Source organism: Serinus canaria, chromosome 2 (assembly GCF_022539315.1).
Source record: "Serinus canaria isolate serCan28SL12 chromosome 2, serCan2020, whole genome shotgun sequence".
Lineage (NCBI taxonomy): Eukaryota > Metazoa > Chordata > Aves > Passeriformes > Fringillidae > Serinus > Serinus canaria.
In genome coordinates this window covers 129,682,566-129,794,167 of record NC_066315.1, presented here as the reverse complement: position 1 = coordinate 129,794,167, position 111,602 = coordinate 129,682,566, and the positions used below count along the sequence as shown (strand labels likewise).

General features: G+C 42.6%; 1 protein-coding gene across 1 annotated transcript; it reads left to right on the top strand.

Annotated features, from left to right (window-relative positions):
* The first annotated feature begins 54,646 nt into the window (after nt 1-54,646).
* On the top strand, nt 54,647-106,469 carry NIPAL2 (NIPA like domain containing 2). The gene is given in 14 exon segments (XM_009090509.4): nt 54,647-54,742; nt 54,744-54,775; nt 54,777-54,851; nt 54,853-55,003; nt 72,772-72,840; nt 77,046-77,217; nt 85,451-85,510; nt 87,485-87,606; nt 93,560-93,656; nt 98,357-98,492; nt 100,837-100,925; nt 102,708-102,771; nt 104,078-104,172; nt 104,485-106,469. Coding segments are annotated over 14 exon segments (1,353 nt in total). The 3' UTR covers nt 104,580-106,469.
* Nucleotides 106,470-111,602: the final 5,133 nt, after the last annotated feature.

Here is a 111,602-nt window from a genome sequence, read left to right as displayed (position 1 = left end):
CGAGCCACTCACTGGGGAGCTCTAATTATACTGGCATATAATGCCCGGGGCAAGGGGCAGCAGGACATCGGACTGCGAAACCACCCCGTTAAAATTTTTGAGTTGGATACCTCACCACGTTCCCCAGGGCTTGGATAAATCACGAAACTTCTCTATTGTAATTTCCCACTCACTCTTAGGAGAACAAAAATAACTCATATTCCTCAGTAACATTACAAGGAATAGTGAGCTGCTGCTGCTGCTGGAAGTGCAGTCAAGCGATGTCCATGTTTTTCCCCCAGCTCTGGTCTATGCTGGGGGGCTGGTGGGGGCTTTAAACATATTGAAACATCTTCAGGAAATTTGTAAAAATATAAATTACTTTTGTTTCTTATTCCTAAATTAATTATTTTCCCTAATGCTGCTTTAGAACAAACTAAGTGGATATATACTTGAAGGACTTCCAAGCTTTTATAGATTGTTCTCACCTTCTAAGTCACTTGGCTAAGAAAAAAGCCAAATGAGTCTCATTACTCATTTATCAATCTCTGATCTTATTTGTACCTTGGAAAAATTGCTGGTCACTTTTCTAAGTTGCATTTTCTCATTAAAAAACACATAAGAATACAGCTCTCACTGGTCTCATATAACTGTTCCTGTAATTAGGGCTAATAGACTCAGCCCAAGCATTTTGCTAATAAGGCTAAAATGATTCCAGCATCCAAATTAGTAATCCAAAATCCATCTGATTTTTTTTTTTTTGCAAGGGGCACACTCTGCTCCATGGACGTATAAGAGTTACTGTTACTGACCTAATATTTTTGCCTTTCCCAGCAGTAAATACAGAAAAATTGCTGTGAACAAACTATCACTGGTGTAATCTGAGGCAAAAGATATGTCAAAAGAAATCAGGTATGTCATTTTTGCACAAAATGAGCTTGTGATGTGTCAGATAAAAGCACATTTTGGGATGCACTGGTAATAGACCAAATAAATACAAACCAACGCTTTGTTTAAACTGCCTTGTGAACATTTCTTGGACTGTAGAGAATGCAAGACCAGTGCTGAGGTGGGGCTGGGCTGGGAGCAAAAGGAAGTGTGAAAGAATTGCCTGTTGGAATGGAGAGATGAATGAGTGATTCATATTACCTTAGGGCAATATTACAAAAGCTAAACTAACTTTGGGTTTGGTGGTTATAGTTTCTGACTGAGACTGTGGGAGACAGGACTTGTTTAATAGGTACACGTGGTACCACATTATTTAAGGAATATGGGAGGGTGCCAGTGCTGTGTAAAACACAGTGTGGATAGAGGTGCCCTTCAGGGCTGGGGAGACATAGCAACTGCAGTGTTTGACAATACACCCTGCCTGGGGTTTGTGGTGACCTGAGCTGTGAGGGAATGTGGAAATTATTGCCATCCTACTGACTGACTCAGTGTAGGAAGCTGCTGCCTGAGAAGCCATGTCCTCAGACAACATCCCCAGCCTGGTTCCTGTTGGCTGCCCCACCAGCACTGCAGTGAGATAACACTGCTGGGGACATGTGGCACTCTGTCCTGCCGGCACGACACTGCATCTGAGATGCATTGTCACCTTTGGAAGAAATGGAACTGCTCCAAAACTACTAAATCTACAAGTGTTAATGAAATACTGATAGGGTATAAAGGAAGTTGTAGGACCAAAGCCAGTAGTTTTATTACCATGGTGGATTCACTTTGAACTTGAGGACACTACCATCTATTACACTGAAGGCAAAACTTCAGTCTGAACTTCATATTTACTGAAAGGTTTCCCTCTGTCCCCAGGGCAAATGTACATTCTTGTTGACTATTTCCTTTTGTTCCAGACAGAGAGGAAAATCCTGTAGTCTTAATGTGTTAGTTTAAGATCAATAGGTAAGACCTGTTTTTCTTTCCAAAGGTGGCTGAGACCCTTCTGTGTTGGCATTTCTATTGTCACAACTGTTAACTGTGGCCAGTGAGTAAATATGTTTAAAAGAAGTAAAAATAGCTCTGCATATGATGTTCACTAAATACTAGAAAGGACTGTTGCAGAACATTGATAAGTTTATAAGAATGAAGTTGAAAATGTATTTAAACAAATTCATAAAGACTACATCCCTTTCTGGATGTATATTTGGATATTTATCCAAATAATCTGAGTACAGCCCCAATTTGACAGAAATTTGAGAGAACATTGCAGAGGAGAAATCCTTCTAAACAAACTTTGTTCTTACCTCCCCCATGTCAGCAAGGTAGCCACTCTCATGATGCTTGGTTCCTGTCAGTCTGTGGCCAGCCTTTTCTAACTGGAAGTCTAGCAAAAGCTGAGATTGTCCCTGCTTTTTTCATCATTATCAAACCCTCATAACCACTGGCAGAAAAGAAGTGCCATTTGTTTATGGGTCTGCTCGCCCTGTAAGTGCCCTGACTGACATGCCTGCTTTTCTTAGGAGGCAAAGGCTTTGCACAAGCTCTGTGGCATTTGCAGAATGAAATGGGGGAGGGAGGAGAGTCACTTTACTAAGCTCTAAGTTTACAAGGCAGTGATAGCCACGTCTGAAAACAGACCTTCTCTGTGACACAGTGGAACTCAGTGGACCACAGAAAGACATCTGGCAGCTGAAGAAACTGAACCATGAACTGAACATGAATGAAACATTTCTTTTTGTCTGATAGCACCTCAACAGAGAGGCAAACACTGATATTTTGTGGAGCAGTGATTGCATGAGCATTGGAGTTTAACTGTGATGACTGCAGTATTCTGCCTTTTGTTGTGAGTGGCCCTTAGTCACTGATGTGCCTGCTCCACCTGATTCTTGACTCTGAGGGACATGTGGCTTTTGGAAGCCCAGTGGGGAGCATTGTCTTCCTTAATTAAATCACTGCATCCCAGAATCATGGAATGCAAGGTTAAAAAAAAAACCAAAAAACTACTATTAGATAACTGTGACTTTCTTTTAGATAGACTGTAGAATTTCAACACCCTGAGACGGGTGAGATGAGCCACACCTACAGACCCCCAGACTCCAGCTGAGCTGCAGCAGTAAGCATTGCCAGTAGCAATGAGCAGTGGGAAAGAGGGGGTTTTAGAGGTGCATTTTTGGATGTAAAGATGACCAAATGCAGTGCAATGGTCACTTTCACAGTGGCATGTGTTGCAGACAGCAATGGGCATGGCCTCTTTGATATTTGTCTGAATGGAGGTGAGGAGAAATAAGATCTTGCTTGGATACAGGTTATGGCTATCAGTTCTAAAATGTGGCTAAAAAGCCTGGTTCTGTTATGTCAGTCAGCTGACATAACAGAGCACTGGAAGGTTATTTAGCTTGCATTTTGAACTCACTTATTTGGAACTTATCCAAGTTCCTACTTGGAAACATAGAATTCAAAGAAAGCATGAATATGAGAAAGCCCCTCCTAGCTTACAGCTATTTCAGCGTGGGAGGAAAACTGATTTTGATTATCAAACCAGCATGCAGAAGGGCAGGAGTAGCCCCTTGAGCTGGGTGACCCAGCCTCACAGACTGCTCTTACTGTCAGCACTGAGCAGCAAAGGGCCATGCCATACTTTACACAGGTTAGTAACCTCCAGGCCAAGAGGCTGTTCAGTGTTGCAGCGCTGGGCCAGCTCCAATGTTGTTACCATTGCCTTACATGTGGATCAGTATTTTCTCCTTTCTTCTTCCTGACATTTCTGGGGGAGTTTGGTGATAGGAGATTCTTAGCTAATCCTGTGTTTTTCAAATAAATGGGAAGAACATTGAAACTGTGTTGGTAACAGCCAGAAGAGACTGCTTCTGCTGGCAAACACAATTTCTTAATCCGTTGATTCTCTGTCCTGACTCCCTGGATGAGTTTCTGCTGGGTGTCCAAATCTTCTCATCCATGTAGTCACCCCATACAGCAAATACCCAGGCACACTGCCCTTGCCTTTTGTTGGCCAGCCTCATCACTAGGGAGATTGGCAAGGATGGACTGATCATTTCATGGCCAGCACATCCACAGAGTGTGTGGCCAGTCTGCAGGGGGCCAGGTAGAGCTTGGAATCATAAGCATATTTACTAACCTTAAAACAAATTAGAGATAAGAGAATCTTACTCTTCATCTGTCCAAATGTATTTATTTTGCAACTGAAAGCCTCAATGCCCAGCTAGATCAATGAGTGAGATAAAACAAAGAAGCAAAGGAAATGGAAGGCAGCCTTCTCTGCACCTCCCAAAGGCTGTTTCTACAGGTAGAGGGCAGAAGATGTGCTTTTTGCTTTCCACGTGTGAGTTGCCACTGCCATGCCTCCCTGACTGCCCAAACAATGACACAACAGCTTGGTGATACAATATCTGGTCTCTATTGCCATATTTTAGCTTGAGAGAAAGCTTTACTGGATCTTCAGATAAGGCCATAGAGATTTAACTGGAAAGATTTTGGAGAGCTGACTTAATAATTAAGACCCAGTTCTGAGGACCATCAGGGGCTTCAGCCTCCTGCATCCCAATATTTGTGCAGCTGAGCACAGATTCAGAAGCTACTGTTTCCTGGCTTCTAAAACAAGGTCTCAGATTCTTAAATATGAAATATTACCATTGTCTGTTTTTTATGAAGCCACACAACATCAGATCCTTTGTTTTATCTTTGTGTTACTTGTAAAGGATTTAGTTGTTGCCCTGAGGGCTCTGGTGTTCACAGTTCTTCAGTATCTACTTTGTTCATGCTGGTTGCTTCATCAAGAGAAGAGCAGCATTTGCCTCTGAAGTCAGCCTGAGTGCAAAGAAACTTAAGGATCCTGGGTGCCTAAAGAAATTGCAGCATGGGTCTGAAAAGGAGTGGTCCCAAAGTGGCAGTACAGGTATATCCTTTTATATGCAGCCTAGCATCACCAGAGGAGTGAGTGAAAGCACATCACACTTAACCAGCTTCCTGAAGCTTTGGGAAGGCACTGAGAATAATTTCTCTCAGTTTGTGTGACCCATTCGCCACTGCCTCATAAACCACCACGTGCAGAGTTTGCCAGCTGAGATAAAGGTAAATCAGTCTCTCCTTGAGATGTTTCTAGTACACTATCTGGAAGATATATGGCCATCACACACTGCCAACAAAATATATTTCTGTACTGTTATTGCCTCCAGCAGCTTTTTTTCTTCCCCCCACCCTTTTTTTTAATTTTTTTTTTTTTTTTTTGTTTTGGTAACAGCTCAGAGAGAAAGATTTGTGCTGCACCAAGCCTTACTGGGACTGAGATAGTGGTTTGCACCTCCAAAATTCAATTCTGTTTAGTGAAAAACAATCAGCCTTAACCATATATTCTTTAATAACTGCATACACAGCAAATGGAATTTAAAAACATTTTCATAATCTGCATAATGTTTATGTCCCATATTTTTAAGAATGAATGCCCTCCACCCCTTTAGAAATACTAACAAATTATTTGCAGTAACAGTCTATCTCTGAGTCATTCACTGTAAGTTTGCCATGGCAGTACCTTGCTTGAAATGTATCTCAAAAGCAGTTTGGTCTGTAATTTATCCTAAAGGTCAGACTTGCCTACCTAACTATCTGATTGAGACTGTGTACATTCCTATATGCTTCCAAAAAGATTCTGGTTATAAAGAGGCCTCTCACTATTGGATGAAGGATAAAGAAACTATTTCCTTTGGATTTGATTCACTATGATATTTTTGGATCATATTTAAAGCAAGAACAAGCCAATTAAAAAAAAAAGGATCACTGAATAAGACTGTAATTAATGTTTCCCACTGTTCCCATTCCTATCGTGGAACAAAAGGTTTTAAAATTTCTGAAACATGTTGGGACATCTGTGCTCAGTTTCTATACACAATGCAGAAAGTCCAAAACATCATGGGAAACCTTATTCTGAAAGGATGCCAGTCCAGATCCATGCTCTGAAGAGTTTCATATGGTTCAGATCAGTTTATAAAAAAAGCCTCTGAACTGTTTTATCCTTAGCTAACATGATTTTAAACTTCAAATTTTTAACCTCTATTCAAGAAAGCACTTAACAATATGCTTAATTATAACCCCCTCTGGTTCTCAGATTCATGCTTTTCTTCAGTCTCCTGGAGTTTGTTATTCCTATAATAAAGAGTGAGAGGAAATAATGAAGTAATTTTTTTCAAGAGCACATACTATAGAATTATGAGAAAACAGCAGTAGTTTAAACTTCACCATTTGGTTTGCTGACTGATTCATTTGGTATACAGTCAAGTGAGGGCCAGCACGTTGTGAGGAAAACCTGAATTTTGTTTTATTTGTTTTTCTTTTGAAGCTGCTGCTTTGTGGAACAATTCTGAAATTCACTGCAGTCAGAATATTACACTAACCAGCTGCAGATCAAAGACTTCACTGAATCTAGGTCAGGTCTAATTTGTGAAGCTCACAGAGTTAGTCACTATGGCAGCTTTCTGAAAGGTACAGATGGAGAATCCATGAGCTGTGGGAACAGAATTATGGGCCTTCTTCTCACCATCAGTTTTAATGCAGTTTGTTTTATTTCCTTTTCCAGGAGTTTCTTTTTTTAGAGTTCCTAGTAAAAAGAGAGATTAAATGTGACAGCCACATCTGTTTTAGGAAATTCCTGTGGAGATATCAGATTGGTAGCTGGCTCAAGCAATGTTAAAAGTGAATGCTTCTGGTCTGAGCAGGTGGTCTATGAACGTTATGAAAAATCTGTAGCCTTTTACAGTGACTTTTATCTCAGGATCTCAAAGCACTCTGTAAATATCAGTTGATCAAGTCTTACAATATCCCTGGGAGGTGATCACTGTAATTGGAGGGAATGGGTTTTATGGCTCACAAGTTTGCTGCTGGCTGTGAAATCCTATTTGTGACTCACACATTCTGCCACAAGTAGAGCAGATGTATTGCTGCTGTGCCTGGGTATAAGAGCTTCTTGAGAGGCAGCAGTGCCTTTGCCACTGGCACTTCTGGTCAGCTTCACTGTCCCTTGTTCTCCCATTCTCATTTCCTGGTACCCCCTATCAAGTGACACTGCTTTTGTAAGTAATTTTGAGCAAATATTTTCTGGAGAGTGCTTGACATAGATGCATGCTCTGCAGATTGTTTTTCTGCAGTTCCTAAGACAAAACAATGATAAGATGTACTTCAGTCAGTCTTTTCCCAGGTGTAGTGGGGGAAATGCAGCCTGGCTCTCCCTTTGCAGTATGGTTTGGGTAAATTTAAATGGGTTTAAAATTTAAACTTGTTGGCACCACAGAGACCACACCAATTGTCAGAGAGCATCTGTCTGAACAAGCCCCAGCAGACAGGAGAAGCTGTCTTGTAAAGCATTCCTCTCTGACCTACAGATGGGCTGGAGCATAGGCATCACCAAGGGCAGGTTTGCTTCAGTGAATATTACTTTTGTAATTCATAAGAAACAATGAACAGGCTTATTTCAGGGTACAGTCAAAATAGGAAAATAATAGTTGTGTGTTGGCATCCACATATGTGTGCAAGCACTGCTTACATGGTAACCACTAATACTTAGAATTTAGGACAAGACTTTTATACAAAAGGAATCTTCCTGTGGTTGGCTGTGGTTGGTTTGTTTGGTTGGTTTTGTGGTTTTTTTTTTTTTTTTTTGGTGGGTTTTTTATGGAGAGCATACTTTGACTTGCACTGAACTTACTTAAAATTCAGTCATATTCTAGTTCTAAGTGTGACCTCTTGGGATGTTGATGTTTGGGCTCTCCAAACACAGTGATAAAAGTAAAGCCTGGATGGAGGGCATGGATGAAGATCAGTATTTCCAGAGGAAAATACCGCAGTTGCTTGGATAAGGACATGAGACTTTGTTGCTTGTGTGATAACACACAGATTATAAATATCAACTTTTGACAGTGTTGACCCACAATCCATGATGTTGGCTGGAAAATTACCACTTGTTGTTTTAAGTATTCTGGAAAGTATGATAGCCATCCAAGGCTGAACGCAGAGTACTCACCACTGCTAGTCTGGAACTTGTTCTGCATATTATATCTCTTAGTATAATAAGGTTAATAATACCAACTCTACCCCTAGCCAACATTTATAGCACAAAGAAATTCTCAAATGCAAAGATATTTGAGGGCTTTAGTATTACACCAGAGGAGAACTTGACATCAGACATTCAGGCAGTTACAATTTTTCAATTTGCTTTGTAAAGGACTTTCCCATTCTCACAGCAGTCAGCACATCTGGATCTCCACCCTGACAGTGACCTCTGGATATTGCCATACTATACATATTAAAAAACCATAATTATTGTTAAAAAGTGGGTAGGTTAGTTCTTCCCTCGATTTGTTGCTTAAAAGATATCCATAGGCATGTGTTGTTCCCAATCTACAGCTACCAACAAATTAATACAATAATCAGTATGTGAAAATTGTTTCAGCTATTGGAAAGAATTCTCAGCTCTTTTAAAGCAGTGACACTAAGTGCCCTAGTTCAGCTCTTGCATTTTGGCTATATCACAACATTTGTTCTAGCAAAACGAATTGAATGGTCAGATGGAACTGAAAACAACCTGGAAGAAATTGAAAATTTTACTGGGGCAGAGGAGGAAATCAGGAAGTTTACTATTGCAAAAGTTTGTTCTGTTCTGTACCCCAAAAAGGGGAATAAGGAGAAGAGTTTCTTGGAGATTAAAATGTGTAAAAGCAGGCAAACCTTTGTACACTCAGAGTATCCATTTCTCAACATAGCAAACAGGAACATAGAAACATATGTGGTCAGCAATAACACTCATAAATCTTAAGAGATTATGTGTTCCTAAAGTAAGACTTCAGACTGATCTATTTTGTTAAGTGCCAAACTTCAGCATGATTCAATCAAGTTTTGCTTAATCGGAATTTATTTACTCTTTGTGATGATGAATCACTGAACATGTCTGTAGTCCAGTCTGTTGAACTAATTTATCAGGTATTTTGATGGACTGGTGATTTGCCTTCCCTGAATGTTTCATGGTTTATTTATTTATATCATCTGGATTGTGTAGAACAAGAACTGAAGTTCTGCTAAGAATTAAACATTCCTTAGTGATGCCTTTAGTAACAGAAACACTCTCTAGATAGGTAGTCTTGTTGCAATACTAGGGAAACAACAAAGCCAGGAAAACTCCTATCTACAGATCCAATACCACTGTATAAAGTAATTGTGTGTATCTTTTATGTTGATTATAGATTCAGGGTGGATTTGTATCAGAGACACAACCTGGCAAAGATGGAGGGATGGCAGTGGTGAGGTTTCTCTGTGCAGGACAAAGGGATTTCCTGGAGGCTGGCCCAAGAACATAGGTCATCCCAAAGAGAAAGAAGACATGGGGGAGTTGCTCACATAGCCCAGTTAACACACAAGTGCTGTGCAGAGAGGCAGTCTCACACGAGCTGTTCCCTGGTTCTCATGGATAATGATAATATGAGACAGGCCAGGCTGGACTTCACCATAAGTTGGCAACGTATGGACATTCCCAAACCTGTGCTTGAATGGATGTTCCCTACTGAGCCATGTGCCACTATGACCACGCTGCTGTGGCTGCATGTTAAAGCTAACTTCAGAATAGCTGTGAGCAGCTGGCAGGGATGTGGCTTTGGCCTTCTCTTTTCCAAGAAAATAGATCTCTTCAGGTATTTTTTGGAAAAACTTCCAACTCTCTACCTGTGAAAGAGTTAAAGAATAAACACATGGAAGTGGCAAATTATTTTCCAGAGTGGAAAGTTCTGATTTTCTGTACATACAGATGCAGGATAAGAATCCTCTGACTTACAAAGAAGTGCAGTCTGCTAGGTCTGGGCTTCCCAGTGCACGAGATATGGATGTACCTCAAGTGACTCCAGGGAAGGACCACTGAGATGTTTAGGGGACTGGAGCATCTGGCATATGAGAAGTTGTGAGAACTTGGGCTCCTCACCCTGGAAAAGACAAGGCTCCAGGGGATCTCAGTAGTGTGCATAAAACAGCTGATTGGGTAAAGAGATTAATAAAAGATGGAGCCAGACTCTTCTCAGTGGTGCTCAGTGACAGGACTAGAGAAAGTAGGAACAAACTGAAACATGGGAAAGTTTACTAAAACATTAGAAAAGAAAATATTCAATGCAAGTGTGGTCAAGTGTTGCTACAGGCTGCCCAGAGAGGTTGTGGAGATATTCAAAACCTGATTGAACATAATCACAGGCAACATGACCCTGGTTTGGGCAGGGGATTGACTGGAGGCTCCCCAGAGGTACCTGCCAGCCTCAACCATTCTATCAGATTAAATTAAAAACTCCCAAGTATTAGTGCAGATTCTCCTGAGAATTTATGGTGGCAGGCAGAGCATTCCAGTTTCTCAGCTGAGGGTGTAAAAAGAGGTAGAGATGTGATTCAAACACCAATTAGATGTGCTTCATTAGCTCCCATTCAAGGGCTGGTGTTTCTGCCATAGCACTGAACTGGATCAGATTTTGATCCCTTTGCTTGTTGTTGCTGTTTCATGGGCCACACCAGCCCTGGTCTTTGCTGAAAGCCTTCCTTGGAGTAGTCTCACTTAGGGATGAGACTATTCTAAGGAAGTCTCACTAGAAACAAAGAAATTGTCAAAATCTGATGTTAAATGGACTTATGACATATGTCACTGGAGCTCAAAGTAGCAATAGACAAAAAACTTGTCTTTTTTTTTTCATCTGATACTTTCTTCTGGCCTTAGAGTGTACTGAATTGCTCTGTAGGCCAGCTAGCCCTGAATAACAAGCCAATCAGTTTGTATCTGAGGATGATAAAATCCTTCTGAGATATCTCAAACATGTTTGGCATGTTTAAACACATCCTTTCAACTTGTCATCTTTCACACAGCTTCCAAATGATACTAATAATAATATCATTTATTTTGCATGATTGGTCCTGTGATTCTTCCTTCTACATCCTAAATGCAATACTTCCAATCTTAACTTCTTTTCTTCTGCAGGGAAATGCGTAAGACTTCGAGTTATCTAGATATTTAGAGCCAGAAGACTGAAACCCATTAATGTACAGGCCTCAAGTTATTAAACAACCAGAGGTACTTCAGATCTAATTGCTTTATTGGTGCTTCTGTGTTGACTTTGATTGTGGTAAGAGATTTAGCCTGCCAAAAAGAAGAAATGAATTGGGTCTTTATGTATGGATGTGTATTACAACATTTGTGAATTTTTAACATGGGAAAACAGCCATCTTTAAATTTAAAGGAAAAAAAAATGTATAACAGTGCTGTTACTTATTTGAAATTAACTCTTTAGGGTAATTAGAAGTCTATAAAACCTGTAGAAGGTCAGAATGGAGATCTATGCTTTCAGATTTTAGATTCAGAAAAGCCGCAGAGGAATGATGCACAGTTTCAGGAAGAAGGTACTTAGCTTTCCTATCCAGTTACAAATCCACCATGGGTTATTTGGCCCTAACATCTGTGGAGACTATTGTAGCCAATGTAGCTCTTTAACAATTTTTGGCTTTGGTTTTTTTCATATCTGGAGGACAGCCAGTATGCTGGTATACCTAAAAAATGAACCAGACCTGAGGGATGAAAGCTGGAGTAAGAGCAGGAGTTTGTCTGAGGACTACCCTTTTCAAGAGAAGAGGTGCCATGTTTTTCCTGTGGAATGCAGGAGTCATGTCTGAAGAGATGCAACTGCTAGCACCATCTGAGGATAACAGAGTGTCAGTATCAGCACTTCTCCCCCCGCCTCTCCTCTCACCCGCTGAACTGTGATGAGGATACCAAAGTTCCAACTTTGCTGTTTACCCAGCTGTGGAGCAGCTGGTTCCATGTGAAGAATTTGTCTTTCCAGTTTGCTTTTGTAAAAGCTTAAGAAACTACTTGAAATGATAAAAAAAAAAAAAAAAACAAAAAAAAACCAACCCAGAAAAGACCGTAATAATGTAATAATTGCCAAGCAAGGCTAAGGAATGCCAGAACTAAAACTGCAATAATTCAGGTCCATTGTCTACATTATCTTCCAATTTCTAATTGCATGACCACAAACTAGTGGTTTCTTTGCTTTTTTTTCCCCTCACTGCAGAGGATGGACCTGCTGTGGGATGAATCATGGTTACCTTATTGCAGAAGCTGTGGAATTTGGAGAGTGATGGCCGAGGACTTCAAAATAGGAAAGGATTGTACTGTGGTTTGGGAAACTGAGTGCTCTCTTGGTATTGGATTTTGTTGCTATTATGGATTTTGTTGTTATTCTACTTCACCTCATTCCAAACGCAACGCTGGGCTAGTCACTTAACTCACAACTTTTCACAGATGGTAACTGATTTTCTGGAAACCCTGACAACTGGAATCTGATATGGGATATGCAGGAAACTCACAATTATGGGAAATTTGATTTGAAGATATACTTTAGATGCTGAAAAAAATCTGTTCTTGAGCATCTCAAATGAGAAGCCAAAGTCTGTGGTTTCTTTTGGGAATTTTGACTCAATGACCATGAATAAACATAGAAGAATACTTTCTTCTCAACTTTAGGAGTACTGGGAAGATAATTTGTCAGTGTTTGTAGAACACCATGATCCTGCAGAGGAGAAGACCATAAAGTGCTTTTTTTGGAATAAGTATCTGTGTTTCACAGTGTGTGAGATGATAGGTGCCATTCCTAGAATAACAGGGCAAGATTTTTCAAATATCTATGCCATTATTTTTGTATAGTGATGCAGCAAAAAACCATGGCAAAGGCCTTGACAGTTCATTAAATCCACTCCTCTGCCTGAAAGCAGGATCAACTAGGCCTAATATTTTCCTGTTAAGTACTTGTCTAAGTTCCAGTGACAGAATTTTCATGAGTGCATGACTTTCCATCACTTTACTTTCCTTACCATTAAAAAGTCTTTCCCAGTAGCTAGCTGAAATCTCCTCTTGGCTTGCCCAGTTCTCAGGGCCGAGAGAGAAGCGTTCATCCGTGGGACTGTCCCACAGCCCACATGTAAAGGGTGCAGAACTGAGAGGATCCCTTTATTTCCAAAGAGATAAAAGCCATGGGTGGGCTGCAGCAGGACGGGCTGGGGGCTGGCTGCCTGCAGAGCAGCTGGCAGGGGTGGCCCTGCTGGGCTGCTGGGTGGGAGGGTGGCCGTGGTCCAGCTGTGTCCCTGCAGCAGAGGCCAACAGCTGCTGGGGCTGCGCCAGGCAGAGCACTGCCAGCAGGCTGAGGATGAGGAAGGTGATCCTTCCCTTCAGCTAAGCACTGGTGAGACCTGTCTGAACTGCTGGGTCCCCAGTGCAAGAGAGATTTGGACATCATGGAGCTGGTCCAGTGAGGGGCCATTGAGATGTCTAAAGGACTCAAGCAGTGATGAACAAGACCAGCCTCTGAGAGCTGTGGCTCAGCCTGGAGGGGGAGCCTCATCCATGTGTATAAATCCCTGAGGGAGGGGGTGTGAAGAAGATGGGGCTGGACTTTGCTTTACAAGCTGCCCAGAGAGGTTGTGAGGTCTCAGTCCCTGGTGGAGGATCATCATCACATGACTCTGATTTGGGTCAGGGACTGACTAGATGATCTCCAGGGGTGCTGGTCAGCCTCAGCTGTTGTGTGATTTGATGCCTCCTGGAGCCATCTACAGAGAGCACGACCCTGGCACTTACCTCCTGCCTACCAAAGATATTGTCTAACCATTCTTTGCATTAAAATTGGAAATGGCTGTTTCCCTCATGGACTGTCTGTATAATTAGGAAAATCAAAGTGGAAACACCTCATGTTTGACTACCTTTTATGATTCTGTATGGTGTGAGTTCTACCTTCCCAGAAGCATCTGAAGTTTGGGTGTCTTCACAGCTTTCTGTAGTAAGGAGTAATTGGTTTTTTTTTTGTTTGTTTAAAAAAATTATTTATACCCTTTAAAGATTTTTCAAAAACACTGACTAATACCTAGGTAAAGAAATACAGCGTACTGACAAGTCTAATGTTTCCCCCACCAGTGATTTATTAAAATGCTCCTCACTTTCACTTTTGTCCTTATCTTCTTCAGACAGCTGGGAAGCCAGTTCCTGCTGTCTTATGTTTGAAAACATGTTTTTCAATAGATTTCTTTTTTTCCTCCCCTTCAGCCCAAAGCATGAGATATCAATTGATAATGCATTATAGCTACTTCTCTGGTGAACAGAATTATCTAAATTAAGGTTGATTTTCCAGTATATTCTGGACATTCATCTGGCACAGGAGAGAGGCTTAAAATCTTAAAACAATGAACCTGTAAGAAATTAGTGCTAGATAAACTTACACTGGAACTAATACTACACCTCAAAATTCCTTGCTCTTTCCTTTTCAGCCTTGTGTTGCCTAAATTCCTGAACCATCTGCATGTCTGCCAGCCAAGTTCCTCTTAATCATTAGCTTCTGCCTCCAGAGCCATCCAAATCCATATTGTGCTGAGCAGTCAGCATTAAAGTTCACAGTCCACACTGCCACCCTGCCCTTTTCCTCTGCTGAATGTTTTTTTGGATCCCCCGATCATCCTCCCTTCTCCAGGGGAGGAGACTGGGATGGGAGGATTGGTAACCTTGGTAGCCTCTCCCAGGCTGTGTGGTTAGGGCAATCTTTGGGCAGCTAGAAGGTGTGGGCTCAACTTCAGTCTGGTGAAAGGAGCAAAGAGCTCAGGTTTCTCTTTTACCTGTGGAATAATCCAGCCACTAAGATGTGAAGTGTCCAGGTCCCTGATCTGAATCTTTTTCCCTGCTGACAGGTCATTCACTTTAGTTCTGTGGCCTCTCTCTTCTCTTGTTTTTGCTTCAGCTATCCTCTGGCTTTATGTTTGGTTTTGGGTTTTTTTCTTCACAGGCAGCTGTACTGTGAGGGCAGTTTAGGAGAGAGAGAGAGAGAGGCTCACTTAGGATTTTACAACAGACAAGACCCATTAGCAGACAAATCCAGGCTGCCATTGCCCTCTACATCCATTCAGTCTCTCCTTTCAAAGACAAAAACCTGTTTCCTAGAAGCTATTTTCTCATATGTTTGTGTGCAATCTACTTTTAAGGGATTCAGAGAAAGAATTGTCAGACCACTCCTCAGGTAGCTGTTTCACAGGGCAGTACAGCTCACCCTGTCAATGAGTCAGCCTGTATTTCTTCTAGCTTGTTTTTGACCCTCGCTCCTCCTCAGTCCATAAATCAGTCCTTCTCCTCCTTTGTGATGTTTGCACTGTCAAAATCTATAGACATCCCCAGGGTATTTCCTCACCTCCAGCAGATTGTCTCAACAGGAACGCCTGAGCACACTCTGCTCTCTCTGCTCAGCTGTGTACGGCCAAACTTGTCCATTGACTTAATTCCTCATAAATCAATAGGTCCAGATACTCACCCCGTTGCTTCCTTTGGGATGAGTCTGCTCCACAAGATCACAGTTTGTTGGTCTCTGCTGTTATTAGGACCTTCTGCCTCCCCTCTTTAAGCACATTTCTCTAGTTCCATGTCTGCATTTGAGGTTGACCCTCCTTCTGCAGACTACTGCTTTGTGCCCATCCACTTGGCTGTTGTTTTGTTATTTCCAGCCTGTCTTACTTTCTTTATGTTTTGTGTCCGTCCCCATTAGTTTACACAACACCTCTCTAACTCATAGGAGTTGTTACATCAAATATGAATTGAATGAATGTGGTGTTTATTGCTTCCTTCCAGATCATAATAGACATTAAATAAAAACAGACTTAGGGCAGATTTCTAGTCCTCCTTTCCTCCCCTCCCCACACCCAATTCATGCCCCAGATATTCTCCCATCAGCTCTTTATGTTCATGTTTATCTTTTGTTCCTCTTTGTTTATGGACTTACAGCCTGTGTTCAATCTCTGTGACACTGCTCATTTCCCAGCCAACTTACATTCATTTTTCAAGTAATTTTGTAACTGAGGCTGTCTCTGGACTGGCTGTAGGCTGCTTCTTCATTCTCTTTATCAGCTGGTTTTGTAAATCAGTAAAAGAGGAGTGACCATGTTTGTTTGGCAAGATTTAGCCTGTGCTGACTCTCTGGGATGACTTTCATGCTAGTCCTAAGAAAAAGCACAATCACTTGGGATGGGAGACCTGCTCCCTTTTGCACAAGCAGTGAAATTTCCCTATGCTCTTTACTTGCTGATTTTTTTAATCCTGTTGTTTTTATTAATCCAGTCCCTTAACAATGTAAAATATGGGTCATGATGGCCAGCTGGTTGTTGTTCAATGCTGACTCTTACCTACCTCCTACTAGCAAATACTTAATCCATCTGGTTGGAAACATCTCAAATTTATAGCAGGAGTAAAGATACTGCCATTGAAAAATTCTGAGAAATTAATTGTGTCAGATCTAAAAGGGTGGAGGCAGTAGGGACATGCATGTGGTGAAGACGTGCAGAGCCTACAGCAGGACCTGCAGCACCCCTGTTCTCTGAAGGCAGGATTGGATAAGAGGAGCACTTGCACCCCATCACTTATGGCTGGCACCCCAGAGCTGTGGCTCAGGGGTACACGCTGGGGCAGAGAAGACACTGAGGGCAATCACTGAGACCTTTCAGGAGAAACAGGCTCATGATGGGGCTAAGCATCACTGAAGCCTGATGTGGCATTATGAAGAGGAACACTGTGTAGCCTTTCCACTCCACCATTTGGTGTTTCTGTTCAGTTTTCTGTAGTACATCAGACCTGAGAAAAAGCAAGTTAAAAATATCTTGTCTTTCCACAAGAAATACAACTTACTCTCCTGCTAGTCTCTTCTTGCTCCTTATCTTGGGGCAGAGTTCAAGCCTTTCAGCTCAAAGAAATAATAAAACAGTCATGGTCAACCTGATCAGTGTTAGCTCTGCCCATTAATGGGCTACTTGCTGCAAGTGTTTGCTGGGTAGAGGGCTTGAAAATACAGGATTTGCAGAGAAGACTTCCAAGGTGAGCAGGGTACCTGGATGTTTATGGCTCTTGAGTAAGAAAAACTAATAGGTAGTATAGGAAAAGTGTAACCTTCCAGACCAGAGGAATGAATGGAAGGATTCAGTGGGAGCAGAAGTGTGAGCCAATGCCCATTGGAGTGGGATGGTGTGACCAAACATTTGATCCTGCATTGAGCTGGGTGGGGAGAAGGGCCAGTGACCACAGTTCAGGCAGGATGATATTCAGAAGATTTTGGTGCAGGGGCACCATGCTCAGTGGTTCTGTGCCTACAGCTCTGTCATTAAATTAAATGTGTGCAGGCTAAATCTTGGGCACTGAAATTAGCTGGCAGAAGAAGGGCCTTAGGTTTGCTTATCTTCCAAAAAAGGATGACTGCATGCAAACTTAAACTTGAGCTACATCCCAAAGCATGCCTTCAAACTGTTTAGGAGTGTTTGTTGGCACAGGCTCAGGGCACAACGAGGGTTATTCTCACATTACAGTTCCTGCAAATGAGTTCAGTTCCCAGGAACAGCCTCTGGTGCTTTTCAATTTACTTACTCAGGTGATGCTTTATATGCAGACAGAGTGTAAGCCAGGGTCAGGAGCATGTCCATCCCTCACAGACACACATGTCCCCCCAGTCCCCTATGCATACCACGGATCCCCAGGAAGGGCAGACACCAAGCCTGCCCAGCAACTCACCCTTGCACCCTCCTGTCTCCAGCTGCCTCATGCCCAGACACGTGCACACACACATGTGTACTTGCACACACATGCCTCTGAGAGCCCATGGTCTCTTCAAGAGTTGTCCTGGATCTCCTGGTGCCTCCAGTAGCAGTAGCCAGTTCCTCCAGGTCTCACAGATATGAATGTACCCAGCCCAGGCTTATGGCCACTTTGGTACTTGGCTCCCAGGCCACTTCCTTCTGCTGGCTTGTCCAGCATGACAACAGCTAGCAGAGACACATTGTTGTATGGACCCTCACTAGCTGGGGCTGTTGGCACCCCAGGCACATGGGCCTTTGTAACCTGTGGTTCAAATCTAGTTGTGGTGCTTAGATGTCAATGCACACTCACGTACACAGAAAAGAGTCCCTCCCCATCCAGGTAAACAGAGATGGAGGTTAATAGGAAGACAAGAAAGACTGTGCTGGTCAGGTGCAGGGCATGATCCAATGATATACTGACCAGACACAGGTTTGCATGCAACCAGCTCCTTTTATTTCCTTATCCCTCTCTGTATTCATGCTTATTTCTCCAAAACAACTGTGGTCCATCCCTTTTCCCACCTGTGGTCCTTCTAATCATCCCATAATGAGTCCCAGCCTCAGCCGGATGATCCTCTGAAGATACTTTCCATCAACTCACCTTCCTGGGTCCTACCTCTGATCTACAGGGCTGCTTGTGTCCTGATGACAGCCCCCAGAAGATTTGGGCTGGGGGCTCTGTTTCTCTGTAAAAAAACCTTAACAAACCTAAAGCAGAATTCCATAATAAAGGTCATGTTTTAGAAAGAAAGTACAGAAAAATTAGCAGGAAAATGTGAAAGAGTGTATGGATGAAAAACTTACAAAAAAAGTCAAAATCTGGTTACTGATTGAACCGTACTGACCAAGACAGAAGGCTGGTCTGTTGGGCTCTCCCCAAAAGCTTGATGTCCACTAGTAATGTCAACAAAACAGGATGGGATGTGGAAGTCAGCTCTGCAGTATTTTCACAAAGCCAGCAACTGTCTGGGTGCTTCTGGCTGAAACTAGGAGGGCCTGTCTAAATTGTAGCACAGTGTGGTCTCCTAAACCCACAAACAACTGTGCGGTTTTCTTGTCTGTATGGCTGGGACCAGGATCGAATTTTAAAAGTTGCTCAGACAGAAGCAGACTTTAACCCCTTCACCCTCTGCCACTGCTCTGTGGCTGGGAAGTCAAGTTTGCAGAGAACAGGTCTAGTGCATCAGGCTCTGTGTCTTTCCCTGCAACTGCATGAGGACAGGCAGTGGACTGGTCACCTTGTGAAACACAGTTTGGGAATGTTGGGCAAGGAAGTGGCTGGGATGCACATGCGTGGAAAGGAATGAAAAGAGCATTTTCATACCTTGCATTGCACCACTGAACACATGGATGAGTTGTTTTCTGTTGCCTGAGTTGTGGAGCAGAGATCATGGATCTCCTATTGCTTTGTTCACAGATGTCACTACGATGCTTTAAGTTTCAGCTTTCATATTATCCAGATTCTGTACTGCATTAGCATATAACTCTGAACTTCATAAAAAGTGTTAGCAAGTTCTCCTCACAGTTTAGTCAGACAGAACAATCCTTTTCCAGCCTGAGAACCAAGGATGCCGTTGCAGCTTCAGGCCCAAAAAGTATAAACAACAGCAAATTGAGGAGAGAAAACTGGGAGGATGGGACTTCATAACCTGAAGCTGTAATTGGACAATTAACCACAGCATCTAAATGGACCAAAACTTATAAAAGTGTGAAAACTCATGACCCAGTGTCATCTTGGTGTAGCCTGGGCCAGGCTCTTGTACTGCCCGAGATGGATCCTTTGAAGGCCTTTTAAATAAATACTTTATTCCTTTCACACAGTCTAGCCTCTGTTCTAGGTAGCCTCTCAAGGCACCAGCTGTAATGGTGGAGGTGCTGATTATCACAAATGAGAACTGGATCTCTTGGCCTTAACAGAAGTCTCTTTGCAGAACCACAGGCTTTCTGTAAGGATGCTGTGTAAAAAAAGCATGTGCCAAAAAAGCTGTATCTGCAGATCCATCAGCTAAGGAATTATGAGATCAGGAACTTGTGCTCTTTGGCACAGGTAGCATAAATGTTGCACTGAGATCCTGGTTCTTGAATTACATGGGAATAACAGTGAGTAAAAATCACATTTCCATTACTTTTAGGGAGCAGATTTTCAGCTTTATTCTCCACATAAGCACATGATATGAATAAGCATATTAAGGTAAGGGGGTGGGTGGAGGGCTCTGTCTTCTAGTGAATTCTTTAGGAGTTAAAGCATTAAATGGTATTAAGCTTCTCCAACTCAGTTTGAAGCCAGAGTACAGCAGAAAATTAGAATCCACTAACTAGTCCCTGCTGTCCCTACTCCTCATTTTTACTAAGTGGTCTCAGCTGCTAGGGAGGATCTGGACTTTTCTGTTCACCAGGGAAAAATGTTTTTGGAGACCACAATTTGGAAGGCACAGAGCATCAAGTGCACTAAGCCATGTAGCCAAAATGCCCTGTTTAAATAAGTAAAGCCACCCATGGTTTGAGTGACATCTGCAAATGTCATTAAAATGCTGCTCTTCAGCCAGCATGGTGATTCTAATGAGAGAGTCCCCAGTGCAGAGGCACAGCATTAATAAGCTGCCAGAGCAATTCCCAGCCCCAAATTCCCATCCCCCTGCACTGTGCTGAAACCACACCTGCAGGAATGACACCAGACTTGGACTGCTGATGTGCAGAGTTAAAGCCAGCTCTGGTCCCCAGAGGGAAAGGAAAGGAAAGGTTTTAGAGTGACTTTGCACCTGTGAAACAATGTGCCGCTATTACAATGCCCAGCACCAGCCAGCCTTTGCTCCAGGGAAGGCTGGAGTACTTTAGAAAGCTTTTTGCAACAGCTATGGCCACTACAAACACATACAGAGGAAGCAGCTATTAAAAGATTTTTGAAAGGCTCTCTGTTGCTTTCTGCTGCCTTTGGAAAGGTTAAAGATTCAGTGAATGCCAAATGATAAGCTTTGCAATCCTCAGCACTCCCGAGACCTGAAAGAAATCTGCTGGCAATTGTTTTAAGCTAATGATTCCCTGCAGGTTGATTGGTGCTTATTTGCTGAGGGGTGAGAGGCTGTAGCTACAGAAGTTATGAAAACAAATTGCCTCTGTGTTAAGGAATGCCAAGCTGCCTGCTCAGTCTAACCCAGTTCTATGTTTTTTATTTTAAGGTCTGTTTGCAAACTCTGAGCTTGGTTTCTGCTGATTAAATAGCCCCCTGCTATGATTTACTGGGATAAATATCTGAACCACAGTAAAACATTGAAAGCAGGATACTGTCTTTCCTAGTCAAATTAAAGGGGACTAATAAGTTGCATTTAATGCAAATCACATTTCCTATTAGGTTCCTGGGAACCTCTTTCTTTTGATAATAGAGGGGAAAAGATGATTTTTCAACATATTAGAGCAGTGTTTATTCCCTCTCTGTGACTAATCAACTGCGTCTCAAAGGTATTAGGTTTGGATTGAAGTTGGAAAATCACCTGGTCTCCAGAAAAGCCAACAAGGAGACTTCATTCTGGGGCTGGGATCTCTCAAAGACTTGAGTGCATGGGTCCTGGCTGTGTCAGAGGACAAAATGTGATTCCCAAGCAGCCTGGCTCACACTGCCTGGCTCTCACTGAGATGCCTACTGTGCAGTGAGCGCACTAGCACAGCCACCTCCCAGGACATCCCAGCTCTTTTGAGACAGAAAGCTGACATGTCTTCTGATTTAGAGTTGGTTTTGAACAGATATGTGTGAATAAAAGCAAGGTCTGAAAGAAGGTGGGGAATTCTCTGATGGGGAAAGGTTCTCCAGAGCATTTTCCTGAGAGTTAAGCCTGGCACCCAGACCAGGCAGAGAAGAAAACTGCTCCAGTGAAGGGATTCCTACACCCTCCCACAGCCTAATGACGAGCAGTGCCATAGGCATGAGTGCTCTCCAGGAACATTTTTGCCAGAGAAACCCTGTAATGCCTAAAGCAAGGCACTGGGCTGGAATGCTAATTCAGTGACAATCCTGTGCTCATGTGGCCACCTGGCCCAGCTGAGCAGTTGCACCTTGATGTTGGTATTGCACAGTTAACTCCAGAAGGCAAAGTGGGAACAGGTGAACCTGCAGGACATCCAACACCAGAAACTCAGGCAGGCTAGCAAAGAAAGTCCAGGCTTGCTAGGCAATATAGTCATAATACCTGGGATTCCAGCTTCCTTTTGCAACTAGGCTTCATTTGCTCAGTTGTATTTTCAACGGTCCATCAGTAAAAGTGCAATTCCCATCATTATTTCTAACATTATGTTTCTCATCATTATGAGCCTTTGCATTAGTTCTAACACAAGGGCTGAGTTTTTTCCATCGTGTGCAGGCATTGAAATAATTCTGTAAATGCCTCAGCAAATAGGACACAAGCTTCTCTGGGAACCCGTACATTTTATGTAAGATGAGTATGTGATCATTTTGAACTCAAAGGCTATTTTTGTGATGTGGGGGAGAGAAAGGCAGTTAGAGCTGAGAGCCTGGATGATTTCAGAGGCGTGCTGAGCTTTACCAGGGGAGGTGAACTTTTCCCCTCTCTGGAGCTTGAGACTTTCAGTGCAATTGCTGCTACATTTTCTGATGAAGCCAGCTTTGGGAAAATGTTTTTTATTATCCACTGAAGGAAGAGACACATAAATGATACCTACACACAAGAACATGTTCTTTTCCTGAAGAATTCAGACTGATCAGAGTGGGAAGCAGAGCCTTGAACACAGTATTATTATTCAATCTGTTGACATCAAACCTGCTCTTTCAGAATCAGCAGCACCTTCACAAGCAGCTGCTGCTTAAAATAATGCAACACAGACCAGCAAGCCAGCTGAAGGCAAGAACTGTAGATTGCCTATACATTCATACTTTTCTTTAAAAATTACAAATTGATTACTCTCCTCTCTGAGAAAAATTCCTACCTATGGCAACACATTCCTCATCTATATCTAGGCATAAGCTTCCAAGTCAAATAAGCCAGTAAGTGCATACACATTTATGTTTCTCTTGGTAATCGTGACCTTTCCCTAGTATTCTGCATGCAAATGCTCTAGATGTCAGTGATATAATACAGATGCAAGCTTCTCTGTCAAATAAAGCTGTGCACTAGACATGCAATCTCATTGCTCTTGAAATAAAATCAACATGGAAATATTGTTATTTCTACAGTAACTTTAATTAGCAGAAAAATTACAACTGACTATAATCCCTAAGCAACTACATGGCATGCATTTTGGACTTGCTTCTCTAGTAAATTGACTACTGCAATCAATATGGTCTGCATCATCTACATAAAAACACTGCTTTCTTCCCATTCTTACAAAAAGGCACAAAATCTCTTCTTGCATGCCAAGAAATCCTTTGGCAAATGTACAAACAAAGAAATATAACAGCAGAGGCTCATAACAAACATCTGAACAATTTCAATCAGGGATGTTTTTGTTGGTATCTGTCACCTCATTTTAGATTTCATTAAGTGATATGTATCACTCACAAAAAAAAACCCCTTAAAGTTATCCATTCCAAGAGCACTTCTCTGCTTATTACACTTGTTGGGAGCTGAGACAAAGTCTTTAGCAGCTCAGTTCATAGATGCAGGGGATTTCTAAGCTTGGAAGGGTCTGCCAGTTGAGCCTGACCTCTTGTCTTTCTCCAGATTTTCAATTACTTCCCATTGAGTTGGAGTCCAATTGCTTTTTTTAATAAACTAAAATTTAGCATGTAGAAAAGCAAGTTTAGACTTGAACAGGGGACATTAGGAGGAAATTATGAAAACATCCTTCCTTTCCAGTTTTTTTGCTTCCACTGATTAATTGTTCTCATTGCTAAGACTCTGTGCTTTATTTCCAGTGTGAATTAATTTGGCTTCATCTCCCCTTCATGGTTCTTGTTATGCTTTTTTTCTATGAGAAGTGCCCCTTCAGACCATGTATTTTCTTTCATTAACATGACTGTAAATTAGTTATTTCTTTCTTTTAAATCAGGCTGATCTCTTTAAATCTCCCAACTTTAGGCATTTTCCCTGGGCCTTTGATATTTTCATGTTTCTTTGCATCCTCTTCAGTTTTCCTGAAGCCTTCAAAAAAAAAAAAAAAGAGAAAAAGATGTTGATGATACACTGTATTGTGGTTTTGGTGCCCACACTCTGTGCCAGACTTCAGTTAGTTTTGCTCACCATCAATTCCTCTTCAATATTGCACAGGGAATTTCTGGTAAGGTATTTCTTTACTGGGACCAATTCTGAGTCACCCACCCCAGACTAGGATGCCTCCTCTCTGCAAAGATTTGGTCTCCATTCCTTGTTTAGCAGTGCACAATGTATTAAAGGGTGTTTAGACAGAATGAGCACAGTCTCAGTCTTGCATAACTTTCAGCCCACACAATTACTTACTTTTCTGTTACCAAATATCTTATTAGCAATGATTTTATGCTTCCAGATCACCAGTGGAGGTATCAAACAGTGCCAGACTCAGCACTTGGCCTGACAGAGCCTTAATAAAGCCAGCCTGATTTGATAATCCGTGTCACTATGATGTGTTGGTTGCTCAGCAGCTTAGTCCTCACTCCACTGATATTTTCTAACACCACCATCAGAGCATTGTGTAACACTAGATCTAATAATTTGCCAAAGTTGAAGTGTATTATTTATAATACACTTTGCCTTTACAGACAAGATGTGATGAAAAATAAAGTGGGGTTGCTGGGACAGAGCTGCTCTTTACACTCATGTAGTTGCGAACTTGCTGAATAAACTTGATCAGATCTGGAAATTTAAAATGCAATGGTCCCTCACTCTGTAGAGAGAACAACTGCTCAGTGTGTGTCTTGGTGGTGGGGTCCTAGCCATGAGCTTATGGCCACCAGCAGCTCCCAGAACCTGCAGAGGCTCAGCTTCACCCTCCTCAGCCCTCCCAAGAGCAGCTGCAGCCACCACAGTGCTCCAGCTGCTTCTCTGGCTCCACTTGGGCAGGCACGGTGCCACCGTGCAGGGCACTTCTACCTACATCCTCTTCCCTTTGGAGAAGGTCACACAAGGGGGGTTTAGGCCAGTCTTGTGCTGTCCTCTGGGTGCCTGTTTAGCCCCAGGATAATACCTTCTCATCTGTGGTTGTCTTTTGTGAAAGAATCTTTTCTGTTCCTCTGCAATCACAGAATCATGGAATGGTTTGGGTTGGAAGGAAACTGTGGTTCGTATTGGAAGGATCTCTGGAGATCATCTAGTCCAACCTCCCCTCTAAAACATGTTTACCCAAAGTGGGCTGCACTGGATTGACTTCAGGTAGGTTTTGAATCTCTCCAGAGAAGGTGACCCCACAACCTCTCTGGGCAGCCTGTGTCCTCTGTCTCCCTTATACAGAACAGTGTATTATCACAGTGATGATATTTTGCCTCATATTTAGACAGAACAACTGGCATTTCATATTGTGCCTGTTGCCCATGCCTTGTTCTGTCACTGGGCACCACTGAAAAGAGTCTGTCCCCAGCCTTTTTTTACATTCCCTTCAGACACTTGGATGCAATGCTGAGATCCCCTCCCAGCCATCTCTTCTCCAGGCTGAACAGGCCCAGCTCCCTCAGCCTTTCCTCACAAGAGAGATGCTCCAGCTCTCTCTTCATCTTCACAGCCCTCCACTGGACCTGCTCCCGGAGTTCCTTGTATTTCTTGAACTGGAGAGCTCAGAACTGGACCCAGCACTCCAGACTGGCCTCCCCAGGGCTGAGTAGAGGGCAGGATCAGCTCCCTTGACCTGCTGGCCACACTCCTGCTGCCACCCCAGGGTGGCCACAAGGCACACACACATTCTGGCTCATGGACACTTTGCTGTGCACCAGGACCCGCTGGTCCTTCTCCACAGAGCTGTTTCCAGCAGCTCAGCCCCAGTCTGTGCTGGTGCATGGGCTTATTCCCTCCTCTTTATCCCTCCCCAAGTGCAGGACTCTGCACTTGCCTTTACTGAACTTCTCTCCAGCCTGTCCAGGTGCCACTGGACAGCAGCACAAGGCTCTGGGCTGTCAGCCACTCCTCCCACGATGGAACCACCAGCAGACTGGCTGAGGGGACCCTCTGTGCCTTCCTCCAGGTGATGGTGAGTGAGGTGAACTGGGCCAGACTGACCCCAGGAGCAGCCAGAGCTGCAGCCTCCAGCCGGGCTCTGTGTCTGAGCACAGCCCCCTGAGCTCTGCTCTCCAGCAGTGCCCAACCTCCTCCCTCTGCCCACCCAGCACACGCTCCCGAGCTGGCCCAGCAGGATGGCATGGCAGCTGCTGCCAAAGGCCTTGAGGAAGGTGAGGAAGACAACACCCACTGCTCTCCCCTCATCTACCCAGCCAGTCATGCCACCACAGAAGGCAATCAGCTACATAAGCCAGCTTTAGGATACCTTTGGAGTGCTGGACTTGTTCTCTTAACACAACTGGAATTCACTGTGTAGCACTTGGCTGGCAAATGCAAAAAACTTTTGAGTGGCCAAAAAATATTTGCATGTGGGTTGCAGACCATGTAAAGACCCTTTTCTTCACTTTGAATTTTGTCCCCCAAATTTGATGATTTCTCCTTGCCAGTAAGGCTCTGCTCTTTTTCTTTGTAACTGAAGAAGTTTATTGCTAGTTTGTGGGTTTCTGAAGAAGTGCCACCCTTTATTGCTCATGTGCAGCCATGATATTAAAAAAAACCCAGCCAGTTGTCATAGATCAGAAACACACATATGAATTAGAAACAGACAGTAAGCAATATCTGGGAAAATCTAAATCATCTAAAGCTTAGAGGGTTGTAGTCTAGTTCAGTTAGGTCACAGGTAAAGCTTTTTGAAAAGGGGATCAATAAATAGGTTTGTATGAACTGTGAGTGTATTTTTAGTGAAACAAATTTTAACTCAATTGAACCATTTTCCTGTAGAATCTGCAGCCAGAGTGAGCACTGCCATGCTAGGTTACTGTGGGAAAGGCACTGAGAGGAAATTGAGCAGAAATGGGCAATAAACAAAAATGAAACTAACTTGATTATTCTAAGTCCCGAGCCTGAACATAAAATCGATGCTATTAAAATATGGAAATTTTACACCAAGTTCATTTATCTTTTTCTAGGAAAAGTCTGAGGAATTAAAAAAAATTTCCCCCTCACAGAAAGTTTAAAAGTACTGTTGCTGACAGTGAATATTCAGCATTGGATGCAGTCTTCTCTAGAGGATGTGATACCCTCCTGTTGAAAATATAGGAGATATATATATATATATGTATATGTGTGTGTGTGTGTGTGTGTATATATTTATTTATATATATATATTTATAAATCAATGTAGTACCTCTTCTGAGAGCTCAGCTCTGTGTAGAGGAACTCTGGTGCTGAGAGCTTTTCCTCAACTATAAATGTGATGTGAGGGCTGTGGGAGATGTTTGGAGGGGTCATGACAAGATGATGTCAATGGGTCTTAGTGGCTTATCTGCTCAGAAAAGTTATGCACCCATGAAGCAAAGGTTCATTTTTCTCATCCATATGACAGCCAAGGAAATGTATCTAACAATATAATAAAAGTCTGTAATAAAGGGCAGTTGGTGACCAGGCTGTGATTTGATTCTGTGAATAAACTACATCTCCCTCCATATTCTGGATTAGCAAAGTTACTCCATGTCATGGAAAAATTCAACAAATGAGACAGTGCTGCCAACACTGATTTTAACACAAATCTCATTAAATTTGTTTACTGTTTTGGGGTTTTTCTAAAGCTGCAGAAGAAAGTATGAGTGAGAATCTTAGGCTTTCTTTAAAAGGAAGGACAGTAGAGAAAGGACTCAGAATGTGAAGCCCACACAGCCTCAGACAACAGAGAAATAAAGCAACAGTGAAGGCCTTGATTGATCTGTTTAAAATCTCCAGCTTAAACTAATTTAATTTTTTCTATTTTTCCAGTATATCTTCTGAGTGTTTGACAGCTTGGGGTGATTCAAATGCTGGGGCAAGAATCCAAATGGCAAGCAACAGGGGCAGCTGGGTGAGCGAACCACCTTGTCCCGGGCATTCCCAGCAGCCCAGGTGAGAGAGCAGGCTGGCTGGATGTGCAGGCTGGTTTCCAGCCAGATCTGTGCTTATGGGCACTGGGGAGCAGCTCCGTGCCAGCTGGGTGCAGGCCAGGGTGTGGCTGCTTCAGCTGTGGCCCTGGCTGGAGCCAAGGCCAGCTCCTCCTTGAGCTGGCCCCGGAGCACCAGTGACACCCGGGGAGCTCACACCGCCCTTGGGGCTCGGAAATAGCGGGAAAGGTCCGGGAACAGAGGCTGTGACATGGCCTTGTGTGAAAAAGGACAAAGACTCCTTTGTCCAGCCAGCTCCCCTGACCCTGAGCTGCTCCTGCTGGACGGGCTGGGGCAGAGGGCAGCAGCCCTTTCCACCAGCAATGGGCTCTGAGTGGTACCTCTGGCCTGGGAGAAGCCCAAGTCACTTGTCCCCAACTAGTGGCTGTGCCAGATCTCCCTGTGACAGCTGATGGTGGTCCTGCCTGCCCTGCAGGGACATTTGGGATCTCTGCTGCCCACCTCTGTGGTCCCTGGGCTGCACGGTCCTGCAGGGGCCAGAGAGGACACTTGCCTGTGACAGGGGCAAGCAGGGCTGCTGGGTGAGTGTTCCCCCTTTTCCACTCAAGAGGCACAGAGACACAGACTGTGGGATGCCTCTTCAGGCACTGAAATGTGGTGAGCATAGGGGATGGCTACAAACTGGCCACAACCAGTTTGGGTAAGGAAATGAACTCACTGCCAGCAATAATATCAAAAGAACAGTAGAAAAATTACAGCTGTGAGCCTGGAATACAACACAAACACAAAATAAACCATAAAAGCTCCCAGAGAGAACTGCAGAGGTGCCTCCACCCTTTTAGGTTGTCAGCAAATATCTCAATGGCAAAGTGAGTGGAAGGCACTGAAATGCACTCACAATTCTGCATCCCTCCAGGCTCACAATGTATGCACCTCATAACTCAAGAAATGCAAGCACCAGCTGAATGGCAGACAACATTTTTTAACCTCTTTCTACTTTTTTTTTTCAATAAGAGAAAAGAAGCAATTGGACTAATGTATTACCAGAGTTCATTAATTTGTCTCCTTGATGGGCAAGATGAATTAAAAACTCATGCTCAGTTATTTTCTAAGCCAAAGAATAGATTTAAAATTTTCTTTACCCAAACAAAATAATTGGGGCCAGAATTTTTCAGTTGCTGCTCGCAAGTCTCTTCCAATGAAAATAGGTGTCCTTCACATACCAAAACCCTGCACAGAGCCAGAGCCTGTAAGCAGTGCCTTGCATTTCTAAGCCTTTTCAAGCATGGACTGTGATCATGAAATCTGTAACATAAGGACTGTGCTCTGATTCACAGCATGGGGGATAATTGGCAGTGACTGATTTGCCTGGTGAATACCACTGGCCTTCCAAGTAGACTTGCCCCAGCATTCTGAAATGAGTTCAGTGTGAGCTGCCCATGCACAAAGGTTTGCATAGCTCTGGCTTTGCTAACTCTGTTGGAAGCCACTAATGGTGTTAGCATTTGATGCTCAAAATTCAGGCTGCAGAGTTCTCAGGAGTTTCTTTCCTCCCTTGCAGTGAATGGTTTGTGTTGCTCTGGAGTTTCAGGAAGCATTCCGGCATGTGCTGATCTATGGATGGGGCTGAAAGCAGGTTCCCAGGATAGAAGTGTGCAAAGTTCTTTGTTTTTCCCTGTAGTGTTTGCTGATGCTGCCCCATTCTGGTTCAAAAGCCTGCAAATATACTGATTGGCCAAATTCAGTGCTCCGGGCAACTTCCTTACCAAATTTTCCAAAAATTCATGTTCCAAAAATCTTATATTTCAGTTCTTAGAAAAGCATGTTTATAGTTCTCATTACTGTGGAATAATGTGAAAAATGTATAAAATATATCAGTGTTATATTTGTTTTTGACAAGTGGAACTCATTTGATACTCTAAATGTTCAGAAGGTCATGAATAATTCCTGTCTCCCAGCTCAAACAAGCTTCAAATAAAGATCTGTGTGTCTGGGACTACATTTCTACTGTCTTGTAACAGCAGTATCAGGACTCCCATCCAGAAGGGCTGTGCCAGCCACCCCTACTCCTACTCTTTTTGACATGCTCAGAGGTACAACCCACACAAATGCTCTGGGAGATGCTGGAATACAAGTCCAAACACATCCACGTGGTCAGCAGGCAGCAGAAGTGGCTGGCCAGTGGTCACTGTAGCAGCCAGGTGATCCAGAATGCAGGGGCTGCTGAGTCCATCCCCCTTCAGAGCCATGTAGGCATTGACTGTGAGATTAAATGCCAAAATCATGGGGAAGACAGATGAGCAATTGAGCCCAAAGTCTACTGAGGATGGAGCAAAGCACTTAAGAAGAGCAGCAGCTGGGCAAAGCACTTAGCATGCACTTAAGCTTGTAAGCAATTCATTTCTGAGTATTCATAACTAAAAGAAATCAAAAGAAGAAAAGCTGTCCTATGTCATATTGCTGAACAGATCATAGGCAGTATGGTGTTCTGAGGATGGCCATGTATTCCTTCCTTATTTTGTAAATTTAGATCGTCTAGAGCTTTAAAAATATTCTGTTAATGATTATCAGATTGATTAGTAGTTACTGAGAAGGAAAGTAAAATTATGATTGGGTCTCTGTTCCTCAAAATCCACCCAGTAAACAGCCACTCTCCTTCCTCAGGGCTCTTTTCAATGCTCCCCTCTAACTCTGTATAACTACATGTCTGTGAATATGTAATGCTGAAAGAAACTCCAGCCCTGTGCAGTGCACAATCCATCCTTGCATCTTTATGCTGTATGAGTCACAGTGCATTTAGAGATCTCCTTCCATCCAAGTGGGATCTATTTACAAGCATGCGTGGGTTTTCCTAGATTCACAATAGCTTACAGGAGAGCATAATTTATCTAAAAAATGCTCTGGCCCATTTGCTAGTCATGTGAGTACAGATTTCTTTTTTCTTCCTTTTTTTGAAAATTCAGTGTCTGACTCTAAATGCAAAGTAAAATTTTGATCCTGCTCTGAGGTGATTTGTTTTCAAGAAACTTTCTCCTGACAGGCCTTTGATATGGTGTTTTAGCACAGAATAAATGAATAAATGTGAATTTTATCCTTGTATTTTTTTTTTTTTGTAGAATCTGTTATCTCTATGTACTGTGCATATTTCCGAAGTTAAGGCTATAAAGGCAAATAAAAGCCACTGGATTGTGCCTAACACAAAGCTGGTACAGAATATAACTTTTACGAGCCTCCCAAGATTAAATTAGACTCAGAAATCTTTATTATCCTCATTCCTTTGTTGAAAGTAATAACTGAAACCACAAACTACCATCAGAAGAACCACCCAAGCAGTGAGTTGGTCCCTGGCAGATCTTTTATATTAGACAACTGGGGCTAAATTCCATTTGTGTTTCGGTGCTTGATGTTCCTATTGACTAGCTCCAGGCAGCTGCCTGCTTGCTGCCTTATTTAGGTCCTATGAATCACCCTCTGAGGCTCCCCCACTGCCATAAGGAGGTAGGTGAAATTTAGTTTTTTCTACACCTACTCAAAGACAAGGCTGCTTCCAGTGCAGCTGTGCATGAGTGTGGGGCTGGGCCCACACAGCTGCTGGCTCCCTCTTCACTGACCTGGCTGCACAAACTCTTCCTTGCAGGTTCTCCATCTGTGTGTTATAGCACAGATGTCCTCTTAGGTTACAGCAGCAGGCAAAGACCTCTGTCTTTCCCTCCTGAATTGTATCAGATCATATAAAGCAGTGAGCTAAATTAGAAATGTGGAAATCCCAGAGGCTATAGAAATAAAAGAGATTTGTGTTGCTTTGTGAAACATTTTGAGATTTATCGTTGGAGCATCTGATATATTAGTTGGGTGCTTTTAATCACTGTCAATGACTGGTAATTCACCAAGACCATAAATTCAAAAAATGGAGCACTATGCAGAAAAGTGGAGCTCTCACTTGGCAGATCCCATTTACATCCACAGGCAGTGTCCCTAGGATATATGTGTCCCATAGACTGTGTTAGCATTAAATAAAGAACATTAATAAACACATAAAGCCCTGCAGTGGAGCATCACTGGTCATCTCCACAGGCAGCAGTGGCCAGGCTGTGTGTTGGGACTCAGACACAGTCCCTGCACACAGAGGGCTCTGCCCACACCTCTTTTGTGGATGTATTGCTGGGGTGTGGGAGGGTGCAGGAATCATCTGTAGGCAGCTCTTTGCCCAAATACAGAAGAAGGACACAGCTTGGGGGTGTCCAACAAGAAGTCCAGGAGTTCCCACACAATGTTTGGAATTTTTTTATCAAAAGAAGCAATTTCTGCCCTGAGGCAGATGTGCACACCTCACCCTTTGGAGTTTATTCCTGCATATCTGGTAGCAGAATTTAAACACAGCACAGATCTACCAAGTGAGAAACCATGAAGAATCCCTTTCATGAGGCAGCAATCCTCAAATCCCATGAAATAGCTCAGTGAAAGCCTCCTGCAGCCAACTGTGCAGATAGTCTCTCTCTGTGGTTTCAGGCAAGTAGGAGCTGTGCAGTTCTCACCCTGTTGAAGTAAATAGAAAAAGCCTCAATGAATAAGTGCAGCCAAGATTTCATCCAGGAATTTGAGTGCTGCTGTGCTTTATAGCTTCCAATCCTGATAACTGAAACATGGACAACCACTTGTTTGGCCATATTTAAAAATAAACTGTTGAAAGGGAACATAAAAGTGTTGCTAAGACCCTTTAGGCATCTCCTTACTTGTGCCATAAAACCAGACACAGAAGAGCAAAAGGATATTTCTAAAGGTTCACACTCTTTCCTTCATACTCAGCAGTAGCTGCTTGGAGGAGCTGCTCCATCAAGTGCTTCAGTCATATTTTGCCAGGAATGGGAAGGTGATTTCTTTGCTGCTGTTGGAAGTGCCCTGTCCCTGCACATTGTTGAATCATTCTTTTGATGAGAACATATTTTCAGGGACCCTGCCTCTTATATAGAGGTGTCTTTTGCTTTTTGGGAAGGCTCACCTATACCATTTGACATCTATTTGCAGCTGAGGGGAAAGTGACCCTGAGCCTCCACCTAGATTTGTACAAAATCCATTTCTAGCTCCTTTGCTTGTGCTCTTCATCAAGAGTAAAAAACTGTTCCATATTTAGTTTTATGATATTTTCTCTACAGAAATGTATCCAAGTCAAAACTTCTCAGAGAGGTGAGAACATTGCTATATCTGAATCTTGAGCAAAACTCGATAACTTACCTTAAATATTTTCCTTTGGCACACCATTTTTAAAATATATCTAACAAGGAAAACACATCCAGACACATTTGTGATATTGGAGAGCATTTAACTTTGGAGCAATTTATTTAGGGAGGTGTTTATGTTGTTCCAGTCTCTATAGGCACATGTTCAACAAAAAGTTTGAGACATGAAGCAGAGATCAGCTCCTGTGATTTTGTGTGTCACACAAGATCCAGCTGCATGGTTTAAAAGTATCCTATTCTTAGGCTCTACATCTGTGTCACCCTTGCCAGACAAAAAAAGGGTTGCACATGAAAAGAGTTGGCACACACACACTGTGAATCAAATGGGTTGGGGCCTGAGAGAGACAGAATACTTTATTTCTGAATTCATTTTTTATATACTTTTCCTTGTTTGTTATATACTTTCCCATCTCCTGTGCTTTCATTGCACACCACAAAGTGTTTTCCTTTAATTTCTTCAATTTTGAGAACTACTGCATGGACATGAAAATTTTGGAATAATTTGGCAATATTTGTGTCATTCTTACAAAAAAGGTAGCTCCAGTCCAACTCTATTAATTTCCTTTTCCGTAGTCAAGCACGTAATTCATGAGAATAACACTCAGATGCAGTCCATGAGAAGTCTGTAAGTATGCCAGGGAAGGGGATGGTCTCTCTTAGGTGGCCTCTTTAGTTTGGAATAGATTCCTCATTTTAGTACTGCAAGTAATTTTAACATGTGAGTTTTGTTGTGTCATTAGGGGTGATCCAAACCAAGAAAATCTGACCTGAGGAAAAAAATTTCTAAAATACTTTCTTGGAACAAATTTTTTTCCTGCCTTTCCTGCTTACGTTCAGGAGCTGCAATTGTCCCACCCTCCAATCTTCCTGTGTAGACAGAATCACTGGGGCTTGTCAGAGTTCCTCCCAGGTCTTGGCTGTGCAGCTGGGAACTGGGCAGCTCCACCTGAGGCTCTGTGGGATGTCAGCATCCTTGCCTGGACCCAGGGAGCCAAGACCCTCTCTGAGGCAGAACTTGCAAGCTTCTCCCTTTTTGGAGTCCCTGGGTGGTGTCCAAGCTCAGGGTGTGCCCCCTCTCCATCCCTCCATCCAGGGCTGGCTGCCAGCGCCGCTCACGGCACAGCCACCCTGCCTCCAAGCAGAAGTCCCAGTTGGACCCTGCCTCCAAGCAGAAGTCCCAGCTGCCAAGAGCCCGTGGCAGACACGGCTGTCTGGGCTGGCCCAGCCCTACAGACCCAGAGAGAGGGGCCCTGCTTTTGTGTAGACTGCCCAGAATCCAGGCAGGGTTTGCTTGTTTCTTTTGGTGAAAGCTTGAATGAATAAGACTTTTCAAACAGAAACTTTGCAGGAGTAGAAACAAAAGATTTTCCCATGAAGTATAGTTCTGTCAGGAATACTCCTGGCCGTGTTTTCTATGACTAGGGTAGCCTCTAGAGTGAACAAGGTGTTTCTTGTCAAAGAATGCAGACAGAATCTAGGATATGGAGGAATGAGCACCCCTCACTGGTGTTTCCTATTAGCCACTACAGCAATCTGTACTATCTTTCTCACCTCCCACAGATTTTTGAGAGATAAACTAATCCCATCATTATAGAGCCTGACCAGTCCAGACCAGGTGCCCCTAAGAGCAAGGAGTTGGTCTGAGGATTCTTTCTCATCCTCAAAGGTTTGCAATGCAAACTTTTCATAATTGTGCTGATCTTCAAAGAAGGGATGTGAAAATCCATGATGGGGATGTCAAGTCCCAAGAGTTGATATTTTAAAAAATATATCATTTGCCAGGACTGCCAGCTGCTGGCCAGACCCTGAATTAGCTGCCTTCCTCAAACAGAGATGTCCCACATCTGCCGAATAAAACGCTCCTTTTGTGCACATTTTCACAGCTGAGGTTTGAACTAAATGCCTTGTGGTCTGCAGACATCAGTTTCACAAAGACAGCCAAAAAGTTTCTTGCTCTGGACTAGACAGGCAGGAAACTAAAACCTTTCTCAGCTGGAAGCATTCTTTGCCTATCTCACAACATCCCTTCCAATCATATAAAAATCTTTGAAGGAGAACATCTCTCTGCAATCCTTCACAGAGTGAATCTGCTCAGGAAGGCATATTTTGGGGAAGGAGCCAGATTTGCTTGGTGGTCCTGGCTTTTGGCATCCACCATGACTCAGTAGGGAAGAGAGAATAAATAAAATACTATTAAGAGGTACAACAATGTTACCAAATGAGATTGTGCCTTTCCCAATTAGAGTTGTTTTTTCTATCTCCATATGTTGCATATTACAGAGCCCTTTTGTTGGTAAACATATCCATGGCTCTCTGCAGGGGTGCCAGGGCCACTCACCAGCAACTTGGAGACTGAAATTGTGCATGACGTCTGAAATGCCATGCAGAGAAGGTCTTGTTTCCATGTGTACTCTGCTATAGCACAGAGAGGCTCTGAGAATCTGGGAGCTGTGGCCTCTTCCATAGGTAACTCTCCCTAAGAGAAATGAGGGAGGTTGGGAATAGCCTTAGTGATTTTTGTTTCTTTGTGTAGTAGATCCACAGTAATAATACAGCAACTAAAGAATTTCCAAATGCCCCGAGCTCTGAAACTTACCCTGTGGCAGCAGTACATTTGTGAGTCAGGCAGTGCCATTGCAGTTTGTAGCTGACAGATGAAGAAGCAAAGAGATTTTACCCAGCACTTAGATACAGGAGATGGTAACTCACTGTGCATCAGCTGAGCTGTGTCTGTGCTTCTGCTCTCAGCCCACGGCAGATCCAGCTTAACTCTTTCTCTATGGACCAAGTAGAGTTGTTACCTGGTCTTTGGTGGCAGACTTCGAGGTTCTAAACACATGTACAGGCAGTACTGGGGCTTAGTTATTCCATGATTATCTGCATATGATGGCAACTCACTTTTGTGCTAAGCTTTGAAATGGCAGTTTGCTGGCAGACCATGCAATAAAATTCCCAAATCCTGGTTCTTGGAGCTGTGCTTTAAGAGCTGGCCTGTCAGTTCATTTAATGCTGCAGCAAGCCAGGCACAACTTTCTAACAAAGCTTGAGCATGAACCACAGGAGAGTGAATTTTCTAGTGTAGGTACAGTATGGGCTTTGAAATAGGATCTCTTTCTGACTCCAGCTGTTTCTTCATTAGCTGGGTAAAAGCTGATGGGCACCAGAAAATTTCTTGTCATCTATTTCTCCATTAATTCCTTCACATGTGTGTGGTTCAAGAGTGATGTAAATCATCATCTCCCTCAGTCTATTTATCTGTTTCTTCAACAGGCTCTCATGGTAACCAACAACTACTGTATTTAAGGAATGCACTGTACCACACCTACTCGGTACAGCTCTTTGCAATGGAATAGTGCAAGAAAGAGGGAAAGAGAGAGACAGGAAAATAGAAAGACAAAAAGAGTGAGAAAGAGATGAAGGTAAAAAAAAAGATAGAACCTCATGTCCTTTATCAGGAAAAGGGAAAGATTAGATTTGTTTCTGCAGTGACTATGAATACCAGATCAGCTAACTGCAGTTTAGGAGGTCTTTCTATATGGTCTACCCAGTCCCAGTTATTTTAATTCTCTGTTGCCAGCTGGCCTCTGCAGAAATCTATTCAGGGTTCAATTCTAAACAGTAATGTTTGGGAAAAACACAATCTAAAACAGACAGATCTGTATGTGTTTAGGTTTTGCTTTCTTTCCACTTTTAAATATTAAAAATTGACTCCAGCTGTGGGGTAAAGTAACGCCCAACCTATAAAGACACCGACAAATAAATCACAATGCAATTTGCTGTGCATTTTCTGAGGTCTAAACACCAGCTCTTGAAAGGAATTTTCCATTATTACATCCTGGGAAGATATCTTAACTACCAGCAACTTGTTTGACTTTTATATTTCTTGAAAGTCATCCCATTCCAGCAGGGCCAAAGCCTGCCATTACTTCTCTGTCACATATCCCAGGAGTTACCTGAGCCATCGGATGCTGCTGAGGACACATGCAAAGCTCCCCTAGCTCTATCTAGCATGCTGTTAAGCAGAATGGTTATCTTCTGGCTATATTCCTCTTTTTGCAAGGGTAAATCGCTGCCTGACTGGTCACCCCCCTCAGCTAATCAGTTCTTGTTTGTGTCTCCCTCTTTGCTGTGGCAAGTTTAGGCAGCTTTGCCTGAAGCTAAAGCTTTTATTACTGCTCATCCTAAAGTCACTGAAGAGCAGAAAGTTTTCCATTTCATCGGGGCACTGCCCAGAAAAGTCAACTCCTGAATTCTGATCCAGCTTACCCTGGCATATTTTGTGGCTCACAGCAATCACTCCTGCCTATCCTACATTTCTTCCTCAAAAGAGCATAAATATTTAGTGTTTGAGAAAGGAAGAAGACAGAAAATCCCTCCAAAAGGCACCACACTTCTCTTTTTCAGGGAGCAACCATTAATCCACAGAGTCCTACATAGCTGGAATAATAATCTAGAAATAGCTCTGCTGTTGATATAACATTTTTAAATTAATAAATTAACTTACAATTGAAAAAATCTGGCTTTGAACCAAAACCCCTTGAACGATCCTATTTCAATTAGTTACAAAACATCAAAAAAAAAGAAAGTTTCTGGCCAAAAGTTTGCAGTGTAAATTTTGTTGTGGGGAAAAATAAGTTAAGTAAAAATTCCTGACCAGTTGTGCTTTCCATGGCATTTCACTGGTGCTTACTCCAGATTTGCCAGCTGGTCTCCCCTTGAGAGCCGGCGTGGGGAATGCCTGCCCCACCAGGCAGGGGGTTTAAGAGGTTCCTGCTGTTCTCTGCCTCCAGCTGTGCTACTGCTGCCTCTGTGCCACTGGCTCCTTGTTTTGTGTAGTTTTCTTCTGGACCAGATCAGCAAGAAATACAAAGAAAAGCCTCTGCTAAAACATGTTTTTGTATCTACTGGATCAGTTCCCTGATGCAGCCGAAGCATTTTCGTTGTTCTGATGAGGGCAATGGGAATGAGATTGCTGTGGAGCATCTTGCACATCTGCCTGGTCACTGGAGGAACCCTGAAATGCAACTTTCCTTTTAAAACATGTTACTGGGCCCACAAACTGGTTTTGCTCCAACCCCTTTGTCATCCCTGTGCAAGCACACAGAGATTCACTCCTGGGCAGTGTCAGACCATTCTTCAGAGCACCATCCTCCCCCCCGTGCAGGTGAATTTTTTTGTTGTATCTTACCCTCAGGAGGAGTGTTAAGACCTCTTCATCACCTGGAAATCACAAAAGGAGAAACAAGAGCATGTTATTAAGCTGAATAGAAACTGCACCCATAAGAATAAGGTAACTATGAAAAACCTTAAGGGTCCAAAGCTGTTGTCAACAGCAAGAGTTGCAAAAATGCCCAAACAAACCAAAAACATTTCAGTGAACGAAGCTGATGCAGAAGGTGAAGAAATCCTACCAAAAAGACTGGAAAATGCAAAATTTTAAAAGGATGCACAGTGCTTTTAATAGTAACGAGGGGACAGTGTGTTAGAACAAAGCAGGGGGGGTGTATATGAGGTTTATTGTGATAAGTTAGATATTTCATGCAGGACAGTTTAATAAAATTTGGAAGACAAAAAGAATTATCAAAAGCAAACAATAACCAGAAGCAATTGACTCCAAATTGTGACAATATGACAGAGTTAAGAGAGATAAAAATACCTGCCCTTGAAAAGGGTGAGAGGTGGAGAGAGGGTCTGGAAGGGTCTCTGGTTTACAATTTAAAGAGCTTTGCAAAAATTTAAAATTATTCAAATAAATGCACATATTTAGGAGGACCTAGAGAAAAAGTGTTATAAGAAACAGGAGCATGAAATTCTCAAGAACACATCATGTTAAAGTAATGTACTTTCCCTCTTTGAAAAGGAAAAGGGGTAGTAGATGTGATGTGTCTCAGCTTCAATAATATTTTTTTACATTTTTCTGATGTTCTCATGCAGAAAGGCCTAGCTGAAACTGGGAAGGGTGCACAAATACTTGGAAAATGTAATTAAAAAGGTACTTGGAAATTAGTTCTTAATAATTTCCTGACAAACAGGAATAGTTGCATACGTGATGTTTCATAGAAATCTGTCCTAGGCTTGGTACCATCCTGCATTTTCATAAATGACTTGAATGATAGAAGACCAAACATACTTGTGAAACTCACACATGACCACCACATTGGCAGGCTTTTGGGGGGGGGGGGCGCAGGAGAGGAATTTAAAATGATCTTGATAAATTTAAGAAACAGTCTGAAAGCAATTAGGTGAAATTCAATAAGGACAAGCACAAAGTCCTAGACTCAGGATGGGAAAAATCTATCACATAAAGACAAAATAAATGCAGGAATGTCTCTTTCCAAAAATAAGGCAATTTTTGAAGCAGAAAGGAATCAAAATTGCAGTCCAATTTTTGTGAATCCTGTGGGCATTGAGAGTATCAGGTAATAAATGACCACTCCTTAAGACTTAAGCCTTAACTTTTCACCTCCAGGAAAGATCACAGAAGTTCTCACATTGCCATTTCCTAAAAGACTGGGAAGGGGCAGTAGGCTGGCTTTGCTCTTCCCTGATGTTGAGACTCTTCCCTACTGCACTATTGCCATAAGCTAAGGTGCATTTGGAAAACCTAGGAGGAAAGAATGAGGAAAAATAAATGCCTTTTGTTTGCTCTGTAAATACCAGTATCTCAATATTGTGATCCTCTTGATTTTCCTGACTGACAATATCCTGCTTGCATGGAGTTAAATCAAAGCAGGCTGCTAGTGAGAAGCTAGCAGGAAATGAAACAATGTAGGGCCATAAGTAAGTATAAATATAGGAGGTCCCATCATGGAGAACACTGAGACTCACTGAGGAAGCAATGGAACAGATCCATGAGACCCAGCCCTTCCCTGGGCTCTGAGTGTGCACGAGGTTTGTCACTGAAGAGAGATTTTGTGTCCTGGTGGGGAGGCACGACAGCCACCCCAAGAAATCTTTGTTGTGTGCCAGCTTTGCATTCATCCCAGCATAAATCAAAAGGAAAGCAGCAGGCCAGGGGTAGCCTGGTGGGGAAGGAAATTTGGGCAGGGGCCCTGGAAGGAGCTGCTGCAGGACAGGCCATCCCCAGGGAGGGGACAGGCACCTGTCCTCTGCCTGTGCAGTGAGGAGGGAGTAGCTGCTGCTCTCATCTCCACTGCTCTGCTGCCCAGCGAGAATGAAGAGCTGAAGCTTCCTTTTAGTGGTGTTATTGATCTTGATTCCCTCAGACTTGTTTATAGTGTCAGCATTTTAAATATTCTTCCACAGATCAAGGCAAACTCAGCTTTTAGAGCAGCAGGAGGGAGACACGGGAGGCTTTCTCTGCAGAGCAGGATGCACTGCCTACGGCTTCCTCCACTCCCTGGGGACTGGGTGTCCTCTGCCTCCCCCACTTTGTGTGGTGGGGCTCTGCATCTGCTGTGGTTTAAAAAAAACCCCAAAACATTCTGGTGGCTATGCAGGGCGTAGGCATTTCAGAGACCTTGGGAGTTCAGTGGGTGTAGGAGATAGCGTGTATGTCCTACACAGGCCAGCAGAGAGAAAGGGAGAGATGGTGCAGCACTGGAAAAACTGAGCAAGTGACAAATGTTCTCTCTCTAAGCAAATGAGTAAGCAATAAAAGAAAATAAATACAAATTCACTGGTTTCACTCAGAGGCAGCTTTTGCTGGCTTTGGTGTGCATGCTTGCTCCTGGGCACTGGAGCCTCCAGCACCATGCATTTTTAATGATGTCTCCACAGGCACACAGACGAATTTTGAGAAGATCAGTGAGACTCATGGGTTGCTACTGTCTCCTTTGCAACCTATAAGAAATTGGTGGCAATTCTGCAAACAAGCCAAAGTTCTCAATATTAATATGCCACTTGGAGCCACTGTTGTTAGCAATAACACCCACTTTTCCAAGGATGCCACTTGATTAAAATAAAAGCTTCCATCAAGCCCCCAAAGAATCTCAGTATTAAATACAGCTACATTGCAAGCACTGGCATATTTTTTCCTTGTCATTATGCTTTGATGACAACATAGAGAAAATATTTTACCTTCTATTAATTTCTCTGGGTTTGATTACATTATTAGTCCCATAAAGACTGTCAACTGCCCCTAGAGAGAACCAGGCTCATGACAAGATGACTGGCTGATATGAGTGAGCTGTGGCTGTGTGGTCAGATGTGATGGTGTCAAACCAGTATTTGTTGCCTGAAGAGAGACACTATTGCAGAGGAAACTCTTTCCTGTGCAGAGGTGTTTAAATCTAATTCAAGCACTTAAGATTTTGCAGGTGGGTGATTTTCACCCTGTGTGTATTTACCTTCTTTCCTGCTGATACCAGCTGAAGAGAGATAATTGCTGTAAGCTCCAAAGTATCAAAGTGGATTGGAGGGGGAAACATCTCCTGAGGCTGTGGAACCCACAGCCCTGCAGAGCAGCATTGTTGGTGATGGGGACGCCTGCACCCAGTGAGCACTGCAAGGATCAGTGATCCTGAGCAATGCTCAGGACATCAAGCAAGGCCCACAAGGCTGCAGCAATGCTTGCAGCCTGGCAAAGAGACACTGAATCCATATCAGGTATAAAGGGAATACATTTTACTTGCAGTTGTGGGTGGGACAGCACTGAAATATAACCACCAGCCTTTCTTACAGCACCCCTTTCTGGGTCCAGCTTTTCCACCATAAACACAAATATATTGCCCGTCCTAGCTGCAAAACGTAAGTCCAGATGTAGGAGTTGTGGTATCAAATGCTATGGAATTTATGTTTCCTAAATTCTTCAGCTAAAATCATGGTTGTGTTCCAAGACCATGCTGTCTCTAGAGGTATGGACTTCAGGCTGTGGTGCTTTTGCTGCCAACTCTAAAAGAAAAAGGAAGGATAAATTAATCTCTTATGTGCTGAGAATGTGTTCAGCGAGCCACCTAGCTTGGAAGGGGTTTATGAAAAGGCTCAGTTCTACAAATATTTATGGCTATATTACTGTGCTATTGCTCTAACACAAAATGTGGGCTTCCTATCAATTACCTAGGAGAGAGAAAAAAATCCTAAACCAGGATCTTAACTCTAGATTCTCTTTTTTCTTTTGAGGAGTAAGTAATTGCAAAGAACTTTGGCTTTGTTCGTTCAGGTCTAAATCAGTTGTAGCCAATTAAAGTTTATGTAAGGGAAAAAAAATTACCAATGAGACCAAGCAGATCAGATAATCTCTTAGTCTCCCTGTGGACAGGGTGAGGTCAGTTCTTGCTTTAACTTTGTACCATACTGGTTGCATAGTATTATTATTGTTGTTTCCATAATGTCTTTTTCCTCCTGCTGGATGCACTCACACAGCAAGGTGCTGAGTACATCTAGGTGATTTTCAGTGTTCTTTCCATGCTCCCCTGCTTTGGCTCCTCTGTCCCTCACCACACTGTTCTTAGATGATCCTTTGTCACATGCAAATGATCAATTTTTTGTAAAGCTGAGATCTTGTGATTTTGAAGTATCTGCTTTTGCCTGTGGGAAATCATTAAGCACACTGGTCAGCTAAAGAGCTGGGGGAATGTCAGTATTTGTTGGTGTACACCTTATAAATCATAAAGTAACTCAGAGCTGCAGGAGTGTGTAAGTGCCTGCACTACCTAGGTAAAGGTTGCAGCTGAGATCCCTGCTCACCCTTGGAGGTATTCAGTGTGAGTTTCCCATCCTCTGCAGGGACAGACATCCTGTTTAGGATCAGCTGTGTTGATGGAAAAGAAGCAGCACCTGCTCATGCCCTCCATCCCTGTGGCTTGCTCCTGGGGATGCAGGTGAATATGCTTTGGAGCCTGACCTGGGGATTGGCTCAGGCCAGCAATTTTAACTGCCTTAAGTCATACAGTAGGATTTGGGCTTGCCTGCTTGGAAGGACAGGGATGCTAATGTCCCCTTGGGTGCTTACAGAGGGGAGGACAGCAACCACAGCTGCTCCCAGAAAGGCAGGCTGCAGCCTTGAATCTGACAAGTTCACTGGCTGAATGGAATCCATTTAAAGCTGCCACAATTAATGCAGATGCAGAACAGATGTGATGTCTCACCTGGCATTTCATGGTTGCATCAAACAGAATTTGAAGCACATGAAAAAAGAGCTTGCACCTTGCTTGCACTGGCATCTTTGGACACTCTTGCAGTACTTAGAACTGAGCCCAACATGAATGTTGTTTGTTGGTCTTGAAACTGGAACGAGGCATTAGTGGGATAGTTTTCACTGGAAGTTACATCATGTTAGAACACGTTGCTGGAGACTCCTGGTGACTACAACCACAGTGTCACTTCCTGCCATAAACAAGGCCTGGCAGACAGCTGTGGGGAGGCCAGGCATCATCGGGCTGGGCTGATCTTGCTCTTGTTTGCAGCTCCTTGGGCAGTGGGTGACTCAGCTGCAGCCAGGACAGGGCTGAGCCCCAGCCTCAGCATCATTCCAGTGACATGGTGCAGGCATGCTCTGCTTGCTGCTGTAAGTGCCAACAAGCTTTTTGTTTGGTTGGTGGTTTTGCTTTTGATTTTAACAGCCTATAAAGACATAGATCATGCTTTCTTTTTTAACAATCTCAAAACAAGCAAAATCACCCCTCTTCTAAAAACTTTGCCTATGAAATCTCGAGTAAATTCAAAGTTTTTGTCTACGATTATTCTCCACTGAATAAAGAAGAAGCATAAACTGTGAGTAAGAGGTCTTGTAGGGCTACAATACTTGAGCCATCCCTTTGGGAGCTTTCTCAATTTAAAAACAACTCCCTTTTAATTCTCTCGTGGTGATTATCACACACATTTTATTGAGAAGCAGCTCAGACTGAACCACTTCAAAGACAACACTACATTTGCAAAGGAAGGAATTTCTCTCTGACAGTTCAGCAGCATCAGCAGGTCCTGGGAAATATGCAAGCATCACAAGACAGTGTGCTACACATGGGGAATCCTAAACAAAAAACTGCTTATAATGAGATTGCACACAGAGAGCTCACATGATTCTGCAGCAGCTGCTTTCAATGCCTTGGAGCACTGAAATAAACTGCTCAGAGCAAAGAGAAGTTGCTCTTGGGCTTCACGTGAAAATTATTATTAGGGAAAATAATTATCATTTTGCATGTTTGTACAGTAGTGTCCCAATCAGTGTTGCCAGAATGCAAAGTTTTAACAATACCTAACACCAAGTGCCCCTTTCTTTCTGGAAAATATGGGGATTACAACTTCAGACAACGTATAATTGATCAACTGGCACTGAACTAATTTATTGCAAAAGCTTGACACTTGCAATATGCTATTTAAAACTACTTGTAACTCCTACCTGAGGCTGATGGGTGACCTACAAAAGCTAAAATGACTGGCAAATGTATTTTCCTTTGGCATTTTTCAAATTAGATATTTACTTTTCTTCATTATTCTTTCTCTTTTTTGTAGGGAGATGTGCTTTCCTGGCCAGTTTTTAAATATTCATTTGGAAACCTGAGACTGAGTTCTGCTTTTTATTAGGTTTAATTTTAAAAACAAACAAAAAAAAGCATGATTGCAAAAAAAAAAAAAAATCTATTTTACAAGCAGCTTTACCACTGCTATGAGTGCTAATGGTAGGAAATTCACATCTGGGGACATGCAAGACAAAAATATGTCAAGGTTATTTTTGACCTCTTAGACCTGAAGGTATGTGCAGTGCTACAGACCCAATCAGATCCAGCCCAGCAGGCTGTGCCCCGACCCCCATCCTTGCAGCCTGCAGCTCTGCAGCACACCAGGCAGCCTCCCCAGCAAGCTGCAGCAGAGCCTGCCATGCAGCAATGCCAGCTGAAAGACAGTGTGTCCCAAATCCCCTTCCCTCTTGCCACCAGGGATGTACATCCATATTTTGACTAGGAAAATATGACTTGTGACGCTGACCTGGTGCCTGCCTGGCCACTGGGTTTTCTTGTCTAACCATGCCTTACTTTTCACTAGCAATTAGAATTGTTTTTTTCTTCTTCTCTTCAGTAGTCTCTTCTACCCTTGGAGTTTCAAAATTAGCAACCTCAAGGCTAAAAAGAATGCTATCCCAGAAGGATGGGATTACATATAATGCTGTAATACATAAAGGATTGCTCAGAAGCCATGTTCAGGCTTAAGGGCATAATCTCTACTTTGCCATTCCCATATCCCAGGATAGAGGGGAAAGGGGGGATGTATACATACAAAAGATTAATCCTGACATAGCATAAAAATAGAAAAGACAAGGGGCTGAGACAAGACTTTACAGAAATGACAAACACAGCTCGCATCCAACATAAAGAGGTATGGAGAACCCGTTATACGCTGCAAACTCCAAAATACTATTTCTCAGAGAATTAAAATCACCCTCTAGGAAAAAAGGAAAAAATAAAACCTCCTCCAAATGTCAAAGCCACGAACTCCCCCTGGCTTACAGTTCCTGTGTGGATTTGAGCTATTTATAAAGGCAATCTCCACGGTTCCTGTCATGCACTGCTGTTAGCATGTCCTGAGCTAGCACACCAGTGGATACAAACCTGATCTCTATAACCATGGCAATAAGTGAAGGTATCTGTGCATACTCCATGTTGTGCTTATTAAAATAACAGGAAGTGCTGCATTTGATTTATAAAGAGATGAGTAGGTTTCTGCATGAAACTCTACTAATAGTTGAAAAAGCCTGTTCTACTATGGACTGAAAATGGTCTCTCCCCACCCACACATTCATCTGGGATTTGATCACCAACCTTTGGGAGAAACTCACAAAACCTATTCCACTTAGCAGATTATATTACAGGGCAAAGGAAAACCTTGCAGGCTCAAGATTTGGGTGGAATCCATTTATTTCACATGTGCAAAGAGTGGATGAGGAATTGGAGGATCCGCAGCGCCAAAACCTCTCCGTGTGCTACAGGCATAAGCCACTCTTGATTGAAATCCTGTAAATCTTTTCCTTATATAATATGTTTCCTTGTCTGGTATAGCTTGATTTCAATTTTAACTGCTGGTTTTTTCCTTTCCATCATGTTCAAAACTATCATAAACAGTCTGTAAACTCTGCATTATGAATGGCTCTCTAATGATAAAAAAGGTATTTTCAAGTGAAAGATCAGTTCCTCATGTCTAAGCTGAAAAAGGGATGGTGTCATTCTGCTGGAGGTTAAAAAAAATTTATTAATCTTAAAATTATTATAATATGGTAAAAATATAATAAATACAGATAGGAATGTTCTGCAGACTCTGGACAAGGAACCAAATTTCTGGCAAGAAAATAAATACTTACTCCAAAGAAAGTTAAAACTCATGAAGCATACATGATGGAGGTACTATATATATATATATAATTTCTATTCTATTTTCTTGAATAAATGTTCTAGCAAAATGGTCTGTGTCTAAAAAAATAGCTTACATCACAAACAAAAGTATTTTTCTCCACTAACAAAATAAGGTTCCTCTTCAATGATGTACTTAAAATCCATTACTTGCCTGAAGAAAATGTAATACAGCCCCAGGACATACCCTTGCAAAATCCTGTTTACTTTCATGGCGATAGTATTCCTCACCAAAACAAACATCTGCACTTCTGCAGCAAATGCTTCAGGGATCTCTACTTGCTCTTTCAGGAAACATCTGTGTCAATGTACCTCATTGAAGATGTTCCCTGCAAAAGAAGTCTATCACCATGTTCTTGATTTATTATTATTTACTGTTGTTCTCTCCAAATAATTCCAAATTTTATCTCCATCTCTGAAGATCTGTATGTCCTTTGCTTGCTTGAATTGTTTTACAAGGATGAAAGCAGCATTTCCAAAACACTACAGTGAGTATTGCTGTAGTTACAGCAAATAAAAAAAAAAAAAAGAAAAGGGGACTTTGATCTTTAGTATTTATAAAAGCTAGTTTATAATCAGGATATCTTATCTGTTCTTAGAACACAAAATAGTTCATTTATGAAAACAGAACTCTTATGGAAATAAACCTATTGGATCTTAATTTAAAATGCAAAGGCATAAAAGGGTTTTGTCCTTCGTAATGTGAGGAAAGCTTGTTTCCAATTCCTCAAATATTTTAACAAGGAATATTGTGTATATACAAGGTTTGTGATATCAATTGACTGGTTATTAAACATAGTTCAGCTCTTCCCCTGCTTCCAGCACACTCACAGACACATGTGATATTCATGTTAACAATTTATTTCTTGGAGGGAAGAAACCAGTGTGTTCTCAGTCCAGTTATCCCAGAGGTTGCCTCAGGTTATTTTACTTTTTATGTTTAATATAGCAGGGATTTTATGGATTTACCAAAATACCATAATTTTTATTTTTAAATCACTATTTTTTTAAAACAGATTCAATCCAGATCGGACCTTATCATACTCTGTTTCAGTTCACTGCCACCATATGTAAGTGTTGTCAAGGCTGTAATACATAAAGTATCTGGCTCCAGGGCTGGTTTCAGTGTGGTTTTGGAATACAGATTTTATAATATGCAGTTTCCTTCCTCTGAAGTCAGTGGGCTATTCAGTGGAATAAGGTTTCTGAGGCACAGGTCAGCTCTTCAAAGGCACGCAGGCACCCAAATCCTGTTTAAGGATATTCCAGTGATTTGAAACAAGGTGCCTGCCTTAGACCAGGTTAAACAGGCACTCAGGCACTCCCCAGGCAGTCTCTCAACTTCTTGTCCCCTACCCTTACTGCTAGGCCACTTCCATAAGATATAGGCAGGACATGCCCTTCTTTTGAGACTCTGTTCAAGCAGGACCATCCTGAGACTGATCCAGCTCATGCCATGGATGAAACCAAAAGAGCTGATGGATTTTTGCACTTGGATTGCATGAGTTTCAGTGATGTTACTGCATTCACACGTGCAGTGAGCTTGCTGCACAGACCATCTGCATACACATGCCTCTGGTGTGGACATCTGGTGCTCCTGGGAAGCACCACATTTGCTGAGCTGGAGCAAAGCAGCTGAATAGCAAGCAGGCAATGGCGTTGATAGTGTCCAGAAGCACTGTGCTTTTTGTGTCTTCTCTATGAATGTGCAACCTCTGAAGTTGCCTCAAAGCATCAGATCTGCTGTGCTGGTGTGTGGTGACAACAGCACGTGCCTCCAGCAGAATTTATCTGCTGCAGCACAGTAGTCACGGCTGTGAGATCTGGAGGGGTGCCAGTGCACTTGGAGCTGTTGTGCTGGACCTTCAGCTAAAGCTGCTGTACACCCAGGAAGTCAGCCAAATATAGTAAAATCATCAAAACTAAACTGAGACTCCAAGACAGAAAAAGAGGACGTGTTTTGGGAAACTCAGATGTATGGCTTTTTGACTCACAGCACCAAAGGGATGTCAGTTTGCTCAGTTGTCCCTTGGGCTCTGACTTTCCTATTTGGACTTTCTGATAGATCAGTGTTTTGTGACTTCTTGGGATGTGGACAGCAGCAGACCTAGGTCAGAACTTATAGTGGCAGAATAATGTTTCAGCTGTGTACATGTTCATTAGGGAAAGCAGTTTTGAAGGAGCCTTATTGCTTTAGCTGATTTAAATGGTGCATATGACTGGAGGAAGAGGAAGCCATACACACAAGAGTGTGTATCTGCGTGTACGAACTTAAATCAACAAGGCATCAAGGTTGGATTGGGCATGTCTGGTTGGTGTACAGGTCCTGCCATAGGACAGGTAATAAGAAGCAGGGAAGAAGCCTTGCAGCAGGTTACCTTACTCTGAAGAGCTGTGTCATTGATCTCAACAGGAGAAAATGCAACCCTCAGATACCTATATTAAAGTAAATACTTAATTTGAGCAGTTGTTAAACTGGGTCATCCCAAGAAAGGCTTTGGCCTTCTGGCATTTTCCAGAGTGGGAAAGAATATGTCAGAGAATAAAAAAATTGCATCAGAATTTTCCCACTGTTCATATTTTCCCCCTAAGTCATCAAGAAAAACTCTCTGTGCCCACCTCCTGGGTGAATCCTCATGTTCATTCACAGCCAGAGCAGATACTACTGCAGTATTTGGGGTAGAGCTGTATCTTCCCTAACTACATACATGAAAAAGCAAGGCTCTAGATCCTCAGCAAGTTCCCCTCTCCCCACTTGTCCTGGATTTGAGGAAGATGCAGGTCTTTGGGTCCATGCTGAGAAACCCCATGGAGCTATATGTTGAGGACAGGGCCAAACCAGGCCTCTCCCAGACCTCTGGATTGGGAGAAGGATTGAAGGCAGAGCAGATGGGCATGTTCCAAGGACGGAAGAAGTAAGCAGATATTTGAGCAAAACCTCCCAGGCAATTTCTTCCATCTAATCTCTGCCATAATTCTTCCCCCAGCAAAGCTGATCTGGTTCATCATTTCCATGAGGCAAAAGGCATTTTTGTAACTGCTCACTTCTCAGAGGTCTTAGACACTTGCTTTTAATCATATAGTGTATGCTGACATCTGGTGGCATTCAGCAACAAAATCTTCATTAAATAAATATGTTTCAGTTTTAAGGAGTCAGCATCCTTACTTTCCCTTAGCTGGGTGCAGAAAATAATTCCTCCCAGACCACTTCAGACTGGGGTTTGCTGTAACACATTAGTATGGCACTGGCATGTCCTGGAACTCTAGTGGGACATGTATGTGGGCACTGACCTCCAGATAAGGAAGGGACCATCAGCCCAGGGACCATCAGCCAAGGCAGCTGACTCTGCTCAAACACAGTCACAAAACGGAGCACACAGCTCTTGTCATTCCCTCTTCTGAACACAGAGAAACAATGCACTAAAAAAAAGTGATGTAAAACTACAATGGGTTTTAGCAGGAACAGAACCACTGTAAAATCTTAGGTGGTAACACTTCTGAAATTCATCTTTAGTTCAAATTGGAGAGAAAGAAACAAAACAGCATATATGAACAGCCAGAGAGATGTACTAAGACCTTGTTTCAGGGTATGTAATAAGTAGCATGGAATCAGCTGTCATAGTTAAAAGATACCCATGATGTAGCTGTTCCATTAAAAGTTGGATTTAAATCATGTTTAAATTTCATTTCCTTCAATCCCTATCCTGCTTTTGATTAGTTTTAAGAGCAGTTGATGGTCTTATGATTTGAAGATTTTGCATTTTAAATTTTGTGTACATGGTCTGGAATTTTATGTGAAATTGTGTGTTTGATCTTTGACCTCTGTTTACTACAGTCCTGATTTGCCACTAATTTGATAGCAAGACATAAGGGCCTACTGTAAACAAGCTGCTCACTTTACATAGCTATGTTTGGTTCCTAAATGAAGAAGTATGTATGGAATATACTTTGGGTACTGTAGCCTCCTAGAGAAATAATAAAAACCACATCACTGCTTAGTTCTCCAGGTAACGTTTACATTTGGAGAAAATAAGTTGCATGCCTAATAGAGAGAGAAAATGTAGTTCTTATCCATTTTGGGTTTGTTTGCTTAAAATTATTCTTTAAAGTATTTGAAAGCCGAGGCTGCCTCTTTTGAAGTTAGTGGGAACTTTGACATTGATTTTAAAAGGATCAGGATTAAGCCTAAATTGGTAGGGTCTAAAAGGCAAAAATGAAAATGTCCAAAGTCTACAAATCTCTCACTGATCCACCATGCAGAAAGGAAGGACAAGAGCCTTCTCCAAGGTCTGTAACGTACATCTTGATTCCAGAACTTCTGGTTTTTGTACCTTTGTAGACTTCAAGATGGAAAGCAACTTTCTAAAGGACTGTAATTGCTAGCATATGAAGTAGTACACTCTTGCACCATGGTCTTGTAAAGCTGCTGGGGGAAGGGAGATGAAAGCTGCTTATAAAAATCAACTGACTGTTGGTACACATCTTCCACAAATTGTCCTGCACTATCCATTACAGAGTATTCCCTGCCTGCAACCCACTCCAGGCAGATCCCCAGCCCACAGGTACAACCTTACACATAGTGAGCGACCAGCAAAAGTCTGCTTGTAGACATTTAACTCAGAAACACATCTGATCATCCTTCTCCAGCTCAGCACTTTTGGCACTCATCTGGCACTAGCAGCTGGGTAAAAGCGAGGTCTTCAACTCTCTCCTGTACCATCCTGCTTGAACAGTCTGTCTCAACACTGAACTTCCCATCACCTAGGTTCTATCCTCACAGGAACACCTAAGTACCCTGGATAAAGGGTACTTTCGGCAGAGAAGGAAACCATTTGGCAGAGAAAGAAACCTATTTGCCAGAGAAGGAAACCATTGACTCTTTAATTTTCTGTCCTGAGTTAGTCTCAGTAACTGTGGCCAGAGCCGAGTATTCAAGGATGGGGACTCTTCTCAGCTGAGGTGTGGCTCATCTACAATGGCCAAGTGCAAGCCCAGAGAAATGATGGGACATGTGCAAGCAAAAAAGCTCTCTTCTTTCCTCTTCAGACCCCCAAGTGCATTCAGCATCCCAAATGCGGGGGTGCCAGGTCAAGCTCTTCATGGATGACTTCCAGAGTCTAAAGCAACCAGGGGTAGGAAACTGCTTACTCTGTTGGTTTATGAGGTCCCAGTGTCATACAAGCCTGAGTTCAGGGACATACACAGATCAGGCACTGTCCCACATCATCTGAACTTGAAGCTGACAAAGCATCCATTGCAGCCTCCAAACCCTCGTGACCAAACAGAGGAACATTATCTACTGTTAACAGCAACCGATGCTTGGCCCAAGAACAGCAGATAGAAGTGCAGCATCCAAGTGAGGAAATCCATGCAATTAACACCCTAAACAGTCTCTTGCATCTCCATTGCTCAGAAATATCCCAAGATGTTAAAAACTTGATGGGATGTAATCTCCCAGGCTGTGAAGTCCCTTCCCTTCTACCCAAAAATGACGAGCAATAGAATGTGGAAAGTCAAATAGTGCTGCCTTGCTCCTTACTCTCTTTAACCAGCCTTGAGATTTCTCAGTAAACCAACTCAAGCAGTGTCTACTCCATCTTCAGAGGTGCTGCCTTGTGCTGTGTGCTACTCCAGGGGAGTGAGGCTCTACTCGCAGGGAGGAACAGCCCTGTCCTGATACTCACGTGGTCAGTCACCACAGAGACACAAATCTGCACATCTGTTGTCTTTGCCCATGTGTAAAAACAGACAGATCCAGCAACAGCAAGTCAAGTCACCTTTCTGAAGATACTTTTCTTGAGGTATTTTTTGAGCTACCCAGTTTTCCCACAGTACAAAAAATACAACAACCAAAGATACACAGACAGAGGTTTGTACATGGTGCACATATCCCCAGTGAAGTGACCTTGCTATTGTGTTGCAGTACCCACTGAAAATGCCTTCTATTTCCATGTTTTTGACATGGCTGTAGTCTAGCCTGCTGGCCCAGCTGGCAGAAGACACCCCTGATTTGAAGGACCCTCAAATGGAACTTGACTTTGGGAACGAACTTCCAGCACAGCTGTGTGCCACTGAAAACTTGGAGTAATGTTCTCAATTAAAACATCCTGCAGATCCCATCTTATGCTTCCACTTCATGGGACGTTTCCTCAGGATATTTCAGGATCCAGTCCTAAGGACTTAATACCTTTATGCCAAACACCTCAGCATCACTTTTAGCCTGAAAATAGAAATGCACAAGTGTAGGGACTTTGGCACATACTTGTTTTTCCTAATGGAGGGTAGTAACTGAGCAGAAATAGTTTTTAAAATATTCTTTAATATTTTAATAGGGCTGGCTTACAAAGTAAAGAAAAGTTAAATTAATCTGAATAACAGTTTTATATGCAAGACAATCGGAGATCTTTAATAAGTAAAGGGTGCCATAAGAGCCTCTGGCATGTTTAGACTGAGTTGGTGTGTCTGGGCCCAACTGTGGAACAACAATCTGTCACTGTTAAATCAACTTCAAAAGCAGCTCAACAAGGGCTCCATATAGACAGCATTACAGAAAACCTGTTCCAATGGCTTTCTTATGCAAGAGAAAACCACAGTCATATTTGTATTTTAGGCAGTGAACCAACAAGAATGAAGCAAAACAACAGCAACTGTCCCCAAGAGATATTTTGGGCTGCTCCTCTCCTCCCACTCCCCTTATACTCCTTTTCAATCTCCTACCAATCTGGGCATTTTTGGCAACAAAGAACCATCCTGAAAAGGTCGTTGGCAGGCTGATAGGGACCACTGTGGCTTTTGGCTACCAAAGGCAATTTCTCCAGCCTGGGGGAGCATCAAACTCTTTGCTCCCTATTTTGAGCTGGGGCAGAGGTGACTGTGTGAAGAAGGGTGAGGAATGGGAGACCTTTCCTCAGCTCAGCAATCTTTGACAATCACTGCTTTTCCTCTTCATCCCAGGATCTGCTATACAACAAGTGCAAATTGAGGATGACAAATAAGAGCATTAGCCTGGTGTTTCTGCTCAGATGATCCGCCTTGAAGTAGCTGATGTTGACACTTAAATTGTCAGCAGACTTCTAGTTTAGTGCTCCAGTTAGAAGAATGGGTCCTTTCACACTTCCCTCTGGGCTATTGTTTCAACTCTCTCTAGACAGGGCAAATATCATTGCAGCAGTTTACACTCCAGTTTCACTGCATTGGTTATTTTGCAGCCATAACCAAGATTGCCTAGAATTTTTTCTATAATGTAAGCTTAGACTGCAGAGAATAATTACACAACACTGTAAAAATAATCTGCAGCAATTTACACAGCCATGAAATGCTGGAGCTGGTTTTTTCCAGCATGCCTATATATACATGGCTGCAGCTAATTCCAATATTTACAAAGGACTCAGTGGAGCTGTGATCACAGAAACTGGTATTTCAAGTTAGGCCACACACATGAACAAAACATTTATTGTTATAAGACAAGATTTTGTATTTTGGGGTGTTATACCATCATCTAACTGAAGCATTACCTTGCCACCTCTGCCTTTCCATATCCCCTTCTGTCTGGATTCAAATAACATCCTTGTGGCTAAGACATTCTGTATTCAAGTTGGAAAGTATTAATTTAGCTACAATTTCTTTCCTGTAATTGTGTGTTTCTCCTATTTTTGACCAAATTAATCATACTGGCAGCCAGCTTTGCTGCTGCTCATTTCTATTAGGGATTATAGAAGGGTCTGTGCTGGAAGGTCAGTCCCCAGCCTGCTATCCTGCATGCTGACTTGCTCTCTCTCAGTGCATCTGGCTGATGGTAGGACCACGGGCCCTACTGGGACTAAACAATCAATGCCAGTTCTTTTTAAGAGTAAGAGAAAGCCATTGTAGCAGGGAGCAGAATAATTGCTCACTGACCCTTGTCTGCTGCAATAATCATCAGGACTTTGGGTGTTTTCAAACCCAGCTAAACAAAGGAATGAACTAACACAAGTCAGTTCCTCCGAGGTACAGTATGAGCTCTCTGGATTGCATGCAGTTGTATTGTCAACAGCCTGAAGATGTGGTGTCTTAATATTTCTTTCTATGCTTCTCTGGAGGCTTACTTCTGTCTCCTTTGTAATTCTGCCAAGCTCCTACCTTGCTAGCTTTACACTCCCTTTAATGAGCTTGTTTAGTCTTTGTTTTCCCCAGAAGAAACAAATGACCAAACCAAAACTAAAAGAAGAATGAATAAAGCCACAGACTGGGAACAAACACATTGCCTGAAGTCTCTGCAAAGAAACTATTCAGGAAATAGAAGAGAAAAATACAGGACATAAGTAAGAATTTCTGTAAGTGACTATCTGCCTTTGGGAACAACAACTTCTAAGTTTTGCAATCTAGCAGTGAGGAATTAATACTTAACCATTAGGTTTAGGTGGTGATTTGAAGGAGTTAAATTCCCAGGCTACCTCTTCAGAGCAGGGTGGGGCATTGGGGAAGTCAGAGACTGAAAAAAAGGCACCTTAATGCCCTGGAAAGGAGCAGCAAAACCTTTCAAGCTCCCCTTCCTGTCCTATGCTCCAGCTACTCTCCAGCTAAGGGTGTCCTGGTGCACACCAGCAACTGCAGCCCTGGCTGCACACACCTGCGTGCAGAGGATGTGAGGAGCCTTTCTCACATCAGGAAGAGAGTGCCACGTCCACATCCTATTCACCTCTCCTCAGGGCCTCCTCCCCACTGGTGTGACATTGCACAGCATGGCCAGTGGCTGGGGCCTGAGGGCAGGGCCATGGACATCATCCCAGGCACCTTGGAACGCATCCTCTGGGGGAGCGGGATCGGGGAGCTGGCCCCTGTCTGGCCCCTGGTACAGCACACACAAGGTAAGTGCCCAGCCAGCAGCACCAGCACCAACAGGGCTTGGGGAGAGGGGTACTGAATTCAACCTCACCTGTGTCCCTTGAAGAACCCCACTCCAGCACCTGCTTGCTGCTGGCTCTGCTCCCTCTTCACCCCATTGTTCAGCCTGCACCACCCCTGCTCCCCCTCCGAGCAGTCCTTTCTGAGTAGGAGCTGGGCAGAGCTGCTCTGTTCTCTGCTAGAGCTGCACTGGTTTTTGTCATCTGTGTTTCTGTCACTGTCAGTGCTGACAATGGATTTAGGCAACTGCAAAAGAGAGACTGAAGCAGCCCCTAAGAGCTAGCAATTTGAAGCATCTGCTAACAATAAAAATGAATTGGAGGTTGATTAAACCCTTTACCTTTTCTCTGCTTTTTGTTTCCCAAACTAGAAGGCATGGGAGGATACCCAACATTCTTGATTTTCTCTGCATAAGAGGCAAAAGACTTTGTCACGATGGAAAGTATTGATATAAATTGTGCATAAAATGGCTTGCAACTAGCTGCTCTCCTTTTCTAGGAGCAGCCCAATAGCAGGTGGCAGCCTGAAGAAAATCCCCAAACTTTCCCCTCTGGATTCTGCATTTGCTGCTGTGTGAATATCCATTTGGCAGGGTGCATTTTTCAGCCCCTGTTCTCAGAGCAAAGGAAAACTAAGAATTCCTGTGCACAGGTCCCTGGAGCAGCAGGGCTCCTGGCTGATGGGTGGTGGCAGTGCTTCCCAGGACCAGAGCTGGAGTCTCTTACTGGGAGATAAGAATGTGGAGCCAGTGGTTTTACTGCGGGTTTGTGAATTGGGGTCCCAGGGCTGTGAGCTTGCCCAGCTGCCAAGAAGATGGCAGCAATAGGGAATTCCCTTGGAATGGGGATACCCACCTGCATGTCCAAGTGGGGGATTTTTGCTTGCTTGGAAAACCTCCCAGTCCTGCTCCTGTACTCCTTGGGGCTGTTGCAGGAGTATTGCTCTTTTTCAAACTTGGTCGTTTTCTGGGCTGACCTTAATAATATTTTAGAGCTGCTTGGGTGAGACTGATATTCTGTTCTTTTATTTACTTTAGTTGTAGCTTTGGAGCAGTAAGGGGTAACTGTGGGTCATGTGTTGATGCCAACCTTAATTTTTCCACCAGTTAAATTCTTCTGGTCATCCCCTTTTTCACAATTTACATTTATGGAAGCCTCAGAAATAATTCCCTCCTCCCATTTGTGGCTATCCTGGCTGTGATTCAGAGGACCACCCCATCTTCAGGTCTTCACGCAGGGGCTCTTTCCCATCCCCTTTTCTTGTGGTCATTTCATCCTCTTGTTTGAAAAGGAGCCCTTTGTTTTCTCCCTCTACAAGAGACCATAACTGCACTGGCTCTGAGCTGCCTGGGAACAGCCCAAGACAGCTGAGGTGAATTACTTTTGGGAGAGTATTTTTCAGCCCCTTCAACCCCATGAGGAGGTGAAAGAGTGAGATCCCCTTTCAAGAGCTCCTAGATGTGAGGGGCTTGGCACAGCTGCCGGTTGCTGCTGCCTAGTGCCACATGGGCATCAGACACATCCACCCAGGAGCAGGAGATCTGATACATTCTTTGGGGAAATTCATGGCACTGGACTAGGCCTTCAGTGGTGTCTCTAGACACTCAGCTCCCTGGAAAAACTTAGAGTGGCTGTGTCCATGTGGCTGTGTAATATAATGCCTTCTTGTGATGGAATTACATTTCTTTGTCTTTTGATTTAATTGAGATTATTCTCCTGAGAGGTCCCTGATCAGGCTGTTTGGATGCTAGCTGTTGGCTTAAGGGTGGAAGGGGGCACACATGGCCATGGGGAAGAGCAGGGGAGGTAGGATTTCTCCTTGGCATCAGCATAGCTGATATAGCCTGGTTGGTACTGCCTGAGGACCTGCATCTCTGAAATCAGCAATACCCAGGCCATGCTCACACAGCCCTCCCTATATAGGCAAGGTGTGTTATGGGATATGAGTGTGTTTAATGGTGCAGTAAAATCTGATAAAATATGTACTTAGTTACCTGAAGTATTTCCTGCAAACTAATATTGTAATATTTTTGTGCCTGCTGGAGCAATGAGTGTAGGAAGCCACAACATGTGGGCTTTGTCTGCTTAATAGAAAGTGTATGTAATTGTTTCAGTGTAATAAATTTTTATTTCCCTCAGGACTTCTCACAGGTTGTTACTTATTTACAGTATTGTTGTTTATGGACAAAAAACAATTTGCAGGATTAGTTGAGATTATTATCTACAGTACTGATCTTGGTTTGACTTTGTATTATCAGAGTAGGAGAAAACATCTGGATGAGAGCAGTCACTGAGAGCTCAGATGAAATAGAGTCATAGAATAGTTTGGGTTGGAAGGGACCTTGCTGGCCAGCTAGTTCCAGCCCCCTGCCATGGGCAGGAACAGCTTCCACTGGACCATGTTACTCAGAGCCCCATAACAACTCTTCTGTAACTCAGCATTTCACATGCCTGTTGTGTGTAAACACTGTGTGTAGTTATTCAAGTGCAGAAGCTGAGCCAGAGATAGAAATTTATTTCACTTCTGCTTCTTTTTCCTTCTTTGCCTGTCACTTCATAGACTCGGCGTTATTACTGGCTGCCCAGACATCCGCCCTGAAAGATTGTCTTATGTTGTGGGTTGTAGGAATAAATAATTTCAGCTCTGTATTTAGGGGCTGACAATGCTGACAGTTCCTTCAGATGTCCCCTCAGAGTCCACCAGAGCCTGCCAGGTGGTGAGTGTGTGCCTGATGCCTGGCGGGGTCTCATCAGCAAGTGGTGGTGGCTGCTATCAGGTGTGGTGAGAAATCCCACAGATTAAGCAGATCCCTGTAGAGGTTTTTCTACTCTGCCTTCTATCATATAGATGAAATCTAGATTTTGTGTGGAATGCCACAATTGAGGTTTGTAGCTAATTCTGTTCAAGAGAAACATCTTCAGTGCTTCAGCTCAGGGCTCAATGTCTAGTGCCACTGAGCCTCAGCAAGGTGAGAGCACCATTTGGTCCTTTTTTTTCCAGTGCCTGCTGGTACTTCTGATGCCATGGGGGCTGCTTCACCTGTACTGTAAGGGACCCAAGGCAGGAAGGCAGGGAGCTGTCTCCATGGAGAGAAAGTTTTTCTCTCCATTTGCCTTGGCTCAGGAAGCACCCCAGAAACAGTGAGGGTCTCTTCAGCTGGCACCATCACCAGAGAAAAATGTTGTCATGGTACATCCCTACAAACATTCACCAGGACATTTTAAACACTTAAGCAATAGCATTTCCAACCATGGCTTTCAATTAGGAAAAGCTCTAAGCAAGTCAAGGTGTCCATAGGAAATGTGGGTGGGAGTCAGAGGCAGCATGGCCACAGCACAGGTGGGTTTCAATCAGGACATCTTTGCTCTGCAGGAAGGAAGAAAGGCTGTTGAAGGCAAACCCTCCAGGGGTTTTTAATGCTATTTTCTCAGTCTCTGTAGGATACCTCAGTCTCCAGTCAGGTCCCTGATGCACTGCAGATGTTATCTTTTCCAGGTTAATCAGTAAACCAGTCCCTGAGCATGGGGAAAGTGGAGACAAATGTCCTCATCCAGGTTTCTGCTGGTGTACTCATCTGTGAAGACTGCAGTGAAGTTTTTCATGTCCAACACCATCTCTTCAGCTCTTTATTCTAAAACTCTTCACTGAAAGCAAACAAGGGTATCAAAACACTGACTCTGTGTCATCCTGTTGTCCTTTACCTGTCAGATTTCAGAGTTCATGCAGTTTTCGTTTCCTTTATCTTACTGGGAAATGTGTTTGGGAGAAAATGCATACCATTTCTTAGGAATTAGGGAAATGCATATTTTTTTCAGCCCTAATAAATCAAAACTTAGGAAGAGGACTTAGTTCAGCCTTTCAAATACAAGCTTTTTGAATCTCTTATAGGGGAATTCAAAACTTAAATGTTATAATGAAGCACATGATCACAGAATGGGTAAAGTTGGAAGGAATCACAGAATGGGTAAGGTGGGAGATCATCTAGTCCAACCTCCCTGCTCAAGCAGGGCCCCCTAGAGCATATTACTCAGAATTGTGTCCAAAAGGCTTTTGAATCATTCCAGAGAAGGAGACTCTACAACCTCTCTGGGCAGCCTGTTTCAGTGCTCTGTCAGCCTCCCAGTAAAAGAGTTCTTCCTATGTTCAGATGGAATCTCCTATATTTTAGTTTCTGCTCACTGCAGCTAGAAGAAAGAAGCATTGCACGATTTTCCAGTGTTGTTCTGCTGTCAAGAATCCAGCAACTTTCCATGGTTTAGTGTCCATTGGACTAGTTTCTGCTAGAAAACAATTTGTGGCTTTGGCTCATAAATGCTGGACTCTCAACTGGGCTAGCTTGCACACAAGCTGTCAGACCCTGCCAGAGTTGAAGGTCTGATCTGCTGAGGGTTGTGCTCTGATTAGCTTTAGTGTGACCAAGAAGCTGACACAAGAGGGCAAAATTGAACACTAGTTAGAAAATATTGCCCATATCTTTTTTTAACCTCATATGTCTGTTCTGCTGTGCTGAACATCAACTGTCCCTGCAGATGTAAAGATCACAGCTCTGATGGGAAATGAGCACACAGCTTATAGAATGCAGCCTCCAGCCTAAAGAGAGATCAGCTGCTGCTTGGGAACTTGCTCATGACTCAAAGGTAATAAGTACAAAGGGAAATAAGTACAGGAAACCATTACCCCTTGCCTGTCCTTTTGCACAACACTGTAAGAATGTCTGTGTCATCCCAGCTCTCAAATTCCATAGGGAAATATAGGGTTTTTTCCATCACTGGAAAGCAGAATGTGAGCAAACCATGAAGCTGTTTATACCTATGAATATAGAGGAGGCTGGGCATGGGGCAGCAGGTCTGGAACAATGCGAGAGTAGCCCAAAGACTGGAGGCACTTTGCACTTTTATAAGCCTGCTTGAGGGGTGACCAGCTTATCTGGCTTCCACCAGGCACTTCTCAGGGTCCCAGAGCAGAATTTCCTGGTGTGTGCTGTTGGCAGGCCTCTAGTGTCCTGGGGGCTTCCCCCTACAAAGGAGCCATGTGCCCATGGCAGTTTCCTGCCAAGCCCAGCGTGGTGCTGGGCAGCAGAGAACAGCAAACCAACCCAGCTCCACATCCTGAGCTGGGGCACACACACTCAAAGCAGATGGTGATGATGGGAGAGCTCACAGCCCATCTATTCTGGACATTTTCTTCTCTTCAGCATTGCTGGCAGAGCTGCTTGCAGGAGTGTTTCCTTGCCTGACAGACAACAGAAAATGGTGAGCAAAACCCTTTTATTTAGGCTGATAGCTCACAATTCATTTTGAAAAAGTCTTGGTAGCTCTTCCTTGACACCTCATACAGGACATTGGAAATGAATGTTCTTGCAGAGCTGGGGCCATGCTAAGCACCAGCTATAGCTTGTCTGAGTGTCTGTTGTCTGATTCTCACTAGGCTATTTTTCACAAATCTCAGATTGTCTTCCTTGCTTCCCTTCCCAGCTGATGCTATGGTAAAATGAGTTTTAATTTTTTTCTGAGGACATTAAAGAACATTTGAATTTGATTTTTTCTTTTTTTTAACTGATGATTGAGGTGACTGCAAGTTAAACAGGAGTCTTGTAATTACACTAATCTGTTTTAAGAGGCGTGATAATGTTAATTAGGAAATTTCTAGGCAGTAAGGAACATTACATACTTGTCATTTGTCAGAAAGTGGGGTGCAGAAGAGAGATTCAAAGAAACTTGAGTCACTGATTATACATATCCTACCTAGTGCAGAATTTAGTTTTGCTTCAGACTGCTTCAAAATGGCATGTTGAAGAAAAATAGGGTGCATAGTGCAGGCTGTGTCTGATATCCAGCTTAGCCACTGACTAGAGGGCTTAAACTATGGAGCCAGCAGAGCAGAGCAAGTCCTCCTCTTCCCTTAGTCAGCATTTATTGCATTTGCGGGATGCCCTGACGAAGGAAGGAATGAAGAATCTGACTCCATGTTCTAGAAGGTAGATTTATTATTTTATGATACTATGTTATAATACAGAATACTAAACTAAACTATACTAAAGAATACAGAAAGGATACCTAAAGAAGGCCAAAAAGTTAATAACAAAAACTCATGACTCCTCCAGAGGCCCGACACAGCTTGGCCCCAGTTGGCCATTGCGTCAAAACAACTCACAGCAGAAACCAATGGAACAACCACCTGTTGGTAAACAACCTCTAATCACATTCCAAAGGAGCAAAACACAGGAGAAGCAAATCAGATAATTATTGTTTTCCTTTTTCTTTGAAGCTTCTCAGTTTCCCAGGAGAAAAATCCTGGGTGAAGAGATTTTTCCGGAAAATGTGAATGCCAGAAGCATTTAGTGGGAAAGACCAGGCATGGCATGAATCTGAATCCCTACTCTGGTTTGGATGTGCCTGGCCCAGTGTAGTGCTTTGCCCTTCCTGTTCCCATCTTCTAGACTAGTCTACAAGTAAGGACTTTAAATTAAGTTGGCTGTGGTCACTGTGTTGATTTTTGAGTCTCACAGCATGTCTGTGAGTTACAAAGTGATGTAGGGTGAGAGTCTGGCTGCTCAACACCTGTCTGCTCCTGAGATTTCATGAGGTTGCTGTTGGGATCTGGGACATTGCTGTCACACAAAGGGGTAGTGTTGCTCCCACCTTGAATCTGTGCTTCTGCTGCTTCATTTGACCTAGCACTCATTTCACTCCTTGATGAGACAATTTGTCTGGGTAAATTGATAGCGAAATACTCATTGATGTAATTTTTGAAATAAAAGTTGTCTTTCATGTAAAATCTCACCTGTAACACCAGCCCCTTAAGATTTTGTGATCCAAAGACTGCATTGCTCTTCAGAGCTGAAGTATGATCCCTTTACTGTGGTCTTGAAGTCTGCTTTGGGCATTGATTAAAAAATATATCTGAATCTTATCCTTGCTTGTCTCCAATAGTCTGCCATATCTGATTGAGTCCTCTTTGAGGGAATCAAAAAACCCCAAATTATTCAATCAGAAATCTGACCAAACTCAAAAAAAAAAAAAAAAAAAAACTTTAGAAAGATGAAAAAACAACAGACTGTGCACTTCAGTCATAAGGGAGGTGGGGACCTTTGACTAACCTGGTAACTGAAGACTGTGATTATTTCATTTGGAGTTTTGGTGACATGTATAAACTGTTATGCTCATGTTTATAATGTCACCATGGATTGTCCCAGAAGAATGGCATTCACTAATGTGAGCAGTGGGGAGATATGCTTCCCATGCTTTGACTAATATGGACTTTGAAACATGTGGCCAGCAGCTTCAAAGAACAGCCAGTTGGTGTGTGAATCTACACCAGGCCTGGAGCAGAGCTCTTATGGAAGGGATGTTTGCAGTGTGCTCAAAAGTAAATAGCCAACATCAAACTGCACAGGTGTGTGCTGCTTGGACTGAGGTTATACTGGTATAACTCCTCTCCTCAGTGACCTTCATGGCAGATTTACATCATCTAGGTGAGAAGCCTTGGCCTCAGTTGGTGATATGAACTGTTTTGCCCATAGTGGGGAAATGAAGAGAGGTCATGGAGCTATGATAGCGAGACGCCACAGAATTGTTAAACTCTTGGATGAGGCACACAGCCACTCTCTGGCCAAATTTCCCTTTGTATCCTGCTGTGGTTTGCAGAAACAACCCTGTAATGTAGAGGTCTATGGTGAAGTGCAAGGTTTGGGGGAAGTCCCTCCACACACAAAAACAATGACTCAGAGCAAGGCAAACACTGCTCCTTGGGCAGGACTTCATGGGGTGAGGTGAGGCAGTAACCTAGAAGTGCAGATCCCTCTGCACACAAATCTACCTCTGGCTGACCTTTAATTCCCTAAAGCCAAATCAGCCTCATGGGAGCTGAAACCTCCACCAGAGTCCTAGCTAACATGTTGGATGACTAGGCTGTCATCCTGATGGAAACAAAGTGATTGTGCCAGCTGACACAGATTGTACTTGAAGCCTTTTTCTTCAACAGCCAAGGATATCTTCGCTGTAAATATATTCCTGTGAAAAACAACCAAAATATGGGGTTTGTGTGCATAACAGACTTGTACCCACACAGTTAAATCTCAATTAAAATCTAGTTTAATTTTTTGTGCTCCAGCTTGGGAGTAAATAGATCTTGACTCCATTTACTTTGCTTTATGACTCGAATCTACTATTTCTTAATGTTTCTTTTCCATTTTTACTGGGGGTATTGTCATGGGTTTGGGGATTTTTTTCTGCTTTGTAATTGTCACAAGCTTCTTTTATTTATTGACTTCTTATCATGTTATTTTCTTTCCTTAGTTTCTCTCTCTTTCTGTAAGTCTTTTGCTCTCAGCAGTGACTGAAGCACCATGAAGATTTTCATTCAGTGTCTGTGTTATCATGCAGCAATGACTCAGTCATCATGTCAAGATGACCAAGAGCAAGCAAAGCTTGTCGTGTCTGCAGAAGCTTCTGTCAAACAAACAATAGCAGCTTTCACCCGATCAAGTCTCTAGCTGCATCTCTTGACTACTGTGCTTGTTTTGGCCAGAGTTAATGTTCTTCATAGTAATTTGTGTGGTCTGTGTTTTGGATTTATGATGAAAAAGTATTGCAGGCAATCAGGATGTTTAGTTACTGCTGAGCAGTGCTTGCACAGCATCGAGGTGAGCTTTGTTCCTCATACTGCCCCATCAATGTGTAGGCTGGGATGCACAAGAAGCAGGAAGGGGACACAGCTGGGACAGCTGACCCCAAGTGACCAAAGGCATATTCCATACCATAAGGTGTTGTGCTCAGCATGTAAAGCAGGGGGAAGAAGGGGAAAAGGGAACATTTGGCCTTGGTCCTCCTAGGTAACCATTACCCATGATGGAGCCCTGCTTCTGTAGAAATGGCTGAACACTTACACACTGACGGGAAGCACTGAATGAATTCCTGATATTGCTTTGCTTTTCATGCAGCATTTGCTTTATCTATTAAACTGTCTCTATCTCAACCCATGAGTTTTTGCACTTTTACCCTTCCAATTTTCTCCCCCATCTTGCTGGAAGAGTGGCTCCAGCTGCATGAGACTGAGCTGCTGGCTGCTGTGATAACCACACATCAGAGGCTGCCAGGACAAACTGAGAGCAGTGCATGGTTTAAAAAGCATGCATGTGAGTGATAATAGCATCTGGCTCATGAAAAGGATACTCAGTTCTCCTTCATCTCTTCAATTCCTGAAAAGGAATTTATCTTCCTCAGCCCATTTCCATAGTAATCCCTGTCAAGAAGAAGCTTTATAGCCATTATGTCCTATACTAATGTTAAAATAGCAGAAAAAAGAGATAGCAAGTTCTATATTGGACAATCCACATAAGATACAGTTGCTGGAAGACCAACAATTCTCAAAACCAGGGGAAAAGCATCACCACCTTGTTATCTCTGTAAGTACAAAAGAGCATATAAAAAGGTGTTAAAGGTACGTAGAAGGGATCACTCAGTTATACTGATTTTAGTTTTCTCTTGCAGAAGGCAGCTCTGAAGTAGATGCTTTGGATTTTTGTGAACTAAACACCTACTCCTTATGTCAGCATTCACCCTGAATTACAAAATGCTTATAATACTCTTTATATTTTAAACCAGTAAACTACAGTTTGTAGTAAAATGTCAAAATGTACAACTGCAATGTGTCACAGGGAGACAGCAGAGCAAACATGAGCCCACTACCTATATCTCAGGGCCTTGCAAGAAACTTGCATGTGAGGCCATTTCTTTGGAGTTTATTTTTTTATTCCAAGATTTGCATCTTACAGTTTTTAACATAAGTATCTGCAAATTAAAAGCATCCAGCTGTGTGTTTATGTGTATGCATCCATCGACATACGTGTGAATATTTCGGGGAATGCAGGACCTCTTGTTTTAGGTCACCACTGATAATCTAGCAGTTGTTTATATTTAAATGAATAATGCTGCTAAGCAGAAGGTTCTGCCTTCTAGAGTCCACTCATTTTTTTTGGAATTAGGAACTATCTGTAAATGATTAACGCTCTGGAAATCAAACTAGGAGAGCCAAGAGCAAGAACTGCAGGAAGGAAAGCAAGAGAACTATTGCAGAGCAACCCTCTGCAAGAACAGCAGACTGGAAGGGCCTTTGGGCAGCTCCTTCCCCTGACATAAAATCAAGTAATTATTTTAACAGATGGATCCAACTTCATTCTAATTGCAGTCAGGTCTTTCCTTTTTTCCCTGCCATGTTGTTACTCCTGTTAGAATATTTCTGAAGTGCCACTGGCTTGGAAGCATTGTGATTTCCTGCCTGTGTTTACCCCTGTCTGACAAGGGTGACTTTGTTTTTCAACAACTGAGCATGTTCACTCAGGTTGTGACATGGAGAAGAATTTTCTGTGAAGATCAAAGGAAGGGTTAGTTACAGCTAACAGAAGATTATTTGAGTTAGAATGGGAGACAAACCTGCCTTTGTTTGAAAGTGATGCTGGAGAGGTGCATGCTGGAAGAGGCATGCCATTCCTCCCAACTGGTAAAGGGAGATTCTTATATAAAAGTTCTTTTGAGGATTTGATAAATAATGTATTAAGCTGGTTACATTTCTCTCAGGGTTTTCTGTTTCTGACTGAGGTGGAGTCAGAAGCAGCTCATTGGTACTTTAGCAAGACTTGTGCTACAGTAACAGGAGGGAACGAGCTCTCTGTGCTCGGTTTGGAGGCACGTTTGTGTGTTCATGCAGAGGTTGTGTGTGCATGCAGAGTCAGACATCTCTCTGAGAGTACTCCTTGTGCCTTGCCCTGCCTGTTGGAACACTGAACAGCTTCACTGACTCAGTTGTTTAGATAGCTCCCTTTTGAGCCTGCCTCCAGCTTGCCATAAGCCTTGTGTCACCTCCTTGGCTCTCAGTTTAGGGGTCCAGGGAGCCACATTAAGCATGTGATAGGAACAGCACAGCCTCTCAATGTGAGCCAGACTGTAGCTTCTGGGGATTAATATTCCTAGGCTTGGAGTGGTCTGGCTTGGACCTTTCCTTGTACACCGGGAATTAGCCTGGGTCAGGCAGGGATATCCAAAAAGCCTGATCCTGGGCAGCATAGAAGCATATCCCCAAGCCAACTGGCCATTTCGTGGGAGAAGCTGGTCAGGCAGAGCTAGCTTGCCTCCCTGTTTCTCCTGTGGGACCTGGAAACTGGCAAAAGTTTATAATCCTCCTCTTGCTTTTCCTGGTATTTAATTTCTATAGTTGCCATGGAGACAATATGTGATGGTACTTGAGAAAATCTTTTATTAAGATGTTTTCAGCCATGATTGATGTTTTTATACAGTCATGGGAGAGGTTTTTATTTGAAATCTAGCAGGCATTATTAAATATATGAAATGGTCTTTGATTATGCAGCAAAATATCTCAGGAACTAAAATGTGCCAAAGGCTGCTTGGGGAAACAGTGTAAAAATCTATTCTGCCCCTTCTCCATTCTCCCATTTATTTCTAGTTTTAAAATTTCATTCCTGAGAATAAGAAATTGAAATGTAGAGGTTGAGAGGTTTGGTTTTAACTCTTCAAAAAGGGAAAAAAATTGCTACTCATAGTAGTCTCTTAAAACTACCTGAAAGTAGGTTGTAGTGAAGTGGGTGATTCTTGTCTCCCCAGTAACAAGAGATAGAACAAGAAGAAATGTCCCCAGGTTGTGTCAAGGAAGGTTTGAATAGTACAGTAGGAAAAAATTTCTTCCCAGAAAAGGTTCTGAAACATTGGAAATGTCTGCCCAGGAAGGAGTTTGAGTCACCATCCCTGAAGGTGTTTAAAAGACATGTAGATGGTGTGCTTAGGGTTTAAGTGGTGGACTTGGCAGTATTGGGTTAATGGCTGGACTGAATTATCTTAAAAGTCTTTTTTAACTTAAATAACTCTGTGATTCTAGGCTTGTTAACAATACAGTGGGTGGATAAGTTTGTATATAACCTTAGTAAGGAAAGTTAGTTTAGTTACTTTATTTCACACTACATATTCTCCAGCTTGGTTTATTACCTGCTATGTATATGAATTAAAACAATCAGAGTGATTAATATAATTAGAATCTCAGGGAAGTGATTAAAACAGAGAGATAAAAGAGTCCCATTTCTGTAGTTTCTGTATCCTCTGAAGTTCCCCTGCCTTTTCATAACTTACCATACTCTCATTCCAGCCTTTGCAATTTGTTACTTTTCTGGAAAAAGATAAATTTTAAATTTGTGAGGTAATGGAGATACCAAGTCTCCTCTCTCTATTCCTAACAATGATGATTCCAAATGTTTTAACTCTCTCCTCATATATTGAACAATGCACCTTTTCTTTTATGTCACAATGAAAAAATCAAATGTATTTTCATTTCATGTTCCCACACTGGTAATTGCCCTTTTACTCTTATTTCAGCTGTCGCTCAGTACTTCATATGGACCTTAACTGATATCTGAGCATACGAATTGCACTATGAAAACCATTGGAACAAGGACCTTGTTTTATTTATACATCTGTGAAGTACTGAGTACAGCCAGAGCTCTGTGAATAATAATAGCTAAATGATAAGCCTCTCCCAATTCCACATGGTAGCTCTTTGAAAAATATGGTTTTTGTTAAGGACTCTGAATTCCTCTTGCTTCAGAGTTAACTCATAATTGGAAGTTCAGAACATGTTCCACCCCTTTCTCTTTTTTTTTTAATAAGATCCATTGAGATCTGACAAAATCCCAGTTATTGGAAATGGTGCATAGCTTTTGAAACAGTACACACCATTAAATTTGTTGGGAACACCTTTAGATCACAAATACGTAGAGAAATCAACAAAAAAATAGGAGCAGCAGTTTAACTAGCCTTGATGAGTGAGCTGACAACAGACCTTTAAAATGTTTGGGATTTTTTCTACTCATCAGTTCAATTTATAGGCATGGCAAGTGTCCATAAATAATGGCGTGTACCTTTTAGTCAATGCAAATTATGTTCCTTTTTCTAAGTTTTCATTTCATAGACCTGGCAACTGCTGTTTAATGTGCTTTAGGAAAACACACATGTAATATGGATAAATTGCATTTCACCATATAACTGAGTCTCCAATGCAGATTTTAGTCTGCAAGTGATAAACTTACTAGAATTATTGCCAAAGACACAGATTTCAGCCTGGCTTTCGTTTGCCATAAAACCCTTATTTTACTTTGGCAATAAATAGAGACTTTGCATGGGAAATGTCACTTTAAAATACTGTCAGAATGATGAGAAAAGGTTCTCTGGTCAACAAGCATCAGGTCCTGCCCGAGTGCTGGGAGCAGGACCATACCCAGCCAGTGCCACACTGCTGCTCACTTATTTTGAATAGCAATGTGCTGCCACTCCAGGTGACAAATGGATTTCTCCTGACTGATGGCTCAAACCTCCCTCCCCCACACCTCAGCTTGTGCAGGAGCCTCATGTGGCTGGCATGGGGATGCCAGGCGAGTGCTGAGGGTGCCTTGCTTGAGGTGAATTTGCCATTTCTTGAACTCATTTACCCTGGGACCCCTGTACAGGGCAGTGTCACCCCTGACAAACTGCACAGGGTCACCAGTTTAAAACCCTTGCTGTGAATTGTGAATTTTGACCCTCCTTTAGTGTTAAACATAGGCAGGTGGCTGATGAAGAACATAATGGTAATGGGGTAAGTTTTGGATGGATTATTTCAGGCACTCAAGCAGGGCAGTGGGGGAGTGGCAGGCCAGAGGAAAGCATTCCTCAAGCCTGTTTTGCCACCAAGTAAAATGCTAGCAGATCCACAATCTCAGTCCATGGTCTGTGTGCTCAGGGGTTATCTAGGAAGGACTTCAAAATGGGTAGGTGACTTTCATGGCTTGTTCCAGAACATATTAATTAAAGTGAAGTAAATTGAATTTCCGTATTGTTTTTTATTTTCTGGAAAACTTAAGGTTGTTTCTGCGACAAGCCTCGTGCATTTGGAAGCACAGGAAGAATGTGTCAACAGTTTGAAATCTGGGGTCTGACAAAGTGGCCTGTATGCTCAGACAGATGTTTCAGAGATGAAGAAACTTGCATTTTATGCCAACAGTTTTGAATATTTAAAGCTCTTTCCTGTAGAAGTCCTTAGCTGACTGAAGTAGTACCATGGCTCTGAAGTTGTATCTGCAGCTGAATTCCCCAACTGAGGTTTGTCTTGAGACTTATGTGTAGGAAGCTCTGCAGTGCTGTGGATGATATCACAACTGGATATCACAACTGGAAACTCAGAGAATATCATGTTTATTACTTATTAAACTGGCTGTTCCACCAGTCCTTTAGCCTCTGAAGGATATTAAATGGCAGACACTGCACAAATAATAAAGGCTTTCTCATGATAAGATGGGAACAGAAGGGCTCTCGTGGCTTTCAGGGCAGTACAGCAATTTTTGATCTGTCTTCAGTTGCAGGTTATCTTTCAAGAATGGTTTTCCCAGCCTGAGACATGCTTTTTCTCCTCTGGGTGCTGCTGTATGTGGTAACCCCGGTTCAATAGAAATTGCCTGCTGATTTGATTCACTCTGATTTGAGATGTTTGCAATGTAATTTTTCTCTTTACTGCATTCTCCCCTGTTTTTATATTTTATATGAGCATGTGTGGGTATGACCCCCGCCATGAGACAGTTTTGCCATGCTGTGGCTGCAGAGTGTTGCTGTACTTTCATCTCACCCCCCCTGAATGGATCCATGTGATGTTTGACCTCCTTAGGGCGTCGTACTCTGCTCTTCATCTTTAGGGGTCTGTCCAGCCCTGGCTCTGGAGCAGAGCTGATGAACACCTGTCAGCCTGGAGCAGGCAGTGCAGTATACGTGCCAGCAGCAATGAAACATGTGGTCACTGCCATAAGGTGACCTGAGCCATGAGGGTAAGGTTTGAGCCCAGCCTGCTGCCTTGATCGTACACATGCACTGCTTTTTCTTGGGTGCACACCAGGAGGTTGCTAAAGGTGGGTACAGAGGAGTGTCACAGCATAAGGATTTTAGGCTAAAAGATGGCAGATTTAGACTAGATACAAGGAAGAAGCTTTTCACAATGAGGGTGGTGAGGCACAGTTTGCACAGAGAAATTGTGGATGCCTCATTCCTGGAAATGTTCAAGGCTGGATGGGGCTTTGACCAGCCTGGTAGAAGGTGTCCTTGCCCATGGCAGACAGGATGGAATTAAATGATATTTAAGCTCCCTTCCAACCCAAACCATTCTGTGTTTCTCCAGGAAGAGAATTGACTTTGTAAGTTTGTTTCTGTTCAGACACAGGCTGCTCATCATGGTAGAAATCCTATGTGTCCCACAGTGATATCTGAGCCAAGCCCACGGGTACCTGGTAAAGCAACCACTGTGGTGCAAAAGCACACAGTGGTTGCTGTTCTGGGAGGAGGACACCCATGATGCAGGGCACTGGAAATCCCACTGCTGGAGATTTGATTCACAGCCTCTGGAGGCACGCACTCAGGTCATCGCCAGTGCCCACACATGGATCTGATTTAGCACATTATTTTAGATGACCAATGGAACACATGACCTCATCCTCTGCTCACCAGCTGCATTCAAGAGCTGGATGGAGACCCCCTTGTGGTTTGGCTTAAGATCAGTGGTGTTTTCTCCATGGTGTGCTGTTTGCCTCCTGAGTCCTGTGCAAGGTTTGTGACCCCCAGCTGAAAACTGGGGGGAAGAAGCTGCAAGGGGTTGCACCCAGAGATGCAGCCATAACGATGGGATCAGCCTCTGGAACAAAAGAGCCACAGAGAGACTGAGTTCTCAGCTGGGAGTAGTGGAGATTTGTTACAATTACTAATGTAAGTGCAATAAAATGATGGGGTAAATGAGGGGGCAGAATCTGTTTTCTATTCCCTTCTGTCTCCTTTTTCTTAAACACTTCATGACAAGGCTGACAAGGCCACTTCTCCACCTCCTCACAAGGGAGCATGTTGTCATTTAAAAAGTACAACTCTTTTAGGAGCAAGAAAATAGTTTTGATTTAGTTGCTGTTTTTTGAAGCTGCTGTGTGGGCAGGATGAAGTGGTCCAACTTTGGGCAAGATCATTGCTCAGGATTTGATGCTACAGCATTAAGGCATAAGGAAGAAAAACCCATTCCCTCTGCTTCTGCAAGGCCTGGGTGGTGTCTGTGGGACAGCATTTCCCCAGAGTGGAGGGAGGCTGCTGTGTCCCTGTAACAGTGGGTGCTGATCTCTGCAGGGACGTCTGTGCTGAGGTGTCACATCACACACTGGCTCCAGGGGGGTGTGTTCCCAGAGCATGAAAAACACACTGTGTGTGTAAGAGCCCAGAACATGCTGCTGGATCCCACTGGAGGATCCCAGGGAGAGGATACAAGAGGGGAAGGACCTCCAGTGGCCAAGCACCAGAGGCTACGGGCTAAAATCTTGAGTAATGCCTCTCACTGGCTGCTTCTTGTATGCAAGCTGTGGCACTGATGCTGTAATAGTTAGCAGAGGGAGCCCTCTCACTTCCTGCTTGCTTGTCCCTGAATCCCTTTGGACCCATCAGTCATGTCTTGGTGACACCTGGCAGGCAGGCAAGCACTTCTCCCAGAACAGTTCTGTTGTCTGCTTCTCCTGCCAGCTCCCAGCCACTACAGAAACAGAGGGCCTGGAAACAGTTGGATTCTGCTGCTTGGCTTAAATATTATATTTGATTTGTAATATGGCTGTTGTTTCTTCACACTTTTGGGGATGCCTTTGCTTAGTCTGGGAACTATCTAACCACAGCAACAACCCCCCCTCCAAGTGCTTTTGGGACAACATGCTGCCCTTTATAAATGTTGAGGGGCAGCAGTCTCTGTGGCTGGTAGGCAGTGCCAGTTCAGAGCTGCCCAGGGACCTTCTTGGGTAAGTATGATGAAACATGAGGCTGTAAGCACAGAGCTGGATGCTGCTTTACAGCCTGGAAACAGTTGTTATGCTGGGTTATATTACCATGACCTTGTTTATAAAAACTGATGGTATGTTTGTCTTCTCTACAAGCTAATGGGGCTCCTCACAGCACTGCAGAAGTGACCTTCAGTGGGTTTTTAATACACTCAGGATGGCTTGAAATGTGTTAGAACATTTTGACGGTGCACAGGGAGCTCTATCAAGTATATGCTGTTTGACCTTGCTGAAATGGCATCTTTAAATGACTTCTTTCCAAAATAATTAATCCTGCTTGAGTGTTTTTAATTTCTTGGCTTCATAGAAAGCTTGCAAATCTTACTGAAATTTAGATATTCTGATTAGGAAATTATTTAATGAAATAACACAATACAGTAAAGAAACTTTCAGGAGACCTGTGTTCCTGGCTGCCCTGTCAAATAGTGGATATGTTAACACATAAAATAATTGTGTTCCAATAGGAATGGTTTGATTGCTGATGCTTTTCCTTCTGGTTAATGTAAAAACTAGGTCCTTTTTTGGGAGAAAAAACCTGTCTGTGGTTTTCAACTGAAACCCTGTCTGTGGTTTTCAACTGCCTAGTTTTGTCTTTTGTGAGATTTAAGGAGGTGCTCTACTGAAGGACAGTGAAACCAGTGTGCCTTTCCATTCCCTCTTGTTTTCTGCTTAAGCCCTAGTCAACTATGCAGAGGTATTTCTTATCACTTTACTCACTGCAACATGAACCCAGTGACTGAGAAGGACAATAATTTGGTTTTGATTGGGTCATAATGTGCTATCAGAAAACCACCATTATATTGCTCTTCTTCAACTAATAAGTATTTTTGTATTTCTTTGCTTTGTGATTTGCAGACTCAGCTGTTTGGAGTTCTACTTGCTGCTGCTTCAAATTTTCTCATCAGTGTCTCTTTGAATATACAGGTATGATATGGTTTCTCTTTATTCAGAGTTGTTTATATTTAGCAAGTACTTACAATGCAGTTTGGTTTTGATGAAGTTCACAATGCAACTTTTGTTGCATTTCTTAAACCTTCTCTCTTTCATTAACTGTAACCTAGCAGTGCCCTGCTATAATTGCTGGGAGTTGGGAGTTGTTGGAAGCTCTCAGCCTGTTCTCTGCTGTGATTGTTATGCAGGAATAGAAGAAATATTCATAACTCCTCCTCCTTTTAATGTGCCAGAAAGAAATACCAGCTGTGAGTCACTTGTGGTCCCACTGGACCTGGGAGTAAGGAAGGGCATCAAAAGCTTTGCTGAAGTCCAAAAAGATTACATTAACTGGCTTTCCTAGATCAGCGAGGTGGGTTACCCTGTTACAGAAGGAAATCAGGTTTGACAAGCAAAGCTTTCATCTTATGAAGCTGTTCTGGCTGTGGCTGTTGACATCAAGGTGTTTTTCAATACCTCCCAGAATAATCTTTTCCATGATTGTCCTGGCACTGGATTGAGACTGACAGGTCTCAATTCTGATTTCTGTCTCACTGACAGGAATTTTCCAGGGTTCCCCTTCTTGCCCTTCTTGAAAATCCTGACGATGTTCACCAGCTTTCAGTCAGCTGGGACCTCTCCAGATTCCCAGTTCAAAAGTCAAGAGAGATTTTGCGATGACATCAGCTAGTTCTTTGAGAATTCTTGGATGAATCTCATCAGGCCCTATGGATTTGTAGGGATCCAGCTGGAGGAGTAGATCCTGCACAAGTTCAGGGTCAGCTGGGATTTGATAATTTTCACAGCCATGGTCCTCCAGCTCAGGGCACTGAGAACCTCTTAGTCCATCATCTGTTGAAGACAGAGGCAAAGAATGCATTAAACACCTCTGCCTTGTCCATGTCCCTGTTTGTGAGGTGCCCATCCACATCCTGATGTTATTTCTATGCTGCCTTTTGCTATTATATATCTGAAAAATCCATTTTTATTGTTCTCCACATTTCTGTCCATCTTCAAGTTGAGCTTTGTCTGCACGAATTTTCTCCCTACAGTGGCAAGCTGCATCTCTGTATTCTTCCAGGTCACCTGACTTTGCTTCCCCTGGGCACACACTTTCCTTTTTTATTTTAGACCCAAAAGAAGATCCCTGTTCACCAAACCAGCCTTCTGCTTGACTTCTGACACTGGGGAATTGCTGCTCCTGTGCCCTTAGGAGGTGATGTTTGAAAGTGACCAGCACTGACAGACCCCGGCACTACTGAAACATTTCCCAGGGGACTTTTCTTACTAGCTCCCTGAGCAGCCTGAAGTCTGCTCACCTCATGTCCAGAGCTGAGGTTTTCCTGCACTTTTCCTCCTGTCCACAAGGATTTTAAACTCAAACATTTCGTGGTCTCTGTGGCCAAGACAGTGCCAGTCACCACGTCACTCATGAGAGCTGACAAGCAGCAGATCAAGGAGGGCATCTTTCTGAGTCAGCTCCCTGAGAACCTGTTCCATAAATGCATACAGACATAAAGGTTTTTACAATGTTGGACCCCAAAACAACTTTGGCCAATTTAGTTCTTCTGCAATAAAAAGAAAATAATCTGAGTAAACTCTATTTAAATCCTAAAAGTAAAGGAAGGTGTTGTCCTTAAAACTGAGGTAAAGCATTGTAGGATGTCAATTATAAAATCCTTTCTGTTTTAATAATTAGAATACATACTCAGTAGAAAGTTACATTTTTCATTATCATCTGTGTCTTGTAGGCTTCATTGTATTTAGAGGTCTTCTACCAAAGTTTTTAAAGCACAGAAGACATTGTTGTGTAAATTGTCCAGAAGAAGTATTTTTGCCAGCTAGGATTTTAGAAGTTGTGCAGGTCTCATATAAAGCTACTTCTTGCTTTTTCTGTGAAGGATGAAATAGAAAGTTGTGGAATATGAAAGCTTCTGTTCATAGTAACTCAGTTTATTAAAGCTAGAAAGTTCTTCAGTGATTCCCTTCTATTTAAACATCATTAGCTGGAGAATCCCATAGAAAGAAACCTGTTTAGCCAGAGGAGGTAGGCAAGTTGAGATGACTGCTGCCTTTCCAACAGGAGTTCCTACCTGAGGGTGGTGACAGTGCTAAGACAGGCTCTAGGAAAACCTCTGAAGTGGAAAGGTAAAGGTGAAGTGAAGAAAAGTGAAGTGGAAATTCAGTCTGGCCATATTAATGAGGTTGTTCTGATTTCGTATCTTCTGTCTGCTGAGGGTACTGGGTGCCCAGGTAGATGCTTGGCAAGGAGATGTACCAAGGCACACAAGCAGGCTTCCATTGACTTGTAACCATAACAGCCCTTACTGGATTTGAACTATCAGCTTTTTAAAAGCTGATTAGGGAAACCCAATGGCTGTCTTTGCCATTTGACAGAAAATTTAAACTGGATTTTTTTATCTTTTAAATTAGGTCTTTGTCCATTTAGTAACAGTATCTTCTAAATATGAATAATGGCTTTCCCTAGATGTCAGCATTTATTTTTACACTCCTATTTGCTGGACAGGCTAAATTTTTTTGTACTGACCATGTAGTCCATTATCCTGCTTCTCTTCCCTCTAGCAGGTTGTGTACTAAAGAACAGCTCATCATTTGCAATTTCAGCTGAGTTATAAACAGCCTCCACCTAAATACCATTTGCACACATCACTGTGCAAAGACAGACATCTGGAGAAAGAAGGCTGTAGAGGAGTTGCTAAACTCACCTTCCTGTGTTTGTTGCACATTTTTTCAATTTCACTGTGCCTTCAAAAGTTAATCCTACAAGAATCTGGGGTGGAAATACATCTCAGGATTCAGTTAAGAGTTTGTCCTATTTAATTTTTGGCAGAAACTTGGACTGTTGAATAATAATTTGATCATTATGTACTATTAATTTAATTTGTATCTTTATTGGGCTTTTTTTGGTTTTTTGTTTATAAAAATGGAAAATCCATTTTGGATGGGTGGCACAAGTTTATTTTCCTTTAGCTCTTTTTCTTCTTGGAGGGCTAAACTTCCTCCTAGAATTTCATCCCCTGAACACATTCCACAGCACAAAGCTGCAACAATGTGCTGCATCTTCTCAACAAGAGCACTGACTAAGACTATGGGCTATTACAGACATTGCTGATTGTCCCATGCTCTGTCAAGTAGCCAACAGAGAAGGATGGGAGTATGATGAAAATCCTTTATGACCTCCCTGGGCTCTGCAGGGAGACTTCTAAAATCAAATATCCAGTGATGGAGAAAAAAATTTCTTTTAGCACTATTTGTAGTGTAATAACTGTATCATTTGATTTCCACCTTTTTTGACCCATGTGCAGAAAGGCTGGAGAGTAATTTGAGAAAGGAAAATATAATCTGCAGAATTAATTTGGTAAACATTGCACCATTCCCAGTTTTGACACTTTTTTGATGGAGACAGCCTGGACTCTGTTTCAGAGGATCAAAGACAAATTGTCTTGCTATATACATGCTATATATGTTCTTGCTGTACAGCCAGAGAAAAACAATTACAACTTGTGCCAATGATACCTTCTTCATGTAACAGGAAGGGTTGATGAAGTATTACTTGAGTATATGTTATACCTGTGCCAACTGTTTTTTCTTTAGAAAATAATGTTTTACTTATGATCTCCTTCTAAGGTCAAACAGGAGACTGTAGCCAAATCATACATTCTATTTAATTAATTTAGAGTCCTCCCTACAGAAGGTGTGGGTAAGTTCTGCCTTTTTCATTTTGAAAGTGTATTTGTGGTGAGGATAAGTTTCACAGACAGGAACACCCTATTGTCTGTTCCCCCATCCCAGTTTGTGGCCCCAGTTCTGATTCTGCCCCGTCTCCCGCCTTTGAGTGTTTCCAGATTCCACAGCACAACTGCTGGGCTTTTCTTTGAGACAAGAGCAGATGTGTGCAGTCCCAGCTAGGAAGGACTAGCTGGTATTCACTTGGCATTTTTCTGGTTTATCCAGAGGCCTCATTTTCCAGCCCTTTCCACCACGGCTAAGAACGCACATCTGAAGCAGCACCGAGTTCGCACAAAGCTCTGCAGCAACAAAGTCACGTTTGAAAAGAAAACCCCGATGCACCTGGAACTTGAAGCTGACAGCCCCCTTAATTATTCCACTTCTGTCAGACTTAGGAACACAATGGAAATCTCTCTATTCATGCCTGTTCCTGATAATTACTTTTCTAGAAATGCGCCCACCTCCGACTGGCTCTCCGGGCAGAGCCGAAGCCCTGCTACAGGAGCAAGCTGTGGTGCTGGGGCATTGCCCTCCTGGGGCTGGCAGAGCTGGGCAACTTCACAGCCTATGCACTCGCCCCCATCGCTCTGGTGGCTCCACTGGGATGTGTTTCTGTTTTAGGTGAGATGATTTGCCATTTCTTGCTCGGGTATGTGCTTTAATCAAATACTTGCTTCTGGCTAGAGGAATGATACCACAGAAACTGCAGTAGGAACACAAGGGGAAAATGTTAATGTCGTGGTTTGAAAAGAAATTATTCATATAATTAAATGAGCTGACAGTTTGACAAAAACTGTCTACTTAAATCAAAGACTCTTCTAATATATTTCTTTTTCCATGGTTTTGTCTTTTGTGTCACTGTGCTCTGCTAGCTCCTGCCCAGTGCTGCAAGTGCTGCCAGCTCTGCAAGCCCCCAAAGAGGGGGACAGCTTGCTAAGAGCTGTGCTCTGATCCTGAGTACCTACAACACATTTTCTGTGTTACCATCACACCAAGTGTCTTCTGCTGCCTGTTCCCTGCCCTTCATCATGATTCATGATGATGTGGGCAAACTTGCTTGGCACTCTGCATTGTATGACAAAAAGGGCCTAGAAATTTCCAGAAATATTTAGTACATTTATGGACATTATTAAACATGCTCATTTGCTCCTTTATGTACAGATTAGTTGGACTTTAGCTGAAGCTATATGATCTCACTCTTTACTTCATGTGGGGGGTTTTGTTATTAAGGTGCTCAGGTGTGAGATGTCTGTTTCTTTGACAAAGTAACACACATTTGAAAATGTGTCTATGTTGCGCTAGAGTAAAGCAGGGTAGACAGGGCAATATTGTACAGAAGCTGTAAAAACAGGAATAGAGGGTGCAGCTACCTCCCTTAACCTGGTCACTTCACATCCACAGCTGAAACATCCAGAACTGAGAGATCTCAACAGTTCTGAATGTGCTGGAGCTCATTTACTTGCTATTTTGCAAGTGATAACATTTCATGGTCTCCAGCTATCAGCTGCATGCTTGGAAGTGACATTGCAGTGAGTGATTCTCCATGGGAAGGTAGAAAAGATGAAATAGCTTCCCAGTGGACTGCCTAGCTGTAGGGGAAGGAAGCAGCTAACCATATGTAGGTGAAATTTAGGAGAGAGAGAGGGAAACTGCAGGCAATTTACTGCAACCTTCAATGTTAAACTGTTGCAGAATTTCAGATATAAAGCCATATTAGTTCCTCATAGTAGAGTTCACAAAGAAAGGAATGACAAATTACCTGAGATGAAAATGTAAATTAATATGACATATCCCAGTGTGATTTTGGTGGCAGTAGTTATATCTCTGACAATTGTAGGCATTGTCAGAACTTCTCTGAATATCAAAGAACATTGGCTAATCTCATTTGTTTTTCAAACTGAATAAAATGCAAATACAGAAAATTAGAAAGAAAAAGCAAAAAGCAGTGAGTAGGAAGAAAGATCCCCATATTTATTAAACTGAAAAAGATGAGATCACATTTAGGGTTGATTTTTATCTGAGCACATTCCTCCTTTGCTTTTGCAAAAAGCGAAGAAATGTTGCATCTGGTGATTCCTTCATTCTCCATTTCCCACAGTTACAACAAATACCAAAAAAACATTTTCCTAACTGTTATGTCTTACCAAAATTCTCATCCACTTTTTTTTTTTAAACTGTCCCAGAACGCTTATTCTGGAAGACCCCAGAAAGCACTTTAATATCTTATATTCCATTCCCATTAATCAGCTGACAGTATCCATTTCACAGCACAAACAATAGAAATATCTGAAATTTTATTTAGTCTAGCAAACATTCCCTTAAGGAAGAGCAAGTAAAAATTGTGCAGACAGCCAATTACAGCACTAACTTCTCTGTAACACTTCCTACTACAAGATACTTTCCTGTCTTCTGAAATTAAAGCCAAAGAGAGAAGATCCTTTCAATTTTAAGAGAGTTCATCATTTAGAGCAGTGACAAAATGCCCAAGTCACGTGTGCATCATCTGCTAACAACTGCACCAAGGGCAGTTTAGGCAGCAGGCTTTCCAATTTAAAAGATCAAGAAATAGTTTTCTCATTAAGCTGTGACCACTTTTAAGTGGTGGGGGGTGGCCTTTGCAGAGTCTACCTTACAGGGTTTTTTGAGATGTTGTTGAACGTCTCTCACAAATTATTTTTTTTAATGAACAAATTTAGTACTTGATAACAAACTCCAAGTGCATACCTGAACCCTGAGTCCAACCTTCTGAGAAGCATTTTGTTCCCAGGTTCAGTGTCAGCATGTCCCACATGCAAGGGCTGGCTCTCAGTGCCATTGGAAATGCAGGACATGTGGTGTGCTGAGGAGAAATGTGCTTTGCAGCATGTCCAGGCATCCGGGGCATTCCCTGCAGTCTCTGTGACTCTGGGTTTGCAGGGAGAGTTTCCTTTGCTTGGAAACCAGGATTTGGAGGGGGAGAAAGCAGACTGGAGTCTCTGCCTAGAATGGATTTGGGCTGTACCCATCATATATCTCCAGACTTCTGAGATGGAAAGTATCCTAAAATAGATGGAGCCAACATCTATTATGCTCTGCCACCACATTTAACTACATCCAACTGGATTTTGCACTTAACCCGGTATCAATTAAATAGTGAAAACTTTGTACCTCTTTCTATTGAGCTGGATTGTTCTAGTGTCTTGTTTTAAAAAGAATACAGCACCAAAGATCATGAATTGGCATGGTGCCAAGAGATTTAATTTTTTTTTTTTTAATTAAGCTAAAAAAACTATATATTTTTCTTCTTACACAGTGGAAGTATTTCTGTGTGTGGTTGCAATGATGCAAGCTCTACATCTGTTCAGGGTTTTAAATAGTTGGAGAAGACAGCAGTTGTTTTCTTGAAGAGGAGAAATTAGTAAATTTTTAATTTAAAAGTGGAGGAGTAATACATGTTTGATGTGATCATTAAGAAACTTTCTATACTTAAAAAGTAAAACTCATATTTTACACGTAGCTTGGGTAATTTTAGGTTGCAGTGGTTTTTAGCTCATCATCTTGCTTTTGCCTGCAGAAATGACTTGGGGATGGAAAAGGTGAGGAAAGGTCAGTGGCATTGGAGACCATTTCTTCTGCAGTGCTCAATATTCTGGGGGGAATTGTTTTACACTTGCCTCACCTAGCCTGACATTGTTGAGATCCCTTTGCATTTTTATATGCTCCTTGTAAACAGCAGTGGGGGGCTTCAGGCTCAGGAAAGTTCTATCTAGTTCTCTTCCCTTGGTATTTCATCCAGACCACTGGTGAAGTGTTCTTCTGCATGGGTGAGTTTAAATGCCTTTACCTGACTGAATCTGTTAAGCTTAAGAGAATGAACTTTTAAAGCAAATATGAAATTTTGTGGATTTTTTTTTTTGAAAACTGTTGGAGAAGACAGTAGTAGTGCAAGTAGTCTTTGCATTTATAAGGAGAGCATTAATCTTTTTAAATAGTGCATAAAGCTCATCTAGGAATTGAAAAGAGGAAAAGAAAGAATATAATAATATTTGAAGTTATGAACAGTTGTTACAAAAACTGTTTGGTGTAAGATTAGACAGTAAAAACAAGAGGTAAAAAGATCATCATAAATGGCTTGAGTATTAGGAAAACAGCTGAATTATAGTGAAATATTTTGCATAGGAAAAATAAATCATGCACACACACTCAAGTTTTTTATGGCTGGATAGGACAAAATGCACAGAATACATACCATGAATCAGTATGTGTTTTCTATCTTTTACTTCTGTTGTGTATTATCCCTTTCTTAAAGAAACAAACACAACCCAATCCTAACTGCAGCTTTCATGTCTAGGAAGCAGAGGAGTTATTTTGTGAGCTGGATTCTCACCATTCATTGTCTGCTAGTGGCAGAACCCACACATCACGCTGCTCTTTATTTCTATTTGTGCTGGAGAAAACCTACTTATGGAGATAATTGTAAATGATCACTCTCCTAAGAGAAGGAGCAGCTGACTGAGCTATGTGTAGCAGCATTACAGCCCTCCCTCAAGTCACTTAATTGCATAGCATAAAAAACCTCAATTTTTTTAATCGTTTTTTTCAATTTTTTTAATCGTTTTTTTCAATTTTTTAAATCTTTTTTTCAATTTACATTGAAGTTCACATGCTGCAATGAATACACATTCATTCAATATGTGTGAATATACAATCATTCAATATATAATTAATATATTCATTCACTAATGAATGTAAGCCAGCCTGGTTTACATGATGAAGATTTTTAGATAACAATCAAGCTTCTGAACAAATGCTTTTCCTCCCTTTTCCACCCAACAGTTTTTATTTATCATGATTTTGATTTAGTGTCAAATCATATTTTCCATTTGAGTTTCATGAGCATTAGGAAAGGCTTTCTTGTATGGATACAAGCATTTTACAGGACCTATTTACTTCTCAAGTTATGGATATTCATGCAAGCATGCAATCAAGACATGAAACAAACTCAAGGATTACCCTGGGATGTGCTGGTTCTGTGATTTTAGTCCTTAAGAGATCATCTCACAGATTTTCTGCCCTTCTCTTCATCCAGCAGGCTGCCATTGTCACTGGGAATGGGAGTTGGATCTCTGCCTACTTTTGGAAGTTCTACCTTAATAATTAGTGAAAAAGCTAAAAAATTATTCTGATTCACCCAAAAGTACACAAATCTTCTCAGATGCCAGGGATGCCTTGATGACTTGAAGGCTGATAACCCAGGCTTAGGGAGGGCTGTCCATGTGTTGCATTCCCAAAGACAGTGGTTCAAAACCAGTGAGGCTTCAGAATGATAAATTGCTTGCTTTGTTCCCAAGCTACTGCCAGCTTTGACATGATTTTTGGTCTGGGTTTCTGTATTGTTGTATTCTATTGCTAACCAGTTAAAAAAAAAAAAAAAAAAAAAAACCCAAAACCAACCCAAAAAACAACAACAAGAAAACCATTCCTCACTTTGACACAGATCTCAGTCTCTATAACTATGTTTCTTTTTAAAAAAGAAGCAAACAAAAATACCCATTGCAAAGATGTATTCATACTTTTCAGCACAGCAATTGCCCAAGTTCCTCAGTCTATTCACTCCCAGACTGAAACATAATGTTCAATAGTTTATTTCTCACATCAGTGTAATGGTGGAGGAGGAGGAAGCATAGTTTCTGTGGAGGAAGAGCAAAAAAACTCTGGCATGGGAAAGGAAAAATTTGGGCTGAGTGGTAGGGAATCAAACACACTGTGGTGATGGGGTGAAAAAAAGGGGAAGTGGGCTAGGAGGAAAGTATGGGGGTATAACATCACTGGTAGAGAGGAGGAGAGGTGGGAAGATGCAAGACACCTCCCCTGTGATCTGAGGGAGGGTAGGAAAGGAGAGGAGAGTCTGGGGAGTTTCAGCAGGTCTGCATTTAAGAACTGAGTTTGGGATACAGTAAGGGCTTATATTCATGTATCTGGTAGGCCTGGTTATCAGCCTCGGGATGAACACTTATCCTGCAAAGAGTCCACGAGTCCTAGGAGAACTCAGGTGAGAAGGAACCCCAGGAGGTGCCTAACCCAGCCTCCTGCTCAGAGCAGGATCAGCTTGGAGGCCACCCAGAGAGAGGAGGGCAGAGTGTGTGTGTTGCCCTTTTGGCACAGTGCCTTGAATGCCTCTGCGGGAGGAGTTAATGCCTTAAAAACTGAGCGCACCCAGGGCTGTAACCGGGAGCACAGAGGGGCTCAGGAAGAGGAGCAGAGCAGCTGGGAGGGCTGTGGATTTCTCACTGGGCTCCTGAGGGACACTTTGATGTCTGTCATTTGTCTTGCCACCCAGAAAAGGCTGCAAAGCCAGCAGAAGGCAAAACTGGCAAACACCAGCCTGCATTCCCAGGGCTCCTTTTGTATTCCTCCTCCCTGACCCATCTGCAACAAGGCAACCAGCTCTGGGATTCTTTGCTTTAATCTGATTCAGGCCTACCTTGAAAACTGAAGTATATGGAAGACTACCCCAAGGCCAAACCTGGGAGCTTAGACCCCAGAAAACTAACAAAAGTAAAATTAAAATATCACATTCTCATGGCCATGCTGCCATAACTTGCTCAAAGTTTAGTTCTGGAGGTAGCAGCCTGAGTTTGCAAGGCTTCTGATCAGTCATGTATGTCTTCTAGCATCTCATCAGGTCTGTGCAACTGTTCTCTGCTTATTCTTTTATCTACCCCATTTCCTTTTCTTCTTCACTTGAATGCAGCTGGAGCATTGGCAGCCCACCCCAGAGACAGTCGTGTTTTGTGTTCAGAGTGTCTCCCAAGGCCTCATTCACCTTGGTGTTGTACCTCTCTTCCTACTGCAGCTTTTTCTCTACTCCCAGATGGATGGTCTAATATGTGCTCTTAAAACCTCTCCTATTTTTAGATTCCTCTACATATTACTCTACATCACAGAGTATTAATTATACATAGATTCTGTTAAGCTCATGATCTCTGGTGCAATACCAGCTACCTCTGGAGACAGGGCTTGCTGCATTTGAATGCATTATTAAAGCAGAGGGACAAGTTTCATTGTCTGGCTGCATTCCAGCAACTCCTTGTGCCCACTGCCAGCCTCAGAGGTTGTGATCCCCATAAGCTGACATTTGGGCATAACTCATCTTACCCCAAATTGGATGCCAACAGTGGAATTGCATTTACTAGACCTCTGCTGAAGGCAGAGAGTCCAGGCATGGAGTACTCAAAACAAACAAACAAACAGAACAGCAAAAAAATCACTGAGGTATCAGTCCTTTAAGCAGCAGCTCTTTGCTGTGACAGAGACTATCTAGGTGAATGGTTTGAGGTGGGATTTGTAAAAGCTGTGAGAGCAAGGAGACAGAGCAGTAATTAATTCCTGCACTATCTTGGATGCTGCTGCTACTTTACGGTTTTTTGTCCATTTTTTTCTAAACCCAGCTCTGCTATCACCAGTGTTGCCTGGATACCATCAGTGTCTTCACTCCAGCAAAGTCATCACTGAAAAATTGAATAAAGAAAACCGTATCAGGCAACCTAATTTCAGTGAGGCATTTTCAGTTGAAGATCCTTTTATTGTGCTTACTTGTTTGCACAGATCCCCATCACTCTTGCTACTGTTTAGTTTTATGACTTCTGCTCTATCTGATTTTCTGCTGACTGGAAAACAGAGGCCTGATGCTGAATTCCAGTTCTCTGTTTATCTCTTGGTATGAACCTCTCTAGATTTTTCTAGAGTACATCCACTAGCTAACCATGAATTAAGTTTTCCATGAGGACAACAGAGATAAAGAGGCAAAGATAGTTGTAAAAAACCTGTTATTTCAAGAACAAACCATGCTGTAGACAAGTAGAGAGCTCTTGTAGCAGCATCCCATGACTGGTTCAGTGTGTTCCTTCACTGAGCAGTCTTTCTTTGAGGTTTCTGAATGAATCTAACAATGCTGATGCTCCTCTCACAGAGGACTTTATTCACCTCTTTTTCTTCTTTTTAGAGGCAGATGTTGTGTGCTGGGATAGAGCCATGTCTCCCAGTCTCATCCATCCTAAGTTCAAAGCCCTTCCTTCCTCTCTAGCACGTGTCCACACTGAGCTGCTGAGCACAAAACCTGCCCTAACCATTGCTGCTGCTCATCTCCCCTCTGCTGCCCACCCTGAGGAGGCAGGACTAGGAGCTGGCAGAGGTCAGATGCAAGTGCTGAACAAGAGAAGGTGTTTCCCAGAAAACAGGAAATAATTTCTAGGGCTCACTTCCAGTTTTCTTCTTCCTCAGAGAAGGTCACTGTGAGAGACCATGGACAGTGCTCCCGTGCATGTGTGGGGTTTTCTCCCTGTTTGCAGCCATCATGACCACTTAGATCCTACTAAATACTATGTTCTTGCAGTGGCTTTCCTCTTCCCAGTTGTACTGCTGTTACTTTTCTTATAAGCCTCTAATACATTGAAGACTAAAGAAGCAGAATTTTATTGCTCTATCATGCAATTTGCCTCAAGCAAGTCCAGACAGTGACTTGGTAGCCAAATGGGCAGTGAAACAGTAAGGTTGATCAGTGCCCAGTTTTCCTGACATTTCCACAAATGACTGAATCAGAGCAGTTTAAGCAGTGTCCCTGTGTGGGAAATAAGAAGGGCATTGCATTTTTTCAGCTACATAAGAGTCTGCTGGACACATCTGAAATCTTACAGAAAGCCAGTTTTGGTGGCTTGCAGGAGTGGACTGCTGGCTGTTTGTATCACGGTATGGTGCAACAACAACGCCCATGAGATATATTTAAACTTGTCCCAGGGCAGGTTTTTGCTATAGCACTTGATATTCTAAAAAATATATGTATATATATATAAAGGTCTTTATATATCTCTTCTAGGTAGTGCATTTATTTCTGTCTTTTTCCTAAAGAAGACCATGAGGACTGCTGATATATTGGGTAAGTAAGCATTTGCTGATTTAGACATGTGTGCTGCCATATGCTTAGCAAGCTGGAACTCTCACACAGCCCCCCACCTTCACACTCCCACTTTCCCAAGCAAGTGTTTCAAGGCAGATACTTTCAGAATTGGGAAAAAGTGATAAAAAGGTAGAGAATCTTCAATGCATGAGGAAAAGACTGTATTCCCAAATCGTCCGCTCTTACAAGCATAACTCGTTCTTTATGTGCCCTTATTGCTCAAATTTATTTTCATTTTCTTTTTTTGTCTCTGAGGTTGTCTTTAGTATTATCTTTATGAGTACAACACAGAATTAATAAAATCAGGGAAGTTATTGAGTTACTTATTCAAATATAAGATTTTTTTCCTACTGCATAGCTATTGCACAAAAATTCAAGCTCAATTTAAAGTGATAACTTCCCTTTGGTTTTAGTTTTATCACTTAAAAAAACAAATAATCATATTGTCAAGTGTTCAGCTGGGAAATGTGGTCTTCACTGTAAAAGCCTGTCAACTTTTTGACTATGTCCAAGATTTTTTTGCATATCAAGACTGCCCACCTTGAACACAGTAATAGTGAGAGAAAAGCAGGTTTCAGGGTCTGGGCTTTACACCAAGCCTTCTCAGCTGGGACAGTGCACCTGATGCAGGGCACCTGATATTTCTGAGGGTTCCTAACATCTAGGCTTGATTGTCCCAACTGTAGTGAGGACAGCTGTTCTCATGAATGTGTTGGAGAGATCTGCTCAGTATCGTTCCAGGAATACTATATACGATTTATTTAGGTTTGGAATCCAAGTTTGCCAGCTCAGCTGCTAAATTCAAAACCCTCCCTCCCTTCACTGATCATGTTTCCCTTATGGCCTTAAACACTGTGTGCTGCTTTAACTGGTGTTCAGCTGATTTATTTTATTTCTGTGAGTTTGACTTTGCAAGATGGATTTAACAATGTTGCTACATTCCATAAGAATGAGCTGTATGATGGGAAATATGGTGATGGTTTTGCAAGCACATAAATATAACACAGTTCTGCTTTTCCAAGGGAGCTGTTTGAGATAGCAGTGCCAACAAAGCCCTCCGGATGTGCTTTGTTTTGTATTCCTGAGCCTTGCATTCCTCACCCATTTATAGGTTTACCAAGAATTTTAAAGATTACTTGAAGAAAAATGGACTAGCTAATATCTTCCTTAATCCAATACAGTTTATGATCTTAGGATCATCTCTCTTCTATCTTGATACTTCAGTGAACATCTGTGTTTGTCACAGGCAGATGTCCACAAGGCAGAACTTGCAGATTTTTATTAAAAGCATAATAATGCAAGTTCGACCTTGAAATGGGGCCCTGGCAGCCTAGTGGCTGAACAGTCTATTGCAAATCATCCTTTTATAGAACAGTTCATAGATCTGCAAATACAACAGGGAGCAGCCAGAATGTTGGCCCTATGACAGCTTCACTTGAGCCCTGGACTGGCACACGTGTGTTGCATCTGATGCTTCCAGGGCAGGTCAGTGGCTGGTGCAGATCTCTGTGGCCACACTGACTTTGGCACAGTCATGTTTATTTACACTGGTTAATGATCTAGCTGACTGCACTAGCAGGAAACCTGTCCTTTCAGTTTAGGCTCTTTGTGTGATGAACTTTGTGCCTGGGGGAAATACAAAGGATTGGTTCTCCTTTGTCATACACTTGGGTTTAGAATTGACAGTATTTGAAAATGCCTTGTTGAGTTGAACCCTAATTCACATGGCTTTACTGACAACTTTTTTTCACATTTCCAAAATTCTTTGAGTCCTTAATAAAAATTAGACTAGATAAGACCACAAATGCAAGGCAATCCAATTGCCTAAGTATAGATCTGTTTAAATGGACCTAAATTTTCTTCTAGAAACTATTTACTAATCAGATGGAAGTCAAGTATAACCATGCTTACCAAATACTGTATTGCCAAAGTAATATGTCCTTTTCTTTAAAGGAGGAACACTGACAATAACTGGGATATACCTGCTGGTCACATTTGCTCCAAATGTACCTCAAGAGCTCACAGCAAGACAGGTGCAGAATTACTTAGTGAGCTGGCCTTTTTTGGTATATTCAGTGAGTATCTGGTTCATACTATTCCCTTAATCAGAAAAACTGTGTTTACTGGGCTTTTTATAGCATTATGAATTAGCGGTAGGAAAACTGCTCCTGAAGATAAATGGTGTGAGTTTCAATATAGAGAAAGTCCCTCATCATCCTACTGAATCCAAACTGAAAATATGCAGCAACAAAAGATAATTTTTAACTTCATGTCAGGGGAAAGTCATAATTGTGCAGGATTAACAAGAGTGGAAAGATTTTGATATTTGGGGAAACTTGAGGGAAAACCTAAATGTTGGTACTGTTTAAATTTCCTATATATGTGTTCATGCCACCCTGTCTGCCTCTACATCTAAGTTTCAGGGCTTTTCTGGAATGTGATGGAATTGTGCTTTTAAAAATCAGGCTACCTATGTTCTTGGTCCTGCTTTTTGTCTTTCATATCTCTCTGTTTTATTCCCATCTTGTTAAGCCTGGCTAAAAGGAGCTTTGTATGGAGCTGAAATATGAAGGGGTGGCCTACTTCACTGCTAGTTAGGTTATTATGAGCCTGAGATACAATTCAAATACCAAAATACCATTTTGATTAAAGTATCTTTAAACAAACTTCAAACACCATATATCTTCTTTGATATATTTAATTAAGATCAGGAACAAGACCAGAGTGAGTAGGATGATTTTCTGTCCCTCTTTTCCTCTGGAAAGCTGAAAATGTTTTCCTCCAGCTGAATGTAAAAGATGCAATATAGGAGTTTCAGAAGCAGTTACTATTTCCCAGAATAGGGACTCACTCAAGTTAGATTCTTAGTGCTCAGGCTTTTCTTAGTAGGAATCTCATTTAGAAAGGCACTGAGTAGGCAGTTTAAGGACTTTAATCTTTTAGCCAACTTGCAGACTTTACATGAATCTAACTGTCCATTAACTACTGATTAAACACAAATCACATGCTACAATAAAACATGATCCTCTCTTTCAATTTGCTGTGCATTTTAAACCCTCTTTCAATTTTTTTGTGCCCTTTAGAAAATCCTGGAAGATGCTGATTCAGCTCAGTGGAAAAAAATAATATTCATGCTGTAGAACTCACAACATGTACTTTTAATCAGGCAGTAGAGAGGCTTTGGAAGGCAATACCCAAGAGTTTTGTGGTACCCAGTAAGGATAGCTTCAATATCTACAGGAGCTTCAAGAAGTCCGTGCAATCTGCAGAGTAAGAGGAGGGAGATCAAAATAGGGATATCAATGCTCTTTTCTTTTCTACTGAATATCACCCTCTACCATGCAGTTCCACTCATAGATGATAAAGTAGCTGACATTTTAGATACTGATTTTAAATTGTTGATTCACATTTTGTGTAGAAATGGTGGAGAGGGAAAACTCCCTATTCACACTCAGCAACACCAGAAATTTCTTTGTGATATACCATTCACATTTTCTTGAGAACAACAGGTTCCTGGAAAAGGGCTTTTCCCCACCTGAGGACTTTTTGGACTTAATTTCAGGATAAGTTCTCAAGAATACATTTGAATGTGTAGGAAGACTCTGCTGTATTCTTCTTAGGAGACATTGTGGGGAGGTAGAAGGTAACCTCTGAACTTCAGTTCTCCTCTTATTTTTTTCTCTACCTCAGCCAGCATCTAATTCTGCATGTATATCATAGGTTGTAGGAAAGGATGGAGCAAATGCACAGCAAATCTTGGCTCAACAATATATCAAACTTTACGTGTTCCTTCTGTTCCATGGGATCCTCTGTGTTGAGCTTCCTCTGACCAAAGCAAGAGGACAAGCAAAAGTCTCCACAAGAGACTGAGATATCAGCCTGATTACCCTGGCATGCTGCTGGAAGATCAAGCAAATCCTGCTGTAAACATTCTCTTTGGGCAGGGAACAAGCTCTACAAAATTGGTTGTGAAATGCCCAGCACAGGTTGGCTGTCGAGATATAAAAAAGTGCAGCAGAAGCTGCAGAATTTCCAGTATAAATACACAATGAGGAGACAGTACAGAAGTATAATGCAGTCCAACAATCTTTCTAAAGGTAGCCCCAAAGTGTGGTCTGCTGAGAAACACAAAGCTCCAATGGTACAAAATGTTCTCTCTGGGTGGTAAACCATCCCCATGTGGCACTCACTGGTATATTCTGCAGAAGTAGCCTCTAATTCCCACAAGACAACTTTGAGTCACCTTCTGAGACTCTGCAGTAGCATAATAATGTCTGAGCAAGAATGACTACCTAGCTTGTTTTTTTTCTCTTTTGCTTATGTGCACTTGGAGTCTCTACAGAAGACATAAATCATAGATGAAGCTCTTAGGTTTCCCTAAACAGAAGCATAGTAAGATTTGGGTTGTTAATATTTAATCTGTGTAAAATCAAGTTCAAACCACTTCTGCTTTTCTTTTGAAGTGCCTAGAAGACCATCCTGTATATGCCAGAAAAGCCTTTGAGGCAGCCAATGTGGTATTTTGTTTTGGTGCCTTCTGGTAGAGCTTAGAAACATGGAAAACATGATTATTAAAAAATGTTGATGATATGTGGGCTTGAGGAGACCTCGACAGAGATTAGTTGTGATAGCAAAGATGACTGTAAGCAGGTAAAGTTCCTTCATTTCCTCTAAACAGAGTCTGTGAAGCTGATATAAGCTATGCCCTTCCTGGACTTCATATTTACCACTACCACAGCTATCAGTGATGGGACTAAGGACTGTTCTGGGAAGTTCTCAGAAGACAATATTAGGCAGCAGCTGGGGCACTCCAGCTGTGTGAGGCACTTTTAGGAGCCATGTAGTGTAACTTAATTGTCACAGACTCTCTCTTGTCTTCTGATTAAAGATGACATTGTGGGTCACCAAGTGGCAGAGAACCATGGAAGAATAGTTAGGCTGCTGGGCAGCACTGAGAACTAATTGTTTGTATTTCCAGCTTGGTATGTGAGACTTGACAGAGCTGAGTAAACTTAAACAGCAGCCCTGAAAATCAAACATCATTAATCTCCCTAGGTTTGGCCACAGGACTGCCATCTCTGGCCCTGCACCGTGGCTGCTCTTGGGGCTTCCCCAGGAGGTAGAGTGGCCAAGCACACAGACCTGTGCACCCCTTCCAGAGCTGCCATCAGGGACTCCCGTGTCCTTTTGATCATTTTGCTTGGCTGTTTCCTTTCAGGTGTGTTTTCTTGGTGGGTTGGTTTGCTTTTAAGCAGGAGGAGATGGCAGTGGAGCTTTATTGTAGATTTAGCAAGTGAAGAGATGATGAAACGATGAGGACCAGCAGAAGGCTGATGGACAGAGCCAGCTGTGATGACCTGCTTCAGCCAAAGCTGGTGCTGCTTGGCACTACCTGACACTCAGGGGGTTGGACTGAGGTAGAAGAGGGAGTGGAATGACAGAGTTGCTGTGATGGAACAGTCTGAGCCAGTGACTGTCCCTTGGCTTGTTTTTGCATTGTTCTGGCATAGTTTGAAATCTCAGTGACAGGGCAGATGATGGTGCTTCCCCCTGCAGTGATTGCATAGAGGAGATAAAATGGATCAATGCAGGTGCAGCTGCCTGCAGTAAGTAGGGCTGTCCCCTGGGTTTCTCTACCACCTGTGGTAACCACACCAAGGGTCTGGGAGAGTGGCTGGTGCTCAGGTTTGCACTGGTGAGGGAAGCAGAGCTCACAGGGCTGTCACCTGGTGCCATGGCTCAGTCCCAGTCCCACCATCCTGTGAACTGGTGTGTCATGGAAGAGGATACCCAGGGCAGCTCTGGGACTCCTTTCTTAACATGGGTACCTTTCTGAGTGGGGAATGTCTACTTAGCACAGGTTTTTCTGTTGTGTTACCAATTGTTTCTTGTCAGAACAGCAAATGAGCTGCCTGGGGGCTGCTGGAGCTGCAGCCTGATCATGGGATATTCCCCTCTGGCCCTAAGAGGTGTTTGGCAGCAGCACAAAAAGCAAAGATGCCACCTTTACTTCTCCTCCCAAGTCCTTTCAAAACCACTCACAATTTTCAACAGGGAGGCCAAGATGAACTCACCTGTCTGCAGCTCTTGACATTTCTTGTGCCTTGGTTCCTGATTTAGATTTACCCAGTGTTGCACTGTTGAATAAAGCTGGAGAGGCTGGCCAAGTTACTTACTGTGACACTGAGGCAAAAATCTCTTTTCCCCCAGCTGGTGGCCAAGTTTTCATCTCTGGTGCAAGCCTGGTGGGGAGGGACATCAATCTGGAGGAAGATGAGACCAGCACTTTACAAGAGATTGCAAAGATTATTCAATTAGGATTAGCCTGGTAATCCAGGTTTTTTGTTATGTTTTTTTTCTTTAATTAACTCACAGCCAAATGCTTTATTCTATTCAACACATTTGAAAAACAAACAAACACCAAGCAAACACCCCATCCCGCTCAACTTTGTTGTTTTGGTTTTTCTAATCTTGCGATAAATATTTGACATTTTTTAAAGAAAGGTGGTAAAAAATCCAAATTTGTGTTCTTCATGTTTTGAAATGCAATTGTCTCTTGATTGTCTTTGGGAGCAAGGCATTCATATGAAGGTAAATAGAAATTGAATTGAAGTATAATTATGTTCTGTTAATATTTTTAAACACTACTGATTTGGGGAGGGTACAAGTGTGGCAGAGAATTTCAGGAACTGGGCAGAGCTGACAACTTTCCTGCTACAGTCACTCTCCAAAATGAGAAATAGGCTCCTTACATTATATAACCATCACTGGTGACTGTTCAGTCACCTCTCTGGAAATTTCATCAGCACAACACCCAGGTACTTTTGAGTCCAGTGCTGCCTCATGGTGGCTGTTTGTTTATCAGTGAAGTGGCATTACAAAACATAAAATAGAATGCTGGTGACAAAATCAAGGAGATTAACAGGTGTTTCTATGATTTGCTTTGTTGGCAAAAAATAACAATAGTGAGATTCAGTAATGATGACAATCTCATTTTCTGTCTTATTTCCTTATTTCTCATTTGATTACTTTCTGTCATGCACAGATGAACTTGTCCATCTTCATGCTGTCTCTAAGGCTACCAGGCTTCTGAGCATCCCTTAGTGCAGAGGTGCATCCCTCCTGCTTTCATAAGTCTTCTGGGCTTCACAGCAGCTTTATGGCCCTTGCACTGGCTCTTCTCTTTAGGCATAAAGGGATATTTGGGCAACCCCTTTGGTGGCAAAATACCTGTGCTACCCATGCAAGACTTACTGAGGGAATCTGCAGAGACATGAGAACAGGAAGTCAGCAAATTTACCCATCATTTAGCTGTCACATGTTATTGAAGGAGCAAAACTGGGCCATGCATGGTGTAGGTGGAACTGCTTCAGCATCTCAGCATGTCCAATAGTGTGGTCTGCTCGTGTGTCACTGAACTTCTCAAGGAAAGGTCCTGGCAGGTACCTGGGATTTGAGAACTACCACATGAAATCAATGCTTTCCCCCTGATGATGTATGGCAGAAAATTTGGACAAAGTCTTGAGGGGAGTTTTTAGTGGGAGTGGTGAGAAGGGCAAAGAGGGTAACAAAAATAAACTTGCACATTAGAAAGAGTGAGTGACATTAAGAATACTATAGCTAGAAGGAGAGATTGCTCTTTCTTTAGCAGAGTAAAGTAGGAATACTCCATAGGAATTATAGACAGAGTTTCTGTAAGAATTATTATTTACTGATAAATATTGGTACCTTTGCTCTCACATTAAAAAAAGTATTCTCAATATTACCAGTGACAAAATATAGATAGAAGTACAAACTGAAAAATGCTGAAAGTTTAACTTTAGCTATAACAGGAAAGATAAATGACAACAGTTTTTTGATAGCTCAGTCAACTGTCAATAGTTATTTTTTAGCAGCAGCTATTTTACAAAGCCATTCTTTGCTTTGAACATATAGAGCAGCAATAATGAATGTGACATCTCAAAGACTTTGAATAAATCATTCATTACATAGTTTCACAGCCCTAACTTACTTTTCTTTTCTTTTCAGATTTTAGAAATTCTAATATTCTGCATTCTCCTCTATTTTTACAAAAGAAAGGCTGTGAAACACATCATGGTTTTGTTAATGATGGTAGCTCTACTGGGTAAGAACATATTATTCACTTTAATGTTCCTCTCTGTTACTTGATAATTCCTTGTCACTCCATCTCTCCAGACACTTTTGATCAGAGCCATTTCAAAGCAGTGTGCTGAAGAAGAATCATTGAAGCATTTCACATGATTTTACTGGGGTCTCTTTTTGAAGAGAAAAGCTGATTATTAAACATAGTTTCTATGCTTATTGCTGGGATGATTTCTTTTACAGATACCCTCAAGTTATTATGCTATGTGTAATGATATTCTGAAACTTGTTTTAAATAACACTGTAGGTTTTGATCCTGTGAAAGTGGACTATTCAAAACTTTGTTGTGGAGAGCAGGCTGTGAAAATCAGTGCTCTAAAACAGAGCAGCTGAAGACCTTCTAAGTACTCTGCGAACAAATGCAGTGATATGCTGTGTACAACAACTTCTAATTATCTATGACTACTTGCATATGCAACATTTCATGTTTTACCACCTTTCCTGAAAAAGAACAGGAACACAGTGGGCCACTGAAGTTTGTTTTCTATCATTGTCACCACAATCAATAGCCAGGGAAAATACGGGAGATAATTTTATCAGCATCTTTCAATGAAGTTAAACTTCAATCCATTGTGAGAAATGTGAGGAGCTCATCTCTAAAGCTCCTATGCTTGTAGGGTTATATCAAAAATTTTCACCACCCCTTGTGGCAAATTCTACTGTCCTTGTCTTGTCATTTCTCTGTGACACCCTCATGGGACACAAGTTTTTGCTTGAAGTGAAAGGTGCCATTGAAGTCAAAGGTTATTTTTTCTCTGATTTCAGTGGGTGCATGTATCAGTCTGCAAAGACTTGCATTTCTAATGGAGATGACCATGAGGGTTTTTGATAAAATAGAATTTCCCTAAAGTTTGCCAAGTACAAAATTGGATTTAACTGAATGTAAAAACCCTCACAGATTTATCAACTCTCTTCCTTCAGGGTAAAAACCCTGAGTGGTTTCTTACTCAGGTGAAAAACTCAGACTTTCAGAACAACTCTTTGGGGACAGTCTTCCTGTGTAGGTTTCCCAACCCTAGGAGCATTAGGATCTGTAGCTCTGCAGAAGCATTGCAGGATTTCCCTGCTCTGCATGAGGCAGAGATGGAGGAGCCCCCAGAGCCTTAGGTCTAATTGCTGTTGTTTGGAAGAGGGAAATGGGAGTGTGGCTATCCCCCAGCTCCTAGCACAGAGCCTTGGAGCTTTGGCAAAGCTCTCCTGAGCTGCTCTGCAGCTTCCAGCACGGCCGTGAGGAGTGTGTGTGCACTCCTGAGCCAAGGTCCAGCCACTCCTGGACCGGGTCCAGCTCCTCCTCCTGCAGAACTGGAAACCTGAAGATTTCCAGATGGGTTCCTCCACATCACTGCTGCAGTTGTGGGCTGGCCCACCGTGATGCTGTCCCAGGCAAGCCCTGGCAGAGCTGGGCAGTGGGTCTGGCCAGTCCTGCTGCCTGTGCCCCGTGTCCTGCCAGCCCCGGTGGCCAAGGGACACGCGGAGCTGCAGAGTGGCAGCAGGGCTGCAAACCTGTGCCCTGGCACCACCTGCAGTCCCCTGCTCTGGCTGCAACCAACCAAAAATGCATTTTCAGCTGGGGGCTGCTGAGGTTTTTGTGAGCTTATGCAACCTGAGGAAAAATGTGTCATTGTTTCTGCTCTGTTAAAAACAACACAAACGAGCAAATCCTGGTTCACAGGACCTTCTGAAATACTGACATTTCCCTTGAGCACCAAACTCAGAGCTGCATCTGACTCTGGCTCCTGCAGCTGTCCTGGAGCCTGGCAGTCCCCACAAATCTACAGTTGGGGCACTCTGGTTGGTCTCTGACCTTTCTGCAGAGTGAAGTGATGGAGGGGCTGAAAAATTGTCCATTACTTTGCTCCCAGCTGTGTGACACAGGCACTGCCTTGCAAGGCCCTGCCTGCTGAAGGGGTGAGTGCTCATGGAAGGTGATACAGTCCTGGTGGAGTGTTCATCCAGGTGTAAATTAAGTGTGGAAAGGTTTCTTTACAGAGAAGGCAGCCTTGTGTTTCACTGTATATGCAAGATATTTCACCATCAAGAAAATACAAGGGTGGTCACAAAATCTGATGAAGTTTTGCTCAGTACAACTCTGCAGATTCATTTGGTGAGAATCATCTTACCTCATGTAAATACTGAGTTATCAAAAGTTTGGGGGAAACATTTCAGATTATAGTGGGATTTCAGAGGTTTCTGCCCTAACAGCTGGAAAGTGACATCATTTGTCACACTAGCTTTGGGGGGAGGTCATTCTGAGAGAAAATAACTCCTGGATTTGAAACTTGTTTTGGAGTTACTTTAATGAAAAAGGTAATTTCGCTTCTCAAAGACTAGAAACCAACCAGCCAACCAAACTCCCTGGTGCTTTAATTTCTGTCTTGTTAAAATTTTAAGGCCTTTCATCAGGAAAAAAAAATTAACAATCTTTACCCTTAGCATGACGATTCAAAATACTAATTTTTACCTGTAAGTGTTCTTTTAAAATAATAACTTCCTCATGTTAGGGCGCAAATCTCAGTTTTATGTTGATGTCTTGTGGGGCTTGAGTGTATTTTTGACCTTGTATTATAGCATTTGCACCACTGCAGGCCAGGGTTTGATCTCTGCTCAGTTTTACAGCTGTCTTTGTTAAAGCACTTCACCTGTTTCCATTACAGACAAAAAAGTGAAGTGCTAGGGGGAAAGGTTGTCATGAAAACAGTGAATTTCGTGGTGATGAACAGGATCATCACAGGATGTATCCAACTCTTAAACTCCCTCTGAACTTTTGGACTTTCCATAAGAAAAATGCTTGCAATCAAACCCACAAACCTGCATTCATTCTTCTTCCCCCTCCTTTTCTCCCAACCTTTGGCCTGAACCTTTTGCACAGCACAGGTCTCCTTGCCAATCTGAATGTTACAGGAGGATGAATCAGACCCCTGAAATCCAACACTCCTCAGCTCTGCACGGGGGGGGGGGGGGAACTGGATCTCAGCTGGGGGATGGTGCTCCTGACAATTAATTACCTTTCTTCAAAGGTCACCTCTGCAGCTTGACTCTTGAATTTTTTAGGGTTTTTTTGAATTTGTTACATTTCATTTGCAGTAATCACAGACTTCTTGGGTAAGCTTCCACAAACCAAGAGCTCCAGAAGGAAATCTAAAGTAACCCTTAGCTAAACTCTCAGCCCCTTTTCTGAAAGATTTCTCTTGCAAAACCTTTCTTGTTGTGGTGTGGGTTCAGTTTCCATTTGTATTGTTTTCCCCGTTGGTGTTGTTCTCCCCATCTTATAATGTTCTCCCCATTTTGTATCCCTAAGCCTATGTTGATAGTTCAGCCCTGGTTTCCCCCTCTCCCTGAGTTGGTTCCCCCCTGTTCTGAGAAGGCTGCCAAGCCCTTGTCTCCACCCCCGTTCCCTTAGCAACCACCCCACTTGTTACATTTTCCCCTCCTCCAGAGCCCTGTCCATCTCCTGAAACCCCGTCCATCCTTCCAGAAACTTCCCCCTTTTCCCGAGGGTGATTGGGCAAGAGCTCCGAGCCCCTCCCTGACTCATGTACCATTAGTTCTTGTCCATGTCAGTTATATTCAATTCCCCTCCTCAGTTTTCCCCCATTGGTTATTGTACTGTATCAATACCTATGTTCCACCCCCTTTATATACTGCTGTTATTCGTTGCTCTCCGCCTTTTCCCGCCTGGATCCCCTGGAGACAATAAAATCTCTGGACTGCACCAGCCAAGTCAAGGTCCTCTTTTCTCTTGAGCTTCTCCGCTTTTGCCGCTCCTCTCGATATTGCTGCTCTGTCGAAGGTGCCGCCTGACACCCCGGCGCATTAAGGTGTGCCCCCCCGCTGCTAGCTGCTGCTGTGCTCCCAGCTAGCCGGCGCCGCCTCCCCCCCGCTCTCAGGGGAGTAGAGTGCACTTGACGCAGCAGCGCGGCACTTTCTGAACTGGTGACATGTATAAAAACCATTGCCTGCTGTCTGAAATTTGTTTGTGGTGATACAATGATAGTGATTGAATGGATTGACAATAATACACTACTGAAATACTCTTTCTGTGGGATAAATCCAGTAAATGGTCCCAAGAGCCTGGCTCTTGAAATGAAGTGCAGACCCCTGTATTGTTTGTCTGCTCTTCATATACGTATAATGCATGGGGAGAGTTAGGTGCTTTGGGATGTGATCCCAGAAGTCAACTTTGTGCAGCTCCTGTTTCAGAAGAGAAATCTTGAGGATGATGAGTTATTTGAGGCTACCAGTGACATGCAGGCTGCTATAAAGAGGCATCCTAACTTCTTTGAACAGACAGCCAGACCTCTCAGATATCTCCAGAACACTGTAACATGGGCTCCAAATTAGCTAAATAAAGTATGTGGAGCTAAATGAAGTATGTGTGGAAGATGTGGAGGCTGTTGTACCAACTTCAACTGGGAGTCCAGTGTGCTAAAATGACTCAAAGGCCAAACACAAAGCATATTGGATCTAAGGCCACTGAGCTTAGACAGTAGCTTAGCAAGCATTTATCAAATCATACACTTGTTTTAGGTGCACAAGTCCTTCCTCAGTCTTACTTTAAGTGATCAGTCCTGTGGCTCTGGCCTGGATCCTTCTCCTCCCTGTCTGATGCACTGAAGTGCTAAGCTGAGTCCTGCCCTGCTAATCTCTTCCCTTCCCTTTCAGCATCACTGACTGTCATTGCTGTTAAGGCTGTGGCCAGCATGATAGCACTTTCTGTGACGGGGAAAATGCAGCTAACTTACTCCATTTTCTCTGTCATGAGTGTTTTAATGGCGACTTCTTGTGCTTTCCAAATCAAGTAAGTAAGATTCTACTTACCTACAAACCTTCTTACATGTTTTATCTGACAGTATTATTTGGTACTGATAATGATTCCAGATACAAGTTGCAAATTAAGGCAACAAATTCTGGCAGAGCCTTGACAGATGCATCAATTGCCTCCTGCTGGTTGTATTGTTTATTTAAATTTTATTTCTTAGTTTATAATTGATTGTTATGGACACCACCTCCTCTCATTGTCACCTACAACAAGGTCTTCCCAAATTTACTTGTCTAGTTTTGACACAAGTCTTAACACACTAAGTGAAATTTATTCTTATGTAGTCATTTGGGAGTTACTTTTAGAAATCTTTATTGTTGAATAGTCAAATGACCGTGATTATCCTCTTTATCCATGTCTGCTCCCCAGCTTTATGGCCCTAGTCAGACTGACGAGGAGAGTTTACCCCAACTTTCTCCCTACCTCTGTTAAATGTGCATGTTGCAATTTGCTATCCTGCCTGACTGTACTTTTCAAGTTTCCCCTGCATGCCTCTGGTCTGTGAAGTGATTGGTTTATGCTGCCTTTGCAGATTGCTGGGGGTGGCAGCATGGTAAAATATGTCTTGCAGCTGAACAGAGGCTGTTCCCTTTCTGCCTGTCCCTCTGCTTCTGGTGCTGATAGCAGCCTTCAGTCATCTCATCTAGACTGCTCCAGTGTGAGCCTGAGCAGTTCCTTGCATGATTATTTTCCGGTAGAAAAGCCAACCCAGCTTTTTCATGGCAGAACATACCATTCCCATGTGGAATCAGAAAGTCCATGCATTATTATGCACTGACTCTCCTCGGCTGACTCAGGAACTCCCCTGTAACAGATTATAAAGTGATTTACATCCAGCTTGTCCTCACTGGGAGAACAGCTCTGGGCATTTACAATAGGAAATAAGAGCTTGGTAAATAAGAAGCTGCTGAATTAACCTCTCCATCCTGTAATTTTTTTTTCTTTCTTTTGCTGGCCAAAATTAAAGCAGAAGTGAAACGTGCCCATTTCGTTCCCTGGGCTCAGCATCCCTTTTTCTCTACTCTTCTGGATGCATTTTCTAACAGGGGCAGTGCTGTCAGTCTAAATTGTTCATTTTATTTGTTTTCTCTCTTATTTTATATGACTGTCATTCATTAGCTGAGAACAGCCTGTGCTGCAACAATCTCCTGGATCCAACCCCGGGCCTCGCTATCACTGTTTTAGTCCCCGTGACCAAGTTTGTTGCAAATGGGAGAAAATAATGAGGTGTTTTCAATGACTTCAAAATCCTGACTATCCTGTGGATATGTAGGATTTCTTTATTTTTAAAGCACCATGGAGACTGTTCAACAGTTGCTAAAATAACCACGCAATTATTTTAATGGCTAAAACAGATCCAAGCTTGGATTTTTACTGTGCGCGTATATTGCACCAGTGAAATGTTCAAGTGTGGTTCTTTTTACAGGCTTGAATATAGTCTGCAGACTCCTGATTTTTCTCCCTGAAATGGCCATTCACATAACAGACTATCTACAGGTGCATCCACCATGTCAGCTCATGATTCCTCACTCTGTGGGTGAATGTTGATAGCTGCGGTCTCTGTACAAGCGGGTTAATTGCTTTGCCTTTTTGCAGATTGTGCAGGCTGCTCCACGGCCAGTGTCTCAGTCCTGCAGGTCTGTGTGCAATGCACGCTCCTGTGGTCCTGCACTCTCTTGCTCATGGTTCTGGTGAGAGGTCAGGCTGCCTTTCTGAAAAGCAGGGCAGAGAGTTTCCAACCCAAGGAGCTTGCAGCCGCCTTCCTGGACTTTCCCTGCAGGACAGAGTGTTTCTGGGGTGTGATTGCATGGATGAACATACACATAGGTGTTTCAGCCAAGCTGGAGTGAGCAGTAGCAGCAATGTGGACTTCAGCAAAGTGAAACAGTTCCTATGACAACCCACACGTTCATGTCCATGATGCCAATGTACCCTCACACAACCTGTTTGAATTAGAGCAACTTGTCCCTGGCTGCTTGCAGACAGCACTGCTTCCAAGAACCAATGCAGATCATAAGCAATAATACCCCAGCATTCCTCCCTTATCTGTGGCAGACAAAATTTTTCCAGCAATGCTTCAAAAATATGTCAATTGAAAACCTGTGGCCAGAAGAATCCATGCCAACCTTCTTGCTTTCACCTATTCATCTGTACTCTGCAGAGTCAAAACCAGAAAGTAAATTCAATATGTGTATGCTGTCCAGGGCTGCTTGCTATCGTGGTAAGAAATGGTAACTGTTAAATGGACAAGAAATGGCTTAACCTGACTTAAAGTGCAAGGAGCCTCCTGTAGGCATGAGATACAATCATGCTTATCTTTCAGGTTCTTGAATCAAGCAATGCATCTGTATGAAGCAACAGTGGTTGTCCCCATTAATTTTGTGTTCTTCACCACCAGTGCCATCATTTCAGGTTTGTTTCTGACCTTCTTCCTCTGCAGAAAGATTTTTGAAACATCAGGTTTTCAAGAATGGGAATCCTGTGAATAGAAACCTGAACCAGGCTTATTTGTCTTCACAGAAATAGTTTTTTATTAAGTTATAGGTGAAAAATAAATAAGTTCACAACTTCTGAAACAAAATAAATGGTAGTGTTAGAGCTAGATCATCTTTAAGGTTCATCCCAACCCAAATCATTCTATAATTCTATAAAAATAATCAAATTCTAACCTTTCCAAAATAGTTTATGTGTGATTCACTGTACCTTGCTGGCTTACTAGAAGTACCTGCATTTATCCTAGCCTCATACTGACATCCAGTAAATGCATTTACCGTGTGCACACCAGTCTCTCCCTACACGAACTGGTAGAGTAATTTTAACAGCCTGGCAAACTACTCAAATGAGAACCAGCTGTGCTTCATAGTAGTTAGCATCTATTCCATTTCAGAAGGTGGAATTCTGGGTTAAGTGAAGGAAATAAAATGACTACAAAAACTTTTTAAGCATTTAACATTTTATTCTGGGTGAGAACTTTGAACTCGGCATTGTTAAAGAGGGACTGCAAATCTTGGAAATGGTGTGCAGCATAAGAACATGAGCTGGGAGGACGACTAAGATGCTGTATCAGCAATGAGCCAAAATGATCATGTTGTTAGAACATTTATGACTCATTTTAACACACGCTGGGGGCTTTCCTGTCATTGCTGTGCAGGAGTTTCTCATGCAGAGCTGCCATTAATGAGAAGGGGAGTTAGCTTCACACACAGATTGCCTCAACACCTGTGTTAGAAGAGACCTACACTTTGTGACCGAGAAGGAGCTTGTGCCAAAAGGGGGTTGTGTTCCTGTGACCATATGGGGAATTTGGCCCGGTGCCTCCTTATAAGATCAAGTACCTATTCAGGAATGGCTTAATAGCTTTGAGAGTAGATACACATGCATTTGCACCAGGTTAGTTAAACCAGTGTAGGGCTTAGAAAAGCAACCTCTGCTGAATCTTGCTGGGGTGCTCGCAGAAGGTACCCGGTGTCATGATTCCCCTGTCACACAGTCACACAGTCACACTTCAGCTGCACTGGGTCCCACTGGCATTTCCAAGCAAAGCTGTGCTCATCAGTGGTTTAAAGCTAATACACTTGGCTGTTAATAGGGGCAGCTGAGATCCAGATACACATCTGGTTCTGTCACCTCCACTACAGAGGTGCTAATTCCTGGAAGAGGGGCGACCAGAAAGAGCTAGCGATCCCTTCAGCCAGAAAGATTTGGCAAACTTGGCTGCTGGAGCCCTTCACTTGGTGTAAACATCAGGGACACAGTTAGTTATTGAAAATCTGTTCCCAATTGGAGTCAAGATGTCCACATGGTCTGCTGGAGTAGCTTAACGAAGTCCATGAAGAACCTCCTAGCTGCATTGGTATGTTGCTGCTTGTGAGTAAGACCTTGAGTTTGACCTGCTCAGGAATTATTGCTGACAGTGCAAAAGATCTGTGCATCTGTGCAATTACTAACCCAGCACGTGTTCCAGCCTGATTGACTAAATCTTCTCCAGTCCTATGCAGCATCTTGAGAAAGCCTAGATTATGGAATATAGGACATAAAGTGAACACATCACAATGTGTATTAATACCTTATTTGGGTTTTTCTTTGGTTTTTTGCTCTGTTTAAGCATGACACTTTTCCTGACCCTCCCAGCTGTAATTCATATCACTTGGAAGCCAGTCAAGATCTGCAATTCTTGTTTCTGTCACATTCCAGGGGTCATATTTTATCGGGAATTCCAAAGTGCAGCTTTACTGAGCGTGTTCATGTTTCTGTTCGGGTGAGTGTATCAGCCTGAAATCTGCACTGAGGTTTGTACTGAAACAGAATTGCCTTGTGCAATCTCTTCTTTTCTCAGTAAGAAGAAACCGCCTTGTTATTAAAGTATTATGGAATAGCCATTATAGTAGGATAAAAAAAACATTAAAGGAAAGATTGATGTCTGTGCTTTGGGACTTTGGAGGCCTGGTTTTGAATCCAAATATGTAAAAATGTGAGACACTTGTGAACTACTAATCTCATGATGGAATGAAAAACCAGCATCATCTGTTCCTTCAGCAGGAAGGAGAAGTCACTGCTCTCCACCAAATATCAAATTATAGGGGGTGCTTTTACAGCTGTGAGACATCTCCTCCCATGTTACCTTCCACTGGTGTGTCTGGCTGGTTTTTCTGCCCCTAGGCATGGGCAATTATACGAGCTGCTTGCCTACAGGGCAGTACTGTAATAACTCTCCCCCATCTGCCTGTGTCAAGAAAGACACAGTGTGCCTGCAGAAAAATTCAGAACACACTAAATATGTTTTTGAAGAATGGCTTAGGTGTTGTGAGAGCAGAAACCTGGGTGTCAGCACCACAACAGTTTTTGGGGGAGGAGACAGTTATAATAATGGGCACAAAATGTTTAAAAGATCTGCTAGAACTGCTGGAGGTGTCTTGCCCACAGTGCTGTCAAATAAATGGGGCTGATGGCTACAGACATCTTCATCTGCTGCAGTTGGGCTGGAGTGGGTGCACTCAGCCACTATCTTGCCTGACTGCTGGAAAAGACACAAAAAAAGGAGATGAGCAACCATGTATTTGGCAGCTAGGAGTCAGGGGTTGTGTGTCCAACACACAGCAGATAGAAGATGTGTCCAGCCATAGCAGCTTTTCACTGCTGCTGGCTTACAGCCTGCCCCTGAGACACACAATCAAACAAGAAAAACAACAGAGATGTCGACTGTCCCAGCCAGGCTGAGCTGGTAATGAAATTGCACATGCTAGAACTCTAGCTTGGATGCTCTGGGAAGATTTGCTCAGGGATTCAAATGCTGAGGTCTCACACCCACAGGCATCTGATTAGGTATATATTGCTGGAAGTGTTATTTTGGCTGTGGAGTCTTTGGAACTGATAATAAAGCTTCAGGAGGCAAAACTAGACTGAAAGAGGCCCAAAATAAATTTACAGAGCTGCCAGGAAGAAGTGTTTCTTTATAAACTCAGTAACTTGGGTTTGGAAGTCCTTGAAAAAGAAACATGGAAAGAAATTCTCATCTCAGATACATGAACTGTTTCTAATGATACTGTGCCACTGTTATTTTGCAGGTGTCTCCTGTCTTTCCTTGGTGTGATTATAATTGCAAAAAATCAAAAAGAGGAGCATTTAAAAATTCCTTTTATTGACTGTGGACATATTCCTGGTAAGTAGGGCATTTTTTCTGTCTCTGTTTAAATGAGGTATCAGATAATGGGGTGGCCTAGGAGAATTGAGTCACAAATATGCTCTAGTCATATTTAATAAATACACTGTTCACTTAATTTCTATTCCTGTTCCCAACAGATTTTTTCAAAGAATTTTTCAGGGTTTTTCCAAGCTATTGTTACAACCAGTCAAATGAAAGCAATGATTACTGGAGCAAAGAATGTTTAAATGATGGATTGGGGGGGAATTTGCTTTATTAAAATTCTTCACAAAGTTGTTGTTTTTTCCTTCTCTCACCACATTTCCTCAGGACAAAAACTGACAGGCAAAATACAACCAGATTCTCACTGTTCATGCTATGGCACACTGAATAAGGAAGATGGCTTGGTGAAAAGGCAAAGCTGAAAGAAGAAAGTGCTTTACAAGCCAATTAACAGGAGGAACAACACTGGAACAAGGAACAGTAACACCTTTTTATTGAACATATTCAAGTGTACATTGAACTCCTGCATGTTGATGAGTCATAGTATTAATTAATCCTAATTAATTTATCCTATGATTGTACCAAATGTATCCTAAAGATAAACTAAGCCTTAACAAAAACCGAATAACCACTAATGAAATTGAATATTCTCAGAGTATCAATGCCTCTTGAGGACATTTTTAGAGTTTTAATTGCTTTTAAATGCAATGAGCCCAGAGCAAGATTATAAAAATTCCCCTTTGGAGCCCCTCAGATCTGTGCAAATGTTTAAAGACAAATGTGAGAAATTAGAATTTTTGTTAGTGATTTCAAAGTATTCTGCTATATATATATGATCCCTTTTAAACCCTTTCCTTCCTGTTCAGGAGCCAAAACTGTAAATATATGTGAAGTAGACACAAATAGAATTGTGACTACTAAACTACAAAAAGAATTTTGTATTGGATGTAGAACAATCCTGATTGTCTCCTGCCATCAGATTAATTCTCTTATCCTCCAGGAAATCAGTACCTGTGTGAGCAGTGGGAAGATGGTGTTTGCCATGAACACAGGCTCAGGGCACAGGGACACATTTGAGGTGCCCAGCCAAGGCAGGATTAGGGTTCTATCCCTGACATTTTACACCCTCCCAGAGAAGTCCTGTGCACTGGGCTGGGCTCAGTGATCTGTTAGCTCAGTCTGGTCTGAGTTTAAACTTCTGTTTTCTGTAAAAGAAGGTTTTAGTGAAGAAAATGCATGGTTCTTTAGAGGAAGTGGGGTAGCCAGGGTCCCTCTCTTGGTATGTCTTGGAAAAATACCTCTAAAAAAGTAGGGCCACTCCTGTTACCACTGGTAATTCTGCATGGGGAAAGGCTGTAAAAAACAGGACCACAACGAGTCACAGTAATTGTACAAATTTCCCTTAATGAAATGGTTGTGTCTCCACACTGATTTGAAGAGCCAGCAGGGATGGGAACAATGACAGTAGAGGGGCTTTGTGTTCAGATTTGGGACATCTTGGTGTCTCTCTGTCCCAGTATCCCATCAAAAAAGCTTCTTCAAGGAATTCCTCATGGATGCACTCATCCCTGTGTGGTACCATTGATCCACCTCAGGCAGCACAAGGGTGTTGTGATCACATCTTCTGCATCAACAAATGAAAGTGCTCTTGAAAAATGTTCATGTCTTGTTTTAGGATTGAATTAATCTTCAGGAATGGGTAGGGGCCATAGACTGTGTTTTCTTTGTTTCAGGTCTATTTCTTTCCCCAAATAATTGTTTATATAATTTTAAGATAGGTACAGCTGAAGATCCATGAGACAGTTTCATTCCAAATGCTGCAAAGCACACACAGAGCTGCAGGATTTTGTGTGCAGCAGTGTCCCAGGGACTATGGCACTTGGGGACTTGTGAAACTGTTTTTCAATATGGGGCTTTTCCAGCTGACACAGGACAAGACTCTGTGTCTGCACCTGACTTGTACCACCTGCTTGGCTTGGCCTTCCTTTCCTGCCCAGCATCTTGAGTTCAAGCTTCTAAAGATTAAAATAAAAAAAGCACATGACTTTTACAAGCTTTCTCCAGGGAGTAAGGACATGCCTGTCTTTCTTTTGCAAGTCAAATTTAAGCTGCTTTCCAAGTCTCCAGTGAGGCTATGTGCTAAAGATGGAAATAAGAGGCCCACAGGTTTTCATTCTGTGACCTGGGAAACGAATGGGTGAAAGGATTTGGTGTTGTTGTTTCTTTAAATGATTGGCCTTGGGCATCTTTCTGAAATCTGTTTTCATGGCTCAGGAGGGCTGCAGGAGGTAATAAAGGTTACCAGGTGTAGGATTTTCTCTTTAAAGCAATAAATCAAATGTAAAAATCTGTGGCAAAAGTTATTTATTTTAAATTACTGGATTTCTTCCTGAACAATGGGGTTTTTTTCTTCCTGTGGGTTTATTAAAAAATTATAAGGATTAAAGTGTTTTATTTTATCTTTAGTGTATTTCAAAATAATTTGTGGACTAAAAAATTGGTTTTTGAGATGATCTTTGAGATGTTAATATATTCCAACTAATTAATGTATTACAGGATTGGAAAAACTCGGTTATGAGAACTCATTACTGCTCTGCCAAGAAACAGACATGACTTGTTTCAAGAATCAGTTTCTAACCAATGTTATTTTCAGATTCTGCTTGCCATACTTAGGTTGCAAACACCACAGACAAATGCCTGCTAAAAGAAAAGGCATTATTTTATTCCTTTGCACTGGAATAAAACATCTCTGGAGCCCTTCTCCTCAATAACAAGTTATTTTCTTGCAGTGCTTTTCCTGACATCAAAAATGTGGGCCAGATAAGCTGCAAAAGTCATGCCTGCAGACTGAATTTTCCTGAACAGATCCTCCATGGGATCTGCAGAAATCAAACCAGGAGAAGGTGTGGTGGGCAGGCAATGTCTCACGTGGTGCCTCAGGCTCCAGCTTGGGATTTTTGACAGCCCAGGACCAGCAGGACTCATTTAGTGCTTGTTCCACTGCTGGTCACGCTGCAGCAAGAGATGAAGTATTAACTGGCCAGGGGCCTGGAAATGGGAGCTCTGGAGCAGAGCAAGACTGTTTAATTTTTGCTGTAAAATATCAGGATTCATTTACCAACAGTTTCAGCTGGCAAACAATAAACTAAGTTTGGAGTGGATCTGTCTGTTTGCCCCTGGGAGGGGCCTGGTGTTCACCTGGCAGGCTGATTGCCTGCTGCTCGCTCCAGCCCAGCTTTTGGCAGACTCACATTTGGCATGGAAAGGCCCTGGTCACCTAAAACCAAAGGAAAGAGGACAAACTTTACAAGGCTTTGAGTTTCTGTGCTTTGAACCTGTGGTTTCATGCACCTGGCAAGCTGCTTGCATGGATCAGCACTGCCAAAAGGCTCATCCTCTTTTCCCCAGCTGTGAGCTCCTGTGGCTTCCTGGGGCCAGTTCAGCTCACCCATCCTGTGGAAAGCATCTGCATCCTTCTCCTTGCTGGGGTGGCTCCCTGGGCTGACCCAACCAGACTGACTGGAACATGTGATGGGACAGATGTGAAAAGGGGGAGAGGGAGTGAGACCTCTCTTGCTTTGGGGGAACCATAATATTATTTCTGTCCTTCTGAGGAGATTCTCTATATGCCAAGCATTCTGCTAAGATCACTCTTCTTCTATCACCATGCCCCAAAAGCAGCTGAGAGCTTCCTGAAACTTTTTTTAAGTGCCAAACTCACTGGCTTGTGTATATGGAGTGATGAATGGCCCCAAGTGGGGCTAGGGTAGGCAGCTTGTGGCAGCCAGCAGTGTCCCGAGGTCAGCTAAAAGCCCAGCCCTTTATGTGTCTGATATAAAGGATTATATAAAGGGCTAATTTTTTTATTTTCAGAGACTGTTTGCAATAAGGTGTATAAACAGTGCTGGAAGGATGGACTGAAGTGTCTTCTTTACTCAAACTGTTCTCAGCCATGCAATATCTCCTTCCAGGCCTCTTTATGCAGGATCTATGGTTGCTTGCAGAGAAAAATCTCCCTTTTAGTACACTGGGGTGCAGATGATTAGACTGAGCTGTCTGACAATGTGCCCTTTTGTTACTGTCCTCTGAGGCTTGACATTTTTCTTGTTCAAATTTGTTTGTTCATTCCTCCTGCAGAAATCAGCTGGACTGTGTTAGCAACTAGCTGAAAGGAGATAGAGGCTAAGGACCATAATAGTTACTGGAGAGCCAAGCTGGAAGATTTACAAACCAAGGCCATTTCAGGAGCAAAATACAGAGAAATGTTTAGTGGTCTCCATTCTTAGGAGTCTGAGAAATCCTGAGTTTGCAGTGTTTTTGGGTTCTGGGATACAGTCAGGGACATCAGTGAATAAATAGTCATTTCATATAATTTTGTTGTGGTTTTAGTTTGGGTTTTGCTTTTTTATTTATTTCCCACCAGTTTGGGAGTGAAGGATGATTGTTCTCTGCCTAGAGAAGCAGGGAGGGAATACAAAATTCCCTTGGCAGATGGGAGATGTTTCAACCTTCTGAAGGTGGGAAATTTGGAGAGGCACCTCCCAAGCACCTGGCTGATGTGACCATTTAGTTGTAACCTAAAAGGAGGCAGCACTGGCAAATACATCACTGCATATTAAGCACTCCTGACCATGTAGGAAGGATCCTTGTCCTCTTGCCATGTGCTAAACCTGTTCAGAGCACATGTAGCCAGTCTGAGGCTGCACATAAACATATTTTTGAGACATGCTAAATGGGATGCCTTGAGCACCAAATCAATGCCTCTTGGGCATGTACTGTCTCTCATGCAGAGCCCATGCTGGGTCTTCCCTTGAGGGAAATTGGACTGTGTGATGTCTGTACAACACAGGATTGCTCTGATAAGAAGATACAGTACTGCCAGAATATTCCCATCACCTGGGAAGTGTTTATAGAGAGTGCCCAACAAGGAAGTTGTGTAAACCTGCAACCTTGGATTACATTCCCTTTACTTTTTGCTTACCACAGAGTAAGCATGGACAGTTTTGGTCTCCACAGAATCTCAGGAATCCCCAGGCCTAAGTAAAGGATTAGGTGGCTGCTGAGTAGGTTTTTTATTTAATCTAAATCCCAGTTTCACAGTTAGGCCCCTAAAGCTTGTCCAAGACTTTCAAAGTGCATTGCACAGTGCATTGCTCAGTACAAATCTCCATCAGTATTTTGCTTGCTAATGGACTCAGGCATCAGTCCCAGGGGAATCTGTCAGTTCCCAAGGCAGCAATGAGAGGGATGCTGTTGGGCAGCAGACTCAGAAATGTATTGTGGTGGCAGGAAAGTTTTGCATGAACACAGAGCAATTACTCCAGGGGACCAGTAATGTACACTGGTCTCCTGGGCTCCTTTTTGACAGTGTCAACAAGGCACTTGTTGACAGTTTTTAAACTACAGCTACTGTAAAGGAATGATTAAACAGGTGGTGCTAACATTGACTGCTTTACATGAAGTCAATAGATCACTCTAGTCCATAGCACTAATACCTTAAACATTAAAAGTGGCCTGTGGCCATTGATGAAGGAGCCAATTTCTGTACTTTGCTAAATCACTCTGGGAAAAATAGAAATGATTGATTTAAGCCTCCAGCACAAACATGCACTTGCCAGCTCTCCAGTTGAAGATTTCCACTCTTGGAATAGGCATTGCCTTGCCTAGATGAAATCTTTGGAGTCTGCTGCCAGGTCTTTTGCCAGAATCATTAAACTGCTTGAAATAACAGCACTGTCATTTGTCTTCCATTTGATAGCTTGTGGGCATAAATCCAGAGCAACATGAGCACAAGATCAGGAGTTTTCTCCCCATTTGAAAAAAAAAAAAAATTAAAGTTTTTCTTGAGTTTCAGTTGCATGAGTACCAGGTACAGAGCTTTAGGCTGTCTAATGCTCTCCAATGCCCTCAGTCAAGAGTCAGGAGAGAATGCTTGCATGGCACAGAGGCTGCCAATTAAGCAGCTCTTACCTGTCACTGAAGGTCATGGCTGGTACACATTGTACAGCAATAGAACACAACAACACACTACTGGACCTTCTATTGAATTTTCAAGAACTGCTGCTCTGTGCTTTACAAGGCAAAAGAGCTGAGGAATATAATTTACTGTGACTAAGCATGGCTGTTACCCATGTGTTCATTTTTGCTGACAATATCTAACAGGGACCTAACAGCGCGTCCCGACAGTGCTGCTGGGAGTCTGGGTGCAGGGCAGGACTTGATTCAGCACTGTGCACAACGAAGGTTCTTGGTATAAGAAGGCATCTTTATGTCATCTGGCCTGGCCTCCTTTACAGTTCAAGTCAGGCAACCTCCTCCAAGCCCTTGTGTGAACCCTTTGACCTATCTACAGAAGAAAACAGCCCATCCTCTCCTACTAGTCAAAGCAGAGGAACCACCAATGCCATTAGTAATTTTTACTAGCAATGAGTCATTGTTTGCTTTTAAACTCTGCCTTATGTCTATTTTAACTTGTTTAGCTTGCAGCTATTTGCCTTTTGCCAGTGGTTTAAAGCACTTGGTAAGTCCCTCTAGCAAAATACAGTATGATGGATTTTTCACTAAGCTAGAGACAAACCTTCTAAGTCTCTCACCAGCAGATATTTCTGTCAGCCCTCAAATTGTTTTCTGTGGTTGTTTTCTGCTTTCTCTCCATTTTTCCAGTGTCTGCATTTGGCCAAACACAAAGTAAAAATCAGATCATAGCAGCACTGAAGAAGTAGCACAGAGCAGGATGAGACCCCAGCGTGCCATGGTTGGATGCCTGGCCTCCCCATTTCCCACAGCTGCAGCCCTGCCACCTCTCCAGGGAGGTGCCTATGCTTTGTTTTGACACTGCAATTTATTGTTGGCTGTTTTGCACACCCAGAGATGCAGCAGCCTCACTTCTTTTCAGTGATTTGATTTCTGACTCATTGCTGAGTTTGGTGGTGGTCCAAAGGTGCCCAGGGGTCTCCAGGAAGTCCAGCACAGCAGGAGACTTTGAAAGGCTCTGGCCCAGGGTGACACAGGTCTGGTGGTACCTGGCAGTGGTAACAAGCAACATCACAGAGCTGCCCTTTCTTCAGCCACTGAGAGATTTGAGAGATTTGGGAGGAAGGTGACTAATTCAGTGACTGTTTGAGGTGTGGTAAGTAAATACCACACTGGGAGGAGTGCCTGGATGTGGGGGGACCCTGCCCGGGTCAGTTGGTCTCTTCTCAAGGATGCTGGTATTTGACAGATGCTAATATATGACAAAAAGGTTTCTGCTCTCTCTGTCCCTCACTGCTCACAGCCTCACAGTGAGCCTGTGTTCTGAAAGCAGCACTCTGGGCATCTTCCCTCCAAGAGGACACAAACACCTGGCAATGCTGACTGGGACATCCAAACCCCACAGAGCAGTGGGATGTGCCTTCCAGCCCTGGCATCTTTGGATCATCATTTGGGTGATCAGCCATTTATTT